Genomic DNA, 107,778 nt, shown 5'->3' on the forward strand with positions numbered 1-107,778 from the left:
TGCCTCCTATCTGATCACTATGGAGTAAAAGTGGTCTTCAATAGCAACAGAAACAACAGAAAACCCACATACACGTGGAAACTGAACAATACTCTACTCAATGATACCTTGGTCAAGGAAGAAATAAAGAAAGAAATTAAAGACTTTTTAGAACATAATGAAAATGAAAACACAACATACCCAAATCTATGGGACACAATGAAAGCAGTGCTAAGAGGAAAACTCATAGCCCTGAGTGCCTCCAAAAAGAAAATGGAGAGAGCATACATTACCAGCTAAATGACACACCTGAAAGCCCTAGAACAAAAAGAAGCTATTTCGCCCAGGAGGAGTAGAAGGCAGGAAATCATCAAACTCAGGGCCGAAATAAATCAAGTAGAAACAAAGAGAACCATACAAAAAATCAACAAAACCAGGAGCTGGTTCTTTGAGAAAATCAACAAGATAGATAAACCCTTAGCCAGACTGACCAAAGGACACAGAGAAAGTATCCAAATTAACAAACTTAGAAATGAAAAGGGAGATATAACAACAGAAACTGAGGAAATCCAAAAAATCATCAGATCCTACTACAAGAGCCTGTACTCAACACAACTGGAGAATCTGGAGGAAATGGACAATTTCCTTGACAGATACCAAATACCAAAATTAAATCAGGACCAACTAGACCATCTAAACAGTCCCATAATGCCTAAAGAAATAGAAGGAGTCATAGAAAGTCTTCCAACCAAAAAAAGCACAGGACCAGATGGCTTCAGTGCAGAATTCTACCAGACCTTCAAAGAAGAGTTAACACCAATACTCTTCAAACTATTCCACAAAATAGAAACAGAAGGAACACTACCCAATTCCTTCTACGAAGCCACAATTACGCTGATACCAAAGCCACACAAAGATCCAACAAAGAAAGAGAACTTCAGACCAATTTCCCTTATGAACATCGATGCAAAAATACTCAATAAAATCCTTGCCAACCGAATCCAAGAACACATCAAAACGATCATCCACCATGATCAAGTAGGCTTTATCCCGGGAATGCAGGGTTGATTCAATATACGGAAATCCATCAATACAATCCACTACATAAACAAACTCAAAGAACAAAACCAGATCTCATTTCATTGGATGCTGAAAAAGCATTTGACAAAATTCAGCATCCCTTCATGCTTAAAGTCTTGGAGAGAACAGGAATCCAAGGCCCATACCTAAACATAGTAAAAGCAATATACAGCAAACCGGTAGCCAGCATCAAACTAAATGGAGAGAAACTTGAAGCAATCCCACTGAAATCAGGGACCAGACAAGGCTGCCCCCTTTCTCCTTATCTTTTCAATATTGTACTTGAGGTACTAGCTCGGGCAATTCGACAACATAAGGAGGTCAAAGGGATACAAATCGGAAAGGAAGAAGTCAAACTATCATTATTTGCAGACGACATGATCGTCTACCTAAGTGACCCAAAGAACTCCACTAGAGAGCTCCTACAGCTGATAAACAACTTCAGCAAAGTGGCAGGTTATAAAATCAACTCCAGCAAATCAGTGGCCTTCCTATACTCAAAGGATAAGCAGGCTGAGAAAGAAATTAGGGAAATGACCCCCTTCACAATAGCCACAAACAGTATAAAGTATCTTGGGGTGACTCTTACCAAACATGTGAAAGATCTGTATGACAAGAACTTCAAGACTCTGAAGAAGGAAATGGAAGAAGACCTCAAAAAATGGGAAAACCTCCCATGCTCATGGATCGGTAGAATCAATATAGTTAAAATGGCCATTTTGCCTAAAGCACTATACAGATTCAATGCAATACCCATCAAAATCCCAACTCAATTCTTCACAGAGTTAGAAAGAGCAATTTTCAAATTCATCTGGAACAACAAAAAACCCAGGATAGCTAAAACTATTCTCAGCAACAAAAGAAAATCTGGGGGAATCAGTATCCCTGACCTCAAGCAATACTACAGAGCAATAGTGTTAAAAACTGCATGGTATTGGTACAGTTACAGGCAGGAGGATCAGTGGAACAGGATTGAAGATCCAGAAATGAACCCACACACCTATGGCCACTTGATCCTCGACAAAGAGGCTGAAAACATCCAATGGAAAAAAGATAGCCTTTTCAACAAATGGTGCTGGTTCAACTGGAGATCAGCATGCAGAAGAATGCGAATTGATCCATCCTTGTCTCCTTGTACTAAGATCAAATCCAAATGGATCAAGGACCTCCACATAAAGCCAGATACTCTGAAGCTAATAGAAAAGAAACTGGGGAAGACCCTTGAGGACATCGGTACAGGGAGAAAGTTTCTGAACAGAACACCAATAGCGTATGCTCTAAGAGCAAGAATTGACAAATGGGACCTCATAAGGTTACAGAGTTTCTGTAAGGCAAAGGACACCATCAAGAGGACAGATCGGCAACCAACAAATTGGGAAAAGATCTTCACCAATCCTACATCAGATAGAGGGCTAATATCCAATATATATAAAGAACTCAAGAAGTTAGACTCCAGAAAACCGAACAACCCTATTAAAAAATGGGGTACAGAGTTAAACAAAGAATTCTCACCTGAAGAACTTCGGATGGCGGAGAAGCATCTTAAAAAATGCTCAACTTCATTAGTCATTAGGGAAATGCAAATCAAAACAACCCTAAGATTTCATCTTACACCAGTCAGAATGGCTAAGATTAAAAATTCAGGAGACAGCAGGTGTTGGAGAGGGTGCGGAGAAAGAGGAACACTCCTCCACTGCTGGTGGGGTTGCAAATTGGTACAACCACTCTGGAAAGCAGTCTGGCGGTTCCTCCGAAAACTGGGCACCTCACTTCCAGAAGATCCTGCTATACCACTCCTGGGCATATACCCAGAGGATTCCCCACCATGTAATAAAGATACATGCTCTACTATGTTCATAGCAGCCCTATTTATAATTGCCAGATGCTGGAAAGAACCCAGGTATCCCTCAACAGAAGAGTGGATGCAAAAAAATGTGGTATATCTACACAATGGAGTACTATTCAGCCATTAGAAACAATGAATTCATGAAATTCTTAGGCAAATGGATGGAGCTAGAGAACATCATACTAAGTGAGGTAACCCAGACTCAAAAGGTGAATCATGGTATGCACTCACTAATAAGTGGTTATTAACCTAGAAAACTGGAATACCCAAAACATAATCCACACACCAAATGTGATACAAGAAGAAAGGAGGAGTGGCCCCTGGTTCTGGAAAGACTCAGTGAAACAGTATTCGGCAAAACCAGAACGGGGAAGTGGGAAGGGGTGGGTGGGAGGACAGGGGAAGAGAAGGGGGCTTACGGGACTTTCGGGGAGGGGGGGGCTAGAAAAGGGGAAATCATTTGAAATGTAAATAAATTATATCGAATAAAAAAAAAAGAAAGACACACACAGAGAGACATATATTTTAATATGCATTAAACAACACAATAGCTGGGCAGCTACCTACCCTACAAGCTTTTAGAATCTACTTTCCCACTGATGACCCCAAATTATCACTTAATGTTAACTCTGTTCCATCTCGGCTGCTCTTAACCCAGTTGGGCAGCCCTATGAGCCATGTTCTGTTGGCGCTCAGTGCAGGGTGGCTCTCCTTGCTTCTCTCCTGCAGGTACTTACTATCCCATATCTCTCTCTTTCCTTCCTCCTCATTGTCTTAAGACCAGGAAACCTAAACCCCACATATCTCTCTTCTCCCCCAGCTATTGGCTACCAGCATCTTTATTTTCCAATCAGAATTCATTGGAAGCAGGGTCCCTCAGGCTACATGTAGACCCCAAATCTTGGAGGCTAGCACTGAGCATTACAATAAACAGTAAAAGATGAAATCTTACAGTTCTCCCTTGTAGTCCAATAAAAGGCCTTTTCTCTCAGATATAAATTGAACACAATTATAACAATCATATAAATTATAATGTATGATATACACCTATAATATCCAGCTGTAGGGTGCAGAGCGTAGAAAAAGGGAAGTGGGGGGGAAAACTCTCATCCCACTAGAGCTCTGGAAGTACATACCGCCCAAGCTGGCATCCAGTTTTACACAGGAAACTCCTTGGATGGTACTCTGAAAGGCAAGAATAGAGCAGTCTACACCAAGCACCCTGGTTTCTGCCTGAGACCCAGAACTGGCCTGATGCAATCAGCCCCAGTTCCCTCCGGTGCTGCTGAGACCTGGAGAGGAGTACAACCACATCACCTGTCTCGTTCTCTGTTGCTTAAAGAAGATGAAGATGGGACCTGGTTCAAGACCAGGCTGGTCCACACACACCTGCCTTGCTTTAAAAGTATTCTTGGGTGTTAAGACATGCAGATTGTAGCTGCCAGAGTAATCTGCTGGAATACTGATACCCTTACCCAACAGCTGGCGCTAGGCTATGTTTAATAACCAGCTCTGTTCTCTGTCTGGTCTATCACCTAAGGGCTGACCCTGGTGCAGAAGTGGTCCTCTGGACTCCCCTGATTTCATTTTTTCCATCCTGGTTCCATCTTATCTATTTTCTTTTTTTCTTTTTTTTCTTTTTTTCTTTTTTTTTTTTTAGTTTTTTTTTATTGGATATTTTATTTGCATTTCAAATCTTACCCCTTTCCTAGTCCCCCCACCCCAAATTCCCTATCCCATCCCCCTTCCCCTGCTTCTATGAAGGTGTTTCCCCATCCACCCACCAACTCCCTCCTCCCTGCCCTCGAATTCCCCTACACAGGGACATCGAGCCTTCACAGGACCAAGAGCCTCACCTTCCATTGATGCCTGCCAAGGCCATCCTTTGCTACATATGCAGCTGGAGCCATGGCTCCCTCCTTGTGTACTCCTTGGTTGGTGGTTTAGACCTTGGGAACTCTGGTTTATTGATATTATTGTTCTTCCTATGGGGTTGCAAACCCCTTCAGCTCCTTCAGTCCTTTCTCTAAGTCCTCCATTGGAGACCCCATTGGGGACCTCATGCTCAGTCCAATGGTTGACTGTGAGCATCTGCCTCTATATTTGTCCAGTTCTGGCAAAGCCTCTCAGGAGACAGCTATATCAGTCTCCTGTCAGCATGCCCTTCTTGGCATCCACAATAGTGTCTGGGTTTGGTGACTGTATATGGGATGGATCTCCAAGCAGGGAAGTCTTTGAATGGCCTTTCTTTCAATCTCTGATTCATACTTTGTCTCCATATTTGCTACCATGAGCATTTTGTTCCCCTTTCTAACAAGGATCGAAGCACTTTAGACTTCCTTTCTTTGACAGAATTCTGTTTCCCTGCCTCCTCTTTTACCTCAGACTTCTCTCCAGAAGTTTTAACCAGGTCTTCAGTTCAACCTGTGAGAATTCAAGCCCCCCTCTATGTCCCTACCTCAGTCAGCCTGGACATTCCTGGGGTCACTGACAGACAAGCAGGGTCTTGGACCTGCCTCGTCAGAGCCTTTCTTCTCAGACTTACCATCTGAGCTACAGAGATGGCTGGGCAGTGAAGAGTATGCACTGCTCCTGCTGAGGACCAGAGTCCACTGTGTCAGGCTCTAGGGGAGCAAGCACCCCCTTCTACCCTCCAGGAATACCCACACTCATGCACATCCACATATCCACAGCAGTTAAAAATAAATCTTAAAAAGTCAAAAACGAATCACTTTAGAAGTCTTGGAGTGAATTGGACTTTCTTTTTAGAGATAGTGTGATTTAAATTGTAAGATCCAAATACCCAAAATAATTTCAATTTTCCTACCTCTGAGGATAACTAGGAACTTGGCTAAGGTGTGGCAAGATACACAGGCATAGAAGGCAGGAGCCTCAATAGTGCCTAGAGCATTCAACTTTGCACTAGAAGTAGATGCTCCTGCCAGGTGGGGGTGGCGCATGCCTGTAATCCCAGCACTCTGGGAGGCAGAGGCAGGCAGATTTCTGAGTTCGAGGCCAGCCTGGTCTATAGAGCGAATTCTATAGAGTGGCCAGGACAGCCAAGACCACACAGAGAAACCCTGTCTCCAAAAACTATTCTACATCAAAATATAAAGATTTTTACCAATGTAAGATACAACTATAAAATGCTTTATTTAAGAGTAAATTTAATAATCCATCCCCATTTGTCTAATCCCTATAATATTACTATATCCCCATTTTTTCAACCTCTTTCCCCTTACCTAAGAAAAAAAGGAGAAAAGGAAAGAAAAATCCCTGAGTCTAAACTGTCTTTAGTTTCCTTCCTGTCCCAAGCTATAATTATTTCCAAATTATCTCTTAAAATGGCAACATATCTATAATTCATAACATAACCAAAACCAGACCCCCAAACCCAAGGGATTTTGGGTTTGTGACAATTTTCCAAGACTGCTGAGTTGGAGTGAAGAATTCCTTTTTTTAAGGGGTAGGGAGGGGCAAAAAAATAGAGAATAAAATGGTTAGAACTAAGAAAACTACCTGTAGCATTTGTTGTTCAGTGTCTGTATACTTTGAAAGTTCAGGGCTTAACTTAAGTCCTGACATCTGAAAGGCTGGATGAACCAAGGTTAAGTGGGGATCAGTAGCAATTCCTGAAGCTGTTCTGGAAATACATCTCTAGAACAACATCAAATGAGGCAAGATCAGGCAAGGAGCTGGAACAAGTCATTTCAGCATCCCTAGAGGTGAATTTTGTCAAAGCTATATCTTGGTGTTTCATTCTATAATATATGAATCTTACAATCAATATTTAGTTCTATAAAGATATGTATATGTATGGATTGTGCAAGGTTCACAGATCAGTTAAGGATGAATTTTTGCTCCTTGTTTAAGCAGGTGAAAGACAATTTAAGTCAGGCCCAATTAAATGTTTTCTTTCTAAAAGAAAAAAGGATTATTCTTCCTTTGCAGCAGATAGAGGCTGCTAACTAGATCTAAAACTGGTCAAAACACTTAGAATAGGAGACAATGGACTTCCCATCTCCAGCTGGTACATCCACAATCCTCACACGTAAGGCTCAAGGAACTTTACAGAAGAAGGGGCAAAAATATTGTAAAAGTCAGATAGTGAGCATGCCTGCTGGGAGGCAATGTCTACTAAACATGGCAGGGATACTATACCCATAAAAATGCAAAAACAGGGCTGCCTGCTCAGTGACACCAGGAGCACGTCAGCAAGGATGGAGCTGGGGAATTTCTCACAAGGCATCACCACAGAAGAAGAGCTACATGTAATGGAAGAGGGGGAATGGAAACTGTGGAACTACAGTCACTCATGTACAAAATTCTCAAAGAACGTTTTTAAAAGAGAGTGGAGGAGAGCGAGGGAAAGACGCCTCAATGGCCTGAGCCGCTCCTGGCAGAGCTGTGGGCCCAGACCAGATTCAGAAGGAATCTTCTGAAAACTTACAACAAAACTACCTAAAGGAAATTTGAAGCCATGTCTTCAAATCACAGTGCATTAGTAGCCCACTGCTTTACATATGGGACAATCTACTCATAAAATACCACTTTTGCCATTTTCATGGGCTTGGATCTCAATGGTGTCCTCAGAGGACACTTCGATGTGCTGGGATGTTCACACACATGAACAGACACTGGAGTGAGAGGCGGTAAGGGAAACTGAAGAATGGATTGGGGTTTCACAGCACTCACGAGCGTGGTTCAGAGCTGCCAGCCACACTGGTGCTTCTCCAGGTTCTCAGAAGGATGGCTGTTGTGTACTAGGCTCTGCAGGAGGCAGTTTGAAGAAAATTAACAAAGTAAAGAGGAAAAAAGCACCAAAGCAAGTGTCACCCATTTTAGGCAAGAGATCCTGAGTGCTGAGCAGTGGACCAAGTCAGAATCCAGCTGCCTCACTTCCCTCTGAGATATCATTACTGACAGCTACAAGTCAGGGCTGGGAGAAGGGTGACACACTCCATCATTAGGGGACAGTTACATGCCCCTATCACTTCTCAGCTGGTAAGAGGGTGGCACGCTCCTCCTTGATGTAGTGCAGTCAAACCATGCTTGCCTGTACATTTGTTTACTTCCTTCATAGCCTTTTCTGGACTGTGAATGTGGGTGTGTGTCTACAAATAAGGTCCCCCTCTGACCTATGCCACTTCAGTAGCTGTCCTTCCACGGCTGGTACATCTGTGGGACACCATGAGCTGTCCTGCCTCACCCTCAGCTCTCCCCACCCTGCACATACTCAGCCATCTGACTTGTCCTTCTCTACCAGGTTCTTGTCCAGCTGCCACCTGGATGAGGAGGACCAGGCCCCTAGCACAGGGGTAGAGAAATGGGAAAGTCCAGCAGGGACAGTCAGTTATCCTTTGCTGTCTCATTTCACACACTTCTATGAATGCAATTAAGCCCTAATTAGTACTGAGGTAACTCCTGAGACAGAGTAATGGAGTAATTGTGGAGGGAGAGGGATGGGTGTACCTCAGGGACAGATCCTTTAGAGACATCCTTCTTGGTGACAGCATTGTAACTGTGACATCTGAGTTCCTAGAGACAAGTTATGACAGCCAAGGCTCCATAACACTAAGGTACAAATGCAGTTCCTGGATGCTCGCCTTCCAGGACAAACTCAGAACCTGCCTGCACCACAGCTGGAAGGTGAGTAGACTCAGAGCTCCCTGGTTTATACGAGTGCTAAGTGCTAAGTAAATGTCCCACAGAAGCACAAATGTTAATCTCTTTTGTAGTGTGCCAGGGAGTCAAGAGATGATTTATTTGAAAGACTTAAGACTGTCCCTCTACTATCTATACCTAAATTTATGTGGCAGAGTCAGAGAGAGAGAGAGAGAGAGAGAGAGAGAGAGACAGACAGACAGACAGACAGACAGAGACAGACAGAGAGACAGACAGAGAGAGAGGAGGGAGAGGGAGAGAGAGAGAGAGAGAGAGAGAGAGAGAGAGAGAGAGAGAGAGAGAGATCGTTTCACAGCACCTGACACCCTACCATTTCTTGAGTATCTCTTTCCAAGACCAAGATTATGAATCTTTAGAGAACTCTGGGGTCTTCTCATAGGTCCCCATCATATGCTTTTTTTGAAAAATAGAAAAATGTCTGGGTTTCTGGTCAGAACTCAGTTTGGTTTTGGCCTTAATTTGCACCTGAACATGGTTCTGTTGCCTGAATTAGTTACATATTTTTTTCACCTGATGTTTGGTGTATCACAATGTTTAGAATGGACCGTTTTTCACTTTTTATTATTTTCCTAAGTCCCATGTGCATTGTGTTTAAACTGAAGGTATTATCTGCGCATCCATCCCTAACCTCTCCCTATCTCCATGCATACTAGTACACACATGCAGATCAGCTTCACTTGTTACATGTCTGTTTCTGAAGGGCTCTGTTGTCAAAAAGTTGTTCTTTTAAGAATTCTCACTGTTCTGCCAGGCTGTTTGTTTAGCATCATTTGAGGGCACCTCCCTTAAATTCAGTCCAGTATCGTGTCTAAGGAGCTCTAATCTTATACTTACTTGAGGCTTCAGAGCCTGGGATGGGTGCACTAACCTGCCTCTGATGCCCTTGGTATGTTATGCATAGATCTGAAAGCAAAGTTTCTCTTCTTAAACAGTGTGCTGTAGTGTTCCAAAAGCCATTTGCAGAGCTGGGCTGCTGCCCAGAGGTGGGTTGTTTGTCTTGAATGTATGAAGGCTGAGATTCAACCCCTAGGGCTTCCAAAAGAAAAGAAACTGAGAAAATATGTATGGCGATCCTTGTCCCTCGCTCCTCTGACATTCATTTTTATTCTGTGGTAGTGAAAAGTAACTTCTTATATATCTCAGAATAATAAATCTGATTCTGGGCTATGGATAGTAGGAAAGACGAGAGAGCTGGAAAATAGAAAGGCAGGAAAAAATAAGACACAGGATAATATTTGATTAGTACATAGGGGCATCAAGATATATGGAATGATAAAATATTCATTTTATAGTCAAGATGTTTTACTTAAATTGGACATTTTAGGTAATGCTGGTCAACCTCATTACATGAAAGATTTAGAGTTTCTAAACTTTCTCTTTTAAAGTTTAAAACTTTAAACTTGAGGAAGCCTTTCTCTTTTTTGGGTTTTTTTGTTTGTTTGGTTTGGTTTGGTTTGGTTTTTTTTTTGTTTTGTTTTTTTTTTTTTTTTTTGGATTTGGGGTTTTTTTTTGTTTTTGTTTTTGTTTTTGTTTTTTTTTTTTTTTTTTTTTTTGAGATAGGGTTTCTCTGTGTAGCCCTGGCTGTCCTGGAACTCACTCTGTAGACCAGGCTGGCCTTGAACCAAAAATCCACCTGCCTCTGCCTGCCAGAGTGCTGGGATTACAGGCGTGCGCCACCACTGCCTGGCTTGGGGAAGCCTTTCATAGTGCACTGGTGCAGGTTTTACTGTCCCCATTGGTCAGAAAAAACAAAGATCAAAAGGGAGCACCTGATATGCCAGAAGCCAGGGGCTACCTACTAACAAGCAGGGAGGCAGCTGTGTTGTCAGAAACCTTCGGGACAGAGAGATCTGAGGCCCATGCTTAATAATGTCAATGTAATAAATGCCAGGAGATCAAAAGGGCAAAACAGAACGTGTAGACTATCTAAACATTCAGAATACAGGCAAAGTGCAAAATCCTAGGGATAAGCTCAGATATCCTGGTGTCTTTAATTCCCAAGAAATATTCCACAGTCTTGCATGATTTCATAGCTGAGTGTTCTGTAATAGTTTCCTCTGAGATTAAAACATTCCACGCTGCAGGGAAGCTCTTTAAGCAAAAAGATAAGCATGTACAATAGCTGCAGGAAGTCCCCAAAACTGACAAGGTAGATCTACCAGGGCCTCCCTGCCACCATAGACCAAACAAGCTGCAAGTCCTTTTCAGACTCAGTTAAAGTACGTGGAAAAGGAAAAAAACACTCAGGAAACCCAAGCTGCAAAGAAAACTTAACATCAAAGCAGCTGCCTGGAAGAAGCAGAAACCAGAGGAAGAGGCTGGTGCCAGTCACTTGGAAGGGCACCCTGCAAGCTGTTGAGCATCCTGTAGGCTGTGCAGTGTCCTCCAGTTTTCCCAGCTTTGTGAGCTGTGACTCACGCTGAGGTGGGCCTCAGTAGAGCAGCTGTCTTTGAGTCATCCTGTAAGTAACCCCTCAGCCATACTCCTCTAAGTAACTCCAAAGAAAGCCTTTGTTCACCAAGTTAGCCTTTTGTGTCATCTGTACTTTGCTCTTTCTTGGATCTCCATCTGGAGTGAATTGCATCTCCCCAGCAAAAGTTCTGTCACACAACAGTGAGACACCAGGCTGGCACTCACTAATGTAAAAAAATAAAATCCTCAAGTAGGCATGATAACACATCCAGTAATCCCAGCATTTGGGAATGAAGACAGAAGGATTTGGAGTCCAAGTTTATCCTCAGCTATGTACTAAATTCAAGGTCAGCCTGGATTACATGAGACCCTGCCTCTAAATAAAAAGACAGACAGAAAGAAGTGTACCAATAGATTGGTGATAGAGATGATGAATGATTGATAGATAGATAGATAGATAGATAGATAGATAGATAGATAGATAGATAGATGATAGATAGATAGATAGATAGATGGATACATACATACATACATAGATGGATGATAAATAAGAAAAGTCTGTCTGTGATTTAAGTCTGCACTGATCATGATCAAAACAGTCCATTGCTAACCAGATTCTCAATAAAGACAAAACAGACTTCACTAAAATCATAGTTTGTACCAAAGTCATGCAGCAGCTACAGAATCCCCTCAAAATTTATGTCTGCTGAACATATCTAGCAATGAAACCCCAATCTGCTTGAGACAAATGATTATTGTGACCCCTAACTTGTGCTTTGTCCTTATTTCAAATCAGCCAGTAACAATACTAATAGCTTTTTCCTGTTCAACCTAGATCAACATTAACTCACACTGAATTGTCCAGGATGCCTTAGCTGTCCCCAAGATTACTCTATGAGAGCTCAGACCTCTGCTAATGACTCTCCCAGACAGTGTAGTATTCCTCTAGAATTTTCAGTCTTGATTATTTTAATTTTCAGGCTAGAGACTTCTTCCTGGATTTTTGACTTAGGTTTTAACTGTTGAATCCTGTCTGCAAAAGTTAGAAATTTCAATTTAGTACTAAGGATTGTAAAATGCCACTGAATATTTTTAGCAGTGAAATCATACAGTTAGCTTACAGCTTATAAATAAATCTCTGGGAAACTGCATTCTAGATTATCAAAGATTTAAAACTTGGACTCTGAAAACAACTCTGAAAATTTTGGTACTCCAAAGGCAAGATCAAACAGAAGACTGAACAAAGTCAGAGATGCTATGGAAGTTGAGATGTGGCAAAATCTATGAGAGGTTGACATTGAAGCAACAGGGATTCCCACATGTCTGTGTATGCAGTAGAGAATGGAGACAGGAGAAGCATGTAACTCTATAATGAGGATTTGATAGGGTGAGATGAAACAATGACAGACATTCTGGTTGGCAGTATTTGGGTTCAGTTCTGCCATGCAAAGATTGACTATAGATGAAATGTATAAAGGTTTCCATAAGTATACTGGATTTGCTACTATGAATAAAATTATATAATAATGATGATGATGATGATGATAATAATAATAATAAATTCACTAGACCACATATTGGGATTTTTAAATACTAGACCCAAAAACAGAATTTGGGACTAGTGCAATGACTTACAGAGTCCCACCAAAGTAGGAATGAATCCTCAAGGAAAAAAATCTCTACTAGTAAACAAGTCTTGATTTTCCTCATATAGCAGGAAAAAAAATGTGATATGAAATGTGTTTGTAGATGGGTATTATCATTACTGGTAAATTATTTTAAAAAGTAGTTGCTGGAACCAAGTATTCTGACTGTGAAGAAAGAAACCAAGAGTTCAAAAGTCATACCCATGAGGACAACAGTCTAAGTTTTCTGACAGAACTAGGTACCATGGCAAACATATCCGCTTGTGACTTCTCTTTGTCTGGGTACAAAGTGCTGAGAAGAGGCCTACACTCCTCACTCACATCCGCTCACCTCTTACAAACATCACAATGTTCTTTTCAACTTTACAGATGTCATGGGCTGTAAGATTGTTATAATTTTTAGAATGTATTTGTTTTTTAGGTGTATGGTGGCCTGCACATTTGTACACCAGCAGTCCACAATACCTAAAGAGATTAGAAGATGCACCAGGTCATAGAACTAGAATTACAGATAGTTGTGAGCCATCATGTGGGTGCTGAGAACAAAGCGAGGATTCTCTACAAGAGCCTGGGGCTTAACTGCTGCTCCATCTCTCCTGCCTCCATAGAACTGTTATTCATATGACCTATGTAGCTGTCAGTCTTCCTGTCTGCACAGGCACAGTCCTCACAGTGGTGCAGCCATTACCATCTGGTCCTGGACCTTCCAGTCTGGGGAGCCTCACACTGAGATCAGCATGGCATACATTTTCTCCCTGTTCTTCCTTTGTATTCTCAAATTCTGTATCAGCCTGAACATCTTCAATTCTCCATCAAAAATTCCAGAATTAACATATCAAATTAGTATAATTAACAGTGTTTGAAATTCTTTTCCACAATATCATAAAATAAATAGCATTTTCCTCATAATGTTGAGAGCTACTGTCCTTTAGTGTGTTTTACATTCCTTCTTTAGAGAATAACTTTTTAATATTCAAAACATACATACATTCATACATACATTCATATATACATACACATAAACACACACACCACATGGTTTTTTTCAGACAGGTTTTCTTTGTTACCTCTGGCTGTCCTGGAACTCACTCTGTTGACTATGCTTACTTTAAACTCAGAGATCCTCCGCTTCTGCCTTGAGTGCTGCGGTTAAAGATGTGCACCACCACACCCAGCAGTAATATTCAATATTTAAGAAAACTGACTTCTTATTTGGTTATCATCCCTTCCCTACCTATTCTCAGAAATGGACGCATGGCTGAATGCTGGCCTACTCAGGAGGAGACAGACTTTGCTGCGACTGGTTCATTCATCTCTTGGTAAGCAAGTTAGTAACAGCTGTTACTTCTGTCATGCTGTGTGGAAAGGAAAAGCACTTCATAGTAGCTTTAGTTCCCAGGCAGCAGTCTTAGTGACCTCACACAGAGGTAAGAGAAAACTAGAGAGATTACAGAAACCTCAGTCTCCATCCTGCACCACCCTAAAGTGGATTAATTTTTCTGTTTGTGAGTCTGCTTGTTCATGATCACAATTCAAGTAGCAGGGACCAGGACCTGGACTTGAAAACTAGCAAACTATATGTAAATGACTGACATGTTTGTCCTCTGTCCTTTGGTTTCTGTTCTTAGGAATCAATTCAGCTGATGCACTTGCTATTTGAAAGTTGCAATATGAAGAATATTACATTGCTGGCTCATTATTTTGTTTACTAAACTGAAGTGCCTGCATTAAAGGATAATTTATGGCTAATTAAAATATTGTTAATTATCTGTCTTCATTAAGGGATTTTACAGAACTTATTAAAACACTGAGTTCAAAGCATTCATAAGGAATGACATAGACAGCTCAATTTAAATCAACAGAAAATGAGACAAGAATAATAGATTTATGTGCTTTCGTTACTTTTCTATTGGTGTGATAAAACATCATGACCAAAAACAACTTGGGGAGGAAAGAGTTTGTACTGGCTTGTTTTGTGTGTCAACTTGACACAGGTTGGAGTTATCACAGAGAAAGGAGTTTCAGTTGGAGAAGTGCCCCCATGATCCATCTGTGGGGCATTTTCTCAATTAGTGATCAAGAGGGGAGGTCACCTTGTGGGTGGTACCATCCCTGGGCTGGTGGTATTCTTGGGTTCTATAAGAGAGCAGGCTGAGCAAGCCAGGGGAGGCAAGCCAGTAAGGAACATCCCTCCATGGCCTCGGCATCAGCTCCTTCTTCCTAACCTGCTTGAGTTCCAGTCCTGACTTCCTTTTGTGATGAACAGCAATGCAGAAGTGTAAGCTGAATAAACCCTTTCCTCCCCAACTTGCTTCTTGGTCATGATGCTTATGCAGGAATAGAAACCCTGACTAAGACAAATTGGTACCAGCGTAGTGGGGTATTCATATGACAACTTGACCATGTTTTGGGGAGGACTGTGGAAGGACTTTGGAACTTTGAGCTAGACGAGGCATTAGGATGTTAAGAGCTCTGTGGAAAGTTCTGTAGGAGCTTGGAAGATAATGTTGAGAACAGTGCAGAAGATGGAGGCCTGACTTGTGAAATTTCAGAGGGAAGATTAAAGACTCTTATCAGGGCCATGTTTCGATTGTGAAGATTATGTGGTTTTCGTCAGCTGGGGCTGAAGAATCAGCTGTGGTTAACAAGATACCAGAACCACTAAATTGAACCTTTGTGTTACTGGGATTATTGATGCTGGTTAGCTGGAGCTAAGAAATTAGCAGTGATTAAGAAGAAACCAGCATCACTGAGGTGAAATCTTCTGGGAAGTGTTTTCTGAGAACACAGTGGCTGTGTTCCAGAGATAGCCACAATTGTATTTTGTGCTGTGGCTGGACTTGGTACTGAGTAAGAGTCACCCAGATGGTTCTGGTTTTGAAGGCATGAAGGGGTCATGAAGAGCAGCTGAGGTTCTTGGCACAGTGAGAGGCCACGGAAGGCCATTGGTGAGGTGCAGCCTCAGTTGCAGTTGATGGCCCAGGACCTGAAGGGGTCATGCATAGGAGCAGAGGCTTGTCACCATGAAGAGAGCCTATGAAAGGCTATTGGTGAAGCCTAATTACAGTGGAAGATAGCAGTATTTTGGAGATGCCAGTACTATGCGATGACCACCAAGAACAGCAGCAGCAGTGGAGTACAGGCAGCTGGAGCCTAGAAGACAGGCTGTGTGCTACAGAGGGGAGAGCTGGAAAAGTGACCCATGCCCTTGGAGGATCCTGGAAGATCGTGAGTTGGATTCCAGACATTGAACCGTTGGAGTTTGAGTTTTGCTTTTGATTGTGATTGTACCCCTCTTGATGGAAGAAAGTATTTTAGTGGAACCCACAGTTAAGAGAACTTTGGATTTTTAAAAGACTTTGAATTTTAAAAGATATTGGACATTTTAAAGGGATTGAACTTTTAATATGTAAAGACTGTGGAACTTTTAAAGTTATTTAGATCTTGGGGTTGAATAAGAAAGTAAGGGTTGAGGCTTAATAGTGATGTGTTTATGTGTCAAGTTGACAAGGGGTCAATTGTACTGGCTGGTTTTGTGTGTCAACTTGACACAGGTTGGAGTTATCACAGAGAAAGGAGTTTCAGTTGGAGAAGTGCCCCCATGTGATCAATCTGTGGGGCATTTTCTCAATTAGTGATCAAGGGGAGAGGTCCCCTTGTGGGTGGTACCATCACTGGGCTGGTAGTCTTGGGTTCTATAAAAGAGCAGGCTGAGCAAGCCAGGGGAAGCAAGCCAGTAAATAACATCTCTCCATGGCCTTGGCATCAGCTCCTGCTTCCTAACCTGCTTGAGTTCCAGTCCTGACTTCCTTTTGTGATGAACAGCAATGCAGAAGTGTAAGCTGAATAAACCCTTTCCTCCCCAACTGGCTTCTTGGTCATGATGTTTGTGCAGGAATAGAAACCCTGACTAAGACAGGGTTCATTTGATCTCACAACTTAGGGCAAGTGATCATAGATAGAGGTTAAGTCAGGGCAGGACACAAGGCAGGAACCTGGACAGAGGAACTGAAGCGGAGCCCACAGGCGGATGCTGTTTACTGGCTTCCTCCCTCATGGCTTGCTCAGCCTGCTGTCTTATTGCAGCAAGGACCAGCAGCCCAGGGATGGTGGTGCCCACAGTGACCCAGGTATTCCCAATCAATCAGTGTAGACAATGCACCACAGGCTTGCCCACAGCTTATCTGATTGTGGGAATTTTCTCAACTGAGGTTCCTGCTTCCCAAATAACACTCTAGCCTGTGTCAAGCTGACATAAAACTTGCCAGCACACCTGGGAAGATGGCCCTATGCTCTGAGAGAGGTGGCTGAGAAAACCAGGGGGTGAAAGCAGTAAGCAGTGTTCCTTCAGGGTCTGTCTTTCAGTTCCCACCTCCATGTTCCTGCTTGAGTTCCTGCTCTATTTCCCCTGTGTGTTAGGCTGTGATGTGGAAGTGGAAGTGAAACACTTTCCTCCACAAACACTTTTTGCCAGTGTTTTATTACAGCAACAGAGAAGCAAACTCATGCAGTGGGTTAACCCTAAATTAAAAATGTATATAAAGACCTTATCGAAGCCTACTATATTAACATTCTTGGGAAAGCTACAGTTTATTATTAACTCAAAAGTGATCTGTCCAGAGCTTACATATAGGGTGGTAGGAAAAACTAAAAACGTAGCAGCCAGTTTTTGTCATTTGTGTTATCATCAGACACTATTCCTGGAGAAATGTTAACAAAGATCTACTTGCCCAGGGTAGGAAACCAGAAACAGACCAAACTGCCGTTTCCACTAAAGTCCAACTTGGTGAACCAATGAGTTGTATTATGGTTCCTTATGGGAATTTGGATTAGGAGTTCCTCACAGTGCAGAGATGGCTCAAAGGCAACTACATCACTAAAGTCCACTTTAGCAGGAATGGCAGCTCACAAAAGCTGAAAACCTGAAATATACACATCAGCAAACAGCTCAACAGGTTAAAGGGTGTCTTGTCCAGGTAGCTCAGTTGGGAGCCTGTTCCTATCACCTTAGCTGATCTCTGCATGATTCACACATCTGGCCTGGTCTAAAAGTTTCTTTCAGTGGTTCTGTTTATATACGTGTAGGTCGGGAGGGAACTTGTGAGTAAGGTCAGTTTCAGGAATTTGCTACTGGGTTGTTTACATCAGAAGAATGAGTTTCCCTTCAGGATGAAATGTTTCACACTGCCCTTCTTAAAACACCCTGTTGTTCTATCTCCCTTTTAACATCCCGTGTTTAAGGAAATTCCCTCCAAAACAGAAGGCTTTAACCTTGGAGGAATCTGCTACCTCACAGGATGAGAAGTGAAAAGGAAAGACACGTCTGAAGCTGTGGCTCAGGATCACACTGGTTTTGAAACTGTGACGTTGTCCATATTTAGCATTTTTCTAGGAAGGAAATTGTCATGTTGTTTTGGGTCTGAGGTCTCTCTGAGATTTACCATAACCAGGATAAATTTAAAAAGAGGTTTTAATAATACTGTCCTGGATGAACCAGAGTTCTCTAGGTTAGGACTCAGCTATTGTTAGACAACTGCTTTAAAGGAAAAAGCCACAAAGTTATAATGTTGGGGAGCCAGGTTGACTCACATCCTGTCTGGCTGGGTCCATGCAAACCTTAGTTTTATAGCAGATCTCCAGCAGGTGTCTGCGCCTTCCCAGCAAGCAAGCATTCCTACAAATGCAGAACTTAGGAATTAGCCTGTTAAACTTGTGACCCATTACCTTGCAAGAATAGTGAAGTGGTAAAATATTTTACAGCAATTAGTGGTTTTAAGAATAATCCCAATGCACTGGGAAGTTGTCCATCTTGGGCTAGGGTACATTCCAGAGAGGAGTAACTTCCTCATGCTTTACAAGTTAAAAACAAGTCTGTTTTTACCAGCCTTTGCAGGACAGAGAATTGTACTCTAAACAAAATGACCACCATTAGATTATAACTTTTAGAGCTGAGAGATACAAAGAATTATTTGCTTGGGAAGGTAAGTACATGCATTAACATAGGATTTATGTCTAAAATATCACTATCATCACCCATATCAGGGAAAATAAGAAAATGAAATAGAAGAAAAGCAAGAAATTCAATCAAGTACCTGCTGGAAAAGAACCATGTGCATTTTCATATTTCAGAAATTTCTCATTATACATAGAGACAATCCATGGAGGTGATCATTTGTGTTCTTCAAAGTGGATTTCGCTAGTTCTCGCCTGAGGTCAAAAGATGATTTGGAGTGACCTCATCCAACGAGTAATCTTCCTTTATCTTATTGGACTTGGAACCTTAGGAAACACACTTATATTTGTGAGACATGTGCACACATTTATCACAGGTTCTGAGAAAAAACCTATAGACCTTATCTTCACTCATCTGGCGTTTTCAAATGTAATTATTATTTGTACTTCAGGGGTCAGATATATAGCCACAGAACTTCATTTCAAAAATGTTCTGGGCAATGCGGGATGTAAAACTGTGGTTTATCTGGGAAGGGTTGCCCGTGGCCTCTCCATCTGCACCACCTGTCTCCTCAGTATGGTCCAGGCTGTCACCATCAGTCCTAGAACCTCCTTGTGGAGAAAGCTCAAACCTCAGTCAGCATTGCAAGTTCTTCCCTGTCTCCTCCTCCTTTGGATCGTTAATGTTCTCACAAGCTCCAACTTGATTCATCATATCACAGCGGGCAGCAGTTTGAATAGATCTACAGCTGGTGTATATGATGGGTATTGCTATATGCTGCCATCTAGGTATATAGTTAAGTGGCTTTTCCTCTCTCTCATGACTCTTCGTGATGTCATCTTTCAGAGTCTCATGGGCTGGAGCAGTGGGTACATGGCTCTCCATCTGTATAAACATCACAAGAATGTCCTCTACCTTCATAGCTCCAGGATTGCAAATAGTGCCAGCCCAGAAATCCGAGCTACATGGAGTGTTCTCATTCTTATGACCTGTTTCCTCTTCTATTACTTGGGGGATTTCATTTTATCCTTCTACGTTGGTTCTGTCTTGACTCTTGACTCCATAATACTGAATATTAAAATATTTCTAGTAATTGGCTATTCTGCTCTAAGCCCCTTTGTCCTGCTAATAAAGGATTTCCATCTGTTTCGTTGCTGGCACACTCATTGGGGAGTCGAGAAAACAGATTTTTATAACTACCCCTCTAATAACTAAAGGTTTATCATTTACTTTGACTTTACCCAGAAAAAAAATTTCCAGCATGATTACTATTGTTTTTTGGGAGTAGAATGTTGTATTGGGTGCTTGGGAATCAAAGGCTAAGAAATTTGAACAAAGTGCTGTGAGAACAAATAAAAAGGACCACTAGATACCACAAACTGTGATCTTAACAAAGGCCAGAGGGAAGATTAAGGAACAACCAGGACCTCTTGCAGTACACATGGAGGGAAACAAGGCATCCCACACCTACACTTACTTAGAACAAAAGCAACAAAAACGTTCTGGGGTGGTGATCTATGTCTTTAATTCCAGCATTCGTGGGTCAGTCAGATTTCAGTGAAGTCAAAACTTTCAAAGCTAGCATGTTTTACATACCAGGAAGTTGCAAGCTAGTCAGGGCATCCTAAAAATAAGATGATACTTACATGATGGCTAATATTACATTTATAGATAACTTTATGTTTAAAACTTTATAATCTTTGTTCATAAGAGAACTGTAAAGAAAAGTTAGACTTCCAAGTGGTAATGGCTGCTAAGAGTTAATTTAAAAAAAAAAAACTTCTCTTTCTGCTTCTGTAAATACAATTGCTTGTTTTACAGGTGCATTCATTAATGTATCAGGGTCCTGGACAGACCTGGTGCTGGTATATGAATAAATGCCTCCTCCTTGTTGAAATTTATTCATGGTCAGACTGACAGATCTCAGAATAACCCAGACCCAAGCCCAAATTAAGGATCATTCCAAGTCAGTGGAAACACAAAGGTCTCTTGGTAGGAAGTGATATTGAACAACATAGGGAGCATCAGATAGTGGATTGGCACACAACTTTAGACAATGTGAAGTTCCCTCTGTATTCACAGACATCAATTTCCAGAAGATAGTTCCATATCTAAAAAGCAAGGAATACAAGTGCCGCATAGCTGGTAATGAAAAATAGTGTGAATTTCAGATTTCTAAAGGAGAAAATATGTATGTGGTAACATGAACTGAATTGGGGCCTGAAGAAATGCAAAGAAGCAAGGAGAAATTATACACAAGAAATTGAATCAGGCAAAATGCCCCACAGCAGATGAAGGTATAAAGACAATGCATATGTACACAGTGGGGTTTCATTCAGACATAAAAAAAAAATAAAATGACATTTGCAAGAAAGTAAGTGATAAGCAAAGTAATCCACATTTGGAAGGACAAGCATATTTTCTCTCATACATGAATCCTATATTGTAATTTTTGTATTTGTATATCTATGGGGGTCATGAAATTAGAGACAGGGCCATGAGAAGGGAAGAAGAGGTCTTAAGAGAGGGAGAAAATAAGAGGCTAATAGAACATGTGGCATGAAAGTGAATGAGGTTAGGTGGTAGAAGAAGAAAACCAGCAAAAATTGGACGGGAGGGACAGAATGACAGAGGTGGAGAAACAGAAAGTATGGAAATGTCATGCAGAAGCTCATTTATTTTTGCAGGATTCAAATTGATCTGATAACTTGAATGAATAATGTATTGGATAAAAATATTTACATTACCATAGCCTACATGTGCTGGTAGTCTTTATGTCAACTTGATAAACACTAGAATCATTTTGAAGATGTAACCTCAATTGAGTAAATACCCCCCCCATTTGTCTGTGCTGCACTTTCTGAACTGATGACTGGTGTGGGAGCCTCTCTAAGGCTGATGATCCTGAGCGTCATACCCAGACTGAGCAAGTCGTGAAGAGGAAGCCTGCAAGCAGCACTCTTCCACGGCCTCTCTGTCAGCTCTGCCTTAAATCCTGCCTAGACTTCCCTTGGTGATGCGCTGTTATTTGCTGGAAATGTAAACAAAATAAACCTTTTCCTCCCCAAGTTGATTTTGGTCATGATATTTTATCACAGCAATAGAAACGTTAACCAAGACAACACATCCAGAAATATTCCTGGAGATGAACTGACAGAAAATAGGGCATGCAAGATAAAATTTAAAATGTAGACCACACATATTCCTTTACCCTTGGGACGCCCCAGCACTATTGCTAGCCAGCCATCATGAAAGGAATGAAGCTCGTCCAGGGAGGTGGGTTTGCAGGGTCCCTGTCCCATCGAGTGAGAGTTGGTGCAGGAGGGGGAGAGGAGAACAGAAAAGGGCCTTCCTGGAGATGGTTTTCAGAGTTGCAGCTCCTCTTTATGGGTGGGGAAGTGAAACTGCTCTTCTAGATGATACTCAATGAAACAGCTCCCTTAATCAATATTCCAGTAAAACAGCAGCTCTCTTTTTATTCAGGAGTGTGTAGTCATCTGACTCCGACACCTGTCCTTCTTAAGGCAGTACCATAGCCTCCTGGCCAAATTCCAGATTTAAGCACCTGGGATCCCCCCTTATACAAATAACGCATTCCCAGCACTTCAACCCCCAAACAATAATGTACACTCTCCTTGGAAACCCCTACCAATGGTTGCTTAAACCTAGAATAGAGAGGGAGTGATCCTTACTCCTACTGGTCTCAAGATAAAATTTTCAGGAATTTTAGAGGCTTCTTAACCTCGCTCTTGTTGCAGGCCTGTTCTCCCTGGTCCAGTTGCCCCACACAGACAGATGAATCATTTGGAAGAAGACCATACTTTACCAAAATTGTTGAAAGAAGAACCATAAAAATCTTAAACTCTGGTTGGTATGATGGTGCACGGTTTTAATCCCAGCAGTCTTCAGGAAGGGACAGATGGATGTCTGTGAGTTCAAAGCCAGCTTGGTATACATGGTGAGATCCACACAGCATGGTAAGAAACAAAATACAAAACAAAGAGCATTTTTAGAAAGGAAGCTTTTTTTCTATTGAATAAGTTTAATACTTATACACAAGCGTTACTGCATTCAAGATATGAAAATAAATTCTGCACCCAAGAGAATTTTGTTGTTAAAGCTTCCAAATATTTATTCAGGAAAAAGGCCAACACTATACAACGTGTCACCTTAGCATGAAAAAGAGAATACCTCAAACCTTATTTGCTAAAGGCAAGACACAGTCAAAGATCTGAAAAAGAAATCATTGCACAACAAAAACCACTAGCAAACAACAGTCAAGAAAGCATACACAACAGTTACGAATTATGTGTTAGTAAATATGAACCCCCGGTCTGCACCTTGACAGTCTAGCATGTTACACTGTGTCTCATTACTGAAGTGGATTAAAATCCCAATCAGCCCCTCCCTCCTCTCCCTCCAGGCCCATCCTTACAAATCCCTCCTCCATCCCCCCTTTTCCTTGATATAAGGGACCCCTCCCCCCCTCCTTGGCTGCCCCTCCAGCCCAGGTCATCTGGTCCCAGCATGACTAGGAACATCCTCTCCCACTGAGGCAGAATCAGGCAGTCCAGGTAGGGGGAGAGGATCCAATGGCAGAGCACTGAGACTGGGAGAGCCCCACTCCACTTGTTAGGAGACCCACATCAAGACCAAGCTGAACATTTGCTACAAATGTGTAGGGAGTCTATGTCCAGCTCCAGCATGCTCCTTGGTTGGTGGCCCAGGCTCTGCGAGCCCACATGGTGCCAGATAAGTTGACTCTATGGGTCTTCTTGTGGCATCCTTGACCCATCCACCTTGTTTACTTCTATCCCTTACTCTTCTACAAGAATCCCAGGGCTCTGCATGATGTTTGGTTGTAGGTCTCTGCCTCTGCCTCCATCTACTGTTGGGCGAGGCTCTCAGTAGACAGTTATGCTAGGCTCCTGTCTGTAATCATTGCAGTCTATCATTAACAGTGGCTTTCTCACATGGGATGGGTCTCAAGTTGGGGCAGTCATTGGTTGGTTTTTCCCTCGGTCTCTGCTCCATCTTTATCCCTGCACATCTTGTAGCCAAGATAAATTTTGGCTTGAAGATTTTGTGGGTGGATTGATGTTCTGCTCCCTCCTCTGGAGGTCCTGCCTGGCCAGAGGAGGTAGCCACTTCAGTCTCTATATTCCTGTTTGGTAGGAATCTGAGCAAGGGTCCCCCATAGAGTCCTCGTATTCTCTTCAGTCTCTCCAGTCCCAGACCTCCACCTATTCACCAAAGATATGTCCCCCGCCCCTACCCCTAACTGATATCCAATCTTACTCCCAGGCCTCTCCCCACACCTGATGTCTTCTCCTCACCTACTCTCCTGCCCAGTTCCTTCTCTCCATCTGCCTATTTACTTACCTTTCTGAGTGAGATTCATGTATCCTCCCTTGGGACCCCTAATTACCCAGTTTCTTGGGGCCTGTGGATTGTAGTATGGTTGTCCTGCACTTTATGGTCAATGCTCACTTATAAGTGAGTACATACTACCATACATGTATTTCTGGCTCTGGGTTACCTCACTCAGGATGATATTCTGTCCATTTGCCTGCAAAATCTATGGTGTCTTTGTTTTTAATAGTTGAATACTATTCCATTGTGTAGATGTACCACTATTTCTTTATCATTCTTCAGTTGAGGGATATCTAGGTGTTTTCAAGTTTCAGCTATTACAAATAAAACTGCTCTGAACATAGTCCAGCAAGCTTTCCTGTGGAGTAGTGGGACATCTTTTGTGTATATTCCCAGGAGTGGTATAGCTGGGTCTTGAGGCAGAGCTATTCCCAGTTTTCTTAGAAAACACCAAATTGATTTTCAAAGTGGTTATACAAGTTTGCACTTCCCCCAGCAATGGAGGAGTGTTCCTCTTGCCCCACATCGTGGCCAGCATGTACTATAACTGAGTTTTCTATCTTAGCCATTCTGTTCAGTGTATGATGGAATTTCAGGGTCATTTTGATTTGCATTTCCCCCAATGACTTAGGACACTGAACATATATACTTGAATAGTTTCCTATGGCTAGCCATTAAGAGAATAAAACTGGAAATTCAAGTGGAGATTTTCACAGTTTAATATGAAATAACTACAGTAAAACTGAGGTTATATTCCATCCTGACATATGAAACTCCTCTAAATATAAAACTGGAGTCAGATGTTTACATTGACCTTTTTTTTCTGTTCCAGATTGCTCTAATAAGCATTCTAATCAATATAAAAAAGAATAAAAGAACAAATATTTCCCTATCCACAATAACATGTCTATGATTACATATAAAAAAGCACAGTAAAAAATAAATACATCAGGTTCAAATATGACTGATCTAAAGCCAGACTAAACATAATTATATGAATGAAATATTCTACTAAATGTTTGAGACTGAAGAGATGTCTCAGTGGTTAAAACCATTTGCTGATCTTTCAGAGGGAAGAATTTGAGTCACAAACACATATTAAGACTCCCTATTGAGCACTGAAGTGGCAGAGCAACTGGGACAGGGTCCTTCCATGCTCCATCTGCACCCAGGAGCTGGCCTACTCCACAGCCATCTGCACTGGTCCTGCCAGGGGAGGACTGGTCTCTAGGGGGTGCTTTTACTCCCAGATTTGGAGATGAGATTGCCATTTTCTCTCCAGTGACTGTCCAAGGCTAGTGCAACCAGGAACACAGGGCGCAGAAGAGTGGCAGAGCAGCTGTGACAGGGTACTTCTGGGCTCCACCTGCACACAGGAGCTGGGGTGAGCCACAGCCCTCTGTGTCAGAGGAGAGCTGGTCTCCCAGGGGTGTTAAGACAGACTTGCAAGCCCACAGAAGGGACAAGCTCCAGCCAGAGACAGCGAGACAAACTAATACCAAATATAACCAGGTGGCAAAAGGCAAATGCAAGAACATTACCAACAGAATCCAAGGCAACATGGCATCATCTGAACCCAGTTCTCCCACAACAGCAAGTCCTGGATACCCCAACACAGCAGAAAAGCAAGATTTGGATTTAAAATCACAGCTCATGATGCTGATAGAGGACTTCAAAGAGGACATAAATAACTCCCTTAAAGAAATATAGGAAAACACAACCAACAGGTGAAGGAATTGAACAAAACCATCCAGGATCTAAAAATGAAAGCAGAAACAATAAAGAAATCACAAAGGGAAACAACTCTGGACATAGAAAACCTAGGAAAGAAGTCAGGAGTCATAGATGCAAGCATCAGCAACAGAATATGGAGAGATACATAGCCTCTGTCTTTCTTTCAGTTTTTTTTATGGGCCCCACACATCTTCTGATATCTTAGGGATTCTGATCTCACCAGCAAACTTTTCTCTGAAGAAAGTCTTCAATGTTTTCTCCTCTTAGCTTCTTCAGATTCTTTAACAGGCCCTGAGTGCCCTCTGGTCTAACATGGCTCTGAGCACATCCATGGACTGTCGCACACTCATCAGACCGCAGAGGCACTCACTCATTTCTTCTAAACTCTTTACTAAACCTCCTGAAAATTAAGTATCCCCTTCCTCAACCACAATACAGCTGCAAAAGTCAGAAAATTAAATATTAATTACCAGACTACTGTTCACTCAACAGAACATTCTCAGACCTTAACAACTATCCCAATGGTAGTATTATGGGGAACAGCTAGCTACAATACGGATATGTCTTTGTGCTTCTCTGGGCATGTCCTGAGTTTCTAACAGGACAAGATACCTAAGATACATCTTCCTCCTCACCTAGCTCACCTAGTCTGCACTAACCCTGAAACAAATCCAAAGAGCCTTGGTTCAACACACCAGAGAATGGCATTCAGAACTGTGATCTGCCACCAGATTCGGTTATAGAAACCTTTCTTGATTGTCAACCTCCTTCTTCACAACAAACAACCCTGTGGCATGCCTAGGATTCTGTGCCATTTCACATTCTTAACTGCACATAGGGCATAATATAGCAGTTAAAAAAAACTCAGTATTAAGCAAGGGGCACATCATTTTCTAGTACATAGTTGTCCCAAATTCACCTGGTAAGTTGGCTCCTTGTGTAAATTCACTACCTCCACCAATAAATCAATCAATAATATTCTCATAGCTACTGTTTGTTGGTTGCTGCGTGAGTGTTGGTTCCTGCGTTGATTTCTGTGCTCACTCGAATGTCCTGTCTGCTCCCTGCGTTGTGGCTGCTGCTGCTCACCGTGCTCACATGTGTGCACCCCGGACACCATGCCGCGGGACGCGGTGGAACCGTGAACCGCAATGAGACACGCTAGACCAGATAGCTCCACGTGGGCTTTATTTAAGAAGGGGAAGGGGTAGTGGGCGGGAAGGAAAGGGGGAAGAGAAAGAAAGAGAGAGAGAGAGAGAGAGAGAGAGAGAGAGTGAGAGAGAGTGGAGGCCGGCCATGACCATGTGGAGGGGGGGGAAGAGCCCCAGGGGCAGAGAGGTGAGAGAGTGTGGGAGAGTGGAGAGCAAAGAGAGAGAGGCGGAGCAAGTAGCCCCTCTTATAGTGGGCCAGATCTCTGGGGCGGGGCATACCTGGCTATTGCCAGGTAGGTGTAGGGTGGAGCTTAGACAAAACCCCAACACTGCTGTTATAGGACAAGATTAGTCTTTTACACATGTTCCATTGGGTTTAGGGATCCCAGCTGCTATTTAATGGACAAAGAAGAAAACAATCACTTTGGAAGACCTTGAACCATCATGGGCCTAAATAGGACATTATTTTTCTGTGTCTACAAAGCAGGTTCCCTTCTGATTTCAGGCTTTGAAATTTAGTGAAGGGTAAGAGAGGACTGGAGACACAAAATCTGGCTGCTATTCCTTTCTTGACTTAACATCCTTCTGTTAATTAAATTCAAGACTATTCCTTCAGGCTGGAGAGATGACTCAGCAGTTAAGAGCACTGACTGCTCTTCCAAAGATCCTGAGTTCAATTCCAGGCAACCACATGGTGGCTCACAACCATCTGTAATGGGATCTGATAACCTCTTTCTGGTGTGTCTGAAGACAGCTACAGTGTATTCATATAAATAAATAAATAAATCTTAAAGACTATTCATTCAAGGATCATTTCCATAGTTTTGTTACATAAGCAAAGAACTCGGCATGCTCCTGTGCAGTTTCACATATATCCTACAGGTGAGTGCTGAGGTTGGAGTATTTAACTGTGAGAGTCTAAAATCCTGTCCATGCCTAAACGTGTGCAAACTCCAACACAGAGCTCTGAAAGCTGAAGGCTGGGGGATGGCTGTAAGTAGAGGGAAGTCAGCCATCTCCCAAGACAGTCATAGGAAAGTAAGACCTAGTGTCCCAGCACAGCAGACAGTGGGCCTCCACGATAACTGGACACCTTGTGTCAAGAGCATGAAGAGAGGAGCCTGGAGACCTACAAGAAGATTAAAGCAGTAATGACAGTGGTACCATTAGATGATCACCCTCACCCAAGACTGGGTGGCAGGGATTACTCTAATTTGATCAGTAAACAATGTGAGGGATCACAATGCACTCCACAAATGTGTTATCATTAAACATTGATTAAAATTTTGAAAGACATACTATTACTAAAAAAGAAAGGAAGGAAGGAAGGAAGGAAGGAAGGAAGGAAGGAAGGAAGGAAGGAAGGAAGGAAGGAAGGAAGGAAGATCATTTGGGACTGACAGAAATTGAAGCACCCTTGCTGTAGTAACAGGCTGCAAGAACAGACTTGGGTAAATCTAGGGGCCATGACAATGGTGACACAGCAGCTGCAGTACCATAACTGGTGTGAGGGTTAACATTGTCCTGAGGTTAGAGCCCCAATGCACTGAGTAGGCATTACTAGAGATTCTGAACTTATAAACTGCATTTACTCTATAGCATCACATAACACCTGGGAAGACTTCCTTCTCTTCTTGATCAACAGCAGTTCATCCAGATCTATTCCATGTTCTCTCAGAAGCTGTGAGGTCATTCCATCAGAAGCCAGCCCTCTCCTGAACCCTTCTTGACAGCATTCTATGGTTGCTCCAGCACACAGTTGAGCTGCATCCAACCAATGTACCTGATTTGTTCAGATCATAAGCTCACTCCCGGAGTCTTTAGTTCAATGTTATCAGCTGCACCAAGAGTGAAGCCCTGTGTGGGTGGTTTTGGTGTTACAGAATAAGCTAGCCCTCTGGAACTTTGTAAGCAGTAAAAATAACAGAATAGTTTGAGTTTCAAAAGGACACCTCTGGAGTATAAAAATATGAGGACCAAGGATCTAATAAATAGAGACAGGACATAAAACAGGTCTTACTATATTCCTTATAAAAGAAAAATCACATAGTAACAAAATAAAAGACATTGCAGAAGAAGAAAGGTCTCTGGCTTTGAAAGATGCTAATGTTGATATGGTTAAGATGGGATTGTTTTGATTTGTATTGAATTTTATTTTGCTTTTAGAGTGTTCTAGGATTTTCTTGGGGTAGGATTTAATCAAGGTCTTGTTATGTGATCATGGCTGACTTGAAACTCACTGTGTAGTCCAGGCTGGTAATGAGATCACAGTTAATCCTCCTGCCTCACTCTTGAAGTTCTGGAGATTACAGATGTAAACCACCATTTCCTTTTTCTAATTTATTCATTAATTTTATATATGTGTGTATAATATATATATAATTATATGTGTGTGTGCTCTGTCTATATGCACACTTAGATGCCAGAAGAAGGCATCAGATCTATTTAGAAATGGTCCTGAGCTACCATCCTTGACACATTTATTTTTAATAATTGTATACTAGGTATGCAAGATGGGGAGAGGCTAAGGAAGATGCAGATTTGAGAAACTGGCTGACAGAAATGTGAACAAAATAAACAGAAAATGCACAGAGCTATTCAGACTGGTGAACTTTTCAATTCATTTCAATACGTGCTGAGATACATAGAATAGATATATATTTGAACATGTAATTTAATTTTCTTATTATGTAAATCAGGGGAATACATCTGTTTTGTAACTTCAAATACTTTTTATCTTCTCCCACAGATATCACTTAAGGTACAAGGTGTCCTGTAAATCAAGAAAAAAATGGAATTTTTTAGATAGAAAAGAAAATCTGTTCCCTCGTATAGATCAAGGATGTCTTTTATAGAGGAGAAACAAACTATGATGTAAAAAATACTCTACAGATATATACCATTTCTATTATTTTCCTCAAACTCTACTCGCAAGATCCCAATTTTCTGCCCATGAGGTTACAAACAGTTTTTGAATATTAAAATATTTACAGATTTTTGTATTGTATTTATGAAGTAACAGATGAGCTCAAAATGTGTTGATATGGAATGATACTGAAGGGCATTTTAATTTAATAAAATGTTAAAAGAATGTAGTAAAGTTATCAATTAAATTTTCTCTCCATTTGCAATTATAAAAATCTGTAAGAATTATGTTTGAGGAAAACTAGGTAAACAAAAGTTTAATAAGTTATTCATTTTACCTCTCTGACTTTATTTTCAAAAATCATGAGGACGCCGCAGAGAGAGGTCAGCTGTAAAGAGCACATACTGCTCTTGAATGGACCCATGCTTGATTCCCAGTCCTTCAAGTACTCACAGCTGCTTGTACCTCCAGGTCCAGTAGGATCGGCACCTCCGGTCTTCATGGGTCTTCTTCCTGCACTCAGTTACACAAACACAAACACATAAATAAAAATAAACATTTGGCTATTGAATTTTTTTTTTCATTTTTAAGACATGGTCTCATGTAACCGATGTTGGCCTCAAGCTTGCTCTAAGACAGAGGCTGGCCTTAAACTCCTGATCTTCTTGCTCCTTACTTTCCAACTGCTGTGATTTGAGGTATATGTCACTATACCTGGCTCAAATGTATTTTGATGACTGTGTTGAAGATCTGAGAGATGCAGGAATGACGCTGTCAGTGCTCCTATTGACAGAATAGTATGTCTACCTGGTAAGAGGTGGGGAAGAGCCAGGGTAGGTCTTTCAGGAGAGGGGATTCCCGTGCTCTGTTGAGGAGGTAGCTGGAGAGAATAGAAGGGTTTTGACTTGCTGTAAACATTTGGGTGTGGTTTTATAGCTATGTACCATATCTAAGAGTACTGACTACATTTAAGATAGTGTAGTCTTCTTTATGATCCAACAATCCCACCAGGATGGGAAAGAAAATCAGAACATGAGAGACATTGTACTCCTACCTTTAATCACAAAAACATTCACTGTTCACATGGATTCAACCTAAGTGTCTGTCATGGATCATTAAATAAACGGTCATACATAAGCTGAATGAAATATTATTCAGACATAAAAAAAAAGAAATCCTAAGGGTTTAGATGAGAATTGGAAGTGAGGGGCTATAGGAAAGGAGGAGATGGGAGAGAATCAACCAAAACCTAGCAGGTATTAAAATGTCATAATGGAAGCCAACTATTTCGCATGCTGAAATAAAAAGCTGAGACAGATAAGCAAATAGATAAAAAGTAAACACAAAAAAGGAGAGAATTTATAACATGAATAAAAAGGCAAAGCAACCAATCCATGAGAGAAATTAAAACAGCTCTTAATAGCATAAGGAGGAGTAAGTGGAAGAGGAGGAAGATGAGGAGGAGGAGGAGGAGGAGGAGGGGAGGAGAAAGAGTAGAAGCAGAAGGAAGACAAGGTAGAAGAGGAGGGAAAAAGAGGAGGAGGGAGAGGAGGAGGGAGAGGAGGAGGGAGAGGAGAAGGGAGAGGAGGAGGGAGAGGAGGAGGGAGAGGAGGAGGGCAGTGAGGAGATGAAGAAACAATAATAATCCTGGCATTTAGAGCAATGTGAAGAACCAGGAAGACTGGAGAGTCACAGGTGTTAGGAGATACTGGTCCAAGGTCAGAGGAATAGTACTTGCTTAGAATCCATAAGGCTCTGAGTTCAACCTCAAAAACGAGGGGAAATTATCAGACAAGAGGAATGTTCTCAAGACATAACTAAGCAACACAGTGGCTATGATCACTATCGTTAATAACAATGTACTACATACATAGTTTATGTGCATGGTTGTTTTACTGGCATGATTGTATGTGACCCATGTTCATGTCTGCTACACACAGAAGTCAGGAAACGGCACTGGATCCCCTGGAACTGAAGTTACAGATCATTGAGAGCTGCTACATGTGCTTTAAAAGCTGACCGCGGGTTTCATGGAAACGCAGTAAATTTTCTTAACCCCTAAGCCATTGTTCTAGCCCCATAAACTCACTGCATTATTGACAATTGCTTAGTAGATTTTAAGTGTTCCTACTTCAGAAAAAAAATGTAATGTAGTGAGATAATGCCTTCATTAATGATTTGAGTTAGCCATTCTATTTTGTATTCATATTTAAAAACAGCTGGGCTTGGTAATATACACTTGTATCTTTGGAGGCTAGGATAAAAAGGTCTCAAGTTTGAGGCCAGCCTAAGTTATCTAGCAAGACATTCTATCAACAAATATATAAATATAATAAAAAGAAAGAAAATGAAAAAATCAACATATTCTAGTGGTCAGAAGAATATATTCGTAAACCATGTATTTTATTAAGGTTTAATATCAAAGCCTGGAGAGATGGTTCAGTAGCTTAAAACAGAGGCTGATCTTTCAGAGGACCTGAATTTGATTCCTAGCCTCACAAATATCTGTAGCTCCAGTTCTAGGTTATCTGACACTCTCTTCTGTCACTCTGTCACCTCCTGCACACCTTGGTCCTGGAAACCTGACTGAGGGCATCAATGGGATGAAAGACAGACACACAGACTCACAGACAGAATAGCTGGGATTAGGTAGGTTGTGAGCACTCTATTGAGTAGCCCAAACTATACAGCAACCTGAAACCTAAACATATTTTTATGTATGGTGCAGGAGGGAGGGCTAGCTAGACTCTGTAGGAAGTAAGAAGTTTCTGTGGCTAGTCTGCAGTTATAAACATCCAGGAAGAGAAACCTGCAGTAGTTGCTAGGTTTTGCACACAGGAGTCAATCATCTGTAAATACTCAAACTTGCACATGCTGTCAACATTCCTTCACAGACCAGAAGAACAGCTTTGCCAAGTCCATACCTGACCTGCACAAGGAAGGTTTTGCCATTACCATATATCTGAGGCATTGTGATGTGTAAAGAAGTGTGAGAAAAGAAGTCTATTTTAGAACTTAGACACATGTTAAGTATCTGCAATTTGTGATAAGGAGAAAAATATCAGCAAGTTTTTACTCAGAAGAGGAGTAGGATGAAATTCCTAAGAAGCTTACTTAGAAAATATTAGGCTACATAGGAATAAGAAAACAGCCACAAGAACTCTAACCTAAAGCAACATAGCTAAACTGCTGGCCTCTGCGTTTGCAAAGCTGCTCGGCCCATCCTCTTTAGAAACTGCAATGTCTGTTCCTCTTCCCTGAGAAGTGACCACCACCAGATTCCACTTAGTGCCTTATTTAGGGTTACTACTGCTGTGATGAAACACCGTGATCAGAAGCAACTTGTGGAGGAAAAGATTTATTTCACTCACAGTTCTGCATAATTGTTCATCACAAAAGCATGAGGACAGAACCGCAGGGCAGGAACGTGGAGGCACCGCCCACAATGGGCCCAGCCCTCTCTCATCAATCATTAATTAAGAAAATGTCCTACAGCTGGATCTCACCAAGGCATTTTCTCAATTGAGGTTCCCTCCTTTCTGATGACTCTACCCCACGTTGACATAAAACTAGCTACAATGTGCATAAAGGTGCAATAAATGACACACTCGGTGGCCACCAACAGCTACCTAATTGGAATTAAGTCCCAGTCAACAGGAGAGAAATCATGGCTGGTGCTGTATACGGAGCCAGCTTCCCAGGGAATACTGAGGTTGTGGACCTTAGAAAAGAATCCACTAGCACCACTCTGTTAGACCGACATAACCTGTCACTACATTAAAAATCGTATCCTCCCTAACAATCAGAGCAGGGGACTCCATTGCCGCCCATTGGATCCCCTTCCCCTACCTGATCTGCCTGGTGGGGTCTCAGTGGAAGAGGAGGCGCTCAGTGCTGCTGCAATTTGACTTTCCAGTACCCAAGGGGGCTTAACGGGAGGGATGATGGGAGGAGGGGCTTGGGAGGGTGGGACTGGGGGCTGCAATTGAGATGTAAAGTGAATGAATGAATGATCTTATCTGTATACGCACTGGTCAGTGCAGGTAAAGAACACTTCATCTAAGAAGCTTCTTATTACAGCAAATGAGAAGATCACAAAAACAAAACAAAACAAAAACAAGGCAGAGATCCACGGGTTGTGGGGAGTCCAGCCCCTTAACGTCTCATAGATCCCAGCTTCTGCATCCGGTCTCAGTGGAAGAAGGCGCAGGTAGCAAGCAGCTCAGTGAATAACCACAAAAACTGTGGTGGGGATCGTCGGCTGGCAAGACGGCTCCATTAGTAAAGTGCTTGCCTTAAGCAGCAGGACCTGAGTAGAGCCCAGAGCCCTTGTCTTGGGTTGTTGTTGTTTTGTTGCTTTGTTGCTTTGTTTTGGTTTTGTCAAGCATACAACATGTGCCTGTAACCCCAGTGCAGGGGAGGAAGAGACAGGCGGACCTGGAGGTCACTGCAGCAAGCTCCAAGCCCCAGAGAAATCCCGGCTGTAAAACTAAGGTGGACTTTGTTTCTAAGACACAACGTTGAAGTTGTCCTCTGGTCTCCTCGTGCACGCAAACATAAGTGCAGCCTCGCACACACTGACAAACAGAAACGGTAGCAAACGACAGGGGTACATGCCTGTAATCCCAACTCTAGACTGACTGAGACAGGAGGATCACAAGTTGCAGGCCAGAAAGACCCTATCTATAAATTAAGAAATTCATTTAACTCCAAATAGTGAAAATCTTTGCAACTACTAAAGGAAAATAAGACCACTTACACGTATTTTGAAGCAACTGAAACGTAGAACGTGCAATTAACTTTGTTCGGAATTTTAAAATTTACATTTAAAGTGATAAGCAAAGTAAAGAAAAGGATCCGGCTAAGATAAAGGGAGAAAGGTCAAGAATGTTCCACGAAGAAAATTACTTGTTGGACGAGAGTAGAGAGTAGGTTCTTCTTGGCGCAAAACAAAACAATAAGACTGAGCCCAGACAGCAAGACCGTGGGAAGCTGCTGGGATGAGGCAGGACTGTCACGACGCAAAGGCTCTTCAAGGAAAAAGAAAATAACTATCCTTTGTGACTCTTGAATTCACAAAAGCAAACGCAAAGATGTTAGTGCACCCTTAAGGAAAAGAATCCTGACTGAACACAGTTAGGCACCTGTTGCCCCGCTCCCCCTCCCCTGATGTTCAGCAGTGACAGATTTGCCAGGACCCAGTGAGAAGTCTTTCTGACCCGTTCCATTCAATAGTCGTTTCCTATCGCAAACAAAAACATCTGAAATAGTAATATTTATCTTTTTCCTTTCCAGAATCATCTTCCCTCTCCTTTTGTCTCCCTCCTCTGCCTGTTCCTCTTTTCACGCGTGGGTGCATGTGTGTGTCCATGCTTTCTCCAGCACCACGTTCCTTGGAAAATCAAATGCGGGCTAGACAAGCCAGAAAGGTCCCTCTAGTGCCGAGGGCCTGGGAGAAGACCCCAGGGATCAAGTCCTAGTAAGCAGAAAATAAAGCGGATCCTGAGTGCTGTCGATTCCGATCCAGTGACCACTTTCGGCGATAGGATGCAAACCCGCACCGGTCATGGCTCCAGAGGGCGCTGCGGGACACCGAGGCCTGGGCCACCTCTGTCACGCCCACCCTTGCCACGCCCACCACCGTCTGTCGCTCAACCACAGCATCCGACCTCTACTGGTAGCGACCGCCCGAGATGCTTCTTCCGGATATTCCCTTCCAGATGACTACTTTTCTGAATCCTGCGAAAGCACGCGCATCCTGGTTCCTTTTGTTGTTGTTGGGGTTCTTCCTTTCTAGGTCTCCTCTACGCACAAACCCCACGACTGCCCCGTGTCACTACAGTGTGGCCAGGCACCTTAAAAATCTGACCGAGCCACGTGGCACTCTTGTCGTGCTCTGACGAGGTGGCCGAGTGGTTAAGGCGATGGACTGCTAATCCATTGTGCTCTGCACGCGTGGGTTCGAATCCCATCCTCGTCGGTGTAGGTCTTTTATTTAAAAACGAAGATCTATATGCAGTTGTAAATTCAAGTCTAGAGATTTAAGTGTAACTATGACTCTCATCTGCTTAGACTATTGGCTTGGTTCCAGCATATTAAATCTTACTAAACTCTGTTTTTGGCTTAGTGCAGCCTGTTGCTAGGGTGTGGGTGTCTGGTTTGATTGATTTAATGCAGTTTCTCCCGGTGAAGTCCTTCCTGGCCACTGTAAGAAAAACTAAAAAACCAAGGTGAGAATAGAGAGAAGAGAAAGAAGGGGAAGAAAGGAGATCCAGAAGAAGCTGAAGTCCGTTCTTCACTTCATTTTGGCATTTTTATTCATATGTATATACTAATCCCTCTTTTAGAAATCAACACTATCATGAGCACTGAAAAATCAAAGGTCAGAGCGCGGGCGCACATACACGCTCATGCTCACGGACACGAGCGCGCGCGCGCACACACACACACACACACACACACGAGAACCAGCATATGTATTTTGGATCTACTAAGAATGGCTAGAATCTTGCAAATTCCATTTTCTAATTATGCTTTCATTTACTATCAGTTTGGCAGTCTTTAGGTTTACTAACTCCCCTTACTCCAGGCTGAGGAAACATCTTGTTAGAACAATCAAAAAGCAGGTAAGAATAGAGGTGGGCGAGGGACGGCTGTGAAACACGGTCCTCTAGAGGCCACCGCACAGATGCTCAGCAGCTGTGGTTACCTGCACAGGATCAAGGGATTTAAAAATACCAGCACGGATGGGGAGGAGACTGCAGAGGCTGCAGCCCCAGCTGATGACTGACTGCTGGCGAGAGTCACGTGGTTTTGGATGGGCGTGGCCACTAGATTGCCCATTCCCCAGGGGATGTCCCACAACCACGAGTATATAGAGAATTAGTTCAAAGGGTAAATAAATAATTTAAAAAAAAAAATCATGAAGATGGAAGAAGGCGCATGTATGGAGCATTTCTGAGGAGATTTAGATGGGGGAGGGGGGATCAAAACACAGTGTGTGCTTGTATGAAATTTTCAAAAAATATATATCGTTTTATAAAACTACTAACTGCAAAACTATTAAATAATCATAAACTTTTAAAAATACACTGAAATTTATGCTAATATGAAATAGTCGTTTAATTATCTCTGAACAACTTCTATTTCTTTACATTTATGAAATTCCTGTTTTACAAAATAGGCTTACACTTAATTTTGAGAGATTTTGTTGTTGTTGTTTTTGTTTGTTTGTTTGTTTGTTTGTTTGCTGTTTTTTGAACCTGGATCTTTCTACATAGGCCCTGCAGTCCTGGAACTCACTGAGGTAGACCAACTCGGCCTTGTGCCTGCCTCTGCCTCCAGCTTAAAGGTGAGTGCAATCACACACAGCAGACTTTCTTTTTAAGATTTGATTTTAAAACATCCCACAGGCCAGACAGCTCACAAACAAAGATTAAGCAATCTCACAGCAAGCACCTGCATAGCTATCGCAAAGGCATCGAGAGCCTCCTCAAAGCTGGCCACCAACCCAACTTAAGCATTTAGCATTTCTTCAGTTTGGTTTTGACTTGTTTGATTTTTTTTGTTGTTGTTGTTTGGTTGGTTGGTTGGTTTTTGAGACAGGGTTTCACTGTGTAGCCCGGGAACTCTATAGACCAGGCTGACCCCACCTCAGAGATCTGCCTGCTCTGCCTCCTAGTGCTAACATCAAAGGCTGGCGCCACCACCCAGCTCTTTACAGTTTCTTATCACCAATTAATCAATCTTAACATCAATGCTGACCCATCTCCATAATTTATATAACTAAACCCTCACTGTTTAAAATATTTATTATCTTCCAATTTCTGAGGCCCAGAATGCTAAAACCAGGGTAGGTAATCTAGCTGGTTCCTCACCATCTCAACTTCCCTCACAGAGCTGCACTTGGGACACCTGCAGAAGTATTAGTAACGGCTGGAGTGCAGGATTGGCTTTGTCGTGACTGCTGACCTAGTTTTTTGACAGGAAGTTAGATCTTCTACACAGCTGTGGTATGGAGGCCACTGAAGGTCATCTGAGTTCCACGCGGGCAGTTTACAATGTGGTAGCTTGTTTCATAAGAGCAAGCAAGCTCAAAGACACAGAGAGCGGGACAAAAATCACTTTCACTCATGACCTAACTTAGGAAGTAACAGGCTGTAAGGGTCCATGATTCTCCAAAGAATGACACCCCAGACTCAAATAGTATGCAAGAGCAAAGATCGTTTATTCAGCGCATGCCTTTAATCCCAGGACTTGGGAGGCAGAGGCAGGTAGATTTCTGAATTCTAGGCCAGCTTGGTCTACACAGTGAGTTCCAGGACAGCCAGGGCTACACAGAGAAACCCTGTCTCACAAAACCAAAAAAATAAAAAAATTTTAAAAAGAAAGAAACAAAGAAACAAAGAAAGAAACAAAGAGACAAAGAAACAAAGAAACAAAGAAACAAAGAAAAAAAAGTTCCTGCATGCAGTGTGTCTCCCCATCTGAGAACGGAAACCCCTGGTGGACTCAAAGGCCAGGCTTTTTTGTCAGTTGTGGGAATTCTAGGGAGGGTTTGTCCCCTTTTCCCTTGATCATCAGCTTTGTCTCTAAGGGTCTGGCTGATTCTACAATTGGTTAGGGCCCCGGAGCCGCCCACCAGGGTGGTTACACACTTATTCTAGCTACCTATTCACGGGGTGTCCACCGATTGGCTGTGGTTGGCTGACCACAGGTTCCAGGATTCAGGTTCTCATTTCTGGGAAACAGAATCTTAGGCCTGGTCTCCTAAACTGCCGACTTGCAGCCTGTCATGGAGTTAGCCATCAAGTGAACTCCGTCCTCTCAAGGCTGACATACCCAGTGCATTTTACTCCTTGGAAGTGCTGCCTAATCCCAACTTGTGAGATTACACAAGGGGCTACTGATGGACGACAGAACAGACTTGGGAGCTGAACTGAGATGCCTCCCACCCACCTCAGACCCCATTCCTGGAGCCAGATTGTTACAGAATGTTGTGATAAACACACACACACACACACACACATCTGTGCAAAGTTACAGTTACATTTTTCCACCAGTCAGGATTTAGGAATAGGGGACTTCCCTGGGAAATTTTCTTTGTGATTCATTTATCCTGTTCTCCATGGTTTAGTCAACTTTGGTAGGGCAGATGTGCCTAGAATTTAGGTTTTAGCTTTCCAACCAGGATTCAGTTACCCAGGGAGAGCTTGGGAACTTATCTATAATGGAAGGTTTATTCAAAATGTCTTTAGTTTGTTTCCCTTTCCACTAATTCTTCATGTTGTGGTGACCCTTAACCATAAAATTATTTTTACTGCTACTTTATAACTGTAATTTTACTATTGTGAGTGGCAATGTTGATATCTGACATGCAGGATATCTAATAGACTACCCCTACCAAAGGGATGTTCAACTCCCAAAGGGGCTGCAACCCACTGGTTGAAAACCAGTTACAGAAGATGAAATCAAGCAATGCCAGCCTAGAAGCAGTCTTCACCCCTGAGAATTCTCCGTTTCCTCAAGAGTTACAAGATTTATTGTTTTGACATTATAATATGTGATCTGGAGAGGGGAGTATTACAACCTTTTCTGACTACATAGAATATCTCACGTAGCCAAGGCTATCCCCAAACATTAAGTAATGAAATGTAACCATGATTGCCTGGTTCTCAGACCTTCACCTCCCAGAAGCTAGAATCACAAATGTGTGCCACCTCAGCTTGGGTCTGAATTGCAGGGAATCGAACCTAGGGCTTTGTTTAAACTAGGGAATCACTATACAACCGGGGTACATCCTCAGGCCCTTGGAATAGTGAAGAGATTTGTAACAAACCCGTTTCAATCTTACATAATAGAAATATTTTTTAGAAATATTGTCATTTGTTTTCTAGCATTATTTTTGATGTTCCAAACACTTCAAATATGTGCATATTAATATTTCTTTGTTGTGTTTTATGTTCTAAATGAAATATTGAATATTGTAAGACAAATAAAAAAAAACAACACCTTAAGACTAAGATTAGCATCACCACTCAAATTACCAGTCGCCTCCTTCAACCCGGGAAACTTGCCATGACACAGGAGTTTGAGACAGAAGACAGATGACTTATTTCCTACAATGTTTGGCAGTGTTGTCCCTGTTCCGGTACCTCAGATCGGCTGCTAGGACAGCAAGAGAGCCTGTCTTAGTGGAACTAGAATGTGTGTTCCCACATACTTCTAATTTGTCCAAGTGTTTGATATGTCTTCTTATAAAACAAATAAACAAACAAGCAAACAAACAGTCTCCAGAAAGTAGTGAATATTTAATTGAATTCAGGTCCTCCCAAAAATCTTGGTTGTTAAATACAGTTGGGTGAAACATGAAACCGAGGGTAACAGGAAGAGTAGTTAAGAGTTTAACTACTTAAATGGCTTGAAACTCTTTCTCCCAGACAGCCAGGATGGGAACCCAAGTGCTCGGAGGAAAAACTCAACGCTACCATCAGTTACTTAGCACGTTAGAGGCCAACATGGATTACATGAGAACAGTTCTAAAAGAGAAAAGAATACAAAAGAAAAGAAAAGAGAAGAGAAGAGAAGAGAAGAGAAGAAGAGAAGAAAAGAAAAGAAAAGAAAAGAGAAAAGAAAAAACGCAACAGGAACATACACAAAGATAAGAAATCCTGTAACCATGTGGTGCCTTGGGCAATTAATTCACTGCCCTCTGTATCCTGCATAAATCCTCTTAAATCTGCATAAATCCTGCATAAATCTGTACAAAGACACTATTGGAGTTTCTAATACCAAAGGATCTTTTCAAAATCAAATACACTGCTGGGCAGCGGTGGTGGTGGTGGTGCCTTTAATCCCAGTACTTGGGAGGTTGAGGCAGACAGATTTCTGAGTTCGAGGCCAGCCTGGTCTACAGAGTGAGTTCCAGGACAGCCAAGGCTACACATAGAAACCCTGTCTCGGGGGAAAAAAATCAAATATTCTGCTGTGCTTAAAGTGGTTGAGACAAATGATGGAGTTCTTTCATGTTTTGCTCTTACTGCCAATGTCATTTCCACGGTTTGATTCTTTTCATAATTATACCCCAGGTTGTTGTCATCCTTTCACAGTAAAAGGAGCTTTTTAGTCAGTGATGGACTCTGAGCATCTGGTGTGGGTACAAGTGGCACTCATCTCTGTTGCTTCCGCCCTGGCCTCAGCACAGGGTCATAGCTGGCTGCCACTGCAGAAGCAGAAGTGAGAAGAAGAACACAGTGAGTCGTGGGGCGTCCAAGAGGAACCGGGTGCCACCACCCTTCTCTCCTGGTGTCTTCAGATCACAATTCTTGGCGCAAGGCATTGTGAAGGCCTGAGTCAGGAAGCTGCCATGACTAAAAGTTATGGCTTGTCTGTTTTCCCCCAGCATCGACGATCCTGCTCTTTTCAGCGTTCTCAGGAAAAAACAGCAAACCCTGAAGTTTGAATGCTCAATTCAACCTTGTGCTTAGATTCTGTGTCCAGGAAGGCGATGAGTGAATCAAAGACGCTTATTCCTGTGTTGCTGTGGGAGCCTAGAGATAAGATCAAAGGGAACAAATGGGCTTCAAAGGAAGAACTGAAAGAGCCTCAGAGGGTAGAGGCCACAGACACAGCAGAGACTTCTCTGACAGAGAAGGAGAATTTACTCATTGGGCGGAAACATTCATCCAGGGAGGAAAGGACTGGATGACAATATTCAGCTGGGAAAGGGCGTGTGGCGAGGAGCGATAATTTGAAATCCCAGTCAGGAGGGCAGAAGCTCCTCTGAAGGACTTCAGCAGAGTTACACAAACGAGGTAAACTCTGCAGTTGATTTCTTTCACTGTTACAGGAAGGCTTAAGTGGTAAAGATCAAAATTCTAAAACTCTCTCTAGGGCTCGGAATGCTGGGACCTTTCATTCCATCAGCCTCTGTCACGGATGTGACACAGCAGCTCTTCAGAGCACTGCCATCATGACTGAGAGTATGAGTGAAGAAAGAAGCAAGGACAGGGACAGCGGAGAAGATGTGTCAGGCTGCTGACGGTGAGGACGTGGGAGAAACACTCGCCAAAATGAAAGAATGCACACAAAACGAACAATGTGGTCTTAAAAGGGAAGTTCTTTCTTTTGAGTCTCGACTTCATCTCTGGAATGAAGACAGTTAGCCTGAGGAGAGAACACAGCTTCATCTGTGAACACCTTCTTTTTTAAGGCAAGGAGGAAGGTAGGGATGGTGGTGAGGGCATTTGGAGACAGGCAGACCCTCGGGGCTCATTGGTCAGACAGCCAAACCTACTTGGCAAGTTCCACAACAGTAAAAGACCCTCTCACCAAAAAAAAGATGGGGCTTGCTGAGGAATGACACCTAAGGTTGTCCTCTGGGCCTCACACATGTCTACTTACATGTATACTTACATACATGTATACCTGCATGAACATGCATATGCACATACAATAAAATAAAAATAAATACATGAAGAATGATTTGTGTTTTGCAAAAAAAAAAAAAAAATAGATTGGGTTAAGTAAAACAATATGACCGACATCTTATTGACCCCGACACATACTGCTGAAGAGATTGTGCCAGTAACTGCATTGAAGTCTTTCAGAGAGAAGACCAAAGAGGCATATTTCAGACCATAATGGCTAAAAGTGGTTAAAATAAGAAGTCAGCTGGACACGGTGCTTACCCTATATGATAGAGACGACTGGGCAACTCAAATGCAAGTTCTAAAGATAGAAAGACATCAGAACAGAAGAAAGAAAACGACAACAGATAAGGCAAAAGACAAGCAAAACTAACCTTTTCTAGCTTTCAGGCCTGAAAGTCCATCCGTCCAGTATAGTGGTCCCAACCCAGAAAGAAAACAGCTATTCTTCCACCCAACCCTGGGTAAGGACAGGGTAGTGTCACAGCACTGTCCTCCAGTATTGAGTCTATGTAAGCACCTGTTAGCCATATGGATAAGTCCTTATAAACTATCGCGGTCACCCTCCTACCTCCCACCAGTTGCACTACTAATTCAACCTTACATATGCTCAGTAAACGCTCAAAAATTAAGCAAACTCCAAGCCCTTCTGTTATCTTAAGACAAAGCATCATTTAGTCCCCCGTGGTTGCCTTGAACTAGCTATCATACCCAGGCAGGCCCCAGCCTCCCTGTGCCTGACTGCCAGTGTTTCTCTTCCAGGAGAAATTGAAATCCAGAAACTGTACTCAGAATAAGGAAACAATGTTTTCTTAAAGTCATGTGTATGGCAGTCTTCCTTAAGTAGAATCATAAATTCTGGGGACAGATCGATAACTCAGCAGTTAAGAGAACTTCTGATCTTGCAGACGACCTGAATCCAGTTCCCAGCTCCTACACTGAGCTTCTCACAACAATCTGTAACTCCAGATCTGACATCTTCCTTTAGACTCCACACGTACCTGCATTCACATACACAAACCCATATGCATGAACACGGATAATTAACATGATAAAAAAAAATACCCAGGCATGGTGTGGTGTGCCTCTAATCCCAGAAAAAAATACCCAGGCATGGTGTGGTGTGCCTCTAATCCCAGAAAAAATACCCAGGCATGGTGTGGTGTGCCTCTAATCCCAGAAGCAGAGGTAGGAAGAGCTCTGTGAGTTCCAGGCCAGCCAGGGCCGCACGGTAAGGTCCTGTCTCTGTCTATAATAAGTATGTTTAAATATCTTTTAAAAGTTCTAAGTTCCAGCCACAGAGAGATACAAGATTTATAACTACCTTTTTTTAGTATATTAAAAGAAAATAAGGTTCTGTAATTGCCAGTAACCATTAATGGAAAACATTTAGAAAAATAAAGAAATCTGCATCTCTGCATCTCTGCAAAATTGAAGCTCACTGTGTTTTTGTCAAGTGGGAAAACTTGATATTGAACTAGAAGCCCTCAAATGGAATAAGATCTTTAGGGGCTCGTTTTTTTTTTTTTTTTTTTTTGTTTTTTTTGTTTTTTTTTTTTTTGGCAACAGTAAAGAATAATTACTTCGTTAATTTTATCCTGATTATATTGCCTTAGTTGGGGTTGTTATTACTATGGTAAAGCAAGTTGGGGAGGAAAGGTTTTATTTGGCTTACACTTCCACATTATAATCCATCATTGAAGGAAATCAGAATAGAAAGCCAAACAGGGATGGATCCTGGAGGCAGGAGCTGATGCAGAGGCCATGGATGGGTGCTGCTTACTGACTTGCTCAGCCTGCTTTCTTATAGACCCCAGGACCACCAGCCGAGGCGTGGCCCCACCCACAATGGGCTGAGTCCTCCCTACAGGCTTGCCTACAGCACAATCTTATGGAAGCAGATTCTCAATGGAGACTCCCTCCTCTCCGATCGACTCTAGCTTGTGTTAAGTTGTTAAGTTGACACAAAACACAAATACACAGTGCCAGACACTGCTCTAGAACCTAGAAAACTTAAGTGATCAAAATGTTCTACCCCCATTTCAAAATACGCCATCCACTAAATCCAACTCCCAAGGTATTGAACTTCTAGTGTAGAGAGTCCATACGTGGAGCTAGTAAGCAAATGAACAAGAGAAGAACAGCATGCCAAGTCCCAGATCCCGGGGTAAAAACTGTGGTATCAGTGGGGTGTGTAGATGACAAGATGTCAAAGAAGGCTCTGTTCTTAAGATGAGTCAGATCTCAGAAGTCCTTCCAGACAGAGTGGAAGCCCCAATTACAAAAGAGTGTCCATGCCACAGGGGTCCCACACACAGACACCACACATGCCTGTCCTTCCTCTCAGAGAGGAATCAGGCGTCTCTTCAGAGAAGATGTACCAGCCATGGTTTAGGGTTCCTTCTCGAATCAGGTACCTGGTGCACTCATAAACTACTAACATATTTTGGTCACATTACTCATAAATAGAAAAGCTCGTCTAAGAAGCTAGTGAGAAAAGAAAGCAACAGGTAGGACCACATTAGGAACAGCTTTAACCTCAGTCGTTTGAATACATAAGGCGGGATAAAAGAAGCCCGATGTTTGTCTTTACATATTGTATACGGGCACATGCAAAACTAATAAACATAGCTTTTTGCAGAATGTCAAAAATAAACATGCTGGACATCCATGAGTCCAGTGAAAACATTTTAAAGATGACAAGAGCTGAGCTTCATGATGACCTGTGTGACCTCTGGGGCACGCCTGGGGGAAGATGAAACAGGGTGAGGAAGATGGCCTAGCATAAGTTGTCCACCTGAAAGACAGGAGCCCTGAACTCAAAGATGGACAGGTTGACAGACCGACTCCATCTTTTGGCAGCTTTGGTTGAATTTCCCCAAGAAGTCATTTGAAGGTGTTAGGGTCATTGGGTGTAAGGATATTGCCTTGAGGTCATAGATAGTACGTCATTGCTTGTTCGTGTCTTTTTTTAACCGAGATTGTGCCTAATCTGGAAGAATCTGACTAGAATTTAGTATAGAATTTGAAAAATCTAAACGACCTATAAATATTCCCTCCCCAAGTAGGTAAGGGAAATGGGACCTTGGAGACTGCTGGGAACAGACTCATATATGCTCTTAGACCCTAGCTAAAAACCCCAGCTGTGTTATCCTAAATGGCCACAAGATGGAGACATATCTTCTCAACTAATCTCCGAAATGGAAGAATGCAGCTCTGACCACTCTTCCCTGGGGCCAACAATTCCTTTCAGCTCTCCTCTCTTTTTGTGATACCCAGACATTGAGCTACAAGATTTTGGGCTACATTGGACTTAACCTAGGGCACTGAGCAGTTATTTAGCGGAATTTCTCTTTAGGAATGTGCTGATTGACAAAAGTTATGTTAATTATTGAGACTTTATCTCTTTCACTTTCAAGGAGTAAGGTTTGCCGGGAAATAGACAAAGCGTAACTTATGAAGACTATCAGTGGCCCTTCCAAGTATCCAATACACATTCTTCAGCAATTGCCAACATCTTCCTCACGTTGTCGTGCTATCCAAAGCATTACCGAATCAGGGGCCAAGACACTCCAGACCCTAGCAGTAGTCATGAGTTACATGAATCCTGACACCTGAAAATTCGTTTAGCTTCCTGTTCACATTATGGTCAGAATAAGTAGACTACTATTGTTGGATGGTGTGGTGGTAACATACCTACCAAGAAAGGTTGAGAAGACAAACCTGAAAACCAGTAACTCTGCCCACCATTCTCACGCCATCCTAATTAAGTGCCCGTGTGCAAACTTACTACCCTTGTATCCCAGCATTCACATAACAACGTAGCTGTGGACAAATTCAAGCTGGCAGCAGACGTGCAACAGATCTCTTTAAAATTGTGGGTGGCTCTGAAAAGAGCCTTTGGGTCAGGAGTGAGTTAGATGAACTCACTTGGAGCTGGTGTACTTGGTGACGGCCTTGGTGCCCTCGGACACGGCGTGCTTGGCCAGCTCCCCGGGCAGCAGCAGGCGCACGGCCGTCTGGATCTCCCGGGACGTGATGGTCGAGCGCTTGTTGTAATGCGCCAGGCGCGACGCCTCACCAGCGATGCGCTCGAAGATGTCGTTCACGAACGAGTTCATGATGCCCATGGCCTTGGAGGAGATGCCCGTGTCGGGGTGCACTTGCTTCAGCACCTTGTACACGTACACCGAGTAGCTCTCCTTGCGGCTGCGCTTGCGCTTCTTGCCGTCCTTCTTCTGCGCCTTGGTGACGGCCTTCTTGGAGCCTTTCTTCGGGGCGGGAGCGGACTTCGCTGGCTCAGGCATTGTGTGACACTGGAGATCTGGAACTCTACCGCGGAAGCCACCGGCCCGGTGTATTTAATGAGTCCATATTCAAATGAGGCATAGGAACGCGTAGCTGTGATTGGTTCCTGACGTACCCATGACGCATCCGAACTCTTGCCCATTCGAAGTGCGCCCCGGAATGCTTCCCATTGGTTTGGAAGAAAAGAAATAGTCAGCCAATCGCATAGGCGCTTTTTTCGCGCCCAGAGGAAACTATAAGAGCCAAGCTCTTGCTGTTTCTCAGCATTCGGTTGTCTGAGTCTTTGTGTTCTATAAGATGTCTGGACGCGGCAAGCAGGGCGGCAAGGCTCTCGCCAAGGCCAAGACCCGCTCCTCCCGCGCCGGCCTGCAGTTCCCCGTGGGCCGCGTGCACCGGCTGCTCCGCAAGGGCAACTACTCGGAGCGCGTGGGCGCCGGCGCCCCGGTGTACCTGGCAGCCGTGCTGGAGTACCTGACGGCCGAGATCCTGGAGCTGGCGGGCAACGCGGCCCGCGACAACAAGAAGACGCGCATCATCCCGCGCCACCTGCAGCTGGCCATCCGCAACGACGAGGAGCTCAACAAGCTGCTGGGCCGCGTCACCATCGCGCAGGGCGGCGTCCTGCCCAACATCCAGGCCGTGCTGCTGCCCAAGAAGACCGAGAGCCACCACAAGGCCAAGGGGAAGTGAGACCCTTTGTACAAAGCGTCCTACAAGTCACCAAAGGCTCTTTTCAGAGCCACCTAACCTTTCCCAACAAGGGCTTAGCATTACTTTTTGGCAAGCAAAGGCACCGTAGACACTGCTTTCAGCAAGCCAGGCTCAAGTCCAGTTTTTCACTGGTAACTTGTTTTGTGGCTTTCAAACTCTTGACACTGAGTGGATGTCTCTGGTTCCTGAGTCAGTACACAAAGTGTGCAGGGAAAGATGGCTACTGTTTTAGGAATCAAAACTGCAGGGCACGTCTTTGTCGCCGGCATGGGTTGCCTATCCCTAGGGTTTGCAAAGTTATGTCCCTCAGCAAGTAGAGCCATTTACTTCCCCTAGTGGCTTGTAAGGCCATCCCTTACCTCCCACATGAAATTTAAGCCCTGACATAAGTAAACCTTAGGTAAATACAAAATTTGGTTTCCTTGAGACTTCTAATTGGAATTCCTTCAGTATTTGTAATCTGTTTCCTTAAATACATAATTTTGCTTAGTTTTTCCTGTGCTATTTCAGAACCTGTGTTACTTAAGTATTGAACTATGTGTTTAATCCTAACAAGCCTTGGGAGCCAGGCGGATCTCGAAATTCAAGACCAGCCTTGTCTACACAGCGACTATCACATTAGATGTATCTAATAATGTAAGGCGGCTGTCACGAAATAAATGCAAAAACCAGTAATAACAGTTTAAATGGTTCCCATAATAAAACATTCTGTAGAATTTTTAGCTATGTGAGTCTCGCTACCTGAATCATTAATAAAAGATACCCCAAGTAAAATAACATCGCTAAGGTGCCAAAAAAAAAAAGGGCAAATGAGGGAAAATGACGAGATTTGCTTCCTTTCCACTTAGTCCTTCACTGTTTGACTTTTCTTGTTTAAGTATGTGCCACGTTAAAAGGTGGAAGAGACTTGCTCTTACATGAAATGAATGAGCAGCTGGGCTCCTGCAGTCCCTCCCCCGGCCGCAGGAACTTCCGCTTGCCGCTTCCTGTTTTCACTCCGGTCCGCAAGTTCCCTATAAGAGGAAGCTGCTTTCTCAGAGACGCTATTTCTCTTTAGAACACCAGTCTTCTTTTCAGTCATGTCTGGTCGCGGCAAAGGTGGTAAGGGTCTGGGCAAAGGCGGCGCCAAGCGCCACCGCAAAGTCCTGCGCGATAACATCCAGGGCATCACCAAGCCCGCCATCCGCCGCCTGGCCCGGCGCGGGGGAGTGAAGCGCATCTCCGGCCTCATCTACGAGGAGACCCGCGGCGTGCTGAAGGTGTTCCTGGAGAACGTGATCCGCGACGCCGTCACCTACACGGAGCACGCCAAGCGCAAGACCGTCACCGCCATGGACGTGGTCTACGCGCTCAAGCGCCAGGGCCGCACCCTCTACGGCTTCGGCGGCTGAGCTGCTCAGGAACTCACTGTCATTTGCAAAGGTCCTTTTTAGGGCCACCACACGATCAACAAAAAGGGCTTAAGCTTCTAAATGGCTTTTGTAGCCACTGCCTCTACAGGAATGATGGTGACATGGGAAACAAATGCTGCGTTCAAGGATGTAAAATTTAAGGTTGGCGGGATCGGACTGGAGGTTTACAGCACATGGAGTATTGCATGCTAAGGAATGATGAGCTTTGTTTTTGCCTTCATTTCATGGTTAATCTAGAATTTATATCCTGTTAGTCTCCATAGTTGGAATTGCAAAGCACTAAAGCGGCTGGGTGGTGGTGTGCATGAATTTAATACCAGCAGGCAGATACAAGGCCGGGCAGGTCTGTACAGAGAATTCTAAAACAGGAGCACTACAGTGAGAAACTCAAGAATAATTAAGAGTAGTTTGGGATTACAGGGAATTTTATCGCCACTATAGACTACTATGCTTAGTCTCTCGAGCTAGTAATGGTACTTTTAGAATGGAGGCTCTGGAACAATTTGCAGTCACTGAGCCAGTTGAGGTTGTTTTTTGTTTGCTTTCCCAGTCTTTCAGGGTTGTGAGGAGCTTACCGGACTGTTTGTTTATCCTGTATATTTATCTGTTAACACGTTATCATTGCCTACCCCAGTTTTCAGTTCGAGCCCATTTCACTGACCACTCTTTACTTGGTTATTTCAGAAGTAATTTGAATGCCCTAATGTTTCGAAGTCACCTTTTGAATGTCAAATATTAGTCTTTTTGTTTTGTTTATCCTGATTGTCCTAGAACTCTATGTAGGTAGCTCCCCTCCCCTCCCCACCCGCACCCCAAGGTATTAAAGGTGTGTGCCTACCCATGGCGTGTTGCTTTTTAAACAAAGACAATGTGGCATGTGACTGAGAAAGTGAATGCTTAACTGCGCTTTGGTTAGTTTTCACTTAAGTGCTAGGTTCAATTAACCGATTAATATGTCAGAACAATTTAGTTACATAATCTGAATCTCGTTGGAGAACTCTAAATTTAAGAGCACAAAACAGATCACACTGGGCCTTCTTTAAAGGTTCTTTTTTGAACCTTTAGTGTTCAAGAAGTAGAGGCAATCTGTAACTCCAAGGCCAATCAGTATAGGTCTGAGACCTTGTCTCAAAGAATACAAAACAAAATAATCAAAATACAGATCAAGAAACTTGATGTACTATGAAAATATAATATAGACACTATTACCTCAAACACTTGAAAAAGGGCAAGCTTTACCTAAATGGTTTACATATTGAAAACATAATAGTGGATCATGTGGAATATATTAAAATTACTGTCACTTCTTTTTTTGCCTTGTTAAAAATGTGCCTGCTAAGTAGTTGAAAACTATATGAGCAATGTATTTAGAGTAACAAATTGGATTTGTGCTTTTAGATGCAAAATTCATAGAAAATCCTGGGAGATTGAACAAATTTAATTTTTCTCTACTTACATTCATAAAACAGAGATAAAAGTGATATCTCACATTGAGGCAGGACAGAGAGACAGAAAAGTATACAGACGGGAGTGTCAAAGGAGCTCCTTCCTCACTCTGACCTGGAACCTTCACCAGGTGAGAATTTCATCCTAGTAAATTTTACTTAAGACCTTTCTCCCATTTCAGCTATGAAATTTGCAGTTTTTTACAAAATCTCCTAGAAACTTCATTTACATAACAGTTTTGTTTTTTAAGGAGGAGTGGCAGTGGGGGTCAGGGGTGGGGTGACCTAATCGATAACCCTGCATCCAACCATGGAGCACAGTACTTCATTTCATTAGATTATAACCCCAGTTGAGACGACTCCAGACCCACTTCATAATCTCATCATCTAAGAAAAGAGTAACAGTGACAGGGGAAGAACGGTCCCTTAGGGCCCTGGAGAGCAGTAAATCCTACAGACAGTCCCCATTAGGGCACTCTTTCCACCTCAGGAAACTGGCACAAAGCAACAATTGTCCTAGGGCATAAACACCTCAGCACAGAATCACATTCTTTGTTGGTGGTGGTGGTGGTTTGGGAGTTTTGATGTTTGGTTTTCTGGGACAGGATTTCTCTGTGTAGCCCTGGCTGTCTGGAACTAACTCTATAGACCAGGCTGGCCTAAAGATCCGCCTACCTCTCTCCCAAGTGCTGGGATCAAAAGCATGTGCCACCACCACTCAAAATTAATCCTTTTAGGGGGCAGTACTGTAGCAAATTCAGCTTTTTAATAATTCAATTATAAGAACACAATTAAAATCTTGCTTTATCCAAAGTTAAGTAAAAGTGATATATATGGCAGAGGATGGAGAAAATGACAGACGGGTAAAAGGTTAAGAAGAGAATCTGTCCTAGAACCTTGTACTGGAATCTTGTCCTGCCTTTCATAATTTTGACCAAATCATTTAAGCCCTCTGCATCAGCTTTGCTGTTTATGAGCACTGATCTTACCTCTGATTCATCCCAGCTGTCAATTCTGTTCTCTCCATAGAAACAAAGTGAGAGGAGAGAAGCAGCAATAGCAATGGGAGCTAAGGAAGGCCTTCCTTCCTCCCAGGTCTTCTATTAAAACAGTGTTTTAAGAATTTCAGAGACGAATAAAATAAACTTTGTAAAGTCAATATGATAGATAGTTTTGAAAACTGGCTTACTAATCTAGGGTTAATAACATCATCCTGTTGAGAGTTTGAGAGTTGAAAAGCTTAATCCAAGACTAATAAAATAAACCTGAAGTAGAGTCCTATTTATCAGGTGCTGCAGAGGTGGCACAGGTTTATAAGCGAGAATCTCTAATAGCTGAGGCAGGAGCCCAGAGGTTGTGACAATGAATCCCAGATCAGCCAGGGCTCCACAGCAAGAGTCTGTCTCAAAACCAAACAAAACCCTGGGTAGTAGAAACCTACAGTAGTAGCTGAAGAAACGTGCAAGTATTGTTTCTCTCAAGTGTCTCATGAAGTTGAAATAGACAGCCGTGCCTATTTCACTGGCGGTGTCTCCCTCTCATCAGCTGCCTAAGGGTGATAAAGACTTTGCTGTGGTTAAGAGTGAAGGGGCAGATCAGAGGAAAGTGTACTTGTTCGGAATCCTAGAAAGCTAGCTCACTTTACACCGCCCCCCTTACTAGATAGATCCCTTCTCCAATTTCCTTGACCGAAAATCATTTTCTTTATATCCTTCTAGATTGCTCCCAGCATTTAAAAAAAAAATCATAGTAATAATTATTACCTCATAGATGTGTTAAAATTAAACGGATTCATAATGCTACCTACAGTCATGTGTATATAGATACATGCTTGGCTTGTTGATAAGCACTAGAAGTATTTTAAATCATTTTATATATTTTAAGAATATTAACGTAACAGGCAAATTTCTAATAAAGACTTGGATGAATAGAAAACTTGTTCTGTGTGATAAATATTCCAGTCTGACTTTGCTCAACTGTAAGATCACTTCCAGGAGAAAGCAACCATTCTGTGTGCTGTTACCTGTATCCTCAAAGCTTAGACAGACAAGAGGCAAAAATGCTTACGTTTTAGTACATTGTCCCCCATAGGTGCCTTCTGTCTCCACGCCACACTCCAGGGTCTTACTGTGTAGCCCTGGCTGTTCAAACTCACTCTGTAGACTAGAACGGCCTTGAACAGGTATTCCCCTGCCTCTGCCTTCAGAATGCTGGGTGGGATCAAATGAAGGCAACCACAACCACAGACAGGTTTAAAACCACTTGTTTTGGTTTGGTTTGGCTTAACTAGCCTCCACTTTACATGAGATGAGATCTTGTAAGCCAACCTAGCCAGAATTTCTAACACAAGACCATGGCCTTGAAATCCTGATCCTACTTCTGCTCACCAGAACACAGGCATTATAGATGTCCACCAGCCTCAAGTTTATGCAGAGAGGGGGAGGGATTGAGCTCAGGGCTTCAGATATGCCAAGCACTCTCCCAGCTGAACCCTGGTCTTTGATAACACTGGGCCACCCAGACTGAGACAAAGCAGTTCTTTGTATTATCCGCTTGTATTACACACCACTTGCGAATACACCTACTAGGACGTAATTCAGCTTGCAGCTCTGATACTGATAACTTAGTGGCTCTTAAAAGAGCCTTTGGTGCTAAATGTTAACCCTGTTGAGTTTACTTCGCGCTGGTGTACTTGGTGACGGCCTTGGTGCCCTCGGACACGGCGTGCTTGGCCAGCTCCCCGGGCAGCAGCAGGCGCACGGCCGTCTGGATCTCCCGGGACGTGATGGTCGAGCGCTTGTTGTAATGCGCCAGGCGCGACGCCTCGCCCGCGATGCGCTCGAAGATGTCGTTCACGAACGAGTTCATGATGCCCATGGCCTTGGAGGAGATGCCCGTGTCGGGGTGCACTTGCTTCAGCACCTTGTACACGTACACCGAGTAGCTCTCCTTGCGGCTGCGCTTGCGCTTCTTGCCGTCCTTCTTCTGCGCCTTGGTCACCGCCTTCTTGGAGCCCTTCTTCGGGGCGGGCGCGGACTTCGCTGGCTCAGGCATGTTGCAAAACTGGACAACTAGAACACCCAACAGAAAAGCAGGACAGTAGGGCCGCGGGTATTCTTTATCTAGAGTTTCGTATGCAAATAAGGTGAAGTGCTCTGTCTTGGTATTGGTCACTCAGAGAAAAGGCTGAGCTGCTTTTACCCAATAAGAATACACAGTCCCCAAAGTCTCATTTCTATTGGTTAAATTGAATTCAGAATACTAACCAATAACGGGTCCCCTTTTTCGCGCCCTGGATCGACTATAAAAATCGAGGTAATTGTTCTCTGTTGTTTCGTAGCTCGCGCTTGCTCAAGAAACAGGAAGTTGCATATCATGTCTGGACGTGGCAAGCAGGGCGGCAAGGCTCGCGCCAAGGCCAAGACCCGCTCCTCCCGGGCCGGCCTGCAGTTCCCCGTGGGCCGCGTGCACCGGCTGCTCCGCAAGGGCAACTACTCGGAGCGCGTGGGCGCCGGCGCCCCGGTGTACCTGGCGGCCGTGCTGGAGTACCTGACGGCCGAGATCCTGGAGCTGGCGGGCAACGCGGCCCGCGACAACAAGAAGACGCGCATCATCCCGCGCCACCTGCAGCTGGCCATCCGCAACGACGAGGAGCTCAACAAGCTGCTGGGCCGCGTCACCATCGCGCAGGGCGGCGTCCTGCCCAACATCCAGGCCGTGCTGCTGCCCAAGAAGACCGAGAGCCACCACAAGGCTAAGTAAAGCGGGCTTCAGTATCCTCCCAAAGGCTCTTTTCAGAGCCACTCACATGATCTAGAAAGAAGCTGTTGCAAAACTGAGATCTAATCTTGGAGAAGGAAGTATTGGCTGCCGCCACTTGATGAATAGAATAAGCAGCAGTCCAATGTAAACCTGCTCTGTCCGCCGTAGGACTTAGGTATTCAAGTTTTTGACATTTTAGGAATCCTTTGTAATTTGAAAAACTGCTTTCTTAATTTTTTTCATAAGATAACTTTTGATTTTTCAGGCAGTTTCGCTGAAAACCAGTGTAGAATAAACTTGTCTGCCTCTGCCTGGAATATTGGGACTTCAGCCATTCCAAGTTGGCACAGGGTACCACCGATAGTTGGCAGGTCTAGTTAACCTTCAACAGATGATGGGATTTTTTTTTTCTTCACTCTCACTGCAGCAGAACACAAGGTTTCCTAAATTTTATATGTTAGACTTTACCAGTCTCACGCCGGTTCACTCGACCACGTGGTTCGCATCTGTTGAGGGTAGCTTTGGATAATGAAGCCTAGGAAATTGCTTCCAGCTGAGGAGATAAAGGAGCAGAGTGTCAGGCGGTAAATATCTCAAGTTTAAGTTAAAGTAGTTTAGACAGAGGTGTACAAAGATTACTTTGTTGGAGGTGTTATATGGTCAAATTGAAAAACCCTGAATTAGTTTAGCATAAAATGTGCCAGGTACACTACAAATGAAAAATCAAATGTAGGCTCTAAAAACTTCCTGTGGGTATAGCCAAAGTGCAAGGACTGAAAGTCTGAACAAGAGAGACAGGGACCCTGCCTGGCATAGATTGTAGCCATGATACCTCCAGAATAAATATATACATAAATATAAAATAATTAAATCATAGGTGTTAATGCAATAAAATTAACAAAATAATGCAAAGTAAAATTAAAATTAGAAACAAATAGGTTATAAATGTAATTAGCATAATTATAAATAGCCCTGACTTCCATTTTCATCAGATTTACAGGCCTTAACTCAGAATTCTGAGAGTTGGAAAGCTACAGGTGATCTACATGACTGAGGCAGAGAAGGGTGCAGTCTAAGCCCTAAATTATTCATTAGGTAAAGCTCTGAGTCCTAAACCTACAGGGGAGGGGGTTTGGGAAGAGAGCAAGTCCTGGACAGGAGCCCATCCTGATCCGGGTACTTTAAAAACCGCTGACTTTCGCCAGATCAGCCTATCAACTGATTTTCGTCTTTTCTCTATGCTGTGTCCCTTTATGCAGAATTAATTGCATATTAAAAACTAATTTGTTTTCACTAGTCTCTTGAATTTGTTATGTAATTTCCAACAGTGTTCATATCAGTTCCTCTCCTCTTTCTTTTTCATGTGCTCTTCTTGCTACCTGGTTTTATGTGAATATGGACCTAAAAGTACCAGTCATGTCTGTGTGTGTGTGTGTGTGTGTGTGTGTGTGTGTATACACATGCAAGTGTGTGTGTATGTGTGTGCATGGCCACCGGCCAGCTAGAAGTGAATGATAAATTTTAAGTTACTTCATGTTTTTTTAATCCTCACAATATTTTCACAGATCTTACTGCTCAAAGTAGCAGAAACTCAGGGTTACCTGTGTGGTAACGAGGGGAATAAAGTCCTCAGTTTGACCCAAGAATAAAGCTTACAAAGCCAGGTGTGTGTATCTGTGTGAGTGTGTGTGTGTGTGTGTGTCAGTGTCTGTGTGTGTATCTGTGTGTGAGTGTGTGTCTGTGTGTCTGTGCCTGTGTCTAAGTGTGTGTCTGTGTGTGTGTGTCTGTATCTGTGTGTGAATGTGTATCTATATGTCTGTGCCTGTGTGACAGTGTGTGTCTGTGTCTGTGTGTATGTCTGTGTCTGTGTGTGTCTATGTGTCTGTGTCTGAGTGTGAGTGTGTATCTGTATGTCTGTGTGTGAGTGTGAATGTGTATCTGTATGTCTGTGTCTGTGTGAGTGTGTGTCTGTATGTCTGTGAGTGAGTGTGTGTATCTGTATGTCTGTGTCTGTGAGAATGTGTGTGTCTATGTCTGTATGTGTCTGACTGTGTGTAAGTATGTGTGTGTCTGTGTGTGTATGTCTGTGTGAGTGTGTGTGTGTCTGTGTCTTTGTGTAAGTGTGTGAGTGTATCTGTGTGTGTGTTTGCGTGAACTGTAGGGCTGTAACATGTTTAGCAGTTTGGGAAGGCACTGGATAGGACATAAGGTCGAGCTCCCCCTCCTTCCCCAGGGGCAGCTCTGTCTCTAGAGCTCAGGCAGCACATGTTAAAACAAAGTGTGTGCTTAGGTGAGATGGGTCAGGGATGGAAATGTATTTTAGCTTGGGAAGAGATAGCTGTTACCTAATAGGCCTTAGGTCTCTGAAAAGTCACTACGAAAGTGGCTGTGTCACTTGCCCCAGGATGGGTCTTGTTAGTATTTTATTGTTCTAAAAATTTACCTAGCAGGAATGAGGTCCTGGGTGCAATCCCCAGTAATGAATCAAAAAAGAGAAAAACCTATGTTTCTGGGTTTCTTTTTAATATAAAGAGAACCTAAGATATTTATCTATATAACTCAATATCCTAAAAATTAAATCCTAGACATACTTTTTTGAAGATAACTTTTTTTAACCTCACAGTAGAAAAAAAAAAGTCCTTTTATATGGAGTTATGGCGTAAAAACCCAGAGACCACTCAGCATGACCAAAGTTCAAATTGAGATTCTGGATGAAGCAACTGCCTGGGAAAACACTTCTCACAGAGCATCCTGGACCCTGAGTTTCTAGAAGAGGTTTGGGTGCTTTCCTAGGGAAGAGAGTAGAAACCAATGATAGCGTCCTGTGTCCTGAGACAGGATGGAGAAACCTTTACCCTGCTACAATAACATCAACGGTACAGCTAAGAGGAAGAAAAAGTAAATGTCATCACAAAGCCAAGGATCTGAAGTTCAGTTCGTTGTTGACATAGTCAGTGGAGGAGCTGGCACGATATAACCAAATCTGGAAGCCGCTAGACTAGAACATGTGAACGCCCCTCCTGTGCCTCGTCATGAAATAATGGGTCAGCTTCACACAGAACGCAGATAAACAAGAAGAAAACTTCGTGTGTAAGTGCAAGCTCCAATAGTTTGAATAGGAATGGCCCCTTATAGACTTGTGGTTTTGAATGCTTGGCCCTCGGGAAGTCACTGTCACTTCCTCCATACGCTGCTCAAGGTAGGACTGGTGTGGCAGTGTCCTGCTCCCTTAGGACTGGTGTGGCAGTGTCCTTCTGCTCCCTTCCGATCAAGAAGCAGAACGCTCAGCTTTCTCCAGCGCCAGGCTGGCCTGCATGCTGCAGGCTTCCAGCCTTGACAATGGACTAAACTCCCGAAACGTCAGCCGGCCCCAGTTAAACGTGTTCCTTTATAAGAGTTGCTGTGGCCCTGGTATCTCTTCACAGCAATAAAACCCTAGGACATAAGCCAAAAGACTGCGAGCGTGGATCCGCGGAGAGAGTGTTTGCCTTGCATGAGGGAGACCCTGAGCCCCCAGCACCGCACACAAGAAATCCAACTCCAGCGTCTAGCATCTAAGTAGACGACCAAAATCCATATATGTATATGTATATATGCGAGCTTCAGTCTATGCAGTATTTGTCACTACACACATTATACATCACTCTAACATTCAAAGCAGTCGGCTGAATTCAAGAGACGGCAGGAATGAGCAGTGCAAAGTCCTGGTGGGGATGTAAGCTGTTTAAAAACAAGCTGGGTGCGGTAGCTTCTGAAGTCACAGTAAGAGTAAGACCCTGCCCGGGAGCGGACAGGGAGCTGGGAGCCGGGGACACCAGCTTCCCCCCTGGGACGGACGGCGGCACCCACGGCCGGGGCATGACGCTCTTAGAAATGATCTCGGTGTACACAAGGGAATGTCAGTGGTTCTTAATATTAAAAAACAAAAGTCACTCACACTCCGGGCGCACATGTTGACCCCAGCGCTCAGGAGGCAGAGGCAGGCAGATGTCTGCGAGTTCCAGGACGGCCTGGTCTACAAGTCAGCCTCCAGCCAGCAGCTGTTACACAGAGAAGCCCTGACTCAAAAACAAAAAGAAGGGAGGGAGGGAGGGAGGGAGGGAGGGAGGGAGGGAGGGAGGGAGGGAGGGAGGGATGGAAGGAGAGAGGACAAGCGAGCGGGCAGACGGGTGGAACGGTGAGTTTTCTGTACCGTACGATGGCGGATTAGCCGGAGATCATTTCCGACATCTTCTGTTTGTTTAAGGGTTTTGCTTTATTTGCTTTTGTTTGGCTAGGCCAAACGAAATAAATAAATAAATAAATAAATAAATAAATAAATAAAAATTAAAAGCTGGTAGATAGCTTTGTAAAACTTGCCTTTAATCTCCTAGTAAAATTCAGACTCTATAGTGAAATAGATTTTGTTGTCTTGTGCATTGTTTTATCTCCAGTACCGGGAAAAGACAAACTGAAGCCCAGGGGAACAACTTTCGTGAGCTAAAGAAAATGAAGGAATTGTTAAAATGTACTGAGTACCCAATATTTCCGCTAGGTGGCGCAAGTAACCACGAAATAACATTTTCAGACATTTCGATTTGAAATCAATTTCAAGCCTATGTTTAAGAAAATATTTCCTGCTCTGGCCCTCTTGCTCCCACTCTCCCATTCCCTTCCCCCCCCCTCCACGTGCTCATAGCTGCTCCCGCTCTCCCTCTCCCCCTCCCTCCCCCTCCCCCTCTCCCTTTTCTTCTCCCCACCCCTCTCTGCCTCTCCTTCTCTGCTACCTTCTTGACTCCCCACCCCATGCCCTGAATAAACTCTATTCTATATTTTTAAAAATAGAAAAAAAGAAAAATTATATGAAGTTGGAAACAGTACATGTATTTTCTTTGGTGCAAAGTTGGGTAAACACGGGAAAATGTGCATTTCGCATAAGCCTTATATACACTATAGAATTGAGTATTCTCCAAAGGAGGCCTTGTGGCTTAGCTGGTCAAAGCGCCTGTCTAGTAAACAGGAGATCCTGGGTTCGAATCCCAGCAGGGCCTTTTGTTGTCATTGTGTTTTCTTTAACTCAGAAGCTCCTGAAGGGCAAACACCTCGTGACAGAGTGTGAGAGAAAGGGGAAATGAAGAGTTGGTTAATGGCGAAGGAGTTGCTAAATCGTTCAAAGACTGATTGTAGCAAAGTGATATTTCAAGTTCTGTCATGGAATGCAGGCTGCTCTCCCTTAGCCTGGGCCAGCAAACATCTTCAGTCAAATGACGTTGACGGCCAACGCCTAATAAAGGATTAATAAGCCGTGCCATCTGCTTGGGAGTAGGATTCACTTTTACTTTTGATAGCAAGGAAATAGTTATCCTGAAACGTATACCCCGACCATTCTGTGTGTTGAGAACCCTAAGGAATCGGGTTATCTTTATTATTTTGAGTGCCACAGGAAAACTCGGCCTCTTAGTGTCATTCTTTCTGGATTCTGATCCCCCTGGTGTCACTCCCGAGAGCTGAGACCGTGAACCTCCATCCACACTGAGTTTATCGTCTTCTTATGAAATCACAGTGGATCTTTCTTGTTTGGAAATATAAATAAATGCGTCCATATTAAGTGGGTTTTGTCTGCAGTTTTGTTTTTGAGGTTCCCTCAGAGGCTTGGTCACTTAGTATACGCCAGTTACTACCTCAAAGCCTAACCAAAGAGCTCCCTGTGTGTGAATATTCTGATTTGACTGAAGGCAACAGCTAAAAACGGAAGTAAATGGAGGAAAAGTTTCTACTGGCCCGTACGGGGATCGAACCCGCGACCTTGGCGTTATTAGCACCACGCTCTAACCAACTGAGCTAACCGGCCAGCTCACGAAAGTCTCTTCGTGTTATGTGTACTTAACGGTATGTAACTACTGTCTGTCTTTTGATAAAATATGGAGATTTTTTGTTGTTGTTGTTGTTGTTGTTGTTGTTTTAAAACATAGACAAATCAAAAAGACAAGCAGCCACCCTTGGATCCTTCATGAACACAACTCTGCTTCTCCGCAGGAAATGGAATTTCTCAGACTGCGAATCCGGATCTGGAAAACCTCGAGAGCTTGCGCGTCGGAGCCCGGGGATCACTGGCGTCCCCGCCCGGCGCGGGGTCTCGCGGCCCGGCGCGGCCCCTTCACGGTTCGCCCAGGACCTGAGGCTCAGCGGGCATTAAACAGCCGATAGCCGCAGTACCTCAGGAGGACGCACGGTGGCGCCCAAGTAACGGGATGCTTGTTTGGCCCCTCCCCGCTCGCAAGCCGGTAGCTCGCCCAGAAAGCCAGCAAGGCGGTCACAGGCAATGGAATCTCTGCTTTGGCGTTGTCTGCCTTCTGTAGAAGCTTGAGGAAGGCCCCAAGCCTGCCTCAGATTCAAGGTGACGTTCGTGAGAGGCCCTTCTCAGACGCGTTCTGCGACTTTACTGTCAGATGGAACTCATTTTTCCAAACTGTGTGAATATAAAATTTTCAATTTCATACTTTACTACTCAGAGGAATAAAGATATTAAAATCACCTTAACTGGTGATCCTAAGGGTCTGGTGTTTACTCACCCCCTCCCCAAACGAAACGCGTAAGCCTTTTGTTTTTGTTTGGTTGGGTAGTTTGGAGTTTTTATTGTTGGAGTTTGAGGAGTTTTGTTTGCTTTAAATTGTTTGTTTAGCTTCATTCTGGTTTGGCTTTTGATTTTTTTGAAAGTCTCCTGTGTCCTAGGCTGGTCTCGAACTGGCGATGTGGCCAAAGAATACCTTGAACTTCGGATTTTGCTTCATGGTTGTCACAGATGCTGTCGGGCATGTCATAGCCGCTCTCTGTGTGTATGTTTAAGGAGCTGAATTATTTAAAACAGTAAAGATTTGGTTAGAATTTTCCAGACAAACAGAACAAGGAAATGTGCACATACTCAGACTTTTGTTTTAAGGCATTGGGTCACATGGTTGTGGAGGTTGGCACCGTAACCAAACGCCTGAAACTTTTTCCTGGCCCATTTGTGTATTTCCTTGTGAAAGTCATTTCCAGTAAAGAAGTCTACAAAGTCAGTGCATCAAGAGAAAATGTGGGTGTCCTAAAACTGATTCTCTCAATATGGTGTAGAGTTTTTATCTCCCACTCTCCCCTGGCTCTTCACCATCAAGATGCATGTGAAGCAAGTTTAGTGAGAAATACCCTCACTGCCCACTAAGCCCCGCGCTCTGTCGTCAGCCCCGCGCTCTGTCGTCAGCCCCGCGTTCTGTCGTCAGCCCCGTGCTCTGTCGTCAGCCCCACGCTCTGTCGTCAGCCCCACTGACCTGACACTGCTCCTCCCCACGCCCCCACTGGCCTGTGCTCTATATGGGGTGGAGCTCAGTCTCCCGCAGCTCAAGACACTTTCTCAGTGGTCCCTGTGCCTACCATGGTGGTCCAGAAGAGTCTTTCTCACCGTGGTTTTAACACTGTCATTCAATTGTATTTTAACCAAGATTTGTCAAATCCAAATTTCGATGAAGGGGCTGGCAGGCTATAGACTCAACCAATGGCTTCATTTCAGTGCAAAGAAAGTTTCTGAAAGGAGCCACTTTCCCAGAATCCCCCGTGACACTCAACATCCGCTGTTGTCTGTGTGATACCCAAGCACATACTCTCTAAAGGTCCACCAATTTCAATATGCCCATCCAAACACCACCCAAGCAGAAGCACCTAATACGATGCCTGACTAAGTATCAGAACACCTCGATGCTGTTAGTATGATAGGTAAAATTAGCAGGCACAGCTGGTTCATGGTTCTGTTCTGCAGACGGATTTTAGACAAGGTCACAACTCTTAGGACGTGAGTCTTGCAGGAGTCTGAGGTAGGCATGGTAAGGGCAGAGCTGACTGTGCATACCCTGAGGCTGAGGATGTGTCTGTCTCCCAAGGTGGAGGTTTCCGAAACAGGGATAAGGCAAAGGAAAATTGTCTTAATGCCTGAATGCAACTTGAGGGAAGCTACTGTGTGAAAAGAAAACAGCTGGGAAAAAAAAATGTTTTTACTACACCCTGAGACAAATGTCAGGATTTCTTGTATTAAATACAGCAACCAGGTTAACTATTCTGTTGTCTATGTAGCTTTTTTTTTTTAGATTAAGCACTGTGTATCTTAAGAATAATATACAAAATTTTAATAAAGTCAAAATGATGTCTTAGCAGTACATGGTGATTCGCACCTTGAATTCCAGCACTCAGAAGGCTGAAGCAGACAACTTCATTGTATTTGAGAATGGACTGGGCCATGGGAACTTCCAGTTGATCCCAAGTGAAATATTTCTTTGAAAGAAAGGAAGGAAGGGAGGGAGGGAGGGAGGAAGGAAGGGAGGGAGGGAAAAGAAAAGCAAAAATCCTGGAGTGTGAAGATTTACATCTTTAATCCCAATATTCCAGAGGTAGATGCAGTTGGATGTCTGTGAGTACCAAGCCAACCTGGTCTACATAGTGAGTTCTAGGTCATCCAAGGCTACATAATGAGACTCTTGCCTAAAAATTAATTAATTGCCTGGCGGTGGCGCACGCCTTTAACCCCAGCCCTTGGGAGGCAGAGGCAGGTGGATTTCTGAGTTCCAGGCCAGCCTTGTCTACAGAGTGAGTTCCAGGACAGCAAGGGCTACACAGAGAAACCCTGTCTCGAAAAACAACAACAACAAGATAATAATAACAATTAATTAGCCAATTAATTAATTAATTCTTAATCAAAAGGAGACAGAAATATTGAGATTTTCTATAAAAAGACAGAAATATTGACATTTTCTATATCTATGTTCAATTAGTTCTATATTAATTACTATGTCACTGTTAGCTCTGTTTGGGTTAAATAATAGCATTTATGTAACTGATTACCAAATAGAATAATTTCAAATCAATGCCTTTTCTTAATGTTTTTAAAAAAATAAAAAAAAAAAAAAACCAGTAGCTGTTAAGATTCTGTCATTTGTATCCGGTGCTGTGCGGTTGTGTCACTTTGGGCCCGGCATTGTCCCTCCTTCGCTCTAAGACCTCTGGTCCACCTCCCAACCCCCACGCCGGCTGAGCCTGTAACGCTTCTCCTTGGCACCTCGATCCAGGTGCAAACCATCGAGCCAAAGAATCGCGGGTCGACGCTTCTCCAGCTGCAGAGGAAACCGTGCGGAACCAGGGGGAGAGCAAGTCTCAGAGCACCCGGCAGGCGGGGATGTCTTCATGATCTAAACAAAATTTGATTCAGGGGAGAACTAAAAAAAAAAAAAAAGATTCGTAGCTGTTTCCGCCCGGTTTCGAACCGGGGACCTTTCGCGTGTGAGGCGAACGTGATAACCACTACACTACGGAAACAATGCCGTAGCAGGCTTTTCTGGTAGTCACACCCATGTATACGAGAGAACGCTTCCTATTTGGGTTTTCATTACCGGCTAGTCGAGAAATGTTCACCTTTAATAGGCAGCAGGTTTCTCGCAATCTTCTATGTTAATAAATAATAACCAAAGATTCTATCCGACTACCCTCTTCTTCAAACTCCGAGCGTGCAAGCAAAGCTAAGGATACATTCTGCGAAAGAGGATTCTCAGAGTCTGTACGCTGTCTGCAAAGCTAACTTCCATACGTTCAACGCACCTGAATGCTCATTCTTGGTGACAGAAAATGACTCTTAGGGAATCTGAAATGCACACTCTGAGCCCAGGAGAGGGTCAGGGGCCCTCTGCACTGCTTGTAACTATAAGCATTATTTCCTTTGCAGGCAATGGCAAACTCACCTGTGCCAGTTTTTTTGGAAAATTCGGGGACACAAACGAAACCTTGAAAGAATACTGTCATCTACAACAGAATTTAGATACAGAAAGAGCGACTTTGCCCTTAAAGAAGCGTGTGTCTTCTTATGAGGCCGTTGTAAAATCACGGTAGTGCCGTGTTTCTGTTTATTATTCAAGGCAAAGGACTCAAGAACACAGAAAATAATCTGTACAAACCTTGATTAAGTGGCAACTCCACCCCAGTTTATTATCATCTGGTCATATATTTTTTTATCCAAATAATTTAGCCTGTCTTCATCAAACCTAACATGGTTTGACTGTTAAAGTCTTTCTTTGTTTCTTTCTTCCTTCCTTCCTTCCTTCCTTCCTTCCTTCCTTCCTTCCTTCCTTCCTTCCTTCCTTCCATACTTGTTTGGTAATGGTATTACACTTGTGCACACCTATCAAAGACCATATCAATCTTGGAGGGATTTTTTTTTTTTGTTGTCGTTTTCAGGGTTTTGGGTTGGTTGGTTGGTTTTTGGTTTTCAAGACAACATTTCTCTGTATATCCCTTACTGGCCCCAGACCTCACACTGTAGATCAGGTGGGCCTTGAAATCATATATCTTCCAGCCTCTGCCTCCCAAATGCTGGGATCAAAGGCATGCGCCACCACTGCCCAATTTGAATCTTGTTTTAAAACTACTAATAAAATGTCTCTTGTCTATCTGTTCTGTCTTTTACGAGTCTGAGTCGTGAGTCCTCTAGTGGTGACTGAGCGAAGACACTTCTTCTCCCCACAAGGCCTGGGGAGAGCAGGAAAAACAGGGAGAAACTTTAACAGGTGAGAGATGGTTGGGGTATTGATGAAGTCTAGGACTTTTATCTGTAATAAAGGAAGATTGGAAGGCAGAAACTATGACCTTCCTGAACCACATTTTCTGAAATGATTCCCTGGTTCCAGCTTTTGACTCCTAGTGATAGCTGGTCACAGCTGGAGCTGTCCCCTGAGGCTCTCCTGATACTCCTCAGGATGTGTCACTGACCCTTGAAGGTAAAGTCAAAGTGTGACCTTTGAGGAGATGTGATACATACCAGAAGAGCTGTGTCACTTTAGTCTTCATACATACATACATGGATACACACATGCATACATACACACACATACACACAGATATACACACACATATATACATACACACATATATACACACATACATTTTTGCGCACACATAGGGCCTTACATTATAGCCCAGGTGGGTCTAGAACTTGTAGCCTCCTAGCTACTGAGATTCAAGCTACCATGCCAATGCATGCTAATGGAAATCTGACAAATCTGAAAGAGAATGGACTTTAAGGGCGTGGGATCAATGGAGAATTTGCTGTTATGCTTCAGAACTTTGCTTCAGATCAAACTCAGCTGGTTCAGCACAACAGCTCAAGGGGAATGGGAATGGTTGTGAGAGTCCTGGTTGATAAATGAAATGAAATATCTCAGTGGAACAAAATAATTACAAGCTGAGGAGTTTTAAGGGCTAAAATGAGATTTATATCAGATCTAGGACCTTCTTGAGGTTAGTGAGCTTCACCAGAGGACCTTTCATCGTTGTGAGAAATACTCAGACGTGCAGCTCTGGGGCCATCATGTGCTCTACAGAGATACTTTCTTTCTTACTAAACATCACAGTGACAAGTAGAAGTCAGAGTGACAGGATCAAATGTGGGCACTAGATTAGCAAGGCACGCTGGGTCTTCGTATGGGCTGATTGTGTCTTCCTGGAGAGTTATTCCTTCGAAGCCCACATTCATTCCAGTGTGATGGCAAGGAGAGGTGGAAGTCTTAGATGTTAATTAAAACTAAATAACATCTCAAAGTGAGTCTGTAACCCAGTGCAGCATGTGTGCTTAGGAGGATGTGTGTGCATCAGGGACCTTCTTCCATGCATACACAGAGGGAAGATCTCACAAGAACACAGAAAGAAACCAGGAAGAGATGCCTTACCAAGACCTGACCCTGGCGACACTTTGAACTTCTAGCCTCCAGATTCTGGGAAAATGCAGGTTGCTTGGCAAGCCTTCCAGTTTCTGGCACCCTGCTAGGCATCTCAAGCTGATTATATATATATTATATATATATATTATATATATTATATATATATAATAGCGGAACATCTCCTCCCAGCAAGAATTCACCCACACACCCAAGAATTCAGAGCTTAATAAAGGAGAAGCTCTTTAATGATAACATGCAACAGATCCTAATTAAAGCTCAAAGGGCCGCTGGCCTCGAGTAGAAGTTGTAACAGTTTACACAGGGTGTATTTTACCATTTTAATCTCACAAAACCTTCAAAGCCTTTGAAGGAACCATCTTGTCTCAACTGTTGCTGAATTATGTATTCTTGAGATTTCTTTTTTCCAGTTTCTCTGCATATACCACTGGCTGTCCTAGAACTCTCTGTGTAGACCAGGTTGTCCTCAGACTCAGAGAGCTGCTTACCGTGGCCTCCCACGTGATGGGATTACAGGTGTGTGACATCATATCCAGCTCTTGGAGTGATATTTTATAAAAATAGATCTGATCTCCCATGTAAATACATGTATAAACTCCTATGGTAGTACTTTCGTACTATGATCTCAACTTTTATTTCATATTAAAGATAGATGTGCACAAACACATCTCATACTCTCATACCTCTCTCTCTCTCTCTCTCTCTCTCTCTCTCTCTCTCTCTCTCTCTCTCTCTCTCTCTCTCTCTCTTGAGACAGGGTCTCATGTAGCCCGTGCTGGCCTCTAACTTACTATGTAATGGAGAATTGCCTAAAATTTATGCTCTTCCTGCCACCACCTCTCAAGTGCTAGGATTACAGGTATGTAACTACAGCCGACTCTTAAATATGCATATTTAGATGTGTGTGTGTGTGTGCGCGTGTGTGTGTTGCCAAAAAAAAAAATACCATGCTAAATTTTTCTAAATTGTTCAACACTAACAAGAGAATTATTTTTAAACCACATTGCTAATGTTTTTTTCCCAATCCTGCATATTAAGAAGACAATGAGCTTGACTCACGTATACAAACGGATCCTGCACCTTTGTAGAAATACTGCCTCAGAAGGCACATAAATTTTGAGTATGGATAGAACTTACCAAATTGTCTCCCTTGGGAGCAGTGTCTCTTGAGTTGTGTAAAGAAAGCGATCCTTTTTAAGATTGTAAATGTTCACACAACTAACTCAAACTCGATTCCCTGCCACATCTATGAAGAAAAACTCGGCAATCTATGAAAACCAGAAGTGGGGGGGAGAAAGGACTAGGACCAGAGATTCTGGTGTGCTGGAATATCGTTCTCCCCTTAAAAGCCTACGGGGATAGGCTCAACTTGAGTAAGACTTAGGGACGCGATCTGATTAGGGTTTGATGAAGTGATTGTCTTTTGTGTATTGCTAAAAGGAAACTTCCTAATAGATGGGAGTGTCTGGCGTTGATGGGATTATAGTGTCTAGTGCTTTTAGAGTATGTGTTTTGCCTTCAAAGAACCGGGTTTTTTATTATTTGCTTACTATATAAATGACATAACACAGATCAGACTCGGGAATAGCTGTGATGGCCGAGTGGTTAAGGCGTTGGACTCGAAATCCAATGGGTTCTTCCCGCGCAGGTTCAAATCCTGCTCACAGCGAACTAAGGCTTCAGCTACAGCTTCTCAACACAGCTGTGTGTAGTACTTTGTCAAGAAAACACATACTCGTGTATGTTTTCTTCCTGCGTTCACTTTTTTTTTAAATTTTTAATCTTTCCCTGCTTACATTAGAAATGCCACTCACTGGTCGCCTTTAATCCCAGCACTTGGAAGGCAGAAGGCAAGAGGCCTGCCTAGTCTACGAAGCGAGTTCCCAGACAGCCAGGACAACACTGAGAAACTCTCGGAAAAACAAAATAAAACAAAAAACAAAAAACAAAAAAAAAAAAAAAAAAAAAAAAAAAAAACGAAAGAAAGGGGGGGAAAAGGAGGGGAGGGGAGGAGAGGGAAGGGGAAGGGAGGAAGAGCAAATGGTTACTTTAAAATACTTATTTAAATAGTGGTATTTAAAAAGAAGAAACAAACAAACAAAAAAATCTAAAACCAAAGACAAAAACAAAAAGCTGCGGGGAGCCAGCACGGGGTAGAATTACAGAGCTCGGCTGCTGAGCCGGGCAGGTGAAGAGTGAACGGCGCCGGGCACACAGCGGTCGAGCGCTCCCGCAGCGCTGCGCGGCGTTCAGCTTTCGGGCTGACCCCCAGCTACACCAGAAAACATTTGTCCCTCCTTACAAGCACGTTTTTATTTTTCGCTCACACTGAACACTTAAGTAATATTCAGCCAAACTTTCTTTTATATTTTAAAGACAACAACTCTTTAGGTAAATCCGGAATGCTGGGATCTAAAGGCTCGCCACCACGTCTGACTCAGCTTAGTTTTCAACTGCATCCTAGACTTCCAAATTGCTGCGTGAATTGAGATAGTATAACGTAAAATACTTAACTTTGTGGTGCACACGTGTAATTCCAGAACTCCGGGAGGCTGAGGCAAAGAATTGCCGGTCAGGGCTACAAAATGATAGTTTCTAAACATCTAAATGTAAAAGGAGGAGAAAGAAGGAAAGGAAAAAAGAAAAGGGAAAGAAGAGGAAAAAGTGGATTTTTGTTTTACTTTTTCATTCTGTCAGCCGGCCGGCGGTAGGGGTTATTTAATGTCAGAGGAACCAACTGCTTGTGTTAATAATGGAAACTGCGAAGATGGAAAGACGAGCTTCTGTAACACAAGTGGTGTAAATTGTGCAAATCAAACGTTTGCTGAATTTACTTAGCTTGAGACTAGGGCTATAATTAATTTAAGGTTGCAGCTAATAAGAAGTATAGTAGACCCTCCTCAGCATGGCGGGCCAGTGGCGCAATGGATAACGCGTCTGACTACGGATCAGAAGATTCTAGGTTCGACTCCTGGCTGGCTCGGCCACGTGTCTTTTTAATGTAAGCAAGACATTTCTGTTCATGTATTCAGATCTCTAAGAGTAACAGATTAAGTCTTCAAAAACCGTGATCTGGCTCTTATTATATCTTTGTCTTGACTTACATTACTGAACAACAAGCTATTACTAACAAACTATGGTATCTATAGTCTTGAAATGTCATCAAATAGTGGAAACTGGAAAGCACTGAGCTGAGGAAAGGAAATCAATAAATACAAAAGATAAATACTGCACACTGTTTTTGAAATGAATTGTCCAGAGCACCAAACCTGCAGTTAGGGCGCATCACTGTTTGCCAGGTGATGGAGAAAGATAATTTTGAAGTCAGGAAACAACGACGGTGTGCTACAGACACACGAATAACCACTAAATTGGAGAGTTTAAAAGGCTGAACTTTATTTCGAAAGTCATAGTAGCAGAGGAAAAAACTAAAAAACTGACCAATATCTTCTTGGCTCATCCGCAACCACCGGTCCCGCCCCGAGCCGGGCTCCACAGTGGCCTCTACCTCTGTCTCTGAGCATCTCCCCGAGTGGGAGGGTAGGGACAGAGACTGACTCGAGAAAGCGGGCGGAGAAACTTTCATATTTGAAAACGATCCCAGACAAAACGCAGATAAAATTAAGAGTCGGAGAGTATAGGAAGACCGGGAAGTGCAGCTTTGGGACAGTGTCTGAGCAGGTGGATCGACAATTGTAACGTTTTCCAGGACGTGAGCTTGAAACACAGAGAAGGGAAGCGGTCGTCAAGGCAGAAACCGGGAAGGATCACAGGTTAAATTAAAATTAAATTAAATTGCGATCCGCACCCGATTCTCCATATCTTTCCATATCGGATAGTTTGAGTTTCAAGCCGTGCTGGAATTAAAAGAATGACATTCCGCCTCGCCCAGACAGCGTCTGCTCCACGCTCAATTGAGACAGAGTGCGTGAAAAGAGAGAAGGGTTTTTGGAGCACCTTGGATTTTCTCGTCTTTCTCGTAGAGATCCGCGGCGAGTGCAGTTTGTGCGTAGCGTCGCTGAATGCAGCTGCTCTGGCCCCGTCGAGGCACTTTGGCTACTTCGGGGTGGCTCGCTCATCGTCTCCCCCTCCTTTGTCGGTTTTCTTCAGGCTAAGGTGCCTGCAAATCCAGCAAAATTACCAGGCCGACTGAACTTGAAACTGTGAGATTTTTCCTTTGCTTCGTTATCCACTGCACGTACACTCAGCGCTGTGTTGAAACCTGGAGTGCCCACCTAACTTAAAGAGTGCAGAGAACTGAGTGGTGTGTAATTAATTTCTTGAACTAACCATACATGAGCTAACCATACATACCATACACCTAGTAACCCATGTACTCTGAAATCTAAGGAAAAGCATCCAGGCGGAAATGGGACCTGAGCATATAAACATGTGATTTCACCCACACTAGGAAAATAAAGATGAGCTCCCCAGAAGCGAGACCAGGACAGCTTCCCAGGGAGATACAACTGTGTAGTTTATGGTTATAATGACTTGTTGACTCTAAGTGAAGAGCTCTCCAACAGGCCCGAGCATGACAAACACGGTGCTGATAGGTTATGCCCTTTCCGTCTCCCTTGCTAAACCATTAGATTACATTCCGAAAGCCAACCCCCAACGTCTATTTCTTTATTTGACTACTGACCTATTCCTGAGACTAAATACCAAGGTCCAGCAATCAAAATTCATTATTTGGCTTGACACTGGCTAACGTCCAATCAGGACTTAGCAACTCATCCTAGCACAGACTTTCCTTTTCTCCTTAAAACCCACTCTGGCAGAAATACCTGCTAGTGTCTTAATCTGATTCAGGGGCAGCTGCTTCCCACCCACACTGTCGCTCCAAAGTAATAAAGCTCCTTTGTGTTGAGAATTTGGTGTCTGGGTGGATTCTGTGCCAACTCCAAGCCCTCCTCCTGACACACACACACACACACACACACACACACACACACACACTGGAGCAGAGAGAAATTATAGAGTTCACAGTATCACCTACCCAGAGAAATTTTCACATTCTTGCTGAAAATAGAAAAAGAAGAAAAACCCCTCTAACATAGATTAACAAGACTCTCAAAACACTTGATGAATTGGGACCTCTATGAATGGCAGACAGGCATGTTTTATAATTAGAAGAGGTGTTTGCAAAGCACGATGCTAGGTTGTAATTCCAGCATTCGAGAATCAGGGGAAGTGGATCTGGAGTTCACGATCATCCCAGGACTTGTCTCAAAAAAAAAAATCAAAATAAAAATGAGCAAATATTTTAGCACACACAAAAGTATGCATACAAGTTCTAAATAAACATCAGAAAAGATGCTTAAGGCTTTAGAAATACAAACTAAAGTCACTGAAATGCCTGGATGTTTACTGGAGCTTAAAATAGCAAGGCTCAGTGAAGCTGTGGAGGAATATAAACGCTCACGCACTGCTGGGGTGTGGCTTTCAGAAACAACTCAGCAGTTTCTCCTTAAGCCTGCAATACAAAGGTGATAACAGGACTTTAAGAACACAACCTCGGCCGGGCGGTGGTGGCGCACGCCTGTAATCCCAGCACTCTGGGAGACAGAGGCAGGGGGATTTCTGAGTCCGAGGCCAGCCTGGTCTACAGAGTGAGTTCCAGGACAGCCAGGGCTACACAGAGAAACCCTGTCTCGAAAAAAACAAATCCAAAAAAAAAAAAAAAAGGAACACAACCCCACTGTGGAGGACAGACACAATCATTACACACACAGATTCTCCAATACTACATTTTTCTCTTCTCAAACAGTAATCACCCCCCCCCCACACACACACACATACACACACATACACACACACACATTTTTAGATTATTGGACTATCTCTTCATTAAAGTAAATTGAAAACTCCACTATTTGTTGACTGATGTTTTCCTAAACTTTCTGGCTAAGCCCTCCTGTGAGGAATGATCTGAGGCCTGCTCTGAGACTGTCCCACCTCTGTCAGCTTTCCTGCAGGGTCCTGGAGAAGCTTAATCCCAATGGAGAGTTGAGTTTCTTTCCTCATTGATCCCAGGAGAGCGAGGGCAATCCAAGTTTCTCTACATGTACACGTAGCCTGCCCATCCCCGGTCCCAATAGCCTAAAAGGTCCAAGAGTGCCTGTTTGATTCCGCTTGTCTGAGCTACGGTAAGATGAAACATTCAAAAGTTCTAAGTTTGCATAAGGAACACGTGTCCCTCAGGAGACAAGAGGAGACAAGGTTTTAGCAAGGGACCCAAAGTTTGAACGCACAAACTTATATCTCTTTTATTTTAAGTCCACTAAGCCAGGCAGCAGTAGAAATGCTGTGCTCCGTTACACTGTCCCAGCTTATAAATGCGGGCTGAGTGGTTATGAAGTTGCAGCTATGAAATCTGCAGTTAGGTTTAAGAGCATATGCAACGGAAACAAAGCCTTGTAGTGCTGCTTAAAAAGTAAAAAAAGAAAAACCTCACATCTGATTAAAACAGTTAGATCTCTGTATATTAAGTGAGATCACGGCCTGTCAGGGTGGGGTCAGAGGATGAGTGTATAAAGGACAACATCAAAAATGAGTCCTACTTACACTGATATACAGAACCGGTTTTAAAATATATTATTCTACAGTGCTTCTTGCACTATACAGTAGAATCATCTGTGGGTTTCTCTGAATAGCCCTGGCTGTCCGGGAACTCACTCTGTAAACCAGGCTGGCCTCAAACTCAGAAATCCTCTGAGATTTAATCCCACGTGCTGGGATTAAAGGCGTGCGCCAACACTGCACGGATTTTATTTTTTAAGTGCTTGTCTCCAGAGTTTACACATATGGGGCGGAAGAGACGGCTTGGTGCTGGCGAGTGCTTGTTTGTGGCTCTTGGTCCTCAGCGCCCAGGTTAGCGGCTCACAAGCACCTTTAACTTTAGGTCCATAGTGTCCAGCGCCCTCTTCTGGCCTTCCATGGGCACTACACCCAGATACACACATGTACACAGAAATAAAAACTTTTTTTAAAAAAGTTTTTAGAATTTAAATACTCATATATAGCAAAAAAGTAATAGAAACGTATATAGGTTCATGTATGTAAAGAAGTTTAGAAAAGGAAACTTGCATGTGTGAATAATAACAGACATAGAGCAGATATAACAACTCTCTCATATCTGCTGGTGGGAGCTACACTGATGCCACCATTCTTGAAAGCACCCCAAAACCTTATCATCAAGTTTAGAATATCTATATCTAAATGATTGTGCCCACCTGAAATCCCAGCATCAAATCAGAAGGATCAAGAGTTCAAGGCCAGCCTTGGCTACATGATACCCTGTCTCAAAGACAAAAGTTCCTTACATCTAGTTATCTGGATATTCTTCTCCTAGTTTGGTATGACTCTCACAGCCAATAGTCAATATAGAACAATAGAAACATAGTCATAGGTAGGTAGATATTAATGGTAGCATTAACATTGACCTTTCTAAATCGAATTCAACCTTACTGCCATCATTGGATTAGGAAATAGCGAAAGAGTGATAAATATTTGTGACTTAGAAAGTCCCAAAACAACATCACATAGTAAGAGTCCCCCTTACTAACGATCTCTGGGCTTCCGATGCTATTCCTTCTGCTTTGTCATCCATCCGTGTTCGTGTGCTGACGATCTTCAGCACTTCTAAAGTTGTGCATACTGCAGTGAGGCACAAAGAGCAAAGGCTCTGTTCAATTTGCCATCACTATAGTTAGGTTTAGTCTGCTTTCCTGTGTGACTGTCCATCACTGGACACACCACACCAAACAGTGCTGTAATATACATATATTTATTATCAGGCATAGATAGTTCTTCATTCATAATGGCTCATACTGAATAAAGTTTTCCTCTCCTGACTGGAGACTTCTCCAACACATCCAAGCCACTGATCTCTTGCATCCTCTTTGCAAACAATACCTTGGCCTTTTGTGTCAGATAGTCAAGAGCATCTCCCTGAGCAGTTCCTGAAAATGTTGGAATGAAAACCCAGTCTGGTGTTTTAGCCTAAGGATGGAAAGGTAAGATAGGCTCCGAGAAAGGGAGCCTGCGTGCCTGAGGAGATTCCATGAAGTAGAATTTGCCAGGAGTCGACCCGGGCTTTTGTGCCTGGAGTTCCTGTAGAAGGAATTGCAGCTGCATAGGAGCTTTACCTGTTTCATGGTTAGTCTTTGAGTTTTAATTTAAGCTGTTGAATTTAATAATTAAAAGCAGAAAAATAGTAGGGTGTGTTTTTAATTAACTCAGAAAAGAAAGCCTACAACATGGGTGTTTCCGTAGTGTAGTGGTTATCACATTCGCCTAACACGCGAAAGGTCCCCGGTTCGAAACCGGGCGGAAACAAGTTTTAATTTTTCACATTGTAAATCATCTTTACACAGAAGTTTGTTTTACTGTTCAACCACAGACTGACTGCCAGATGTAAAAGCGTCCGAACGCAGCTCGGTGTTTACTCCTGGCAGAGAGGGTGGCTCATTCACAAAGAGGAGCCGACAAGCTACTTATTCTTAGTTCTGAGACAGACGCCCGGAGGGTGGCGAAAGGACATTTCCAGTTAGGGCTTAAAGAGACTTCCAAAGGTAGCGCTGGAGGCAAGTGAGCTCTCTCCAGACTTCTTCCAGTGATTTTCAGGTTTGTTTCCATTCTCGGGCCTCCATGTTGTACACCTTAAAACAGTCCGGCCTGGAAGTCACTCTGTCCAGGGGAGCCTTACATGAGCGACAACCCTCCTGCCTCAGCTCCCTAAATGCTAGGATCACACGGAGAGTAACCATGCCTGACTTCCAAGCTGTTTTGGCCTGTTTTCCATCTTTTGTTTTGCTTTGTTTTGTGTTTCGGTGGCTGTCGTTTGAGAGGGCGCGGCGGCAAGCCCTAACTAAGCTCTCAGGATGCATTCATTACCTAGCTTTGGTCTCAGGGAGGCTGTTCCAGATTAACAAAATTAAAACAAACAATGCAAAACTGAGCCTAGTCGTTTTACCCTTAACTGAGCTGAGCCCTTAAGCTTCAAATATCGTTCCCCCTAATTTTTAAAAAGTTTGTAGTTTTCTTTTCTTTCTTTCTTTCTTCCTTTCTTTTCTTTCTTCCTTTCTTTTCTTTCTTTCTTTCTTTCTTTCTTTCTTTCTTTCTTTCTTTCTTTCTTTCTTTCTTTTTTTTTTTTTTTTGGTAAGGAAGCCAGAATACCCTCCAAACCTGCAGTTAAGGGAAACTGGACTGAAGATGTCCTTTATAGGTTTGAACCCCCTTTCTAGCCAGATGAAAAGCAAATTTGTAGTTTTCATACACACTTTTCATAGCTAGGTTATTTTTATCCTTAGAACAATGACTGCTTTTCCTTGACCGATAACCGCGGATATCTTTTAAAGGGTGAAGAAGTGCTTCTCCCGGCTTGTGTTGTGCATGTGCGTTGGTGCATACGTGAGCGGTAGGTAGGAAATAAATGATAATGATCACACCAACCCAAGTGGAGGGCTCTCAAGAGAGCAAACCAGTCAGGGGCAGACAAGCCTCTTATGGAAACTCACAGGAACGAACGCTAAGGGAAGAACACGAGGTAAGCTTCCACCATTTGCTCTTTACCATCGCACCAAAGAAAAAAAGCATACTGGGTCCCAGTCCTAGACAAAGGGACATATCCAGTAGCACACACCGAGTAAACGTACGCGGACAGTAGCTGGACCGTAGCCTCGGGCGGCCGCGGAGAAGGAGAAACTTAAGACTCCGGCGGGGAATCCTGATAGACTAGCCTTCCACCAAACATCCAGTCGGTGCACTGGGGAAAGCGAGGACGGGACCCAGGTGCAGAGCAATTGCTTACCTCTGACAACCGCTGTGCCCCAGAGCCCTAGCGGCGCGCCCTCCGCCTAGTCCCAGGATGTTATGGGGTCCGGGACAATTGCTCCGGAGCCTGAAGAGTTCCAGTTAGGAAAAACCTCCTGGTGATGTCACACCCGCGGAACACTAGGGTTGCCTCATTTTCGTAGTTCAACGCTACAACCTTCAGAATATTTAAATGTCTAAAACTTTATCTCCCTCTCTCCTTCCTCATTTCCATTATTGTTTGTTGGTGCTGTTGTTGTTTTAATGTAGTGCTTTCAGGAATTCCCTGCCCATACCAGGAATTTTAAAGCCAACTTGGCAACTTCCTCGTGTGTGTGTGTGTGTGTGTGTGTGTGTGTGTGTGTGGTGTGTGTGTGTGAGAGTGTGTGTGTGCGCGCGTGCGTGTGTAGAGTTTTAGAGTCAGCCAAACTGATTTCTGAAGACGTCGTGTCCGGTCCTACCCTCTCCCCAATTCTTTCATTGCCTGGAGATACTATTCCCCTCTAACCTATTCCCTATCCTTTGTGAACCTAAATTGCTCCACTTTTTGAAGATGACCTTGTTAAAGTAATCAGGATATCCGGATGTCTGACCCGGTCTTGTCTCTCGTGTCCTGTCGTCCCCCACCCCATTCCCCGCGCCCCCAACCTCTGGTACTGTTTCTGAATGCTATATATTGCTTCCGTTTGAAACAAAATGAGACGGATTTTTGTAGACTTACAGTATGAAACTAAAGCGTAGACAGACTTGCAGAGTCCTCGGTGTGTTTTGTGCTGCTGTTGCTTACGTAGCTTAAGCCCGTTTTATTTGCCGGAGGCTCCGGAGTCTGAAAGAGGGACAGCTTCCATTATCAGGAGGGACAGTGGCAGGAGGACCGTGAGGGAGACTTGGTTGAGGTAAAAGTTTTGTGAAATTTACAGTCTGCTCTACTGGACATAATCTGAATCTGAGTGAATTTTTTTCCTGTTTTGAGAATGACGATATTGCAGACAGATTCATAAGTAATGATCAAGTCTTCTCTCTGTATATTTCTAAAAAATATATCTGGTTTTATATAAAACCACCAGAAATTTACCTAATGTTGACCCTTTACGTGGTCCTTCCCAGCCCTGCTTTCTTTGCTATGATCCTAGAAGTATATGATGCAGTTCTGGTACTGACTCAGTCAACAGATCGCAGTGAGAAGTTTCCAACGTTGAGTTCTCACTTCATCTTCAAACTCTTTCCTCAGCATTTGTTGATTCCTAGTGTGCATCTTCCCATCCTAGTCCTTGACTGCATTCCATGGAAATAAGTCTGCTGTCCTTTCTCCTGTGAGACTGTCTGGAAAGTTAGGCCTCTTCTTTACTGTAAATATAGCATTATTTTTATCCTTATAAAATATCCTTATAAAAGTATTTTTTATCCTTATAAAAGTAAACTGTTGCATCATCTTGAAATTATTGAGCAGATTATAAATTCTGAATAATTTGATACAATCATTGTGAAAATTTAAATGCAGGACATAAACATTTATTTTATTAAAAGATTCATTTTAATTTTAATTTATTTTAGTTGTGTGTATGTGTATGTGTGTGTGTGTGTGTGTGTGTGTGTGTGTGTGTGTGTGTGCACATGCAAGTTCAGGTTCCTATGGAGGCCAAAGTCATCAGATACCCCTGAATCTCCATTTAAACTCCTTTAACAAGTATGTTTGTGTATATATGATTGTGTGTGTGTATGTGTATGTGTGTATGTGTATGTATATGTGTGTATGTATGTATGTGTATGTGTGTATGTGTGTGTATGTGTATGTGTGTGGGTATGTGTATGTGTATGTATATGTGTGTATGTGTGTGTATGTGTGTATGTGTGTGTATGTGTATATGTATGTGTATGTGTGTATGTGTGTGTATGTGTGACCACCTCCTACTACCCCTCAGTTTCCTGGCCTCTACAGGTATTCCAACTTAAACAAATGTCTAAAGACTCAAATCTAATCTCCACAGGAGACAAACATGTTGGTCTTTCTGGGTCTGGGTTGCCTCACTCAAAATGACCGTTTCTAGCTTCAGAAACTGATTAATAACTTTCATAACTGAAGTTCTCTTTGCAGCTAAACAATATATCACATGTAAATGTACCACTGCATTTCTATTCTGGGTGGAGTGGGATAAAAATCACAAAGTAGTTTTAATTTACATTTCCTTGACGGCTAAGGGTGTTGAACATTAAAAAAAAAAATATTTCTCAGCCATTTGTATTTCTTCTTTGAGAATTTTGTTTAGTTTCATGCCCCAATTTTTTTGGATTTGGTTTTTTTCGAGACAGGGTTTCTCTGTGTAGCCCTGGCTGTCCTGGAACTCACTCTGTAGACCTGGCTGGCCTCGAACTCATAAATCTGCCTGCCTCTGTCTCCCAGAGTGCTGGGATTACAGGCATGCGCCAACACTGCAGGGCAATGCCCCGTTTTTTTAATAGAGATGTTTTCTTGGCATTTAGGTGTTTTTTTTTTTTCAGCTTTTTGAGTGTTTTATATTTTAATCCACTTTCAGATGTATAGCCAATAAATTTTTCCCATGTTGTAAGGCTGCCTCATTATATGCAGAGATGATCCATGTGGTGGTTGAAAGTGGTTGTCAGAGCCAGTGGGAGGAGCTTCAAGTGCTTCTAAAGGCAGGCTTAAGTTCGTTGCTATGAAGCTACATTAGACTGGAACCTACGTTCAGTGCAGCACAAAGAGTACATCCCTACCTATTATGTTCCCTGTTTTTGTGTTTCTGTTCGGGACCCTGGGTTCAATCTGCAATGCTGAAGAAAAAAAAATTACAACAGAAAAGGAAAAGTGTGGAAAGTGAAAGAATAAAACTTGCCAATGCTTGGGGATAGAAAGCTTGGAAGAGGCTTAGCTGACAAACATGTGAGTACAAAGCAGTTCCGTGTGGCTGGAGCAATGAGACAGAGAAAGGGGCTTGCTGTGAAACCGTGAGGGGCAGCAGGCTATGTGCATTTCAAAGGCCACTTTAAATGCTCTATATTTTACTTTGAGTAAGGTGGGGAGTCAGGAGTGTGTCCTGAACCATGCAGGGAATGTCTGGTCTCATATTTAATGGAATCTCCTGTCTGCTAATTCAAAATGACCATGTGACAGAAAGAGGAAAACCTTTAAAAAGCTTCTTGGACAAGTCAGTAAAATGGTAATCAGAAGCGAGAGCACTGACGTTCAGAAGTCATCAAATCTTTGATACATTTTTTAAAGAAGATCTAGCAAAATTAATCGAAGAATTGTTGTCACAAGTAATCACAATGTACATGGTTGGTGGAATTTAGTGTTTAGCAGGGGAAGAAAGAAGAATCCCAACCTGACTGGAGCTGACTTTCTCGTTAAAGACAACAAACTATGTGTACACGAAAATATGTATACGTCTCATACTGAACAGGTGGCTCCGCACTTTAGAATATCCGTTGCTCTTGGAGAGGAGTCAAACTTGCTGCACCTCCATGGCCGCTCACCATCATCTGTAACTCTAGTTCTAGGGAATCTTGCATTCGCTTTTGACTTTGGGCACTAGGCACAAACATAGTCCACATATATACAAATAGGCAAAGCACACATAATTTTTAAAAACCTAAATTATCTTACACTGCCTTGAAAGGAATAAAGCATCAGCCTAAAGGAGGGATAAAGATAATTACTTTTTTTTTAATGGAACCCTGGGGTTTTTTTGTTGTTGTTGTTTTAAAGATTTATTTATTTTATTATATGTAAGTACACTGTAGCTGTCTTCAGACAATTTTCTTCTCACTCTTTGCAGTCTTCAAACACTCAGACAATTTTCTTCTCACTCTTTGCAGTCTTCAAACACCCAGAAAAGGCCATCAGATCTCATCATACGGATGGTTGTGAGCCACCATGTGGTTGCTGGGATTTGAACTCACAACCTTCAAAAGAGTAGGCAGCACTCTTAACTGCTGAGCCATCTCTCCAGCCCAAGATAACTACTTTTGGCAATTAATTATTTTCTCCTGTATCCCATGCTGCCCTCCAACTTGCTATGTATAGCTAGAGATGACTGAACTTCTCACCTCCTCCTCCTGAGTGATGTGACTATAGGCTTCCCAGTCTTGCGTTAGCACGCCTGGCTAATTTGGTGCTGGAGATTAAACCCAGAGTGCCATACATGCTAGGCAAACATCCTACCAACTGAACCACATCCCAGATCATTGTGCCTTTGAAAAATGGTGAACACCTTAGATCTTTCTGAACATTAAAGATTAAGAGGGCAAGTCCTGTGGATTTGTGAAGAAATAGCAACTCATGGAGAGGACAAACAGGGGTAAGAATTCTAAGGCAGCATAAGCCCGCTGTGTTCATGCACTGCACAGAGCTTTAAGGAAAGAGTGATTTGACTGCAGGTCAGAGAGAGTGGCGAACATGATTTGGGAAACCTAGAAACAGTTAAGGTAAAAATTTGGGAGCAAAGAACAAAAGGGAAACTGATTCTTGGGACAACCAAGGATGTGCTAAGAAGCAGAAGGACTAAGGAGGAGTAAGGGGAAACTGAGGGTGCGAGAAGAGCTACTAAGAAACCGGAAGAGGATAAAGCATAAAAGGGAATGGGAAACCAGCAGGGGAAAGGCTGACTGTGGCAGCACCGGAAGAGGATGGGGAGGACAGTGCGCGGGGGGTGGGGGGGGGTGGGGGGGGTGGGGGGGGTGAGGGGGGACTGGGGCAGAGAGTACTGCATCATCCAGCCTCCACAGCCTCTGGCGTCTGGCTATGCTGTAGCAGTTACCACTGACGCCTAACCTGTCAAGAGAGGCGTCCCAAATGAAATAGGAGCTTCTCCTGAAAGACAAAGGTCAGCCCTGGGGACATATTATAGGTTTTCAGGGATGGAAAGAGAGCAGAGAGCCTGGAGCCCGTGGTGCTGACACCCAGTCCTGAGGGATGGCAGTCAAGGCTCCATGGCTGGGTTTCCTGCTTCTCGTTTCCCTCTGGGGACTGTCAGCTCCAGGTAAGATGGGGTTGAGGGTCAAGTAGGGAGACCTGCAGAGTGCAGCCTAACACCCATGCCTTCCTTTTTCACAGCCTTTCTTCTCAGGCGCCTGAGAGAACACATCCAGAAGTTTCAGGAGAGCTCTACCTTACACCCAAGCTTTGGCCTAGGCCACAGTCCTGGAGCTGTCCCCAAACAAGGGTGGTTAGAACAGCCACTGGATCCCTTCAATGCATCTGACAGACGAACCTTCCTGCAGGTGAGGCCAATGTCCCCTGCCCTGTCCATCAGTCAACTTACTCTACACCTAGTCTGTGTCCCCAGCTCCAACTCCAGTTCCCTGCTTTCTACCCTCCCCTGCACACCTGTAATCCCAGAATTTGAGAGGTGAAGACAGGAGAATTGGGGGGGGGGGAAGGGACAAGGTCATCCTGCATAATGAGTTTGAGACCAGTGTGGGTGACATAAGACTGTCTCCAGAGGTGTAGGCGTGGGATACCCAGCAGGTTTTAACGTGTAGCGGAACTCCAAAACAGCCTTGAAATCAGGAGTGACAAACAGGTGTTCAAAAATCACAAGGAGGAATAGACAAATGTACCCCTCTTTATTCCCTTCTCTGTATATAACCTCCAATGGTCTCCACACTATTCCTAAATCAAGTTAGTCACTACTTACTCTATACAGACTGCTTCACAAAATAGCAGAGCCTACCAAGCACCAGCAGTTCCCTCTGTCCTGAGGATTTAAAAATAAAAACAAGCCAGGTGGTGGTGGTGGTGCACACCTGTAATCCCAGCACTCTGGGAGGCACAGGCAGGTGGATTTCTGAGTTCGAGGCCAGCCTGGTCTACAGAGTGAGCTCCAGGACAGCCAGGGCTATACAGAGAAACCCTGTCTCAAAAAACCAAATCCAAAAAACAAAAAACAAAAAACAAAAAAAAAAAAATTAAAAAAAAACACAAACAAAAACATCTAATTTTTTAAGGAAAAATACTTTATTGCACACATTGGAAAAGCACCACAATCTGGGAAGAACATCCCAGGGCCTCAAGCATCTACCTTTATAGTTATGTGCTCTAGGCAAGCCCCGCCAGGACGCCATATGGGGAAAAGACTGGAGCGAGGGGGAAGGGAGTCAGGAAGTTCACTGTCTTTCTTTTAGCGGTACTGGGTGAATGATCAACACAGAATTGGCCAAGATGTCCCAGTATTTCTGCACATAGGAGGTGAGGGCGGCCTTGGGCCTGGCTCAGTGACGGCAGGTAAGAAGCAAGCAAGGTGTTGTCCAGGAAGGCAACAGCAGAGCTCCGTAGTGTAGCGCATACTCAACTCACAGCCACCTCTCTACCACGCGCTCCTCCCAGGGCATCCTGCGGCACTGGCCTCTGCTTGGGGGGCCCTGGTGATAAGCCTCGAACACAGATTCTACGGTTTGAGCGTGCCTGCTGGGGGCCTGGATGCGGCTCTGCTTCGCTACTTGTCCAGCCGCCATGCGTGAGTGGGGATAAGGAAGGTGTTTGGACTAGAATGTTCTGTTAGTCTCCACAGCTGTGTCTCTGCAACTGCCCACTATCCTCTGAGTCTCTGGCTCCCCCTTTTCTTCTCTGTGTTCTTAATCTTTCTCCTGTCATCGATAACTCCATCTCTCCCTATTTCTATCTTTCTCTCGCCCCCCATTTCTGTCTTTCTGTCCAAAAAATGCTAAAGCGCTCACTGTGGACTAGTATTCCAAACCACCAGAATTTCTTAGCGACATTATCGCCACATCCTCTGTGACTGCCCCCGACTAACAGGTAGAAAACAGGAACCTGTCTCAGCATAAATTGGAGCAGGGCTCGCCAAGCTCATGCCTTACATCTGCGGCTGCGCAGAAGAAAGTCTATAGGAGCCGCGGGGCTCCTGGTTAACTCACACTCTCAGTTACTCCCGTTCGTGCTACCTTGACTGTCTCAAGCTTTGGAGTGCTTTTCTGTCTTCAAGGCGTGGCCTTCTCCCAGATACGTGTACGTCTCCCTCCTTCTGAGCACGTCACGTTTGTTGCTCAGCCCCCCATCTCTTTCCCCAACTTCTCACCTGCTTTAACGTTCTCGACGAGCCTGATCCCGATCGCTTCCTTTCCACCCCCAGGCGCCTCTCTTCCTCCTTCGGTCTCCCTAACTGTCGGGGTCTTGCTTCCATCTCTTTACGTCTCTCCATCTCAGTTTTCTCAGTGAGCTCAACTGGCTTCGAAGGCAGCTACTCACTGACTGAGAACCACCTCAGAAAAGCGGAGGAAGAGAAAGGATGTTAGCCCAGTATCTCTCCTGTCTCCTGGTTTCCCCCAGTCCCCAGTTCCTTAGCCCCTCCTGCCTAGACCCCTTCTTCATCTGGGGCGTCCTCCTCGACTGTCTCTGGCTTCTCCCTATTATTTTTTGTCTAAGTTTTTAATCTCACGCGCTAGGAATCTTTTCTGTTCTCACCTGAAATAGGTGGGCTTTTCCCTTGGTATAGGCAGAGAGAGTTATGGGAAGGAACCTTGGGCCCAGCTGAGGTTTTGGTATCGGTCTACACAGTGGCCCCCAGGGGTGTAGGGTTCGACTTTGGTCCCTTTGCAGGTTGGCTGATGTGGCCTCCGCTCGCCAGGCGCTCTCTGCCCTCCTCAATGTGTCTTCCTCCAGCCCTTGGATCTGCTTCGGAGGCTCCTACGCCGGCTCGCTGGCGGCCTGGACCCGGCTGAAGGTCCTCAGAACGGGACGGGTGGGCGGGATGGGAAGTCAGCCTGCAGGATTCCGATCCAGGGGTAGCGTGAGCGTACTCCCTCGCTCCTCCCTAACCATGCGCATCACTGGGGCCCGGAAAGGGACACCGGGCGCAGGCACCCACCCGTCTTTGCACTAGGCTGACGCTCCTCCTTTCGTAGTTCCCCCACCTCGTCTTTGCCGCGGTAGCCTCCTCCGCACCGCTGAGCGCCGTAGTGGACTTCTCCGCGTATAACCGGGTAAGAGCTCAGTGGCAGCCGGAGGAGGGGAGTGGCGGGGGCGGAGTCCCGGCCAAACCTGCACTTTCCCGACGTCCTTCCCGGGTGCTGCAGGTGGTGGCCAGAAGCCTGACACAAGTCGCCATAGGCGGATCCTTGGAGGTAGGTGGGTTGTAGAGTGTGGAGGAAGGCGAGGGAACGGAAAGAGCTCGGGAAAACCAGGGCAGAATGGGGACCACCAGCCTTAGGACAGCCCGGCTGCGCAAGACCTTAACGCAGGGACGCAGTCTGGTTTTGCAAACTGCTGAACTGAAAACTGGGGAGGCATCTAGAGAGGAGGGGCCCGGTCGGGAAGGGTGGGGATCCAAAACTGAGGGGAGGGGAGGGCTGGGCTAGAGACAAGCCAGTAGAGGGCGGGGCCGAGGAGGGGTGTGGTGGGTTAGGGGTGGAGTCATCGAGGGCGGAGCTCTAAGTGAGCTCTAGGCTACCTGTGTGAAAGTCGGAGGCTTAGGAAGATGCGGGAGACTGGGAGGGAAAATTTAGAGAGAACAGGGAGAGAGGTTGGGAACTTCCCCAAGAAGATGCAGTTCCAGAAGGAAAATTAAGGCCCCGCGCGAACGTCGCTTCTCGGTTTCCGAAGTGCCTGGCGGCAGCCTCCGCGGCCTTCGCGGAGGTGGAGCGGCTGCTGCGCGCAGGCCGGGCGGCTCAGGCCGTGCTGAGGGAGGAATTGGGCGCCTGCGGGTCCCTGGACCTTCTTGAAGACCAGGCGGAGCTGCTGGGAGCGTTGCAGGCGCTGGTGGGAGGCACTGTGCAGTACGACGGGCAGGAGGGAGCGCCGCTAAGCGTGCGCCAGCTCTGCGGACTCCTGCTCGGGAGCAGGGGAAACCGCAGCCACTCCACGCCCTACCTGGGGCTTCGCCGGGCTGTACAGGTAAGCCACCCGGACGCGCGTGCAAGCCAGAGGCTAACGGAGCAAGGCTGCGCGTCCACCTTCACCGAGCTCAGACAACCGAAACCCTCCTCTTCGCCTTAGATTCCTTATCTGTATAATAAGGCTTGCATGTCTCATCCATCTGATAGTAAAATTACCTTATTAAGTAATCAAGTACTAACCACTCAGTATACAAATGCAGAGACCATGAAATTACTATCTCTTCGATCCTGTTATGTGATCTTGGCAGCAGCAATGTCTGGCAAACGTTGGACATGGGTTACAATGACCGCCTCTGGTGGATGCCCACTGACTTGAGATTCCCAGTTTTCCTCATGCTTGACGCTTGATCTATAGCCCTACTATAGGCCTGTGGCCCTGGCCTGCTAGGAGAGGAGGGAGATATATAGATCTATCCATACGTGCATGTATGTATTCTCCTCTAGATAGTCTTGCGCAGCATGGGACAGAAGTGTTTAAGTTATTCCCGAGCAGAGACGGTGGCACAGCTGGGCAACACCGAACCGCGAGTGTTTGGCGTAGGGGACCGGCAGTGGTTGTACCAGACATGCACTGAGTTTGGCTTCTGTAAGTGACCCACCTAACTCCCAAACCAAAGCATCTTCCAGATGGTCTGAACTCACAGTCACAACTACAGACCTTGTGTAACCCCCAAAGTGTCTGACTGGAGAGAGTAAACAGCCACCTGGAATGCTATCACACTCAGGCTCGAGCATAAAACGGCCCCTCCTTCCTTGTGCTTCCTGTATTCTATGCTAGAATGTCTCCAGCCTTTCTCACTGGGCTAGAAACCTTACCCTGGCGCCTCTTTCCCATTGTCTGGATGTCCTGTCAAGCACCACTCTGAAACCTGAACAAGTTTCCAGTCTTCCCATTCTCTTCTTCTTACTCTGTGGTCCTGACAGAGGTGCCACCCAGTGCTTCCGGGTCACAGACTTCTTCCGGTCTCAAAGCTTGTACTTCACCTGTGCAGTCTGACTTCAACACCATGGTCAGAAAAACCTTCCTAAACATGGGATTGCATTTCAGTGACTCAGTGTTGTAGTTGCCAGACCTTCCCCCCCCCCCCAAAAAAAATACGGGATGATTACTAGTTAAAATCTAAACTATAGAAATGAAACAAAAATAATGCAGATTAAAAACTCATACATCACATGTACAAAGGTGGGGGTGCATATCTGAATATGGGCATCCTGTGTCATTTGTCAAATCTGCTCATCCCACCCGAGTTAAGCCTTTGTTCCCTTTTTGGGAAAGAGTTTTATCAGGTAACCCAGGTTTACCTTCAACTCACAGAAGTCCTCCTGCTTCAGCCTCCCAGTACTGACATGACAAGCATATGCTACCACACTCAGATCAGAGTTGAATGCTACATTCTTTGTACAGTTTCTGAAGACAAGTGAGGTTAGTGGCATGAAGTAAAATGTCCAAATTCCATTTCCTATCTATGTGCTCCTGAACAAACTTAGGCAAGTGCCAAACTGTTATTGGCCAGGTTCCACAGCTATAAACTGAGAATAATAACAGTACTTTTCTTACAGCTGTTGTAACACAGCTTTGCATATTTGGGGCTGCCCAATATACCAGCCCCTACAGCTTAGGAATCCGGCACATGCTGTTCCATGTACTAGGGTTATCCGTTCCCCCGTTCTGCAAAGCTTGCTCATCTTCCCCGCCTCACCTCAAGATACCCTTCCCCCACTACCTTGTATCATCTCTGTAGACAAACACACAAACAAAAAGCCCAACCGTGTCCCACTTCTGCTATTCTGTGTTTAGTACATCAGCTCGCACTCCATCTCCCCCTCTGAGTGCTATGGCAGCAGAGCATGGAACTATTTTGGTTGCCACTTTCTGCCCAGTATTGCCCGACATATGTCTGAGAGCATTGTAGGTGGTCGGCCAGTGTGAAGGAGGGCATTCCTGGGAGGCCAAGGAAGTACTATTTTCCCAGAACACTGTGAGACATGGATGTTAAGCAGGGCAGACATGATCCAATTTGAGAAGCAGTCTTTCCAGATCCCCCTTCCCTCTAATCCTTTGCGTGTGCATTTTTTCTCTTTTCCATATTGGTTATTTCTTCTTTTTGTTTGCCTCACCCATTCTAACTCAGGTCCTTCTTCTTGCAGGATGCTCTCCCTGAGCCCATTGTGTTCACCTTGGAGCCCTATCATCTGTCCTTTCCTATCACAGCCCTGTCACTTGGGAATGCAATGATCTGGGATGTGTGGGTCTGTTTGGCAGAACTGTGAACTCACGAGGTCACTACCGTGGCTGTTCTATAAATTACTATTGGAGAAGAGCAGGAGGCTGGCTGTTTGTATTCTTCACACTTTAAGGTACTCTCTTTCCACAGATGTCACCTGTGAGAGTCTTCAGTGTCCTTTTTCCCAGCTCCCAGCACTGCCCTTCCAACTGGAACTGTGTGAACGAGTGTTTGGTCTCTCACCTGCGTCTGTTGCTCAGTCTGTGGCCCAGACAAACGCCTATTATGGTGGCCAGAGCCCTGGAGCCACCCAAGTACTGTTTGTTAATGGTGAGTGTGCCACCAGAGCCTGACTCTCCAACGTTGTAGCCCCAGCACAATGCCACCCTCTCTTTTCTTTCCAGGGGACGTAGATCCCTGGCAGGTACTGAGTGTAACACAGGACTTGGGACCCTCTGAGCCAGCCCTTCTCATTCCCAGTGCCTCCCACTGCCTGGATATGGCACCTCTGAGGCCTTCAGACTCTCCCAGCGTCCGCCTGGGGCGTCAGGTAAGAGAAAAGTCCCTGAGCGGTTTTTTATAGTCTCATTTACATACTTTTTTGTATGACTTGTCTTTTACTGGTGCTGAGTTCTGACTTCCAGAATGCTCCCCATCTCTTCTTCACAGAAAATCTTCCAGCAATTACAGGACTGGCTCAGAGATGTAAAGATAAGACAGGATTGATGTGGGATCTAAGCCCAGCCCTTGCCAGGGTTGTCGCAGGAACTGCGTCCTGGTTCTTTTCTTCAATGTAGAAGAGAAAGCAGCTGGTTTGGAAGGGGGAAGGAAGCTCCTGGGACTTGGGACTCAGTGCCTGTTCTGCCTGCTTGTTCTCAGTTTACCCTCGTTGGCAACTAGGAGTTCTTTGTCACAGAACAAAATGTAGGCAAATGATCTCTGTCCTTTGTAGGTGGTGATATTCCATATGGTAAATGTCAGGGAAATGTGGCTCTCCGTGCTGGAGCCTTCTTCTCCCAGATAAGAATCTGGCTTAAATTCTGCCTCTTAATTCTTGACTGGGCCCCTACTGCATACAACTCTCCACACCCTGACTCCTGAGTTTTAGTCTGTGGTAGTTAATCTTCATTGTCAGCCTAGCTGAATTTAGAATCACATTGGAAGCGTAACTCTGGGTTGCCTTGGAGCACTTTTTCAGTAAAGCTCTATTGAAGAGGAAAGACCCCCCCCCCAGATGGTGGCAACACCCACCCCTGAACCCCAACTGAATAAAAAGGAAAGCTGAGCACCAGCGTTCACTCCTCTCTGCTTCTGACTGTAGGCCTGATGTGAGCAGCTGCCTCGCACCCCTGCTAGCCAGCACACCTTTGCAGATGGACAGGATCCCACAGTGTGAGCCAAAGCTAGCCCTCCCTCCCTCCCTCCCTCCCCCCCTTCCATTCTTCCTTCCTTCCTTTCTTCCTTCAATGTTTCCTGTCACTTATTTGGTCACAGCTCCAGGAAAGGGAACCAATAATCTGTCTCTGCTTTCTGGTGTTTCAGTCTGGAGGAAATGGCTACGCAAACCTTCTCTGTGCAAAAACTTCTTTTGGTCTTCCTGAAGGGTTTGTTCCCGGGTTTCAGCACCAATGAAGGGGGCATAAAAAGAGAGAGAGGGGTTTAGGGAGTGTGGCGTGGCGGTGTGGGGGAAGGGGGTGCCTAGGCGGGCCCATACCCAGACACCTCTTTCCCCTGAGGGACCACATGCACACAGACATGGTATAGAATAGAGTTTATTCAGGACAGAGGATGGGAGTTAATGGTATAGTGGAGGTAGAGAAAGGCAGAGAGAGAGAGAGAGAGAGAGAGAGAGAGAGAGAGAGAGAGAAGAGAAGAGAAGAGAAGAGAAGAGAAGTGGAGGAGTGGAGGCCGGCCATGACCAAGTGGAGATGGGGGGAGGGGAGAGGGGCAGACAGGTGAGAGTGCGAAGAGTGAGAGGTGGGGGGAGAGGGGGGGAGGGGCAAGTAGCCCCTTTTATAGTGGGCCAGGTCTATGGGGCGGGGCATACCTGGCTGTTGCCAGATAAGTGTGGGGTGGAGCTTAGACAGAATACTAACACTTCCTTTATAGCTTCTTTACTCCCTCCCTCTTCCCACAAGCAAATGTCACCATTCTCCATTACTCTAGCTTCTTGTTTGAAAAGTCCTGAGTTCTGGCTAGTCGCCCCAGTTTTCCGAGTCTCAGTTTGGGGGTTGGTCCCAAAGCCAGCCTCTTAGGCTGTAGCACAGCTCACCCCTATGAGCAGCTGCCACTAATAACAAACGAGGGAGTCCGGGAGAGTAGGGTGGCAGCCTCTAAGGAACAGGTTGGGAATGAGGGAAGGCTAGACAGAAAAGGTGTAAGCTCTCTCTGTGAGGAAGCTCAAGCCCAAAGAACAAGTTTTACCACTTAGGGCTAACCTTAGCTCTGGTAACAGAAACCACCCTGGATCTTTTATTAGCCTCTAAGCACAGTTCCTCACCAGGTCTAACTGTAGACATTTAGCATGTGTGCTGGCCTTTTACACATGGTGTGTGCTTATCATCTGTTAAGAGAGCCATGCTGCACTGCCCCCCAAAAGAGAATCATGCCCTTCCTGCAGAATCCACATACTTGGGGTTTCCCTCCTGCTGTGCTGCATGTGCCTTCTGCAAAGTTCCTTGCAGTTTGAGACCTACATGGATTTGGTCTATCTTCTTCCCTCTAACTTTCTCGGAGCTTCTGGACAGGGCTCATGGGTCTGACTGGTTCTGCTCCTGCCTTCGGAGGTATTCCGGCACTGTTGCACACCTGGGGAGTGGGTTGGGGTTTCCGGGATGAGCGAGCATATATCATTGGCTGGGGCTTGGTGCTGGGAATGCCTCATTTACCTGAAGAGGAATGCCAGGCTTTAGCTAGACGCGTCCTGATAGGAAGAGGGAAAACTAGAAGCTGTAATTTGGCCACTAAGCTAGTGACTACCTAAAGAGTGGTGGAGGTGGACTTGTAGGGCTATGTGTGATCCTGCCTGGCTCAAGATGGGAGTTCCAGGGTTTGGACATGTCTGGACCTCATTCTTACTGGTTTAAAAAAGCTTGAAAAATAAAAATAAAAAATCTCAACCACAGCCTCCCTTTTTTCCCAGCCTGTTCCTAGAGGCACGCTCTCAGACTTGCAAAACCAAAAATTAAATGAAATCACATCAACTGAAAGAGGACTGCTGTAGAGGAGTAAGGAGACCAATGAGAGGAGGGGTCAAAGGGCGATGAGGAAGGAGGATGAATATCTTTACTTTGCAGATCTGCACAACTTGAGAAAGGCGGTTGATTCCAGGACTGACTTGGAAAGAAGATTTAAGATCAATTAGTTTTTCTAATCCCCTTGCCCCAGGTTTTCATTAAGCAGGGAATGCTCTGCCCCACATAGCTGTCTGTTCCCAGCTCTTCTGACAGAAGAGAGAACATTGCCTGGGAGAAGAAAAAAATTGAACTAAAAAAAAAAATCGAACTAAAAAACTTGACTGTAAAACACAGTTGGGTTGAGTGGGCAAAGGAAGACACGAACAACACATCAGGAATTCAGTACTTGGGTATGCGTTGCACAGAACTATTGGCTGGCAGAAGGGGCTCGCCCTCGGCTTGGCACCGTCAGCACCAACTAAGCTACCAGATCAGTGACAATCTTTCATTTCTCCGTGTGGTGCACAGACACACATGGAGACACAACAAACACCCATATTTTTTAATGTTACTTTTAGCAGCTTAATAATAGGGAAGTGAGAAGTTTTATGCACTTTAGAACAAGAATGGTCTTGTTATTTCCCCAGTACACATTTGAATTGTCTTACAGAAGCTTAGGACGGTCACATTTTAAGTGCTTTTAGCAGGTAGAATTACACATTTGAATCTTAACGAGATTTCAACACCCTTTCTTTCTCCTGTGCAGGAAGTGGGGCATGAGGCAAAGGTGTGATGGGAAAGACCATTTTTGAGGGGTTGTTGATTAGCATTCATGACCTAACTCAGCCACCAACTCCAATAAGCTGTATCTGGAGGAAGAGCCTGAGTGTTAAATGTTTCCGCACGGCGCCCCTGCTTGATCTTTGCTTAGCCCCTGATCTAACGATCCGGAAGGTGAAATACAAAGAAAGACTGCATTTCTTATTTAAAGGTTATCACAACCTGTGCCGGGCTCTTCCCAGCCTTTGGCTCGCCAGAACAGGCACTTCTGGGAGGCACTGCGGCAGGCAGTTCGGCAGTTCCGCAGTTCGGCAGAAACCAGCAGAGCACTGGCTGCTGCCTCTCACCCCCTACCTCCCACCCCACCCCACCTCCCACCCCACCCCACCCCCGCGCGCGCGTCACTCCCCCCCCCCCCCACTACCTGCTACCAAGGCAGCTCTAACCTCTGCACTTCCCAATGAGAATCATAATCCCCTAATGAGAAAAATGTTGAAAACACCCACAGATCCACAGTTTGCTTTTCCCTTTTTATTTTCTTCAAAGTGCCTTTTATATTAAACTAAAACCATGCTCAAGTATAAAAAATCTTCTCCCCATCAGAGAGAGGCAAGATGAAAGTCAAGATGTCTTAAATTGCCTTTGATGCCTCCCTCTGAAGTCTCGTTCTAGCTAAGCAAATACCATGTTTGTCATGGGGTTGGGGAGAGGAGGCTACCTGGGGGGTCCGGTTTTTGTTTGTTTGTTTGTTTGTTTTTACAGTAACTGTATTCTCATCAGTATCCATTAAAGCAAAAGACAATTTGAATAAAGACGTTCTCGTGGCTGGGTTAAAAAGATAACCGAGGCAGTCAGGAACTAACCTAGAACCTCCTGATCCAGTCAGACACAGTTCCACTGAGCCATTGGCCTTGTCTAAAGTCTCTCTACTGTGGTATTTTAGAATAAGGCTTTAGAACTATTGCTCCCTTTAAAGCTGCCAGGCAACCATTCACTCTGCCCTTTCCCTCTCTACTCCTAGACCCTACCCTGCCTGGCAGACGTGCTCCCAAACTTCCATTATTTTACCCTCAAGCACTGCTCGTCATAGGATGCACCTATTCCTAGAGTTCCTAGGGTCAGAGCCTGGGTCCTTGAAGCCCTCACAAGTCGACCTACATCAATTAAACTACAACAGTGGAAAGTTTAGAAAGGAGACTTATTTAGCTTGACCACGTTTATAATAGTAACAGGCTCAGTGAGCTGCCCCTCCTCTCCCAACCTCATATCCATATTGCAGGTCCTGACATGAGGTTCAGTCATTTATTTATCTAATTCCATTCATTTTTTTGCTAGTGTTGGGGCTGGGTGTTCAAGGACAACTTTCATCAGTTTGTCCCCTTCTCCCTTGTGGGAGCCCACAAGCACCTTTACCTCGAGCCAGAGAACCAACTTTAAATAAAACAATAAAGTATGCATAATTAAGCAGTCCTTGTTAAGGAGTGTTCCTACCTATCACCATCACCGATAAGTTCTCAGAACTGTGTCAAATCTCTTTCTGGAAAGACAAATTCCCTTCCTGGCTGGTACCAAGCCCCGAACTTTTTTTTTTTTCTCAGCTAGAGATTCTAAAGCACTGTGTCAATGGTCTGAATAACCAAGGAGAGAGGTGAGGCGTTGAGGTATCTACTCAGTATTGTGTCATTCTTTTGGAGAGTCACTGACAGTTTCTGCTTCCAAACTCAGCCCACTCCATAATTTCCTGGGTCCTACAAGATGGCAGTTTCAGAATGTCCTATGGTCTGATAACACTGAACAGGGAAAGATGGAAGAAATGTTTACTACCTCCAGAAAAGCAGCCCCAAATTTCTGGACAGCTGTTGGGAAAGAGTTTCTCCCAGATGTGTCCTCTATTATGGTCTCTACTACTCTGAGTTCCCTGTGGCTGATTTTAGTGGGGGTGGGGGTGGAAGCTCTGGTTTTAAAAAGGAAAATAGGGTTAGAGAACTCAGGACAGACAATTTCTCTGTGAACAAATAAAGAACAAGCCAGATAAGTGTTATATGGTAAAGCGGATCTCATATTCCCTTGACTCTCACAACCTCTCTATCTGAAAGCAGATGGAGAAATGGAGATCATCCTTTTCACAAATATGTCCTTTCCGGAACATCGATACATATCTATATCTATATCTATATCTATATCTATATCTATATCTACATCTACATAGATATAGATATAGATGTAGATGTAGATATAGATATATCGAGAGAGAGAGAGAGAGAGAGACGTGGAGACATAGCGGTAGATAGAGACATATGCCTTTGCTTCATTTCAAGGGAGATTTTCAGGGGGGACAGGGACAACGAGAACTTTTTAAACCAACTCTGCTGACATTTCTCTTTTTGAAACAGGAGGGCCGGTGCCTCGTCCCCAGGAACTTCCCAGGGAGTCCCTCGCAGAGGGCCGGTGGTTGTTGAGAGCCATGGTCCAAAGGGAAATGGTTTAAAATTCTCATGCTTTTTCCCTTTGTTAAAATTATTATTAATAACTCTTTTTCGTTTGTTCATTTTAAGACTCAATGCGTATCTTTAAACTGACCTTAAACTCGAGGTTTCACCTCCTCCCTGAGTGAGGAGATTATAGAATAGATATTTACCTTAACTTGAGGAGCCATCTCCCTGGCCACCGGGTGCTCCTTGTTTCACACAGAACCAGACAGCCCGGTGCCTTCCGTCAGTTACTGGCGCAGGCAAATGGTCCTCCCACTGTAGGATCTGTATGATTTTACAGTATTGCTCTCAAGAGAGGAATCTGGGACTGTTTGCACTTTACCTGCGAAACCCAGTGAGGTGCTCTCCTAGAATTTTTCTTGTGTAGCGGTTAACATCGGTCTTGGCTCGCAGACGGATTCTCACTAAGGAGAACGAAGCCCGAACCATCTGGGGAGCGTCCCCATAAAAACTGCTCACGATTCTTTATTAAAACCGTGTTTCAGTTATTGCGCTCAGGCCGTTTAATACTGACAGGAGCATACAAGGAGAGGCAGGGTTTACCCTGCAACCTGTCTCTGCAGCGTGGAGTCAAAGTAAGCTCGGGAGAAGGGATTCCTGAGGCAGGAGCTGGCTCTGGGCAAGTGGTCGGGGGTCACCTCGGGTCCAATTCCCTTGCGCAGGGAGGACCTGCCCGGGCCGCTCTTAAGCCTCACTCACACGACTGCATAGATCCCTCTAAGTCTAGCAATCTCGGCCCGTTTATTTCAGTATTTGTAAACACCAATGCCTCGGTCCATCATTGTGAACTTGGCAAAAATATCCGCCCCCCCCCCCATTTGTCCTTTAAAACGTCAGATCTGACCAGAAAACTGAGATGGACTTAGTCTGTGATGGGGATGCTCTTGCGGGTTTCACCGGGTGGCTGAGTCTTGGTTGAGGCACCCACGGAGGACATCAGGAAACTCAATACGCCAGAGGACCCCTGTCTTGTTCAACAACCTCACCTGGTTTCCCGGCGCTCTGATTCCTGAACCACTTGGTAGGAATCCTTGGGCATAGGTGGATGTTGGAGAAGACTCCTGGTCCTTGAAGTCAGTGTTTTCTGTTAAAATAAGGAGGTTTGGGGGGTTCTGATCAGGATATGAGAAAGAAGCCCTGTGCAAGCTGAGATTACCGAGAGTTTGAAGCCATCCTAGGCTACAAAGACTGAATAAAAAGGTGGTGGTGGTGGTGGTGGTGATATAACCGAAGAAAGCAAATTATCTTTTCTTAGAGAATTCGAAAAAAATCTCTTGAGATTTTTCAAACCATACGTTCAAAGAGAATCTCTGGAGGTACTTGAAAGCAACGCTGTATCCCGTGTGGTTCCATGGTGTAATGGTTAGCACTCTGGACTCTGAATCCAGCGATCCGAGTTCAAATCTCGGTGGGACCTGCATACTTTTCTCATTTAAATTGAAATCAATTCCTAACAATCTCACCTTAATCCAGTTAACCTTCATTCGACAACTAAGTAACTATATTCTTATTTATAGTATGTTTCTTGGAGAGAAAAAAGGAAGAAACGTCCAGAAGGAACTGCGGTAGAAAGGGGCAACTACTCACAGCTGGGGTGGGGGTGGGGTGAGGGAGCGGGGCAGGAGGAAGCAACTTTTGAAGACGGAGAGGAAACAGTCCGTGGCTGTCAGGCCATTCCTATGGGTTTGTTTTTGTCCTTTGACACAAAGTCTCACTCTATCCTCGAATGGCGTCAGACTCAACGGCAATCCTCCTGCTTCTGTCTACTGAAGACCGGGACTTCAATTTGCTAGCTTTTGGATTTATTTACTTTTGGATTTATATACTTACTTACTTACTTACTTTTTTTAGATTTTTCTATGAGACGGGGTCTCATGTGACCGAAGATGGCTTGAAACTTTTAATCTTCCTGTCTCCGCCTCTTGGGTGCAGGAATTACAGATGAAGCAGGAGGACACGGTTGGCCATAGTCGCCAGTGGGTGGGGAAAGATCCAAGCTTGCCCAGTTTGCACGAGCACACGTCATGTGAACGGAGAAAGGGAATGACACCACAAGAAAGACGTCACTGTGATGTCACTGATGGGCGGCGGGAGGGCGGGACTAAGACGTCACTGTGATGTCACTGATGGGCGGGAGGGCGGGACTAAGGTTTCTTCTGGACCAAGCACTCAGCTCAAGGTTCAGCTCCGGCCGGGAGGGCGGGAACCGAGCTCTCGAGCCGCGATCCGAGAGGCCCCAGAGGTCCCCAGTCACCTTGGTTTTTCATGCAGCATCTCTGTTTAACGTTGTTTTTTGCTTTTGTCAGTTTCATACTTGTACACAGGGTACTGCGGCCGTATTCACCTCTCACTACGCTTCTTCCCCTCCTTCTCCTGCTCACCTTTCTGGCGAGTCCGGTTCTGTGTGTGCGCTCGCGAGCAGGTCTCACGCTCGCAACCATACACAGGTGCTGTGTGCTCATAATTACAAGGCCACTTAGCATTCAGTTTCACAGCGCACAGCCGGCGAGACAAAAACAAAACAAAATAAAACAAACAACAAACAAAACACAACAACAACCCCCCCCCCAAAAAAAACCAACCCTCGGGAAATAGTGTGTCTGCAGTCTCCAGGGTCAGAGGCTGTTTTACAAGATTTCATCGAGGAGGAAGGAGGCTGATTTTCTTTTCATAACATCTCGCATTCAACGACAGGGAGCGCACATATACCGTAGGAATTCGGTGTCTTGCCTTTTCATTTGTTTAGACTTGTAAGTTTAATTTTGTCTACAATGTTAGTTATTCCTATCTTGTTTTATGTAACCGCAAATCTGCGCGCTATCATTTACTAAATATAGGAGATCTTCATAATAAATCCACCTCTTGTAAGATTTACTGGATTTACTCAACCATATATGACCACTCTGTAATTTTTTAGTTACGTCTTTTGGTATTCGCTCTTCTTAAAATACAAAGGCAATTCAAGCTAATAGAACCAGGCGGAGAACATAAGTTTGTAATTACTGGAAATATTTTTTTTTTTAAAATCAGAATAGTAAGCTTTGTGCAGTGGCAGTATCATAGCCAGTGAGGTTTATCCGAGGCACGATTATTGCTAATTGAAAAATCAGAATAGTTTATAGAAGTGTCTTCTATTGCAGTAGATCATGGCAGAGTCTTTGAGCACAAAAATAACAAAGAGCTTGACATAAAAGTCTTAAGCAGATTTAGACTGCCTTGTGTAAGAGGGAAAGGGTAAGGGTTCGTGGAAAATGAATATTTATCCTCAGTTTAAAAAAAAAAGTTATGAGGCTAAAACAAAACAAAGCAAAAACAAACATAATCCACACATCAAATGAGGTACAAGAAGAACGGAGGAGTGGCCCCTTGTTCTGAAAAGACTCAGTGAAGCAGTATAGAGCAAAATCAGAACAGGGAAGTCGGAAGAGTTGGGTGGGAAAACAGGGGGAGGGAAGGGGACTGATGGGACTTTCGGGGAGTGGGGGTCCAGAAAAGGGGAAATCATTTGAAATGTAAATAAATATATCAATAAATTAAAAAAAAAACAAAAACAACAAACAAACCTAAGATCCCAGCAATTACTGAATCAATAACTAAGTAAGACAGGTAAGTAGGACGATAGGGGAAGGCTAGCACATGTACTGGGAATCCAGTAAAGAGAACACGGAGTTCAAGGACGGCAGAAAGATTTTCATTGCAGGGTAGAGAGCAAGTGTAATCCCGAGAAACGAAAAGGGCTGAGGATAGAGATGGACAGGTACTACGATGGGCTCATCAAAACGCGAAAGTATCCTTTCGGAGGAAGAAAGTTACTGCATATGAGAATTCCTTAAGTAGTCTTTTAGGTTGAAAACTGGTTGCACCATACAGACTACGAATTCAAAGTTTAAGACGGCCATCCAAATAAGTATAAGAATTAAAAGTGAAGGAAAAAAATAAACAGTCAAGGCAGGAGGGACGAGGTGGCCGAGTGGTTAAGGCGATGGACTGCTAATCCATTGTGCTCTGCACGCGTGGGTTCGAATCCCACCCTCGTCGTTTGGCTTATGTATTAGCATATTTCCAAATTTTGAGCTAACCAAAGTAATCCGCGATCCCTATACTCCATGTTTTTCAAATCCTACTTTACCCGTCACACAAACCGCAGCAATTACCAGCTATGGAACTTACTTTCTGCTGTCACAGCCACAGCCCACCATTACCACCATGACCGGCACCTCTACACATAGTAGGAGATTGCATTGTGCCTTTTTCCTCTTTCAGCCTCAGTGTCACAGGAAAGTGCTTGGTAATCACCTGCCCTTGTTTTGCTTTGCAAATGCATCTAGTATTGCTCCAGTATTTCTACTACTTACAGAATCTTTAAGCTTTAAGATTCCTTATTTTCAAAGTTCCATCAAAAGTTTCCTTCTAACTTTACACTTGAAAGAAATTTCAAATTTATGGAAGATGTTGTAAGAAAACTTTTATCAGAATTTACCTATTTCTTCTTTCTCTCCCACAGGCTCTTACTTTCTGGCTGGCTCTGCCCTTCTTGTTCTCTCCATTGTTTTTTGGAACACACCCACCCCTGGTACCAACAAACAAATAAACAAGCAAACAACAAAATAGTTGCACGGTAAGTTAATACATCATTGTACTTTGCTCTTATGGATTTATTTTCTAAAAGTAAAGATATTTCATTTATAACCACAGAAAATTTTGTTAAATATGTTAAAAATCCCACATACATATATATATGGTGGGATTGTTTGTTTTAATAATTCATTTGCATTCAAGTTTATCGGTTGATGCAGTTGTGACATTTACTGCACTTGTCTCTTCAGACCAGGATGCAGGACGCAGGCTGCAGGATACAGGCTTAAATAGGACTGTGTGTTGTGCTTTATGGTCCTCCAGCCCCCAGGTGTGATATCTCTAAGGTATCCCTTTGTATATCTCACGAAATTCCCCTTTTGAAGGTCAAAGTCCTTGATCACTGAAGTGGAAAGCGGGCTGGGAATTTGGCTCAGCACTTAGGAGCACAGGCTGCTCTTCTGGAAGCCGTGGTTAACCCTCTGCCCTCCAGTTTCAGGGCATCCAATGCCTACCATTTGCTCATACACACTGCAAACACAGATGGAAGCAAACACTCACACATATAAAGACAAAATGAAAAAATTAAAAGGTAAGGAAATGAACCACTAGTAATTTGGGCTTTGTGTAACTTTTCCCCTTCATAATTAGGTTCATATTCTGCATTCCCTGAAGGACAGCATGTAAAACGTACATATTCTGCTTTAGTACAAACTTCATTTACATCACATATCAACGAAATAGACATATGACAACCATGATGGAAATTAAGGTTTATGAAGAGTGGAAAGAAATAACCCTGAAGTGTTCTTCAATCCTTGGAAATACAGAATCCGAAGGAACTCTATGTCCATCTCCCCTCGTGACCAGGGCTGTTTTGAATCGCTATAGTCTAGTCAGTCAACACATGACCAGAGCTTTCTGCCCTGCAACCAATAACTAGCCTAAGCAAAGAGACTTAGGCCACCAACATGGTTTCCATGAAATTTTTCATTCAGATTTGCCATCTATTGATAATTCCCACCTGATCTAAATTTACCGCGGTAGTTGTCAAGTGGCAATTCCCACCTTCCCCAGTGTGCTGTGGCACCCCATTAGAAGTGAGAGGCACCCCTCTTCACTTATGTAGTTGTGCATTATCAAAATAAGTTCAGGAAAGCCTTTTGGTAGTGTTTTATAATTCATTGTTTCCTTTAATGATTTCAGGACTCAGATGAACATATGTGGGCAGTGTAAGTCCTTTCAGACTGACAAATGCCTTTATATTCTGCTGTTATGTTTTAGGATGATATGAATTTTTGGCATAACAAATTCCTCCAGGCTCAGCTGAATCTACACTGTCTGAAGTCACTTATTTCTCAGACAGTAAACTTAAATGACCTGTAATATTAAAAACCAACACCCAGTATCCAGGTGTGCTCATTGTTTCTGAAGTATTTTTATTTCTATGACCTTTTAATGAACAAGTTTTGAAATAGGTATGCACATGCACAATAAACGCACACATGCACAGACACTTAAACAATTCCTGAATACACATGCATATTCATACATGTACACATTGATGTAATCATGAGTTCACAATATTTTCAGTTTTATTATTATTATTATTATTATTATTATTATTATTTTTTCGATACAGGGTTTCTCTGTATAGCCCTGGCTGTCCTGGAACTCACTCTGTAGACCAGGCAGGCCTCGAACTCAGAAATACGCCTGCCTCTGCCTCCCAAGTGCTGGGATTACAGGCGTGCTCCACTACTGCCCGGCCCAGTTTTTTTATTATTAATCATTTCATTCATTTACATTTCAAATGGTATCCCCCCTCCCAGCTTCCCGTCCACAACCCCACCACCATATCCCGCCATCCTGTCCCCTTTGCCTCTATGAGGGTGCACCTCCATCCACTCACACACTCCAGCCTCACAGCTCTAGCATCCCCCTACGCTGGCGCTTCAAGCCTCCATAGGACCAAGGGCCTCTCCCAGTGATGTCAGACAAGGCCATCCTCTGCCACATATGAGCCTGGAGTCTTGGCCCTCTCGGTGTGTACTCTTTGTTTGGTGGTTTAGTCCCTGGGAGCTGTGGGTGGTCCAGATAGTTGGTATTGTTCTTTCTATGGGGTTGCAATCCCCTTCAGCTCCTTCAGTCCTTCCCTAGCTCTTCCATTGGGGTCCCCGGGCTCAGTCGGATGGTTGGCTGTGAGCATCTGCATCTCTATTAGCCAGGCTCTGGCAGAGCCTCTCAGAGAACAGCCGTATCAGGCTCCTGTCAGCAAGCCCTTCTTGGCATCAGCAGCGGGGTTTGGTGTGGAGGACTCTGGTTGGGTTTTCCTTCAGTCTCTGTTCCATTTTTTTTTTTTTTTGTCCCTGCCTGTCCTGTGATCCTGGGTGTGTCAAACTCCTTGGGGTCAAACTGTCTCTAGTTGTGGATGGTTGGAGGTGGGTCGGAGCACAGGTTCCGCTTCCGGGAGTAGGCGCAAACCGGAAGGAACCATATTTTTAGTTCTAATCTGTTCTCACAAGCTTCTTTTGTTATGTCTCATCTCTCTCCTTTAATTTTTATTTAAAAATCTTTAGACAATTATATGTTGGTAGCTTAGCTTGTTTCCTTTCTCCCTACCCTCATGTTGATATGTTGATTGTGTGTTCCTACTTCCACGCTATAAATGTGTGAAATGATATCTACGTTTGTGGCCTGTGATATACTTACTATACCTAAAATAGCTCTGAAATGTTCTTTTCCACATGACAACAGGCAACAAATCAATTTTAAAGAGAAAAGTAAATTTTTAAAAGAAGGCTTTCTTTGTAGTTCCTGCCCTGTTCCAGGCACTGTGTTTTAGTGTGTGTGTGTGTTGTTTTGTTTTGTTTTTTGTTTTTGATTCGGTGTGTTTTTATCCCTCGTTGTGGCACAATGTTCCCCCAGAAACAACATCAGCTTTGTTTCTTTCCGTTTGGTTTTAGTTCTGCCATTTCTAATCTTCCCACCCCCATCCTCAGAGAAGCTGGTCCTCCATCCTGTTCTCACCCGTGCCTTCCTACACAACTGACCTGGGTGCTCTTGTTAATCTATACGTATGCTTGTCTCCTGCTTTGCTGTGTCGCGACGGAATTATACCGTGACATACTGTTTGACACTTTAACTTTCTATCACTTAGCAAGTTCACTGAAACTTGTTCTACAATCAGCTTACAATTACTCTTCCTCCTGTTTTTGTTCTAGTTCACAGTGCTCCACCATGTCTAGTAGATCTACAATCAGTTTCCTAGGCACACACATATAAATTTGGCAAAATACTTGAAAATATTCTTACATATTATTTGAGAATTGGATACAATGGATTGTGATCATATTCACCCCCAATTCTTCTTTGTAAGTTATAACAAATCCCCCCCTCCAAGGCTGAGCGACTATTATCGAAAAGGTTCTGAAACAATTTTAAGAACTAGGGCTTGGGAGACCAGAGAAAAAGAGTGATGCCTTCACAAGGCATGCACAAAATCAAGCCAGCCAACATTCTAGCAGTGAGCAGGAGAAGGTTCGTGAGGCTCCATTCCTAACACAGGAACTACAGACAGTATCGAAATACTTGTGGAACCAGTGAGGAAAAGGTCAAAGACTTACATATGCATTTCTATACTAATTGTAACTCATCTATTCTTCTTGAACACATACCTAATTTCTATTATACAACAACAAAATGGTAGATAAACCACAACTACAATGGAAATATATTTTTAGAGAATAGAAAGGTGATAAAGGTGAAGTGTAAGTTTCCTGTGATACATGCTAAGAGGCTTTAGTTGTCTGTGCTTTCTGTTTTTGGTTTTTTGTTTTGGTTTGGTTTGGTTTTTTTCGAGACAGGGTTTCTCTGTGTAGCCCTGGCTGTCCTGGAACTCACTCTGTAGACCAGGCTGACCTCAAACTCAGAAATCTGCCTGCCTCTGCTTCCCAAGTACTAGGATTAAAGGCATGTGCCACCACCGCCCAGCTTTCCTTAAGTTTCTAAAGCTATATTACCAGAGGCAGTCAGACGGTTTGTGAGAATCTATGGATGAAGACATTGACTTTCCAATAATTCTCACCTGCCCTGTGTACTAAGAAGTTATTAGTGCAGGTCACGGTAGTGCGTGCTTTTAACTCCAGTATTCAGGAGGCAGAAACAGACAGATCTCTGTGAGTGGAAGCCAGTCTGGTTTACATAGTGAACTGTAGGCCAGCTAGGGCTACAAAATGAGACACCCCTTCCCACGGCAGAGAAGAGAGGTATTTCTGACACAAAGTTGACCAGAAACTCCCTTAACAGTAGATCATCAGAGAGAGTATAGGGTATTAGTATCAGTACTCTAAATCCACTCAGATCTTCTTGGACTTGCTGATAAAATAGTATGCAAATCAAAATGACACTAAGAAAGATCTCAAATCTATCACCCACCACCATTAAGGACTTGAAAGATGCATGGGCGGTACTCACTACCGCACATCCCTTTAATTCTCCCGTTTGACCTATAAACGAGACAAATGACTCATGGAGAATGACAGTTGACTGTTGAGCATTTGACCTAGTGGTAACTGCCATGGCAGGAGCTGTGACAAATGTGGTGTGTGACCTGAGTAAGGCAGTAAGTAGCACTCCTCCAAAGCACTAGTCTCTGGTCCCACACTCCTGCTCTGACATCCCTAGATGGTAACTACAAGCTGGGAAATGAAATAAACCCTTTTTTACTGAGAAACTTGAGAGGACAAGTGATGTTTGAAAAGAGAACCCAAGTGAATTTGCAGTGGTTCACCGTGAAACACTGTTAGTCTTCACTGCTTGCATTGATTTGTCTTGCAATGCTTCTTTTTCAGTGATCTTTGTTTCTCATGACTTCATAGAGAGAAAGGCTGCAAAGAACTTCTCATGTTCTGGTTACTTCTCCCAGTTTCTGTGGACTCATACTGACTCAGAGGAGCCTTGCAGTTTCTTCCAAATCAAGCTGCTGCGTCTGATTCTTTTGATGTTTGTCAGTTGGACTGGACAAGGCTACTGATTTTTTTTTTTCCAAGACAGGGTTTCTCTGTGTGGCCCTGGCTGTCCTGGAACTCACTCTGTAGACCAGGCTGGCCTGGAACTCAGAAATCTGCCTGCCTCTGCCTCCCGAGTGCTGGGATTACAGGCATGCGCTACCACCGCCCAGTTTATGTTTGAAGTTTTGGACCGGACTGCTGATATCCTGACAATGAAGATCGGAATCGCCCACAAAGAATTACTTCTAAATACATCCACACCCCCCTTTGTCCTATTAGCCATCTTTCCCCCCTACCTTTGGTCAGTAGGCTAAAAGGAAGAACCCTTATTAAAATAGGTTTTGAAAAAATCTAATATTCCTACATTTTAGGTCCTATTTGGAATGTGTCTTCCCAAGTTTTCCCTGGGCTATTATTGCAAGTTTACACGAGTTTTCCAAGGAGCTAGCTGTTTCAGCGTCTGCTCCTTTGATAGCTATCTAGTGATGAAGTCACATGGCTCAAAAAACTTTCATGTCCTATCAAGAAACCAGTAACTACATCATGAAAAATAATGTGACAATACTGAAACAAAACAAAGAAAACCTACCATGGAGGTCTAATGTTACTTCTGTGTCTGATATTAAAAGGAGTGTGGTGATGTCCCCAGGATCAGTTGTACTGGAAAGTTTTATGGGTGCTGCCATTTTGGTTCATGCCATACAGTTGCCTTAACCAACATGTCAATGAAGTCCTATGGCCTTTGACATCTTCATGATGTCACTAAACAAGATGGCACCATGTCATATATAGCTGTCTCAATACCGATGGTAAGAGGGTAGCCCAATCACATGGCTTCCTCCATTTTGACAAGGTAGTCCAACGAGATGACCACAAAACACGTGGTTCCTTTTTGCTTATGGAGAGCTCAGCTCCGTGATCACATAAGCCCATCTCCTTAAGGTCCCAAGTTCCTGTGGGATTCATGTGTCTTACAGATTAAATGTGACAGTCACCCACCCCCTTTCATTTGAAAAGACAAAAGTTTAGTTACCTTGTAGGCCCAAAAATAGAAAAGACACCTGATAAAACTCAATAGTCTCAACATAAGAAAGATGAGTATGTATGTCCTACCACACACGTTAACTGTGGTCACCAAAGAGATGTCACCTGGAGTTTGATGTGACTCCCCCCAGCTCCTCAAGCTGCTGTTGAGAAGGGAACCATGTCACTTTGTCCCACTTGAGCATGGCCTAGGCTTTTACTTTTTCTTGCTACATATTTAATAAACTCACTCATTCAAAGCCCAAAGTACTGTTATCACAGATCATTCCCGGCCCACTATTTCACTGGGTAAGTCACACTCCGGGGGTGGAAGGTTACTCCAGCTTCGCCCCTCTCATCAATGGTAGGCAGGTGCTCAGTGAGTTAGGCCAAGCACTGGAAACATTTTCAAAAGTAAAACCAGGGCTGCATTACTCCGTGGCAACGAACTCATCCATAAAATGTGTACTGAACAGCAGACGCTTGGACACAACCATACATACGTCAGCAAAATATCACATAAGCCACTAACATGTGCCATGAGCTGTGCATAAGGTACAGGGGTGTGAAGATACAGTAAAGAAAAACAAACTACAAGTGGTTTTTAATAATATTCATTCTTTAATCCAACATATCTCCAAAAAGTTAGCATTTCAACATTTAGTCATATTTCCTGGGCTTAACAGTCACTACGGTTAATGGATATACTGATGGTTTAGGTCTAAAATGTTCTAGAAGCTACTTCCTGCTGCTGCATCCATACACCCTCAAACAGTAAATTTCACAGTCTGCTGTCTTCATTGCACACCAGGTTCAGTTCCCCAAAACATCTGTGTGTAGCAATTGTTAGAAGTATTCTGATAATCACTATAAGAGAACAAAATTCTCTTTGAGCGCTTCTATATTAAATGAGCCTTTTAACTTGGGGCAAGATTCTTACAAAAGAAAGAAAAGGGCTAAAATATAGGATTTTTGTCTTTTTATTTCTGAAAAGGGTTTTTTTTTTCTATGTAGCCTTGGATATCCTGGAACTCTCTATGAAGACCAGATTGGCCTTAAACTCAGAGATTCACCTGCTCCTGCCTACAGAGTGCTAGGATTAAAGGTGTATATTACCATGCCCAGCTTAAAAATATGAAATTTAATGAACAGTTAAAGAATAAAAAAGCTATAAGTACTTATCATTCATAAGTTTTTAATTCAATGCTTAACCACACACACACACACACACATACAGAAAGAGAGAGAGGAGAGATTTCTGTTTCTTCATATTTGTGTGTTTGTAAATGGATATCATTAACCCTAAATATGCTGATTTTCCCACTAAAAGTCTTAACTATCCTCCCTACCCCCATTAACGTCCCAGAAATAGTCTAGCTCTTTTTATTCATCATCCAGGGATTCCAACAAGTGGTCTCTGCTCCACTTCTAGATTCTGGTAGTATCAGACTTGCCCACCAACTCAAGATAACACATGAAAGGAAGTTAAAAAGGTAATAGAAAGGCATGTGTTCTTCTCGAAGTCACGGCAGAGAGTCACAGAAGAGACTTGTCCCCACTCAAGGCATCTTTCTTGGCCTCTGAGGTCCAGCTCCATCTTCCAAACAGACACTTTTCCCTAAATATCAAATGGATTAAGACCTCAGTTAAACAAGAACATTTCTTAGTTTTCTGAAGCTCAATTAATTTCTACTTTTAGAAATTGGCAAAATCAAACCATATACTCTTCAAGGATGTGTTAGTGATCAAGAAACTGAACTTTAGACTTTAGAACTGCAAGTACTGCTTAATACATGTTTTTCTCTGAAGACACTGCTCTCTCTCTCCCTCTCTCTCTCTCTCTCTCTGCCTCATTATATAGCTGTCCTAGAACTCATTCTGTAGATCAGCCTGCCTCTCTCCGTGCTGGGATTAAAGCCTTCTGACACTATAACTGAACAGCTTTCTCCTTTTAACAAAAGTGGGTCTCGGGGATCGAATTAAAGTTGTCAGGCTTGGTAGCAAGTGCCTTTACCCACTGAGACATCCTCAGACATCCTCCCAGCCCCAGACCACTTTTAGCTGCTTGTTCCTCCATTAAAATCTTTTTCATTTCCTGGATATCTCACTGTCTCCCAACTCTATGCTTTTTCTGAAATTCAATTCAAGACTTTGGGAAATCAAATCCAGAAGATTCAAAAGCCAATTATTTTTAACGTATTATATGTTTTCTTGAGGAAACCCAGGATACCCCAGCTGTCTTCTGGCTACAGGCACTGCCATGTAAGAGGGGATCCCTGAGAGGCAAGGATGAGCTTTGCAGTTACCGGGGCATCCAATACACCCAAGCATTAGAAAGGAAATGTCAGTGCTCTAAGGGACCAACTAAGGAAATACCAGTCAGAGCCTTTTCACAAATTCTGCTCCATAACCTTTCCTCACTTCAGGTTTTCTCCTTCCTTCCTTCCTTCCTTCCTTCCTTCCTTCCTTCCTTCCTTCCTTCCTTCCTCCCTCCCTTCCTTCCTTCCTCCCTTCTCCTTCCTTCCTTTTCTTCATTCCTTTCTTTTCCTTCTTTCCTTCCTTCCTTCCTTCCTTCCTTCCTTCCTTCCTTCCTTCCTCCCTCCCTCCCTCCCTCCCTTCCTTCCTTCCTTCCTTTCTTTTTTTTGATGAGGTTTCAAATATCCCAGCCCTCAAAGAATGGCCTTGAACTTCTGATCCCTCCTGGCTCCACCTCTGCAGTGCTGGGATTAGAGGTGTATGCTACTGCAGTTTTTCAGTGCTGGGGATAAAAATCCATGGCTTCATGCATTGTAGGAAGACATCCTACTGACTATTCCTCCCCATCCTACATTTTTGATGTCTGTTACCCAAACAGTCTCTTACAAACACCCCTAAGGACCTGCACTTTCCTATTTTATTTTCTCCTCACAGAGGAGCCAGAGTAATCTAAAACTCGAGTGTAGACCTGCTTCTATGCTGCTCCGTCTATTTCCACAGCTACCCGTTATATTCATGATGCTGTCTGCATTAGATTGTATGGGTTACAGTCATGCCCACCTGCTGATGCTCACCATGGCTGTCTATACATGACTGTTTGGAAGAGATCTCAATACATCTTAGTGACCTTTCTTTCCTGTCTGAGCACATGATTTGTGGTTAGCCGGCAATGACATTACCCATCCCATTACACGACAATGCAGGCAGCCACAGTTTGAGTTTAGGGTCAGCCATGGTTAAGATAATCCTCTGCCCACTCTCATTTCTAGGCTCTTGTACCTTGTGTTAGAATCATCAGCTGTTTAACTATTCTATACTAAATCGTTATTGTCCTAAATAGGAATTGTTTTTGGCCACTAAATGACCAAGACCAAGAACTGTGCAAGTCATACAACTGTCTCTAGACACTGCAAGGAGCATTGGGTAGTGTCTAAGGTTTTTTTTCTGTCCTCATTCAGTGAGATATCAATCTTGGGAACGTCTTTAAAAATTGAAACTGGACTCAGTGGGTTAAGACACTTGCCGCACAAGTCTGGTGATAGGAGCTCAGTCCCTAAAACCTGGAACTCATGTGGGAGAGGCAGGGCAGCTCGCCAGGTGACCCCTGACCTGGACCATGGGCCACGACAAACACGCCATGCACACATTATGCAGCCATGATATGGAAACCTTTTAAAGTTGAAACAGGATTAAGAATGTAACTAAATGGTGAAGTACTTGCATTTGTGAAGTCCTAGACTCAAGTTCCAATAGCTCACATATACATAAATAGACAGACAGACAGACAGGTGAATGCCAACTACCGTAGATATTTGGAGTCAGGCATTTCTACCTTTGGTGATTAGAGAGTGAGAAATAGTCACACCTGCGGTCACCACAGTTTAAAATCTAGTCTTTTTAAGTGGCTTCAAGGCACATTAAGGTTTTTTTTTTTTTCCTGCTCTGTTACCTTTATGAGCTTGACAGTAATTCCTGTATCATAGACTTTTTTCAACAATATATTTTTATTTTATCCATCAATTTAAGGTCAATTACTTTTTCAATTAGATTTTCTCCAAGGGATCCATAAAATAAAAAAATATGTAATAAATGTACCCACAGAAGCATGTATGCCTTAGTGTGTGGGGGTGCTAAGAAGTGCTAAGGAAGAAATCCAGCTTCCTCATGCACTTCCTGCCGGCCTGAGAGCTGGAGTCGGCAGAGACGCCTGCTGCTTTCACCTTTTCATGCTTTGTTGCCTGGCCTAAGGGTTTCATGCTCTGCGGACCCTCTTGAAGAAAGATGTGGATATAGAAAGGGTTGATTTGATGAAGCACCA

At 43.8% G+C, this 107,778-nt stretch overlaps 7 protein-coding genes, 9 non-coding genes and 1 pseudogene across 19 annotated transcripts; 13 read left to right on the forward strand and 4 right to left on the reverse strand.

The window, feature by feature from the left end:
- The first annotated feature begins 18,868 nt into the window (after nucleotides 1-18,868).
- On the forward strand, nucleotides 18,869-19,816 carry LOC127665012 (putative vomeronasal receptor-like protein 4). Its single transcript, XM_052157359.1, has one exon. The coding sequence runs from the start codon at nucleotides 18,869-18,871 to the stop codon at nucleotides 19,814-19,816; it is 948 nt and encodes a 315-aa protein (XP_052013319.1).
- Nucleotides 19,817-29,570: 9,754 nt separating this feature from the next.
- On the reverse strand, nucleotides 29,571-46,482 carry LOC127665100 (histone H2B type 1-C/E/F/G/I-like). 4 transcript variants are annotated; one of them, XM_052157501.1, is made up of 3 exons: nucleotides 46,084-46,482; nucleotides 30,179-30,238; nucleotides 29,571-29,632 (listed from the first exon to the last, which is right to left on the reverse strand). In XM_052157501.1, exons 1-3 carry the CDS (start codon nucleotides 46,458-46,460, stop codon nucleotides 29,593-29,595), a joined length of 477 nt encoding a protein of 158 aa, XP_052013461.1. In that variant the 5' UTR covers nucleotides 46,461-46,482; the 3' UTR covers nucleotides 29,571-29,592. The 4 variants fall into 4 exon arrangements, with proteins under 4 accessions (XP_052013461.1, XP_052013464.1, XP_052013463.1 ...); XM_052157504.1 differs by lacking the exons at nucleotides 29,571-29,632; nucleotides 30,179-30,238 and adding an exon at nucleotides 40,344-40,946 and having other exon boundaries at nucleotides 46,084-46,480; XM_052157503.1 differs by lacking the exons at nucleotides 29,571-29,632; nucleotides 30,179-30,238 and adding an exon at nucleotides 41,171-41,274 and having other exon boundaries at nucleotides 46,084-46,480.
- Nucleotides 35,624-35,705, forward strand: Trnas-gcu (transfer RNA serine (anticodon GCU)). Its single transcript has one exon. It is a non-coding gene; the product is annotated as a tRNA-Ser (tRNA).
- A 260-nt stretch (nucleotides 46,483-46,742) lies between the features above and the next one.
- LOC127665109 (histone H2A type 1-B-like) lies at nucleotides 46,743-48,140 on the forward strand. The gene has a single exon (XM_052157520.1). The coding sequence runs from the start codon at nucleotides 46,759-46,761 to the stop codon at nucleotides 47,149-47,151; it is 393 nt and encodes a 130-aa protein (XP_052013480.1). The 5' UTR covers nucleotides 46,743-46,758; the 3' UTR covers nucleotides 47,152-48,140.
- A 72-nt stretch (nucleotides 48,141-48,212) lies between these two features.
- Nucleotides 48,213-49,425, forward strand: LOC127665115 (histone H4). The gene has a single exon (XM_052157526.1). The coding sequence runs from the start codon at nucleotides 48,252-48,254 to the stop codon at nucleotides 48,561-48,563; it is 312 nt and encodes a 103-aa protein (XP_052013486.1). The 5' UTR covers nucleotides 48,213-48,251; the 3' UTR covers nucleotides 48,564-49,425.
- A 3,227-nt stretch (nucleotides 49,426-52,652) lies between these two features.
- LOC127665113 (histone H2B type 1-K) lies at nucleotides 52,653-53,113 on the reverse strand. The gene has a single exon (XM_052157524.1). It carries the CDS (start codon nucleotides 53,081-53,083, stop codon nucleotides 52,703-52,705), a length of 381 nt encoding a protein of 126 aa, XP_052013484.1. The 5' UTR covers nucleotides 53,084-53,113; the 3' UTR covers nucleotides 52,653-52,702.
- A 264-nt stretch (nucleotides 53,114-53,377) lies between these two features.
- Nucleotides 53,378-55,159, forward strand: LOC127665112 (histone H2A type 1-H). Its single transcript, XM_052157523.1, has one exon. It carries the CDS (start codon nucleotides 53,405-53,407, stop codon nucleotides 53,789-53,791), a length of 387 nt encoding a protein of 128 aa, XP_052013483.1. The 5' UTR covers nucleotides 53,378-53,404; the 3' UTR covers nucleotides 53,792-55,159.
- A 3,588-nt stretch (nucleotides 55,160-58,747) lies between these two features.
- Nucleotides 58,748-58,821, forward strand: Trnat-agu (transfer RNA threonine (anticodon AGU)). The gene has a single exon. It is a non-coding gene; the product is annotated as a tRNA-Thr (tRNA).
- A 726-nt stretch (nucleotides 58,822-59,547) lies between these two features.
- On the reverse strand, nucleotides 59,548-59,621 carry Trnai-aau (transfer RNA isoleucine (anticodon AAU)). Its single transcript has one exon. It is a non-coding gene; the product is annotated as a tRNA-Ile (tRNA).
- A 3,415-nt stretch (nucleotides 59,622-63,036) lies between these two features.
- Trnav-cac (transfer RNA valine (anticodon CAC)) lies at nucleotides 63,037-63,109 on the reverse strand. The gene has a single exon. It is a non-coding gene; the product is annotated as a tRNA-Val (tRNA).
- Nucleotides 63,110-67,104: 3,995 nt separating this feature from the next.
- On the forward strand, nucleotides 67,105-67,186 carry Trnas-cga (transfer RNA serine (anticodon CGA)). Its single transcript has one exon. It is a non-coding gene; the product is annotated as a tRNA-Ser (tRNA).
- A 1,241-nt stretch (nucleotides 67,187-68,427) lies between these two features.
- On the forward strand, nucleotides 68,428-68,500 carry Trnar-acg (transfer RNA arginine (anticodon ACG)). The gene has a single exon. It is a non-coding gene; the product is annotated as a tRNA-Arg (tRNA).
- A 5,284-nt stretch (nucleotides 68,501-73,784) lies between these two features.
- Trnav-aac (transfer RNA valine (anticodon AAC)) lies at nucleotides 73,785-73,857 on the forward strand. The gene has a single exon. It is a non-coding gene; the product is annotated as a tRNA-Val (tRNA).
- A 6,406-nt stretch (nucleotides 73,858-80,263) lies between these two features.
- Prss16 (serine protease 16) lies at nucleotides 80,264-87,152 on the forward strand. Its single transcript, XM_052156625.1, has 12 exons — nucleotides 80,264-80,330; nucleotides 80,405-80,571; nucleotides 81,475-81,574; nucleotides 81,677-81,806; nucleotides 82,907-83,030; nucleotides 83,212-83,289; nucleotides 83,383-83,430; nucleotides 83,909-84,199; nucleotides 84,646-84,787; nucleotides 86,577-86,756; nucleotides 86,831-86,976; nucleotides 87,096-87,152. The coding sequence occupies exons 1-12, from the start codon at nucleotides 80,264-80,266 to the stop codon at nucleotides 87,150-87,152; spliced, it is 1,530 nt and encodes a 509-aa protein (XP_052012585.1).
- A 7,067-nt stretch (nucleotides 87,153-94,219) lies between these two features.
- On the forward strand, nucleotides 94,220-94,291 carry Trnaq-cug (transfer RNA glutamine (anticodon CUG)). The gene has a single exon. It is a non-coding gene; the product is annotated as a tRNA-Gln (tRNA).
- A 1,620-nt stretch (nucleotides 94,292-95,911) lies between these two features.
- LOC127665319 (uncharacterized) lies at nucleotides 95,912-95,988 on the forward strand (annotated as a pseudogene).
- Nucleotides 95,989-96,830: 842 nt separating this feature from the next.
- Nucleotides 96,831-96,912, forward strand: Trnas-gcu (transfer RNA serine (anticodon GCU)). The gene has a single exon. It is a non-coding gene; the product is annotated as a tRNA-Ser (tRNA).
- Nucleotides 96,913-107,778: the final 10,866 nt, after the last annotated feature.

This window comes from Apodemus sylvaticus, chromosome 14, assembly GCF_947179515.1.
Source record: "Apodemus sylvaticus chromosome 14, mApoSyl1.1, whole genome shotgun sequence".
NCBI classification, from domain to species: domain Eukaryota; kingdom Metazoa; phylum Chordata; class Mammalia; order Rodentia; family Muridae; genus Apodemus; species Apodemus sylvaticus.

Coding starts and splice junctions, on each gene's coding strand:
- Prss16 (XM_052156625.1), top strand. CDS start 80,264: ATGGCAGTCAAGGCTCCATGGCTGGGTTTCCTGCTTCTCGTTTCCCTC. Junction 80,331..80,404: donor CTGGGGACTGTCAGCTCCAG/GTAAGATGGGGT, acceptor CCTTTTTCACAG/CCTTTCTTCTCAGGCGCCTG. Junction 81,807..82,906: donor TACTTGTCCAGCCGCCATGC/GTGAGTGGGGAT, acceptor GTCCCTTTGCAG/GTTGGCTGATGTGGCCTCCG.
- LOC127665100 (XM_052157501.1), bottom strand. CDS start 46,460: ATGCCTGAGCCAGCGAAGTCCGCTCCCGCCCCGAAGAAAGGCTCCAAG. Junction 30,239..46,083: donor ACCAAGTACACCAGCTCCAA/GTGAGTTCATCT, acceptor AACTGAGTGCAG/GAAGAAGACCCATGAAGACC. Junction 29,633..30,178: donor ACCTGGAGGTACAAGCAGCT/GTGAGTACTTGA, acceptor CTTGATTTACAG/GACACCTTGTACCTTAAGTG.
- LOC127665109 (XM_052157520.1), top strand. CDS start 46,759: ATGTCTGGACGCGGCAAGCAGGGCGGCAAGGCTCTCGCCAAGGCCAAG.
- LOC127665113 (XM_052157524.1), bottom strand. CDS start 53,083: ATGCCTGAGCCAGCGAAGTCCGCGCCCGCCCCGAAGAAGGGCTCCAAG.
- LOC127665012 (XM_052157359.1), top strand. CDS start 18,869: ATGATTTGGAGTGACCTCATCCAACGAGTAATCTTCCTTTATCTTATT.
- LOC127665115 (XM_052157526.1), top strand. CDS start 48,252: ATGTCTGGTCGCGGCAAAGGTGGTAAGGGTCTGGGCAAAGGCGGCGCC.
- LOC127665112 (XM_052157523.1), top strand. CDS start 53,405: ATGTCTGGACGTGGCAAGCAGGGCGGCAAGGCTCGCGCCAAGGCCAAG.